Source organism: Colossoma macropomum, unplaced genomic scaffold (genome assembly GCF_904425465.1).
Source record: "Colossoma macropomum unplaced genomic scaffold, Colossoma_macropomum, whole genome shotgun sequence".
NCBI classification, from domain to species: domain Eukaryota; kingdom Metazoa; phylum Chordata; class Actinopteri; order Characiformes; family Serrasalmidae; genus Colossoma; species Colossoma macropomum.
The window spans coordinates 16,168,980-16,313,158 of NW_023494799.1; the positions used below are offsets into that span (position 1 = coordinate 16,168,980).

Here is a 144,179-nt window from a genome sequence, read left to right on the forward strand (position 1 = left end):
TGGCTAAGCTGTATCCAGGCAGTTAGACAATGCGGGTGCATCACCAGCGCCGTTCTCCACAGATTCACTGCCAAAAAAGAATAAATGGAGCGAGAGAGAGAGAGAGAGAGAGAGAGAGAGAGAGACCTGAGTGTCCTCTTTAAACTTGAACCTTTACACATCTTTCCTTAAGCAGTCATGAGGAAAGGCCATATTTGTGCTTCATGCACCTTTATTTCAGCTGTTCAAATGGCGTCTTATGGTACTGGCCAATATCTTTAAATGTGTATATGTGTAAATACACTTACCAGTTACCAGTTTAATAGCTTCACCCACCTGGTACAATCCAGAGGTGAACCCTTAGGGCCTTCCAGACCTTCAGAGAAGGTCTAATGATTTCTGCGAAATATAAAATATTCATTTCTTTATTATTATCATGTTTTTCTAATTTAATGTAATCGTTTTATTTAACATATGGTAGCACTGTAGTACTGTGGTACTACAGTGTTGTACTACAGTACAACACTGTAGTACTTCTCTTTTTTCTATGTTAAGCTTTGGTTGGAGACAAAAGGGTGAAATTCTTGAAACACCCAATGGAAAATTGTCCAGTCAGCTTTTTTCCCTGTGGTATCTACATACTTACAGCCAACCTAGGTCTCCCATTAGTTAGGCCTTCAGGAGCTCAACGGAAAACCTAGTGTCAGATTAATTAACTAAGAAGTGATAGACAATCAATCAATCATGTTTTGATTAACAATGGGTAACTCTAGGCCTTCTGGAAGTCCTAAATACTTCACTGGCTGTAATAACAGGTAGTGGCCTGAACAATGCATTTCATGTAGTTGTTAGAAAATCGACACCAGCTCAGATTCGGGCCTTTTTACTGAAGGCATCACTGTGAAGCTGCTACAAGGTAAAATATATATTAATATGTCTGTTTCAAGCTTCAAATAAAACACAGAATGTATTTTACAAGCCTCAAATATCTGTCTTTTATCTAGAACCGCTAAAAATGTTCATGTGAATCACTCTTGGGTTAGCACTATAGCACTAATAACAAACAACAAGCAAAAGAAGGACATTAGCAGAAGCTAGCCTTATCGTAGAGGTGTTTTTTTTTTTTTACATTCATGACTTGAACTGTTTGCCACAGGTACAATCCCAGCAATGTTGTTGTGCCTGATACTTGCACTAACATAACATAACATGCCACTGTCACTCACCAGGTTTCCATCCAGCTGTTGAATTTAATTCAAGTGAATAAATGAAATGACACTTGTGAATTTGGCTGGTTTTCCATCAGCGGATAAAACACTCTACGCCACATCCATAAAGCCTTCTATTCACTGCGTCTATATTGTAAGAACACGTCAGGTAGTTTGCATTGTTTTCCATGTAGTTACAGAATGTACTTTCTTTCCTGTACTCCACTTTTAGAGTTACTGACTTGGGACATATTAAGCCTGGGAATAAAGTTAGAGATCCAGGGCTTAACAGCTCTAGTACTTGTCATTCTTCATTGGAAATCATATGAAGTTCAAGATTAGTCTGCCATCAGAGCAATGCTGCTTTATATTTCATAGTACAGTTTGAATTTCACTATAACACACACAAACTCTAACCATATCCAGATTTATGCCTGAGGATCTTGAAACAAGCTGAGGAAACTGAAAGCTGATCCTGCTAGTGCCATTCGAATGCAAGCTCCATTATGTCCCTGCCCTTCCCCCACAACTGTATAAACCCCAGCCTGTGGGAACCCTGATCCCGGATCAGTCCCATTGCCATTTTCACTGATCTCAGTCACTAAGGACGGAAAACCAAAGCTGATCAAGAAATGACGCAAAGTATTACTGCATATGGCTCCAGGTCTCGCCTCAGACACAGTCTCACTGTTCTTAAAGGGACACTAGAATGCCTTCGCAAATTTGATTCAGCCATTGACAGTCCGCCCGCGCTTTCCGTAGGCTGACCATGTGCATATTTATGTTCCATTAATTCATGAGAACCAAAGTGAGTCAGAGGGAAGAGCGAGGGCTGGCGATGAAGCACACATGAGCAATCCTCTTAAAGTGCAGAGGCAGCCTGCTGTACTTAATTACCCACAAGTTTCAACATTATCTGATAGACCTGCATACTGCTGATTATATTCATACCCTATCATGCTTTAATCTCAATATCAATGCCAGTTTAGGGCAGATAGTGGAAATAGAGGAATTAAAAGAGTCATTTATAAGCCCATGCACACCTGTTCTGACACCGCACACAACACGAACCATTATATTCATACAATATGATTGTTTTAATCTCAGTATCAACTTTAGTTTGATGTATCTATTTCACAGTCTGTAATATAGGCATTAAAATGCAGTTAAGCCCATGCTAAACCTTTTCTGACATTGCACATGACATGAATCAGGATTATATTCACAGCATCATGCTTTAATCTCAATATCGAAGCATCAGAGCATTAGAGACACTAAACACATTTTTGCTGCGTTTACATTATGACAATAGATGGTCAAAAGCAAACACTGTTTTCTGCCTTAGACAACGCTAAAGCTCTCCTTTGATAATCCATTTTCACCAGTAACGCTGTCACCATGGCAATGTTTCCATAGTTGCATGACACCCTTGGTTGTGTACTGCCACACGGAACAACATTTTTCCAATGTAAACACAGTGTTACTTATAAGCACATCCACACCTTTTCTGACACTGTACAAAACATCTGTAATTACACTGACTGGCCACTTCATTAAGTACACCTCCATGTTTCTACACTCTTTGTCTATTTATCAGCCCCTCTCACCATATAGATGCACACTGTAGTTCTACAATTACACATTGTAGTCCATCTGTTTCTCTGCCGTCATCCTCTTAGTCATCCTTCATCAGTGATCACAGGACGCTGTTGGCTGGATATTTTCGGTTGGTGGACTATTCTCAGTCCAGCAGGGACAATAAGGTGTTTAAAAACTCCAGTAGCACTATGTCTGATCCACTTGTACCAGCACAACACACACCAACACATCACCATGTTAGTGTGAGAATGATCCACCACCCAAAGTATACCTGCTCCCTGGGGGTCCTGACCATTGAATAACAAGGTAAAAGGGGGCTAACAAAGTCTGAAGAAAACAGTAATTGTAGAATTGTAGAAAAGTGCACCTATGTGGTAGGTGGCACTGTTACAATGGACAATAAGTGTAAATGCAAGGATCTTAATGAAATGGCCGCTCAGTGTCAGCATCATGCTTTAATCTCAATATAAACTAAGGTCACCGCACACTGGAATTCTAAGCCATTGTTATGAATAAAGGTTCGCACACCAGGGTCGTCATTCTGCATCAATGCGCATCAATGCCCAGCAGTGTTCGGCAACTCTGAGCACTGTTCAACTTCTCAGCATGTCAGCGTACGCCACTCAACATTCTGCCATTACTACATTAAAATAAAGCCATATCGAGACCACAGAAAGCAACAGTAGATCACATTTACACAGAGAAAGGCAATCAGTCTTTTAGATATACAGACAAAAGCTAATTGTCTGTTACTGACCTAGTCTTTTTTTCACCTTGTATCTTTTAGCTCAAAAACAGCATGGAATATATTTAAAAGGTTTATTTCATTAAATTGATATGAGTAGAGTGTAACAATGAACTTTATTGCATTCTATGTAGTATGGTGCTTTGTACTGTATGCGCTACGTGGTGCTACGTGATGTTTGCATGATGCAGGAGTCCATTGTGCGGTGGCCTTAATATATCTGCTTCATAGTGAGTGTAGATAGGGTTAACCAACAGATTGGGCCTCTTTCACTAGCTGTTCTTAAGAAGAATTTTTTTTCTTAAAACACACTTACGCAGTTTTCATGAAGATTCTGATAGTCGGCAATGTTTTCTTATTTGGAATTTGTTCTTAGGTAAGAACAGAATCTACACACTCAAGAACACAAAGGTGCGAACAATTCTGCTGTTTAAGAAGATAAATCTGACGTAGACTTTTTCTTAGGATCTTTCTCAAGAACAAATTTCAGAAGCATAAACATAAGAAGATTTGGTAAATGAGGCCCATTATTTGTTAGGCATTGCTGTAGTTTTGGGCTTTTATATATTGATATTGCAGGAGGCTGCAATATGCTTATATATATAACCAGTCACAAAATATGTTTGTGTGCGCTGTAGGCATCTTATAAAGTACACAGATCATGCAAATCATGTACTTCAGACAAAGTAAAGTTACACTTGGTAAAATATTACTTATGTAAAAGTAGATGTCCTCTCTATATATTTTTGCTTGGGTTAAAGTACAGAAGCATTTGCTTTTAAATGTGCCTCAATATCAAATGTAAAAGTACTATGAAACATTCTAACAATTGTCTTTGGTTACTACAGCTGACAAGCTTTCGAGCCCGACACGTCAACTATGGAGTTTTTAACAACAAAGCTAAACAATTTAGTCTGTTGAATTCTAAATAATCTTTGGACCAATACATCAAAAATTTCAGAAAAGAGTACCAAGCCTTTATTGCCAGGGTCAGTGTTTTGTAAGAAACTCTCACATGAGCCCAAAATCATGTGCTTGATTGTAAAATGCAAAATGTTCAGGTGGGTAGAAATATTACATGTAAGGCTGATGACACTTGATTTACGAAAGTTTGAGAAGCTCACGCTAGTCAGTTTTGCATCGATTTCCCCCTCCTTTCAAAACCAGTCGTAAATTTTGTTATGGTCTCAAAAGATGTGTTGTTGACAGAGACACAAGCCTTTGAGCACGTGCTGAAAGAATGTTCACCATCAGAATAACACTCTTTAAATTCTCGGGACCAGATGTACATATTTGAGAAGACGTGGCACAAAATATGCCGTGATGTGGCCCCAATATGTTATCATTACACAAACTCTATTTTCTTATCCAGAGTTAATAAACACGTCTCTAACTGCTTTAGTAGGAAACACTTCATTTATTAACACCACTATCTCTTCATCATTAAACTTTCACTTTCTCTTTGTCTCAAGCTTTTTGGCAGCTCCAGAATTTGCGTGATAAGCTGCTTAGTAAGTTAAACATTAAATTCAGGCACATAGTGGTTGCATATTGCAATTGCAATAAGGTACATTTTGTGCTGCCCCTACAAACTTATGTACATTTTTAATATATTGCACAGGTTGGGCAATGTGACAATATTTATCGTTATTGTGATACATTAGGCCACAATACAACATAATGTGCTTTTCTAAGCATATCGATGAGATTGTAAGTACTTAAAGAACACTGACCAACTTAATATTTCATTACAAAGAGAGCAAAATTACTGAGCATATTTGTTACATACATAAATTGTTGCGCTTAGCGACTGGCTAATTTCGGAATCTAATGGCAGAGGACTGATAAGGAGTGCTCATCACTAATCGATTCTCCAGCAGCTCTTTTAGATGGAGTCTGTCAGCATGCTGCCTGGCAACCATCAGCAGGAAGTGAAGGGAGGTGACGTCCCTGAGGAGGCCTGATGTCCACTAGTGTGTATTTGTGTGGCTTGGCCTTGTGCGAGCACGTCCAAGGTCAGAGATAAGTGTGTGTGTGCGCGTCTGTGTGTGTGTGTATGATGAGTCACCCATACACACTCTCTGTCTCTCTCTCTCTCTCTCTCTTTCTTTCACACATACATACACACACACTTATCCTTGACCTTGAATTTGCTCGCACAACACCAAGATTTCCAGCTGGGTGACAACACTATGTACCACCCAGCCAAAGCACTCAGTGTAATGAGTTCTGCTGTTTTGCTGAGGCAGAGTGTAACAAGAAACCCCAAACAGCACTGCAAGCTCTGCAGAAACACACACACACACACACACACACACACAGATGAACTATATTGTCTAAAGCTTGTATCTCTCAATACATCATCTGGGATCATCTCTGATAAAATCTATCTATCATTGCTGTCGGAACAAAACCTCAGGAGAAAGAAGACAATCTTGTTCAATTTCAATGTAAGTTAATGGAATGAGATTTTATTCCAAATCATTTCTGACCATTTCTATTTGTCCGTTCATTCTGAAATTTTGACATAGTGTATATAAATACATATGTGGATCTTTATACCGAATGGGTTCGAAGTCAGAGCTAAAACATATTTGGACTTTTAACTGACTTGGACTTCAGATTAATATAATTTTACTTTGAGTGACCCTATACCTTAATTACATTTATTTTAATAAAATAAGAGATTGAACTTTCCATTTTGTCACTACCAATCATAACACCACCAAACTTCGACAAATGTTTTAGTAGTGAGAATTTTTGCTAATTTTGAGCAGAACTCAAACATGCTAGCCAGTATGTGACTAGCAAACACAGCTCTGAACAGTTATTAGCAAATTCTGCTATTTTCCATTAAAACACAAAAAAATTGAGTCAATTGCAAAAAATGTTAATGTTACACACTGATTTTCAGATTTTGGGACACATTTACTTCAAAACAATGAGATCTAACTGCTCACCATGTGGTCATGAGGGTCAGGGATGCAGTTTCACTTCCTGCTCTAAATGCAGGGGTGTGGCTAAAATAAGGCTCCACCTATGGACTAAAACTCTTAGGTACATTCCAATCGCTTCCTGCAAAGTGGACTGCACAGGGTATTCAGATATTTTAAGGGGCATTCTAAACCAGGGAGTGGAAATGTTTCAATGGAAGAGAACTCCAAACTATACAGGAAGTAGTGAACAACAGTGTACCACTTCACAGGAAGCTGCAGCAAAGTTTTCCCTGTGTGTCACTGTGTGTCTCTTAAAGATGTGCGTTGCTTCATGTTTAATTATGATGCTGCAGTACATTCAGAATGAGGGTATTTATCAACTGCAGTTGACAACGGTGCACTCTTTCAATGTCCAACCAACAACAAACCTCTCATTAGCCCATGGATTTAATGTAAGTTATCATGACGTGTGCGTAGGCATAGCGTTTCGCAAGCTATCTTCTTTTACTTGTGTTGATTGTCCTCCATACATTAAGAGCACAGACCAGAGGAATTTGGGGAGGGGGCATACCCTTAAGTGGTGATTCACTGCAATCCAGCCACAAGTTGTTTGCAAGTTCATAATGTGATCAACTAACCAAGATATGTTTGGTGTCTGAAGTTTACTTCTTTATATTTGCACTGGAGCTATGAGGCTAATGTAGCTAACACTAGTTGCTATAACATAGTGGTAATACTGCTGCCCTCCATGTGGCAAGCTAGGGTTTGGCTCACTGCCTGTGCTGGTTGTGATCAAAATATTAATCACCTTAAGGAATTTTTAGATAAAGTATTAAATTACTGATTAAAAATAAGTGATTAAAAATTACATCGTGCATCAGGCACCAAGGCTGGTAAACTGTCACACATGCACAGAAATGCACAGGTATGCAAAATGCATACCAAAATCATCACACACTTGCCTCCAACAATGTTGAGTTGTTAAGTATTCTCAAACAGACTTATGCAATGCTGCATATGATTATCTATAACTAATGCATATTATTATCTATAAAAATGGACAAAAGGACGTTGCATAGCCAAAAACAATAAGCCATATTTAAGCCTGATTTTTGTGTGAATATATTTATAATTCACACAAATTAATTATAATATAATATATATTTTTTTATCTATAACAGTATGTCATACAGTGTCAAAAAACACATAAACAAGTCCATTTGAGATTACACAACAGTTCATCATGATCTGAGGCGTGTGTAAGGATTTCAGCAAGCAGTTTGCACAATGCTAAGAGTGTGCCTTCAGCTTCTACTAGTTAGCTACACTGTTTCAAAGCAATGGTTCAGCCATAATACTACTTTACACAGTTTGTTTTCTTACTCATAATGTAGTTGAACAGCCAAGGTGTTTACTTCATGCACTGGAACTGTGGGGCTAATGTAGCTAACAAGTAATGGAATCTAACTGCATGATTAATTATCACAAACTTGCCTCAAAGCCAATTTCAAGCTACAACTGAGTTACTGAGTGATCTCAAATAAACTCAAATAAATTTACTTGCCTGATTTCTAACACCGTATGACATGTCTGTTGTCAACAAATGGGTGAAAGGACATCACATAACTAAAAAAAATAGAAGCAGCCATCTTGAAGCTTGAATTTTTTGTGAATGTTTGTCCAGATAACAGTGTGTCACACAGTGTCAGAAACCACAAAAGAATCGTGATTACTTAAAGCTGCGCTATATACATTTTTTTTAATTGTACGTTTGGCTATGCGCGTCTCCCTGTAGAGCCAGATATAGTAATTTAAAAGTCAAACCAATTTCAAGGGAGTTTTTTAGACCATGTCATACGTAGTGACATCACATGCACAGGCCCAAAAACAGAGACCAGCTCAATGTTTAGGTCTTCAATGCAAGATCATACTTATGCAACATTATTCTAATGCATGAAGGTATGATGCCAATAGAAGCTAATTCACTTACATCCTTGGCAGACATATTGTTCACCAAGTTTTGACTGAGTTCTCTTTGAATACTCTTTCAATGTGCAATGCAATTATCAGATTCATCCACTCAGGGAGAGTCCAAAGCACAAACAACATAACAAAATGTATTTCAACACCTTGCATGTAATTACACATTTCCACCAGAGAGGTCTCCAAATCCCCAAATCCCCAAATCTTACAAAAGTGCAGCTTTATTAGCTCAACATGGTTTGAGGAGTGGGTGATAATTTAAGGCTGTTACACACCAAACATGATGCAAATAAACAACATGAAAAGTTAGACAACACTTCTCCTTACAAAATGGGTAAACGGTTATGTTAGGCAGGCTATTTTTCATTTTGGAAAAACGGAAGTAGTGAGGGGAGTTTCATTACCTCATTCAGGAGCTGAAGCATTATGAGTGCTTTCACATATAGCTCATATGTCTGTGACCTACTGTGATCTGCTTTCAGAGATGCTAGCACCACATGTAATAAAGCAGAAGAGAAACTAATCCTTTTAGTGTTTGTCAAAAGTGCTAGCTGCTGGGAGACAAAATTAGCTGCAAGCTTCCTTTACTTGTTATCCACATTAGCCTAGTAGCTGTAGTGCAAAACTAAAGAAGCAAACCTCAGACACCAAACATGTCTTGGCCCACTGACCACATTTGAAACCAAGACAAAATTATGTAAATTCAATTTTTAGCCGCTTTAAGATTTTTGCCTGCATGTGAAGACATCTGTGTGCTCTGTTCCACAATGAAACGAAATATGAAGCTCACACACCCTCATTTGATTTGATTCCAGAATGTCTTTATTTACTCTGCCAGCCCTTCTCTCTGATTAACCGGTGCTCGTATGTTCTCTTTTACCCACCCGTCTGGGCAGATATTACTGTTTTTCCATTCGATTCACTGGCTGCTGTGGGCTGCTCTTAGTGTTTGGCTCCCTGATGGTCTTTTGTACTCTCTGCGCGCGAACAGACACAGAAATATGCTGATAAGTCTCTTTTTTATATCAAGACAATACTCCCGTTCAAGAGTGCCAAAGAAGACTCATATCGTCCATAGCAAGACTGAAAACAGGGTGTAATATTGCCAAAAGGAAATGACTAGGGAGGAGGCACAAAATGGTGGCCAGTGCAGGGGATTATTTTAGATATGGATGTAAAAACACAAGGCGTGACTTAAGAAAGCAGATTTAGTGTACAGTGAAAGACGGAAGGGCTGTTATCTTCTGGGTTATCGTGGTGTTATCTTACTCAGAGGGTATGTGTATCTTCCCTCTGCTGTAAGACGGTGCAGCCACAGTTGTCGCTCATTTTTCAGGCGTGGAGAAACCAGACTGTTCTGAGAGTAAGGGAGGAAAAAAAAAACTCAAAGCGTATTTCCGTTCTCTCTCTGTCTCTCCGCACACACATTTTTGCCAGAGCACACGCATGAGCACACGGCCGCCCATCCCCCACCACGCACAGGCAGCCTGCCCAGTTCTTCTATTTCAATCAGTGCTTTTATGGAGCGCATGAGATGCTTTCTGGCCACCTGCCATCATCTGCACTAAGGTCACCCCAGCCTGTCTCTACTTTACTGCCAGCGAGAGAAGAGAGAAGTCATATAACACTGAGAAATGAAGCAAAACGCTAACATTTATCTCTAGAAACCGCATTCTGACAAATTGAATGCGGGTAGGTTTATGTAATCAAATCTATTATATAACTAGGAATGGTTCTAATACAGGGGTGCGAAAGCGAAGCATGTGTAAAGAAGCTGGATGCTCGGCGTAAACTCGCTTTAGCGTGCCAGTCGGGCGGAATGTGTCGTGCTCAGCGGTTTGGAGGGTGTCAGAAGGATATCATCGACCACACACCCATCTTGTTCACACAAGCATGGCACAAGTGGCAGGAAATGTATGTGCAGAATGCAAGCATGTGCTTGGCTGCCCTCAGTGCTCTTTCACTTTCTTGGAGAGCAAATGTTTTCACAAGTGTTATCTTCCACTTATCAACTCACTGTTTAAAAAAAAATAGATCATGTACACAGTTCTTGTATCATTTCTAGCACTTCGGTAATGATGCATGTACAGACAGGCATTAGCATTTAAACAAGCATGAGCAGTGTTTCCACTATCATATCCTTGATTTGTCTGGAATAATAACTAAACTGTTTTTCTCTTAGGAAAAATTAATAATGTATTTGACATTTAGTCCATCACACCCTGTGGTTAACAAAAAGGGTCCAAAGCCATTTTGTCTAGGAGTGTAAGAATTCACAAAAATCAGAGTTTGTTCTAATTCTACTCAATGTAATACAAAGTTGTCTCGATACAATGTTTTCTAATACCGTAAAAATAAAGATTGGCTGAAGATATGTGTGAAGCGAATATGTAAATAATCCCATTTTCAGTTTGTAAAAACATTCAACATAATAAAAGACCAGTATTTGAAAGCTGTGCTTTATAGTGTCTCAATCTAAAACTTTAGCAACAAGGTAGTAAGTTAGCTCCAAGCTAACACTTTAACCACAAGCTAACATGCTAGTTTTGATACATAAAACAATGCAGTATGCTGCAACACAACTCAGTACGATACGTTATGTTTTTACACCCTTAATTATGTTCAGCATACAGATCACTGGAGCTACTGAGTTATTAAGTCATCAAGTCGTCAAAATAGCAATATTGCTCCATTCATTATACAAGCAAACTTAGGTTGGCTTTCACATAGTGAAACATTGAGGCAACTAGCATGTTGCCTGTGACATAATCTATCTATCTATCTATCTATCTATCTATCTATCTATCCATCCATCCATCCATCCATCCATCCAGGGTTCTTTACAACATATTTGTGTTTTTATCTGTTGTTTGTGTGTCAAGCCTTTAAAATCAGCCTATGTCTGTCTTCCCTTCTGTAATAAGCCCTTCGATGGACTGGCGACCTGTCCAGGGTATTTCCTGCCTTTCGCCCAATAAATGCTGAGACAGGCTCGAGAACCCTCTGTGACCCAGAAGGATAAGTGGCTTAGAAGATGAATGAAAGGATGAATGGATCCCAAATGAATCCGAGCTCTGCTTGGGGGCATTAAGAGAAGAAAAAATGAATCTAGCTAAGTAAATCATGGTAACAGCAAACTAACAAAGAAGAACACACGCTGGCAGAAGCAGCCTTTTAAACAGCTGTTAGCATTGGCTGGCTAGTTAAAGCAGCTGGTTACAGAAAAGTTAGCGTCCAAAATCACGTTTATTATCATGTAACTGACATGATCATGTGACGTGTTATTGGCATTTTGATCAGCTGTTTTACGAAACTTGTGTTCTACAGTGCCAACATGCCTAAAATAGGCTAGAGTAATCAATGTATGTCTCAAGGTTAATGCAGCGCAAGATCAAAGTTCAAGAAATTTGAACTTTTGCCACTGCATGCTGCAAAATAAACATCCCAGATGCACACAAATCCTTTTTTCCACGTTAATGTGAACACTGCTTAAGGCTACTGCTATAACTATACACTACTTCAACATTATTATATAACAACACTAGGAACTCAAATCTTAGCCTACTACCACCAAAGCCAATTAATTACCACATTTGACAAAGCATGCTGGTTTGCGCAGAGTATTTTGATATATGATGTCAGTTACATGTGCAGGAGTGTTAGCCTATATGAAGCAATATTCCTTTTTGGTCATTACTTAATGGCCTCGTAATTTAAACGACAGTGAGATTTGGGGCAATAATGTACATAGGACAAAACACATTGAAACTCATGAGTCAACACCCAGAGTGTAATACTGGCATACTGAAATATAACAACACATCCTCAGAAGCTTATGCTTTCTCCTTTCAGCATCATAATGCATAAACAGTGTAGTGCAAATGGGTAATGTAAACTGCAATGCTGATGTTTTGAAGACTGGATAAATAGTAACACATCTAGAAAATACCAGATAAATCTCAAAACTGCTTGCAATTTTGTGTGTGTATGTGTGTATGTGTACCTGTACAGTATTAGTGTGCATGTACACTGTACACAATATCATGTACTGTGTAAATTCTAAAAGCTGCTTAGTCCAGTGTAAACAGTACAGCTATTAGCGTGGAATTTGAATGAATTTATGCATTCTTAAGATTAATTCTTAAAACTTTAATAAGAAGTCATTTAGACCTTTTGTATTGCTTCATTCATCTTGAAATGGGCAGCTGGCGTCATCAAATGGTACAAAAAATATGAGGTTTTGATATGACAGTGACAACATGCGTATACATAGGTAAAAGTGAAACAGGCAAAGGAAGATACCACCGTGTCAGTCTTCAGATGATCTATGTTTCTGCCAGTGTGGTTTCTCTTGACACTTTAATGCTACATTTCTTCACTCGCCTCTTCTCGTAACTATGAGAGGAATTTGGGTCAGCGAGCAGGCTGTGTCTTTAAGATAGAGATTCCCCCGCCTCCTCTCCACCCGCAGTTTTAAAATATAGATGATGTATTACCGCTGTGAGCTCCCTGAGGCTGCCAAGACTTCTGTTTGGTGTGGGGGAGGGGAAGAGGCTCTGAGGACACGGGCCATTCTCTTTCTACACTTTATTCGAAGTGTGCACTATCCACCAACTGGATAGCGACAGCAGCAAAAACAGACATAAAGTCAGAATGCTGTCACTGCAGTGTAACATGGAGGCAGTGTGCAGTGGAGATTTCTTAGTCTCAGTTCAGTTTGCTTTCTTTGGCTTAAGCCAGACATTTTTAAAGCTTCATTTAGTTGTTGCAAACAAAATTTCATGATCGGCTGAATTGTGAAAACAAGCTCTGATTGAGGAGTCTGAGGATCAGGCTGATTTCTGACATTTTGTTACGCTGAACAAGCACAGAAAGATGCTCGCGGATCTTAAAAACAAAAGTTGGTTTAATGAGAGAACATTTGGGAGAAAGGACAGAGTCAGGGCAAATCCAAAATCAGAATCCATAGACAGGCAAAAAGCAAAAAAAAACAGAAAATACAAAAACACAAGCAACCAGAGCAAAAGGGCAAACCCAAAAGAGTGACAGTTGAAAAACAGGCAATAGGTTCAGAACACTAGTCATGAAATCAGAAGAGAAACGCTCAGTAAACCAGTATAGTGGCAATATCTCGCAATGAGGAGACCAAACCAGGATCCTTTTAAAGTCTAAAGCAAACGAACACAGGTGTGTTGCATTAGTAATTGGGTGACTGTGAACAGGGCAGAGGCCTGTGATTGGCGGAAGTGGTGACATCATGATGATAGGAATTCTGAGAAATGGAGTCCTGGAGCATGTTAGGCAAGGGAGGAGAACCCGGAAGCATGACACATTTTAGAATTTTTGGTTGCTTGTCTTGCAGTTTGAGCAGATCTCAAGAACTAATTTCCCAAAGTCGCATGCAAACCACACACATATATAATCACAACCACGGCCTCTACACAGGTGAACACATAGGCTGACAAAACAAGCAAAAAAATTGACATTTGCAGTGCCAAAGTCCATATATGCCAACTTCGGCCTTTTTGACTGAATGGAATTGCAGGTATAGATGTTAATATAGGCTATTTTTAAATTCTCTGAAGGCCAAGCTAACTACATAACTAATTTATCTGCTATCTAGTACATCTATTTATGTGTACATTTGAAATCATGATTTCCCCAAAAGAGTGATCTAGAATACAAATCTCTTTGATTGCTTTGATTCTGACCTTTTGAGCCTACGTTCAGACCAAAATCTCTTACTAGCTAAATTAACCAAATTGATATGCTGGTTGTAAGAGATTGCAAACCTTTGGTTCAATGACATATTGGTTTACAAATCATGTCAACTTTGTTTTCATTCATCCATGTGCAATGAGATTCCTCTGATGTGAAGTGAGTCTGATGTCCTCTACCTCTACTCACTGATGGTGTGAGATTCAGAATGCACAAACAGGACAGAAAGAGGAAGCCAGCCTTTTTCAGAGGAGTTAATGAACATGAAGAGGTTGCTTTTAATATGTAACATTCTAATATCTTTGGTGATGATTTTGACATCACATTATTTTATAATTGTCAAAGATTGTTCTTTTCAAATTATATTACGAGCCTTCAAGCTAATATAAACTTCAGTACAATACTGCCTAAATTCACTGAGGTGCTCCAGGACCCCTAAAACTGTAATGCTTGCATGCCTGATTTTCAAGCATTTGCCTATTTATACTTTCAACTTCTAATTTTCAACTGAACAGCTAACAAAGACCAAGACCTGCAATTTTCAATATACATTAATAAACTACATGTTAATGTAATTTGCATACTGTTGTATTATGAGGATTCCTATGTGTGTAAATATTACTATCAGTAATATTCTCTACTTTTTTGATGTCTTCTGTGGTGATACTGATTTGATAATTTTTCAGTTAAAATATTACACTCAAATTTACACACCCCACTACAAGTTTCATGGTACAGATATGTCATACGTGAAATAAATGAATAGCACAGCTTGCACATGTTCATTTTACGGTCAGCTTTTGACCATGTGCAGCGTTGATGAATGTCGCAAAGCCCCTTAACAGAAATCCAGTCTAGACCCAACATGGACCTGTGAGGAAACAGCTACTTGACAGCAAGAGGAGCCAAGACTCAAAAGAGGAACCTATCCTCCACGGGCAGACAGATTATGATATAGTACAACAGGATGTGGCAGAAGTCCAACTTTGGGAATGGGTGATGGCTAGAAGGTGGCAAATGATTGTGTTTGCTTGGGCTGTTGGACTTGTTTCCTGTAATTACATCAGCAGTTAATGAATGATTACAGGATGCTATTAATTAAGACCATGTTTAGACATTATGAGACTCATATTGCAAACTGCTGTTAATGATGCATCAATCAGGACAGAGTTGGTCTAGGAAAAAAGAGAAATTCAGAAGGTGTTGAAAGTTGTGGGCAGGCAGCAGTATTGTCGTAGTTGCCTACTATGCTCATTCTGGGAGCAGTACAGCGCTGCCTGGGGCAGTGCTGGATTAAGTATCCAGCCCGTTTGGCACAACCAGGGATGCCCAGTCAGTCCTGGGATTTGAATTCAGAACCTTCCGCTTGCTGGCTCATATCGTTATGTTCCCACCCACCTCCTGTACGCTTATGAGGTGGTTAAATACTGTAGACTTCTTGTTGACATTCACTACAATTGCTCACTCTCATAACTTTAATGCTTACATTTGATTTGTAAAAAGTGTTCTACATAGTACTTATAAAGGGTTCTTTGGCCCATAACAATAGTGAAACCCTTTTCAGTGCTATATAGAACCGATTTCAAAGAGTTCTTTAAAGAACCATAAATATATGGTTCTCAATTCTAGAGAAGTTTAACTATGCAAAAAACCATTGATGCATTCAGATGGTTCTTTGAGTGTTCATAGTTCAATATAGAATCACTGTCTACTAAAGAACCTGTAAGAACCATATTTTTCAGAGTGCAGTTCCTGTAGCCCTAAGATTAAAAGTTTTCCCCTTTTGCCATGACTTTCTCCGAAGGGTGCATGTAGAAAAACATATGTTTTTTGAATCAAAACTCCACTCTGACCCTGATAATACACATGCTCAATGTATTATCATGAAATCTTTCAAAAGAACACAGTGACATCTGTATCAGGTTTGGATATGCGCAGTTGAAGGGTGGCAAATGACCGTGTTAGCTTGGCCTATTAGACTCATTTCTTGTAAAGAACGGAGCCTGATTCTGTGTTTTGAGCTTCGAGCTAAGCCAAGAAGGTCATTCCCGGAACTGAGCCAGGTTATGACTGCAGAGTTTCCATTGCGAGTGGAAGAATAATCCAAATATAACTATTTGGATTCTTCCATTGCGCGCAACAGGTAGAGAGAGATATAAATTTCGTTAAGGCATTGTTCTGTATTCCCCAGCTGAGAACAGGTTACTGCCAAAAATAAAACTGAAGCTTCTCCATTAAAAAGCAGAATGAACACTACTTCTCATCGTGCTTGTGTAAGGCAATTACATTTATCAGAAATACAGCAGAGGATGTTCTTTTCCACAGCATAAAAGACATCCACAGAGAAACTCCACAACCAAGTCACTAACAGGAGGATGCTATCCTAGGATGTACCCATGTTGTCTTCTTTGTTTCTTAACCAGGGCTCCGAAGAACAAAAACCAAAACCAAAATGAATGGAATTATGCTAGGAACAAAAGCGCAAATGAAAATGTAATCATTCTTAAGTGTCCCTGAAAAGGAATGTTAATTTGAAACCTCTCTTACCAGTTAATAATGTTATTGTTTCACTCTGTGTAGACAAATTCTCAAAAGTTTTTGAATCACATCTCATGTGATTGAATAGATATTTGGTGACCGCCATCTTTGTAGTCTTAAGTGCATGTACCTTCTGTAACATGATGTTAAAGGTCTCACGCTGTGGTGTGGTCGTGACAGAGTGTCTGAACATTTAAGCATTTGCTACCAGAAGCTAATCAAACAGACTTCATCATATTTGCCTATATCTCTTGAAATGTTGTACAATATAATGTAGCCAGTGTAGTCTCAGGGTTCTCAGGCAGATGTCGGTGCACATTAGAAGAGGATTTCTCAACCCGTAGACTGCAGAACACAGCTGGGCCCCCTTGATAGTCCTCGGGTCGGTACTAAGAGGGAAAAAAATGGTTCGTAGTGGGCTCACTTAAGAATGAAATATGACATATTTTCAAACAATAAATAATATTAATACAAGCTCTGCAACAACAGGGCTCCTTGCCTTTAGAAACAAAATACTGTCCAGTTTAAATCATCTACTTGAATTGCCATTTACTTGCGAGCCTAACAAGTAAAAAAAATATATATTGCAGTAATATTCTTGCTTAATTTGCTCCACTTGATGTCTGATACTAAAAAACTTACGTTAGCATAATCTTTTGATGTTCAGTGGCACACTTTGCATATTACAGGGGTACACACATGTTGAAAATTGCCAAAAAAAAAAAAACATTTTTAAGCAAAAAGTCCTTTCCTGTGGACCCTCATACTTTCTAGTGATAAACAGGTGGGCCTTAAGGTGGCAAAGGGTGAAAACCCCCACATTAGATCACAAACGAGCTGTACATAAAAACACATTAGTGCAGGAAAAAACTTGCTTCCCAGGCACAAGCGTGGACAGCTCCAGGAGAAACCAAAAAGATTTAGTTTCTTCATCCAGGCTTGTTCTGCTTTCTCTCCCTCTTTCCTCAGGGCTCTCTCACACGAGAGTGCTGTTAAATTTGGGTGACATTTTCTCCCCCTGCGAGGTTTAAAAATACATGAGTCATAGTGTAAAAGGAAGCTGACAGGAGATTGGAAGGGAAAAAATATTCTGTGATCTTAGACAAGTGTCCATCTATCATGGAGAAGCGTCATTAATGTTAATTTGTTATCGACGTGCTGGTCTCCAGTGGTGTGCATACGCTGGGAGACCCTTTAGAAGCTAGGGTTTGTGTGTGTGTGTGTGTGTATGTGTGTGTGTGTGTGTGTGTGTGTGTGTGTGTGTTCATCACTAGCTGTTGGATGCCAGGCAGCCGTGGGGAGATGTGTGAGAACACAGTCAGAGAACAGGCTGGCCTGTGTCTCCATACACATTCTGAGAGGTTTGGCTCTGACAGGCCAAGATCATAATTTACACACAGTGTATTCCACTGATACACACACAGCTTTGTTTTAATACAATGCCAGCAGTATAGCATATTTTTTACACATCAGTGTTGTCGTGACAACACATCATATCTCCAAAACAGGAACTTTATAGAAGAAAGTGACAATATTCTTAACTATATAAAGATGGTGTGATACCACTTCTTTTGTCTTCTTTTGTATTTGCAGAAGGCAGAAAACATGCCTATGTAACATTGCACAGAAGCCTCAGCAACTAAATATAATATCATTAAAATTTTTCTGTGTGTTTGGCCACTTTTTATCTTATTACAGCTTCTGAGACCTGCTTTCAGCTTTTCAAAGAAATCTGCAGGGATGTTCAGTCTTAGAAGTTGGGTGCATTTTCTGCTTCTTATGATCCGAGTAATAAACTTATTCAGTCATGTTAAGGTCTGAACTCTAGGGGGGTCAGTCCATTGTTCTGAGAACACCAACAGCATCTTTGTTTGATTTTCAAATTTTCTTCGATTGTATCTGTTTCCTTTTCTCAGTAATGGCTTCTTAACAGCTACACATCCTTACAGACCCATAGGACTGAGCTGTCTTACTGCTCATAGTGGAGGGATGCACAGAAACCCCTGTGGAGTTTTTCAGATCTGAAGCAAGAGTGGAGCTTGATTTTCTCCAATAGTTGTTTGGAGTCCCATTTTCTCAACCCCTTTTGAACTCCGGTTTCGGAAACTCTTTCACAGATTTTCCTTGGACTTCACCCTTCCTCATGCAAGTGGATCTTACATCTAATCTCCTCAGAAATTTCTCCTGAAAAATGAATAACATGCACTGAAAGACTGTTTTGACTGGGGCAAGGGAGGGGAGGTGGTGAGTCACAGTACTGTATAAGTAATTAAACCTAACCCTAACCTCAGTAGCCAAAATGAAAACGTTCCTCTTGGTGTAAAAAAAGGCACATGTGGCTTTTGTAAAAAAGTGCTTAACAAAATGTAGATAACCTCCGTTTTTTCTTGAATGTTACTTCAAAGTCAGGACATTTTTGTCCTGAAAGCATACAAATACAAACACACAGACACACACTCTAAGCTGTGCTTATGTTCGCCTCTCCTCTCCCCCTCTCTGAGCCTATAAAATACTGTATTTACCTCAACATTCCAGTCATTGCACTTAAAACCTCGGGGAGCTCAGGCTTGTCGAGGCAAGGCTCAGATCATAGCGAGATTGCCTTTGATGATTCAGAAGTGGCGGGGGCTGCATTCAAATCAGGCTGCCCGATGGGGAGAGGAGAACAGAAGGAACGGTTTGATATGAATACATATAGACCCTGCCGCCAGCATCAAGGAAACCTAAAGCTAGTATGAAATGCGAGGGTTCTCCAAGCATGTGTTCGAGGCAGAACACTGTACAGTAACTCATCTAATGGTTTTGGTTTATTTTTGAAAGCCACAGCTATCTCATTGCATGATAAAAGCTCACAACTACACGGCCTCGTTCTCATGAAACAAGAGTCTTTTGGCATGCACGGCTGAACTTCCCTCAACCTTCTCAGTGTTCTCATCCTTCTTCACCCTCTTCTGCTCACCAGAGACCATACAGCACGGAGCCTTCACATTCAAAAAGAATAGCGGCGCCTTTGATGAATTAGCGCGCTTCATCAGTGGAATCCAGCTTCTCCTAAACCTGAGCCTCCGAATAGCTCCGGATTTAAATTTGGGTGAGAGGGACCACCACTTCACTGCGAACTGAATGGCGAGTCAAATGGATTTGTTGATTAGGTGTTTGAATGTGGCCCAGATGAAGGCAGAGATAATTACAAGGGAAGATCAAAGGGAACGTGGCAGCCGGAGAGATTCGGAACCTCTCCGCATATCTTAGAGATGCCGGAGCTAAACTCCCCTCTGAAGCCCATGCATATTTATAGTAATAAAGAAGCTCCTCAGAAATAAACACTAAGACTGCGTGCCCTATTCAGTGCCTTTGGATTTACTGATACCGCCTTTATATTGATGAATACAGGAAGGTAAATGGATGGCAACAAATCCAACATCCTGAATATTTCCAACAAGAAAAGCAGTTTTCTGATGACTTTTAACATCGGTCCTTCTTGTCGATCTGAGTTAATCTCATTGTTAATCTCACATGTAAACTTGTTCTACTTGTATCCTGGTTCCATTGTCTAGTGGAGGGGTCAGCAACAGGATTTTTTATGAGGCTGACGTCAGCTTCTCATTCGCCAGCTTCTCATTCGCCAGCTTCTTGTTCAAAGTTATCCTTTCCACCTGAAATGATGCCTGAGGCACCAGAATGTAACTGCTGCACTATTAAGGTGGAGCGGGACAATTTGAACAAGAAGCTGGAGAACGAGAAACTGACTTCAGCTTCACGACTTTTTAGTGTTGGACAGTTTCACGTTGCAGATTAAACGTATCAGGAAACCAGCTGGAGTGATTATAAATGGAAATAAGTCTATTTGTCTCCAAATTATTGATGTTTATCTTAAATCTTTATCTTTGCCATTTCGTGAGCGATGAGCTAGGCGAGGTCCATCTGCATTTAAGGTGGAACGGGCCAATTCGAACAAGAAGCTGGTGAATGAGAATCTGACTTCAACCTCATAAAAAGTTGAATGTTGAGAGACATTTTACAAGAAAGTCTACTTTTGCAGAAAAGTTTCCTGACTGAGGTGTAAGAAAAGCAGCTATAGCTGAGCTAAAGCTTAAAGCAGAGCAAAGTAAGTCTGTGTTTTTGTTTATATTTTTAGCCTGTGCTAGGACATTAGCACAAACTGAGACACATTTACAGCCAAAATGGTAAAACGAACATAAGATGTTGTGGCTTCCAAGGTGGTTTCATTTTTGTTGAAAGGACAAAATGACTCTTCTTAACATTTCGGTTGCGACCCCTGAGCTAAGCCTACTAGTAAGGGGTGATCAGCGTGTGGGGCCAGTGCATGACCGTTTGCTCGAACTGTCCTCAGCTCAGTCAGGATTGCACAGTTGCCACCTGCCCAGTTAACGACCGCGTTCTGTGGTTCAGATTTTGCGCGGATTGCCTGAAGCCTGTAGTGAAATTGTAATGAACATTATCGCTATAGCTACACAAAAAAATTGTAGGCGCTACAGCTATTAGCTACAAAATTTGTTGTTAGCTACAAATATAGCACGCTACTTAGCTACTCACGCATTCCTGGTCTAAACTGACAGTTGGCCCGAAACTGTCACTTACAAAAGCTGTACATTAAACTGTTGCACAGAAATTAAAAAATCAACAGACAATGGTTGAAGTGTTTTATTTAGTTCAACAAAGAAGTACACATAATTCTCTTCTACACTGGATATTTATTCCTAGACATGGAAAAAGTCAATACAAGCTGGCATGGTGTTTCTAAGGCAACTGTTTCTATGGTAATAGTTATTCTATACCAATAGTTTTGAAAATTTTGATGTTACAAATTTTCCTCCTACCTTACTGTACTATGTACCCTTCATTCATATGATTGCATTTATATAATTTCAAAACAGCCACAAGTTACTCATTTTTCATCAGCATGTTATCGTCATGTTAAAGCAGCAGAGGTGTAGATAGTTGTTACTAAACTGTAAAAAAAATAGTAAATAGTAAAAAAGTCTGGCACCAGACAAAATCTGCCAATGGTTTTCTCAATGATGGTAAAAATCTGTAAAATTACAGTGATTTCATTTCTCAGAAATACTGCTGTTTACTGTAATTCAACCATTTCATTAGTTCAACTAGTTATTCTGACATACAGTATTTTACCATCATAACAATAATACCAGTAAAATAAATGCAAATGTCTGTGAAATCAAGGTGATGCTTTGTTTTTTTGTGAATTTCTGTAAGTTAACAGCAACAGTCTTAAAACAAAGTATGTGTATGATTTATTTACATTCAGTTAATCATTTATTTTCTCTTTTCACAAAATGGATATTGACCATTAAATTTTACAGTACTTTGACATTTTTTTAACAGTGTAGCTAAGACATGACTTAAAAATTGGGATTTACATGTTTTTCAACCATCAGAGACACGTGTGTTTAACTACTGTGGAAATGAGCTCTACAGGAATGCAGACATTTCTCTAAACAGCAAACTGACCCACAAAGAAAAACCTCAAAAAGTTCCTCCACCTCCCACCTCAATGTTCACAGCTGCTACACAGTCATCGGTGTGACTTCAAAACAAGAACTGCAGGAGTTAGTTCAACATTGGTGATTTCGCTATGTATAGCTAACAGCTTTGGCTGAAATCACACTCTGAACACAAGTAACGCAGACACACACTCTTTTGAAAGCTGGCTGACGGGTTGTATAAACACCGGGCACGGCCAGCGATGAGAACGGGCTCTAACACAAGAGCAAGCGCTCTGGAGTGTGAACTGGAAATTCTGATGTTTTGAGTCAGTCCTGCTTCACTGAGCCTGTTCTTGTGGCTGTGTGCTTTTTTTCCATGCCTGTGCCCTACATTTGATTTTTTTGGCAATGGACGCACAGGGTAACACTCAAAAACCAAAGCCCATGGCGCACAAAAGCAGAAGCTGATGCATCTTTTTGGCACCTGTATCAGGCATATTAGATCTGCCATTTCAGAGCGGAGAGCAGTTAGATATTTTAAAGGGGGCCATCGCCTTTTTCCATAGAGGCCATTAAGACTTCCATTAGGCAGGGCAGAAATCATGCAGCAGAAGCTGAAAGCTGGCAAGCGCATTTGCTGAATACATCCACAGATGTCTGGGGCGAGGAAAAATAGCTCCGCTAAATCTGATATTGGCCTGCCGCTACAAAAGCAATTTAATCCGTATTGCATCATTTAACATTTATTTCCTCATTATTGTAGGCCAGAAAGGAGCCTCTTTCATATATATAAAATCCATGATATATGTGTGACCACTTGACAGCCAGATCTCTTTATCGTGGTCAGCATTTTACAGTCCTTCATTTGCAATGCTTTAATGCGCAATCTACATGTTCTAAGGCAACTTGTTCTTTGCCCCAGAGAAGCCTTATCACGTTGATGTCATGTGGGACTTTTCTCTGACTAATCGCTCCAATTTAGAACAGGCTGTGCGAGACTGTAAAAGTGGCAGACACATTCGACGTCGTAGCCCTTCGAGCCTGCCAGTTCCGCAGCTCTCCTAGTTGCCGCAGCAGTTTGGGATTGTCAAATGTGTCAGAATGGATTAGGAGGGAAAATGGCAGTAGAAATTAGAAGAGTCCTTGGCCCTGCCGCAGAAGCAACGGAGGCTCATCATGGGCCCCTAATGAGCTCATGTCTTCCTGGAAGTGGGGCGCTATCTGGAAAAGCACACTCTCACGCCGCTCACCAGAATTCGCATAATTCCGCCTTTCATAAACAAAGGCGCACGTGCTGCAGGGTGAGGATGACAACCCTCGAGTCAGCCCAGGAGGACCTGGGCCAATTAAATGCAAACGACTGGTGCAAAAAGTCACAGCAGCACGTTTAAGCCCTTTTAGTTCGCTAGCTCGCTAAAAGCTCCGTATGAATTTGTATGCTAACCTTGGGTGCTCGGCACCGGGGGGAGGTCAGCGAACATGGGAGCAGAGTAAACAGGTATGAGTCACACCCACGGCCGGCTGTCCAGCTCGGATAAGGCGTTATTGTGTGGCCTTGCCTGTGGCCAGAATTAGAGCACTGGTCACTGAATCAGCGCCTTGTGGAAGGCAGAAGGACCCGTAAAGCGTGACAGTGATGGAACAGGGCCGAATTGCGGGTGTTTGAGGTAAAGCAGCAGACTAAACATGACCCAGAGGAACACTTATGAAACATCTCTCAGTGTTTTGTTTCTGTTCTTTCTGAGGAGTTGAGTCTCATGAGTTATTACGTCGTGACACAACTATCTTCACAAATAGCAGCTTTTAAAGCAATAGTTGTCCAAAAATTAGTTTCACAGATTTTCCTCATCCAAAAAATGATTAAAAGATACAGCTGTGCAAGACCTGGTAGACCAGCAGAACTGTCTCCATCAGATAAACAGTGCTTAAAGCTTTCATGTTTGAAAGAGAGGAGAAAATCAAGCTACACTTCTGCTTCAGATCTGAAAACATCCACGTGTTTCTGTCCATCCTTCCACTGTGTGAAGACAACTCAATGCTATGAGTCTGAAAGGACGTGTAACTGTCAAGAAACCTTTACTGACAAAAGGAAATAGACAAAAAAGAAGAACATTTGCATTTCACTGTCAATTATTGCCAGGATTTAATAAAATTTAACGCTAATTTTTCACAGTAAAATACTGTATTCATTGTATTGTGAAATCAACTCATAGGAGTTTGTCATTGAGTAAACTGAGCAAGTTTGTGCTGCACAGCTTTATGGGAAATGACAGCAACTGGGAGTTAAAAGGCATAAAAATTTCAATAAATAACATTTTAGGTGTTCTTAATCAGACATTTCAGGTGTTTTCAAGTTTTTTGGGACTGTTTAAATGCTGGAACACTGAGGAGTTGACAAAAAATGTTTTGCCACTTTGTCACTGAAAAAAAAACTGATTTTGATTTTATATTTATTTGTTCTTCCATGTAATTTTCTGTTAAATATATGTTTATATAATGCTTTTTTCCCTGAGATTTTTTTAAATAATTTGTGCTTAACGGTCATTTTGACTGGAAATGAAATAAATAAAGGGTGGTTTTCTTTCTTTTTTTCATTCTTTCCCCCATTTTGCACTAGAGCTATGAGGCTAATGTAGCTAATAAGTAGTGGAAGCTTTTAGATTCCAGTTGGCATTGTGCAAACTGTATGCACACATCATGACATACTTGCCTCAGTCCACACTGAGTTGTTCAGTAATCTCACATAGACACACAGTCACACAGTGTCAGAAACCACATAAGAAATAAGAGATTCCTTCATGACCCAATGTGGTTTGAGGCAAGTGTATAATGATGTAGAGATGCAGTTTGCACAGTGCTAATGAGTGGATATTAACTTAGATTACTTGTTAGCTACATTAGCCTCAAAGCTCCAGCGTGAAACTAAAGAATCAACTCTTCGGACACCTGATCGTCTTCATTTGCATGAAGGGGAAAATTGTGTAAATTGCGTTTTTCCACCAAACTGCGGCTTTGACGGTCATGATGAACTGAGTCAGAGGACTGATATGGAATCTGCATTCCTTGGAGGATGAATAGATGAGCAAGAATGTGGGACAATTATTATTGTTGTTGTTGTTGATGTGGTTGTTTTGTTATTGTTGCTCCTTTTCTTCTGGAACTTTTTCTTTCACATAAAAACCACCATATTAAGCCTGGATGACATTCCAAACAGCTAAGGAGGAGCAGCTGTCTCATGCTTGGCCCCTCCCTTCACTTCACTCTCTGTAATGCAATAATTGAAGCCAGGGCTGTTACCCAGTTGTGCAGTTCTTGAACAGCTGCTCTTTGTGTGTGTGTGTGTGTGTGTGTGTTGTTCACTATTGTATTTCTGGGAAATGTCAGGAACTCAGTGACTGGAAAGTCCACATCAGACGTGCTTTCAAAACCCCTCAAAGAGCAAAGTCCCTCTCCTCTTCTCTCAGCATAACAGTCCAGAGTGTTCTCCTTCACATAATGAAAAATTGACCTGCCTACAGCTTCTAACCACAACAAGCTCCCCGGAGGTCTTTCTCCTACAGCCTATAAATATGAATCTTGTGACAGAAATAGCAGACCAATATAGTGTTTCTAAAGGCAGTAATGAGGAGTCATTACACGCAAGTGGGGAAGTGTCCAGTCTTTCCCCTGAGGGCTGACAATGGAATGAAGAGTAATTTCACATTAAGGCATTGCAGCACTCATATCTTCTTGATTGAGTTTATAATGTTACAGTGCATGTGGTTCTCCTCCAAACACTCGTAAACACGTACTACAGCACACTGGACGTAAAATATAACTGGGGCTGTGACTGAAATGGACCCTTATATTATGTTTGGGCACATTGACCATTTTTCTCTTGAATAAAATGAAATTCCAGAGTGATTCTGAGGGCACTACAATCTCCCATCAGGGATGGATCATGGTCTTACAAGGCCCCTGAGCACAAGAGTCGAAAGCTTATGTTTAAAAAGTAAATAAATAAAATACAACAATGAAATCAAACAGAATTTCATGTTTATGTTCACTGGAAATTTGTGTACTTTTTGTTTTGTCGTTTTGTTTAGTTTTTACTAATGTGCTGTTGTGTAGACTGTATATACATTGTGTAAGATTTGAGGAATTTTTGTGATTTGAAATATTTTTGTATAAGATGTGAATCTCTTCTCTTTCAGCCTCAACTATTGTGGATGAGTAAATGTTAACATATCATGGATAAATGCTATGAATGCTGTGACATACTGTCCAAAGCTTTCCATTCCAATGGCATCAACAACACCCATGTGTCGATAATGTACATAATTATCTCAAATATATATTATTATATAAAAGATAATGTATTTGAGGGGCCTGAGAACAGACAACAGTTCTACAGTTAATAATAATTTTTTATCTCAAAGTGCTTTACAGACAGGTGATAAAGCTTAACAGTAATAGAAGAAACAATGAGAATTAATTTAAAATCCGAAGACAATGACACAGATAAAATTAAAAAGATAAATGCCAAAGATACGTAGAATTTTAATTGAAGTTAAAGAGATATGTTTTCAAATGTTTCTTAAAAGTGAGCACTGAGCTTGACTGTCTAATAAAAGTTAGAATTGAGTTCCACAGTTTGGAAGGATAATAACTGGAAGAGGCCTCTACATGTATTCTGTATTTTATGGAAGGTATCTGCAGATCTAAGATCACATGTTGGAACATAAACAGACAGATGTTCTGTGATTTAAGTGATTGCTGGGTCATTTAGAGCCTTAAAAACTAGTAGCAGAACTTTAAAATATATCCTGAAAGCTGTGCAGTTATTTCAAAACAGGAGTGATATGAGCGCTCTTTTTTGTTTTTGTTAGGATCTATGCTGCTGCATTCTGTGCAAGTCATAGAGGATGTGTTGTTTTTTTCAGAAGCCTGATAAAGAAATCATTACAGTAATCAAATCTGCTTGTAACAAATGCATGGACACATTTCTCTGCATCGCTCTTAGATAGAAAAGACTGAGCTTTAGCAATATTTCTCAAATGATGAAAAGCTACTTTCATGTCTGTGTTTACATGCAGAATAAAACAGAGCTCAGAGTCTAAGATCAAGCCCAAGTTTTGTACTTCAGGTTTGGTATACAAAGCTAAATAGCTGAGAAGCATTTTTCTCTAAGTTTTAGTACCAACAATCAGTATTTCATTTTTTTTTTGTCACTTAGTTGTAGAAAATGGCTTGTCTACAAAGTCCTCATTGTCATCAGGAATGAAAATGTATAACGGCGTGTCATCAGCATAGCTATGAAAATTGTTATGTTCCCTAATGGCACTCAAATGCAACATGTACAGAGAGAAAAGCATAGGCCCTAAAACTTAACCTTGTGGGACTCCACAAGAAATGTTAGATTTTTTTGATGACTGATTTCCCAGGGGAATAAAAAACTGTCTATTCATTAAATATGATGTTTTTAGATGATAAATCACCATGAGACACACTAGCAGAAAAGTTAGGGTCAGTTAGTCAGCCTGTGATGGAAAAAGGACTTTGGTAGTATCTGTGTTTATTAATTACAAAAGAAAGGTATGACTGTGGATATTTTCATAGTATTTTATTGTAGGTGGAGATTTGCTCTTGAGAATATCAGTTATGTAATTTATTTATAGTCATTTGTGCATATTCAAGAACTAATAGCCTCTTTAATGTTTATGTCTACAGTAGATTGTCCAGTATTTGAGCTACCTCAGGCCTCTGGGCACTGGACCCAATAGCTCAGTCAGTAAGCTATTTCTGTCTCCCACAATGTGCTAATGATTTCTAGTGAACACTGTAGATCATTATATCAGTTGAATGTATACCAAAGTGTGAGCCTCTGGTTACTAAGCAACAGATAGAGAAATGTTAATGTCAGTAGCTGTTGTGCTGCTGGAAGCAACACTTCGCAGACTTAGCAACACAAAGGCAGTTCATTTGTTGTTCAGTTCTCTAATGCAAAATCAACATTACACTGATGAACATATGATGACAATAATTCACAATAATTCACTCACATCATCATCTTTAGCCAATTTCTGAGTTTGAATACTCTTTCAATGCTCCCACAATTGTCAGATTCATCCACTCGGGGAAGGGGTCTGAAGCTCATCCGACGTTAAGCTGTTAAATAGTGTCAATTACTTCAATAGTCAATTACTTGTGGATCACTGATATGGAGCACTAGGTATACAAATGCTAATATTCTCACATTAAAATTAAAGATATGGACAGAGGTGGACAGAGAGGCCTAAACTCATTTTCAAGTAAATGTTACTTCATTGAAACAATGACTCAAGTACAAGTGAAAGTAACTTGGTTAGAAGTTCAAAAACATCAGGTCAAAAACTGCCTAAGTACTAGCAGAACTTCTTATATCCAGGATCTATCAGCATAGGAACTGACCGCTGTTCTTCTCTGTTCTCTTTTTATGCACTTGTGGTCTAAAACAAATTGATCAACCTCAGAAATCAGACGTGTGACCAATCACAGAGCAGTAAAGATGCTGCCACTGACATAACAGAATGAAATTGAACACTATAATGGACCTATAGTACCTATAGTAAAGTACCATCTGATAATGACTAAAATATAACTCACTAAATGAACACTCCATTTCTCACAAATATACCTGAGAATAATTAAATGTGATATTGCTTGAAATGGCTCAAATCCATTACGCTGATGGTCAAAAAGAATTGCTAACATGCATGTATGTCATACACAGGTCATGTTTATGATGTGTTTACCTTGTCTGTTCACTTAAAGTAGGGGTGCTCAATCCTAGTGCTGGAGACCTACCACCCTGGAGAGTTCAAATCCAACACACCTGGCTCTAATCTTCAGATGCTCCTGAAGGCCTTCATGTACTGGATCAGGTGTGTAAGATCAGGGGTGGAACTACACTTTGCAGGGTGGTAGATCTCCAGGACCAGGACTGGGTATCCCTGACTTAAAGGATGAAAACCACAACCAATGATGGACAGTCCAACAAGAAAATGCAACATGACACACAGTTCATTCAGTGAAATTCAAGCACAATTTAAAACCCACTGAGATCTTGTGGGGCTACGTTGGGAAATGTGTAGAGAAGAAAAATCCAGGTACTATGAATGGTCTGAGGAGAGTAGTGAAAATGTGTGGGAAGCAGTTACTTTAAATCATTTTTAAAAATTTAAAAATAGGTCAGCATAACAAAGCAATGTGAGGTTGTGTTCAAGACTAGAGGAGCTACAAAACACAAGAACAAGTTATCGATTTTTGGGAGATACTTCTGAGGAGTTTAGAAATACGATAAGCCAGTTGTATAAGGAAGAGTAAAATCAAAGAAAGTAGGAGTTTCCAACACTAAAGTTCAAAATATGATTAAAAGATATAGTGAATATGGGACTCTTAACTACCATGCAAGACCTGGTAGCAAGGCAAGAGATAGGGGGAGTTCTGGGACCCCCTTAACTAACCCTTTAGACCCACTGAAAGTCACAAAATTATGTTTTTGTGGGATCCTTAGAGCTGAAAAAATCCACAGGTATTTCTGTGCATCCTTTCACTGTGAGAAGACAGAGTCTGAAAGGATGTGTAGCTGTCAAGACGCCCTTACTGAGAAAATGAAACAGACAAAAAAAGAAGATATAAAAAGACGAAGAATATTTTAAAAGACTAAAAATAAGAAAATTTGAAGCTGCTGGTGCTCTCAGAACATTGAATTGACCACCCAGACCTCATTGAATGTTTGCAATGCAGCTGTGCCTGATACCAGCACATCATTATCTGCTCAGTGGTTGTCCTGTGGTGGTCCCTTTCCATTGAAGGGTGGAGTAGAGTGGGGCTGAGCAACTGTGCAGTAAAGAAGGGCCATAGTCAGTATTTTAAACTTGTGCACATATAGGGTAGATGTGTCTAATCAACTGGCCAGTCAGTGTAGCGACAAGGTAGGTGTTTCTAATAAACTGGCAAATACACAGTGTATATTACATGAGAATATAATATTTCAGGTGATGATTAATATTACACTGGAGAATATTTACCACAATCATAATTCAAAAGCACAGCAAAAACACATTGTATTCCCCAGTGGACGAAGTTGTAATAGATCCAGCCCTTCTATTCAGGGCCAAAAATAAATGTCTTTGAAGTTCAGTGTTTTCTGACTCGCCATGAATGTGCAGTTTGTTTTTCTTTCTGTGGAATTTGTTGCAGCCAAGTACAGTGAGGAGGTATCTTTGCCGTGCATGTTCGTCATTAGAAGGAGGATTTAGAATTCACCACAGCTTTACACCATATCTCTCCCATTAGTCCAGTTCAGTCCAGTTCAAACCTTTATTTAAGCTCAGAACACAATGAGAGAGAGAAGTAATTCACAATGTGGCCAAGGAAATAAGATTTAATGAAACAAAGGGATGAAATAAGAAGAATAAGAGGACTAAAAGTAATGAAGTGCTAACAACGATGGCAAAACAATAAGTGAATAAAACAAACAGCAAGACTATGAAATAAAACAAATAGAAAATCAAACTGACCAAGAAACAAATCCGATTGAAGAAATGTGATTGGAAATGACTTGGGATTAAACCTTTACTTCCTTTATTAACTGCAAGCTTACTATTCAGTTATTAATCTTAAGACCTGTATTATTATAAAACTAATATGTAAGTTGTGTATTGATGATAAACAGCATTGTAGTTTTATATACAGGTCCTGTATAGGTCCTGTTTATATACACTGTACAGTCTTATACAGAATTTACTTTTTTTTTCTAGATGAAATTAAGTACATATTCTCTACAGAAAACATATTTCTGCACATTTTACTGCACAGTTAATATTTATTTGCTGAATTTAACAAAACAAAGTGAAAGTATATAATGTGGCCTGTGCAAAAATGATAGCACATTTTATATTTACGTTTTATTTTTTCCCAAAAATGTTATAGCAAATAATAGAAGAAAGAAATAGAAGTTGTGCACTAAAATTGGCAGAAAACAAGGGTTTTTTTCCTGTAAACAATGTTTTATTTTCCCTTGGAAAATCAACAAAGCATGCAACTTGGCTGGGGGTGTCCAAACGTTTGGAGACACCTGCTTATCCAATGTTTCTTCTGAAATCAAGTGTGTTAACAGGAGTTTTGCTGCTGTAACAGCCTCTATTCTTTGGAACAGTCTCTATTCTTTAGAACACTGCGTTTGAGGATTTGATTACTGGTCTGAAAAACTCCCACCAGTCCGACCCAACGGCTCTGAGTTTTGAGCTACAGGGAAACTCACAACAGCACAAGAACATCATAGCAGATAAGCAGATTTGTTTTTCTCTTGACTCAGCAATGCGTATTTTTTTTTTTAATTTTAACAGACAAATCTTACATAGTGCAGCTTTGATGTAAAGAGGTTAGATTCCAAGCAATACAGGAGCATTTCTATTCGTCCATTCATCATAAAATTTACAAACAAGGTAAAGGACAGCTGCCATCTTTAAATGATGTAGAGCACATATTTTTTTAGGCAGTGACGATTTACTTTATTTCGCTTACTTTTAGAGCTCTCTCAGCAGCCTTTGCAAAGAGCTAATTCTGTAGCTACAGTGAACTCCTAATAGCACCATGCTGCACAAGTAGCCTAATTATGTTGGCCGTCATCACCGAAAAAAATAACTGCAGTCCATTAGTCCACTACACCACCTCCGAATCTGCGCATCCCCCTCTACAGCGCTCCATCTCTGCCAGCGTGCATTTACACTCAGCTTCTATTTTGGTTGGGCAGAATTGCTGCAGCTCAGGGCAAGGAGATGCTCGGGAATAACACTGGATTTCATAAAACGGCTTTAATCACCATCAGAGACAACTGTGCCCAGTGGCTCTGAGGCAAACCAGAGAGAAATATTTTTTCTGCACCATGTGAAGCCCCAAAAAATACAAAAAAACAGGGTAGCATTCACAGCTCTAAGCACAGTATCAACAACTACATTCGTTATTATTATTTCATGACCATTTATCATTCCTCCACAAATCTGGGTATATTGGCACAGCACCCTGTTTTCCATATACTGCATACTGAAAAAGCAGAATCAGACAGTTTTTCCACTGATAATCTGCCCACAGGCCACAAATCCTGCTGTGAGTGCTACAGAATTCGGTCTATGGATCATTTTTTAAAACTCCAGTGGCTCTGCATACGTACCACAAAGTCTCAAAAAAAGCTACTAAACTGTCACTGGGGGGGTGCTCTTAAAAGGTACATTTGCATTGATTGTACCTCGAAAAATGAAAGCTGTACCTGTACAGTACCTTTTCTTCAGATAGTGTCTGTAGGTACAATTTTAATAACATTTTATTGCTGTTCCAATGAAACTTGATATCTAAGGGTGATTGTATAGAGAGGAGAGAACAGCAAAAAACATTTGCAAGTGTAATGTATGCTGTAAAAAAAACTCTGTAAAGTTAAAGTAAATTACTGCTGCATTACTTTTACTGTAAGATACAGTACCATACTAACAGTAAATAGCAGTAAAATAGTAGCTGTATAATGTGACTATACAATCACCTGGACCACAAGATTACTGTGATGTAGCTGTAATTAAAATACAATAATTTCCTGTATTTTTACCTAACCAGTGTAAAAGTAATGCAAGTATGTAGCCAATACTTTACTGTAAATTTGCATATGAAAAAAAATACTTATTTTTTACATATTGAATGTCATTTGTAAATAGAGTAAAAGATTAATTAAATCAAAACAACATCAGTAAACATACTTATTTACCATATAGTTTTTATAGACATTTTAACTTTGATTATAATGTGCACAAACATGACCAAAAACGTACATCTGGCAATATCAACCAGATGCACAACCCCCTGGATACCATAGTAACAGCCTAATAACACCTTAGCAACCACCTGGAACACCATAAACTTTCCCCTTCTAGTTTAATTTATAGTTTACCGTTCATTAGAAAACTTATTTTTAGAGCTCTTTCAAAGCTTTGCAAACACCAGTATCAGAAAACATGTATAAGTACGTGAAAGTATTGAGCTGAACAGCTGTTTCCACATTGCCTTCATTTCTGATGCTCTCCTAATTAAAGTACACTGTATTTACCCTCATTTCATGTCCAAAAAACATCAGACAAAGTTCTTCTCTTCACACAATCTAATCTTGCATTCCCTCTACGAGGCAAAAAAAGCAGTCTGCCTCCTTTAATCTTGCATCAGGCCCCAGGAAATTTGGCACATCTTACTTCGTTCCACCCATTCCTTTTGTCAGTCAGGAATGTCCAGAAACTTTTTCGAAACACAACAAAAGTCTTTGCATTTTGGATAGAAGGAAATCTCAAACTCAGCTCAGCCATTAGTATACATGGAAGTGATTGGCCTTCTGCGAATGTTCAGATAGTGGATTCACACCGTGTTTTACCATTTCTAGCAAACTAGTCATAAATAATCAGAGAGTAAAATCAACGTCTAGAATTTCTTTCAGCTCAAATAAACATGTTTGAAAGGGTCCAATCCTATATTTTCTTTTATTATCATTTTTTTTCCCAGAGGTCTGCTTATAACGTTTGTGTGGTTTTATGTACCAAAACAGCCATAAATCTTTTTTAACATGACCATCTTTCAAGCTCTCTTTATCCTTTGGAATTAAGCAGGTTGTTTTCATTCCTCCACCTTTACAACTGATATATCGTTACTGTTGGAAGAAAAACTCCAACCTCCTATAAATCTGCAAAGTGGCAAGTTTACAGGAGAAGAAAGAAACATTCTTCATGTTTATTGGAAGTTAATGTTACAAGTTTTTATTATCAAGTTTTTATTAAGTAGTTTTGGACCATTTCTATATTGGTCCATTCACTATGGCAGTTCATGGTGACTTTTTCAAATAATGTTAAACAAATAATGAACATACATGGTTACATACATGATACATGGTTTTATCCCAACTATGATAATATGTAAATTACATCTGTTCTGGTTGGCTGCATTGTATTGTGTCTCATTCAAAATTCAGTTTAAGAGAAACACTCCTAATATGTGAGTTATAATAACTTCTGTGTGAATGGGCGGGGCTAAACTGCTGTAGGATGAATAGGCATATGCTGAATGTGTAAATGTGTTGGTTTTTGTGACATAATAAAAACAATAGACTCAAAACAGGCCATTATATGGAGATTATGTTTACCGTGTAAAAAAATGGATGCCTATATTAAATACTCTGGAAAATGCTTAATTCACTCTAATTATTGCTTAATAAACTGGTAATGAGCAGCAAGTAAATCATCAACAACTGGTGTGATGAGGCTTAATAAAAGCATTGTAATGTCCCCCTGTGCCTTTTCAGCCTACAGTAGTTTAGCCCCTCCCATTGCATAAAAACTTATTATAACTAATAAATTATGCATTATAAGGAGTGTTTTTTAAATGAGGCACAATGCAGGGCAGCCAATCATTTAATTAACTTATTTACATATTACCTCCTGTACTGAAGTGTTACTGAAGTTGGTAACCTGGCTGCCTTGAAATTGAGTTATTTAAACTTGTAACAATACATTAATATTCTGTTAAAGCTTCTCTATGTAAGTTTTGGGGATTTGGAGACCTCTCTGTTGGAAATGTGTAATTGCACACAATATGCAGAAGGACATTTGGTTGTTCTTTGGACCCCTTCCCCAAGGGGATGAATCTGACAATTGTGAGCTTGTTGAAAGAGTATTCAAAGAGAACTCTAAACTAAATTTGAGACCTAAACATCAAGCTGGACCTTCTTCTGTACATGTGACATTAATACATAAAGATGTATGATGTGGTCTGAAAAACTCCCAACCCAGCACTGACTCTGGCTTTAATATTATAGTAGTGCTGCTTTAACGTATGAGTACAGTGGACTGCAGCAGGCCGATTGTTTACAGTATAAAAATGCAGAATTTTGGCTCCATACTCATATAGTCTGTATTTAACCTAAACTGTAAAGTAAACAAAAACTTCACTGTATCTTTTCTTCGTCCATCCATTCCATCAACCAAGAGACAAGAGACAAAAATACCCTTGTGTGGACAGCGTAAGAACGTGTGGATGGCTTCATGCTGCACTGGAGTGTAATTAGGTGGAAAAGCAGTGACCTCAGGGCGGAAATGGAAGGCTACAACCATCGCAGACCCAATTTTCCTTCTCCCCAGGCTTCTGCTCCCTCTCCACTCAGCGGGAAGACATCTCGCCTGCCTAATCTCTCTCTGCCCCAGAGTGCACTCAACATGTCTGCCAGTGTTTCCCGCCCTGCCTCTGATTCCCTCTCCGCAGTGCTCTGCTTGACTGAGCTGCATATGATTGGTGTAGTCTAGTCTATAGAGGCCTAACAGAGCATTTTGTTACACAGGGCAGACAGACTTTTCATAACATGGTCATTTCTCCCCAAAAGCAATTTAAATATAAAATGCTTTCATATAAGACTGAAAGTTGACAGTTTGGAATTGATTTGATAAACTGTATATTTATAAACTTTAAATAGATTCCTTTTTAATTACGTTAAAGACTGTTCCGGGATGCATTTTGCTTTGGCTTGTCCTGCCAAAAAAGTCACCCTGAAGAAAGCAGCAACTTCTGCCACAGTTCCTCATAAATATGGATTAGCAGTGGCAAGTGGAACGAAAACAGAAAAGCAATACTTTTCAAAGCATGACTGAAAAGTTCAACCCTTTAAAAATGTTATGAACTGGTTATAGAATGGTTGTACAACAGTGAAATACTTTACAGACTGGCGGGAGCAAAACAGCATTCAGGTTAATCTGGCAAATATTGAAAGCTGAGCTCAACCTGATATTGACTCAATTTTATGGGTGTAACTTTAGACAGAAGAAATTCTGACATAATATTTGGGGCTTCTTTGCATTACTATTTTCTTTATTTTGCAGAACTGTTGTATAAAAGCAAAGAACTTGTGAGTTAATAGCATTATTATTTTGTCCCTGTTCATTTTGATTGAATTTTATTGAATCAACTAATTAACCAACTTTAAATAAAGTTTTCACCCTGGAAGTTAAAAGCGATTTTGTTTCAGTGGAAAATTTAAGGTTTCAGTTTTGTTTAAATGTGACTAATCCCTGCTTATAAATCTACTAGTATGGTTCTCCTGAAATGTCCAAAAACTGGCAGACATCCTGCTACTGTGGCCTAATCCTTGCCTTGTACACAAGCCTTGCCAAAGGCCCTCAATATGATACAGTGGGCATAAGCGAGCAGCTCCGTTGTCATTTTTCAGCTTTTTTAGAATATACACTGCCTACAAACTAAAAGTAGATTCACTTCAGTGTTGTTTGAAAAGGGTTGAATTGCATAAGAGCACATAAAGCTAAAGTCAGCAGAGAAATCATAATCCATTCTGTCAGACTTAATGGAAGAAGATACGCTTTCATTTCTCTCTCTTTTTCGCTTCACTGGAATAAATCCATGGCGACCCTTAGATCTTGGCATCAGAGTTTTCTACCTTTTTCCCCAAGAGAACAAATTATAGGGTTACGTTCTTACCTTGGGCAGCAATAATAAAGAGACATCACTGCGAGATCTCAAAAATATGGCTTTAATTATTTTCCATTAACCCTGCCTTATTTCCCAGCTAATTGAATGCAGACTCCAAAATAGAACATGCTGTGGGCTAAGCTAGACCCCCTCTCCATCCCTACTACACAAAGAATCACACGTGTCTCCCTCTAATGTGTTCCCAGCATTTATAGCATGCCGTGCACGTTGGGGTAGTAACAGGCAATAACAGAAACACTCACAGACTTTTTCAACACACACGCAAAAAAATAAATCACTGTATGAACGTCATTCGATTATGCCGCACGTTTCCATTCAAACAGAGCAGATTCAGTATTTAGATACTTTGTTACCTCAATATAAATTCCAATTGTTGATGGAACAGAATTAAAACATTTCAGTGCAATTGATTTGAGTTTTATTGGGGTGCAATTGTCTTTGGATCAAAATAAACAGTTTTAATTTATTGAAATGTTCTTTCTTTATTTTTTGTCCATTTTATATGAACAATTTACATAAAGACAACACAGTTCATTTACTTAACATCAACATATTTTCGGTTTGTAAGATCAACAACCCTGCTAATTATTATTTTTTTAATGCAGGTTTGTTCTCAGTGCCAACACCCACCCACTATCTAAGTATCCTCCAAACACTATCCTACCAGTAGGGCTATTTGTTCTAGAAACTTTGGACTCAACTCTGATTCTTATTTAACAGTGATCACAGTCTTTAAAAAAATTGTGGCATCCCAAACTTCTATCTCACGTCCGAATGGAAAAATAAACACATTCCACCCATATTTTTGAGGCACTCACTAATTGGTGGTGAGGGAGCTTGCTGATAGATGGCACTAATAGAAAAAGGGGGAAATCAGAGCCAGGAAAAAGCTCAGATAAAGCTCAGCAACAGCTCAGAGCTACACTCACCACGAAACAGGTTTGCTTTCGGCTTGTACTTCAACACCAGGCAGTCGACCTTGTTGCGTTCTCAGATATCATCTAAATGACTGTCATTTTAGCTTCAGTTAATGGAAATAAAGCCTGTGATGAGGTGTGTGACACATTTGGCCTGCTAACCAAGCTATCATTAGCTTAGCCAAAGCACTACAGTCCCAAACACCACTGAACTGGTTCACTTTCGGCTTTCGCTTCAATAGCAGTCAGTTGACTTTGTTGCACTCTCAGATATCCTCTAAATGACTGTCATTTTTGCTTCAGTTAGATGAAATCAAGCCTGTGCTGTTGTGTGAGGCCTGCTAACTAAGGTAACATTACCGTAAGCAAAACACTACAGTCCCAAACATCACAGAACAGGTTAGATTTTGGCTGTACTTTTAAAATAGGCTATATAATAGGCAGAGACTTTGCTGTGTCAGAGGACTTTCTGTATCTGTCCGCTGAGTGCCGGACTTCACCTGGAGCAGCTTATTCTCTTATGGCATGGCGTCTCTTAGCAGCTCATCAGCTTTATGAGAGTGTTGAGCCACTGCCTCGGAGTAGGCACTTAACTATACAAGTGAGACAGCTGTAAGAAATCTACCACAGCGTCAGTAGCAACGTTTTCAACAAAATCATTTTTATATTAGGCCTTGTCATTTAATATTTAATTGTTTATAATATTTGTTTTTTATTTTTGAAAATAAAAAGGCTATGTGCATTAAAATTGTTTGAGGAGATTAAAACAAGTTGGACCTTGGATACAGGACATTAGTCTGGGTGATCCAATAGTGGACCATTCAGTGAGCGGATTGATGTGTGCTGTCTGGGACTAAACTTTTCTGATTTATTTTTGATGTTGAAATAACGCAGGATGAGATGGCACAAACATAAATGCTTTTATGTCACTTACCCACCTTGGCCTTCCCCTGTGGTAATATTTGGAGGTTTGGAGATATGAAACAAGTGGATGCCAACCACCCCTCACGTTGGGTTTTTTACCCTGGGCTTTTTTGTTCACAGCGATCAGTTACGCGCCTCTAGAATCACACACCTCCATGCATGTTAAAACCCTGTGGAGTCTGTCATGCCAAATGGAGGTGCTGGCTTGCTAGCACATACCTTCCCTTTTGTTTATGCCTGTATGACACACGAAACCAGGGGTGTATTTTTATCCTGTTGTGTATCCTACCTTGCAAAGCGGGCTGGTAGTCTCTGCCATCTATTATTCATGCGATGGCAGCAGATGGAACAAAAGACACGTTGCTTTTGAGGTCACGTTGTGTTGCTCTGCGAGCAATGGCACGGGAAGAGATATCAAGCACATTGACAGTATGTGGCAGGCAGTTGGCTGTCTGATTTGGCTTCAGTCAATCAAGGAGATACTCTCTCCAGCTATCTTCACTCTCTTTTTCTTTTTTTTTCATCTGGCCTTTCATGCTTGACTAATTTGCTTTTGTCTATAGCTTTCGCCGCTGCTTGCCGCTGATAATCCTTGAGAGAAGCCACCGATATGTGAAAGACTGTCAGTACATATTGGATGTCCTCACGTTACGGCCAGGCAAGGAAAAGAGCCTCTCTTCGGTTCTCCGCGTGCACTTACATGCTCAGAAGGGACGATGTAAATCAAAAGGAGCGATGCACTCTGGGAGTTTGCCATGGCAGACTCTCTGCTTTAGATCAACGCTAGTGTAGACAGGTTGGGGGAACGATGATGACATGCCTACTATATTTTATGTTTATCTCTTCTGAGCAGTGCCGGTGACCAATGTTGGACATGGTGAAATAGGAAAGAGGAGGAAGCAGGAATGAGCGAGCATGTGACGTTTAATATTTCTAGTGGTTGGCCCCAAAGAGAATGAGTCATTTTTAGCTCTGGCCCTCATTGTTGATTCTGGACCGAAGTTGTTTTTCCAATACAGTTGGGGGGGCAAGCAGAACCGATTTATCATGTTCTAATATTTCTTACTTTCTTGTATCTACAAGGCTTGTACAATTGTACGACTCAAGGAATTGCAGATTGCTTGTAATAAGCAATCGTAACACGTTGGGCCCTCGTAGACTGTTTTCTATTTGTCCAGAAGACAGAAATGTAATAAACCAAAATGTCAGATGGTACATATTTCACTACCGTGTTTGTTTATTCATTTTACATTCCGGAATTGCTGCACGTACGATCTACACTGACACAATACATGTGTTCTTTCATTACTTCGGTATGGCATTGTCATGTAACATTGATTACAAAACAGTCCTGCTCCTGCTTCCACCTCCCTCTTTCCAGCACCTGTCTTTTCATTCACAGGCAGACAGAAATCCTTGCTTTGAAATAAAAGCAAAGAATCACGATTTTTTTTTTTAAACTGAGAGCCACATAGGAGCTTACGCGCTCTCAGCTCAAGCTAAACTAGGTCAATGCAGAAGTGCCATCTGCAGAGACTTTAGTTCGCAGATACATTGAGCTGCAGCTTATCGGTCTGCTCTCAGGAAGCGAAGGGCCGAGTGGATCTTTGCGTGGTCTAAGAACTGTTATGCCATCATTACTGATGATTCACTGCACTGCTTCTGCTATTTCTATTTTTACTGCATTTGCATGTTTGATGTTTCTGGCATGTCTCAAGCCTTATCCACTCTTCAAAAAAGGTGCCTCAAAGGATTCTGTGAGGGGTGTCGTAGAAGAACCACATTTGGTGTCCTTAAGAACCATGTTTGTAAAAGAGATTCATGAGTGTGAAGACAAAAATTGTCCATGCATCAAAAGGCTTTTTAACCACTTATAATCCCAGGCTTATTACATACTAAGGCTTATTATTCAGTAACTGCAGGGACCTCAATGCAAACTGACTGAGCTATTCTCAGGCCCTGGCCATTTAATGGGTTAAGGAACAAAAACTGGTTGTTCTACACTGTAAAGCATTAAATGTCAGGTCACTTTAAAATTTTAAGTCAACCTTCTGCATAGTTTTAAAAATCTTCTCAGCTTAGTTCAGTCAAAAGTTCCCCCAACTTACATTTTTTGGTATTGCATCAAAGTTAGGCGTGAAAAGTATATATATGTATACATATTTTTACCTAATTTAGTCACTACTAATTCCACCCGCTAGTTTGATCTCCCCCTATTACACAATCCTGCCAAGCTAGCATGTGCTTCCTCCAAGACATGGAAAAAACCACTGCATCATTTCAAACTGCCACTAATGCAACAGCACTGGACAGCTCAACACGCTTGGAGGAGAACGCTAATTGCTAATTCTGTTATGTCAGCCAGCAGACATCCACGTAGGCTAGCATCACACTGAGTGATGGGAGAAGAAGAAAAGCCATCCTGCCCACCCAGAGAGAGAGCGAGGCCAGTTACGCTCTTTTGGCTGGGGGGCATTGTGTAATGGTGGGAGTCATAGCCTGTGGGTTGGAACCTGCAGTGACTAAATTGGGGAGAAGAACAGCAAAAATGTGAGCTTATAAGGAGATTGACATGGCCAGGGCCCACAGGCAGGCTCAAAGTTTTATTACACACTTCTATAACCTAAGAATAGCTCAACCAGTTTGCATTGTCCCTGTTGTTACTGAAAACAGAGACTTACTTCATAATAAGTCTGGGATTTTGAGGGGTTGAAATGTTTTGTTGACCTAACTGAGCTGCAGTACTTTAATTGTGAGCATTTTTTAAATTAAAACGTTTAGCTAAACTAAATTGAGAAAATTCTATAGTTTATAAAAGTTATGCAGAAGATTGACTTTAAATTTTGAGTTGAGCTGACTTTTCATTTTTTTGAATTCCATGGCATCAAACCAAGAAACCTCTCTGCCACCTTTCTTTTTAAGAGTGTTTACAGCCAGAAAAAGAATATTCAAATTAATTACAAACTCAAAAAGGCACAGTTCATCAGAGGTTATTTTTCTAGCTTTAATATACAAACAGCGCATAATTTAGATCATCCAGCCATGAAATTAATTAAACCCCCATCCCCCATCCTATCTTGCTCAGCACAATCACGTGCGAATGTTGTAATGTGTGTAATTTTAACCCCTTTGGCCTGCGGTGAGTGTTGCAACAGATATTGCGTGTGCTGCTGGCTGTTCTTGCTTAATGCATGGTAAGAAAAGTTCAGATAGAATTAACACATATGAAAATTGAAAAGAAGACTTTTAGGAGTCCTTTGTAGTCGATGACTGCCTGAAGTCCACCACCTCAAGACATCACTAGAGGCTGAACATTTTCTCTGATGGTGCTCTGTCAGGCATGTAAATGTAGCTATTTTCAGTTCCTGCTTTTATCTTCAGTCTTGTCTCTACTAGTGAGTGAAATGGATGCTCAGTAGGTTCAGGCTGGGTAATTGACTGGGCCAGTCAAGAACCTTACACTTTTTGGCCCTGAGAAACTTTATAGTTGCATTAACAGTGTGTTTGGGGTTGTGATCTTGCTGCAAGGTGAAGCACTTCCACATTCAGATGATATTGACTAGTTAACCATTATGTTCTTCCCTCTCGACCAAAATGTTACCAAACGGTTTACAGTTGTATGAAAAAGTCTGGGCATCCATGGGCAAATGACATACTTTGTTGTTTCTGAATTGGAAAGAAGTAAACAAAACCTCTGCAGCTATTTTAAAAATTATATTTTTCTCCAAATGGCAATGCACAATTACTTGCTATCTGACAAATTAAAAAAGAATTGAAATAGTATTTATGTATGTATGAAAGATTCACCAGAAGGAAACCAAAAACGTAACTCTTTGGCCATGACAACCAAAGAAATGAAGGAGCAGCATTTGAGGAAAAGAACATCGTGCTAACTGTTAGCATGGGGATGGATCTACTATGCTGAGGGGTTGTGTCGCAGCCACTGGCCCAGGAAAGACTGCATGAGTAGATGGAAGAATGGATTCCAATATCAGCAAATGTAATGCAGTCAGTGAAGAAAGTGAAGCTGAAAAGAGGATGGCTTCTACAACAGGACAGTGATCCACAACTGTAAGTAGATCTTAAAACGTGCTGTGCAAATGACCTTTAAAATGGGGTGACTATGTATAATAAAATCTATGATTCCTATTTACTTCACTGTAATATAGAAGTAAATGCCCACAAATTAAAACAGACTGTCTGCATTGTCATAGCCTTTGTTTCATTTCAATTCCATGTGCATGGCCAAACGAAAAAAAAATGCCCAATTAATTACAGCTCGCACTGTCTGCATTGTTCAACTAGCATAATTAAAGTTGAATAACTGTACTGTGTAAAATGTTAAAGTCCAGCCTGAAATGGTTTGAACTAGACAGTGATCATATGCTTGTGAGCATGCCCTGTATCTCTCTCTCTTTCTCTCTCTCTCTCCAGAAGAAGTCTTACCTCATTACTGGTCTGCTTTGGCAGTCTGCCAGCAGTGCACTCCCTTTCAATCTTCCTCCTCCATCTCCATCCTGATGGGCAGGGATGGAGACTGACCCGCTGCCCTGCTCTGGGCTGATGGGATCAGGGAAAATAAGAGGTGCCCACCCCCCCATACTCTCATTCATACACCGACTATCTCAGCAGCACTGCTACTTTCAAACCTCACTCTTCTATATCCAGTTAATGCAGTTTCATAAGCAGAATCCTTTGTTCGCAGAGAGAGGATTTATGTATGTCGAGGCAGATGTTGACATTTAGTTATATGTTGTCACATAAGAACTCTTTGGGGTTTCATTTTTTCACAGTCCCCTCTCTGAGTCACTTCCTTCAGTGTGTGGTGCACTGCTTTCCCTTTGCTGTCAGCACTGCAAAAAATACACCAAATGTCAAAAAAGTTGTGTAATGAGTCAGGTTCCTCTGGGTGCACTGCAGCTCTGCAGCAGCATTTTATCTATCTTATCTATCTTTGCAGTGGTGTAGTCTAGTATGAAATAAAATGTATACTGTCACTAAGTGTTAGCAAGACTAGCCTAACTACTACAAAGCAACATTACTAAAACACCTAGCTAGCTAGATAAATACTGTGTATTTACAGTGTGTATTCTGTGTACTACTTTTCAGTATACCAGTATCCATAATACAACATTTTCTGGTTTTGTTGATGACCAGCTGTGATGATCTATGCTGGGTTCTGCTAGAACTCCTATAAGAATTCTAGTACTATGTTAGCACTAACAGTGCTAACAGTGGTGCACATAAACTATTTTTGCCATTCTAGATTAAACACAGACATTTGAAGCGTGTAAAACACATTTTATTTGTTTGTAACATACATTAACATCTATTCTACCTTGTACACTGCTACATTACAGTGACTCTTTCAATAAAGAACCCTGACGAACAGCTGACAGCAATCTAATGGTTATACAGCTTATAGTCACAGTCAGTGATGTATCTGGGATTTCTAGGAAGCCTAAAGTAATGTTTTTCTCACTAAATTGGTCCCACCCATTGAAAATCAAAACAAAATCGCTTTGTTACTTCCTTGTTATATTGGTGGTTAATTGGACATTTAAGGTAGAGGTCTGCACGCGACTGTTTTTTCAGTATCACTCCCACCCGCTCTTGCAAGATTTCATCCCAGTTCTGCCCTCTCCTGCAGAAAATTTGAATCATCCAAAATTTGATATAGTCTATTCACAAATACATTATTCTTTGCTGAAATAACATGATAGTCATGGTCATTAAGCTTATTATGGAGCAACTTCCCCATATGCCATTTATTTCCAGTATACACAAAGCAAGGATTAAACCACAGAACAGTTATTTTTGGTATTTTCCTGGGCTTGGCAGCTGTGGCCATCGGAATGAAGACTCCGCCATCTTTCCGTCATCTCAAGCTACTAGAATTTGTGTGTTGTTCACGTGATCAGTTGTTTCGCAACTGTTTAGAATGACTTTATTAATTTGAATTGTTTACTGTTAGCATTTTATATTGTGTGTATATATATATATATATATATATATATATATATATATACCGCCAGTAGGCGCTGCAAGATTTTGTGGTGGGTCCTGTGGGTCCAGGGGAAATCCTATGGGAGTGCAGACCTCTGATTTAAGGGCTTTGGTCCAGTTCCTGAAGGACTAACCAATAGGAGGGCTTATTTGACTGTATCTACCCAGATTCCATGGTAAAAAAAATCCTAACTGGACTATTTTCTGTTAGGCATTTCAAGCTTTTAACGAAGAGCTAAGAGTATTGCAACAATAAACGTATTGTTTAAATATAACAAGCATGATGATACTGTTACATCAAAATGAGCAAAAAGTTATAGACATTTGTCAGGTACTGGAAATTATTAGGCCCAGGGAGTTCCACTCTGAACAGCACCATTATTAACCTCTCATTTAGCACCATTATTTGTTTTTCTAGGTATTCTCTCAAACTAGCAGACAAAAATTCCCAACTCAGAGTTGGCTTTAGTTTTGAACACTGGAACATGAAAAAAAGATATTTATTCATTCTTGAGGTATTGCACTTGAGTGCCTAGCAACAGTAGTTCTTCTTGAGATTGCCCACTTGAAAAGACAACATCCTTGAATCTAGGTAATACTATCACCTGGAAAATCAAGGCTAGAGCTTTGCTGATCAACGGTATTTAGTGATGAGTTAGAAAAATACAGCCTCATTATTTCTTTAAGGTCAAAAAGTGTAAATGCATAAATTTACCTCCTTTCCCTTCATGCATTTTTCATGATCCTTTTACGGTCAGCTTGACACTAATCTGTTTTTTTCTCCTTCTATAACCCAACACTATTCTTTAGCATGACACCTCCATCTCGCACACCTCTTTTCTGTGGGCTTTGAAGGCCGATTAGCAATTAGATCAAAGAGGTGGGAAAAGGCTGCAACATTGCAGCAATTCAGGCCTCGTGGAAAAGAGGGGGGGAACCCCTTTTGCTTTTCCCCTGCCAGCAAAGGAGCAAAGGATTAAATATACCCCTAAACAGGTGTTCCAGAGAGTCTGCTCTGGGGCCTCCTGATATATTAGTCTCTCCAGCTAAGGCAGACCTAAAAGGATAAGATTCCTTTGCCTGCTGCTGTACTAAGAAAACAATCCTGAAGACTGGAATGTAGAGCCCCGCTGTGGCTAATTGATTGGAATTCTGTTGACCATGTGTGTCTACCTTGGGCTGAGAGAAATAAGCCATGTTAAATCACATTCATGTGCAGTGGCGGCTCTCGGCTTTGTAGTGAGCACAACACAAAGCACTGTATGTTGGCAGCGGAGTGGATGAGGGTCTTTCATGCCAGTGGGATTTTTTAAACAGTGTGGATGGTGTTTCTTTTTCCTAAAATATGGAATTAACCAAGGATGGAAGTCAAAGCAAAGAACTGCTTTGCATAAAGGAAAGAATATGACACCTCTGTAGGGTTATCTGATAGACGCTTAACAATAACGATTTGATAATGTTTCGATTCACTTAGCGTTTCAATTTTAATGTCATGATTTGGTTTGAATTTGGATTTTCTAGAAGAACTGTCATAGTCCTTTCATTCAGGACCTTGAATCCAGTTTCCGGCTCTGAATTTTTTGTCATTACAGGTAGTTAACCAAACTATTGATGTAAACTGTCAAATGTAGGACTGTACATCTTAAAAGTTGACACTGAAAAAAGATAGCATCGTACAAAAGTTTATCATTTTATAGTTCTGCAACCTACTGAGTATTTTGGTCTGTAATTAGTAAGTATACCAGATAAAATATCCAACAAGTGTAGGTATAAGACCAGACCTGATCTTGTCAGATGTTGGATTTTTCAGGCTAGTCTTGTTAACAGATCTCAGTATATGACTATGGATGTGACGCATGCCGTTTACCCTGTCACATATCAACAACCTGGGCCACATTACAGCATGTAAAGACTTTCTGTTTCACGTAAATTACTTAAAAAACTTCCGTGATGTCACCATTGACGTCATGTATATGCCACTTAAAATTTTAAAGCTTCCTGCAGCCTTGACAACTTGTTACACTTTTGGTGTTGTATTGCAGAAAAATCCACCACTAAAAACAGTGTCCTCTCTACAACCCTCCCCAAATTCCTCTAGTTTTGAAAATTTGGAACACAGCAAAAACACAAGCAAAGCAAGCGAGCTAGCAAGTCGCTATTGTTAGCTAATGGAACTGTTTTTTCATCTTATGAGTTAATGTTCATTTTTACTCCGTTTAATGTGTTCTTAGCATACATGACACACTTCTACATGCTTAACTGAAGTTTTTTGGAGGGACTTTTCAGCCATGCTAACTTATGTTACTTCAAAGGGCTAACAACAGGCTTGTTGTTCACTCACTTACTTTGAGCTCCACCTACATGATTGTTGGATTTGTTTAAAAATTTCCCACTCAGTTTGTTCCTACCCTAATACATCTACATTCCCATGCACATTTAGCTCAAATCTTTTTATAGTTGTCCAAAGACTCATGTGTGGCCCCACGAAACTACAGGTTACCTAAAAAACTGGTAATTCAGTGTGACAATGAGGTCTGTCTTCTCACTCAGTGTAGTGTCTTCCTATTGTATATTATTACACTTTGCTACTACAAAACATGAGCACAAAAACACGGCCATGAATCAGAAGTCTGAAGTAATGTGTCTAGACTATGATAGCAGATATTCTTCTGATCTCAGTGTTACCTTGATAAGCCAACATGTTTCCACATTATCTACTGAGCAGAAAATAGTGCACTCTCTAGGTATATTTTTGTTTATCAAGGTACAAACAGAGGTACAACAATGGCACCGAGGTACAACTGGGTACCTTAAATAGGTTTTTCCCAGTGAAAAGTTCCTTATTTGTAGCTTTTAACATAATGTTTTAAAATAGAGAAATAAAATAAAAAGTCCAAAGACAAGACTGCCGTGTAGAGTTAATAAAACATAAAAAATATAATTGCATATTAATTCAATTGTGTTCCCTATCTAAAACTAAAGATGAACACCTGAGGGTTTCTAAGTGTGTAGAAGACAACTGGCCCTCATCTAAAGTTAAACTGTTAGCTCATTTACTGATTTAACCCACCTTCACTTCTGAATGACAGAGGCAGTTTATTTTTTAATTTTTTAATTTTAAAAAAATTAAGTTTGTAATAGACTTCTGCCTGCTACATAAAAAATCTTTGTGCTATTGAATTTGTGTAGTAGCAAGAAGTGCATTACTGTTACAGCAATTCTCAAACTGAAAAATCCTTTTAAACAGAAATAAATCAAGTATTGTTTTCTTTGGTTCTATGTCAGTAAGTCAAATTCTTTCCACAGGGTGATGTCTTCCTCTTCAGCTGAACTAAACAATGTTTGGCTGCACTGCTACACAGGTGAGCGTTGACTTTTTATGCAAGACTAATCATATGCACATACTGTACATATGACTAATGTTGCATAAAAGGTCAACACTTTCAGCAAGTTTAAGCTTAATGTTTTTTTTAACAGTGTTAACTGTTTCAAATACACTGGACTGTAAGTTTCTTTCAGTGATGTAGAATTGGAATTGGAAATTCATAATTTTTTTAGAAAAAAAAAACATGAAGACAGAACACTTTTTAGTTTCATTCTAATGTTGACATCTCAAACAATTTACAGTCAAACAATTTTAATTTCCAATGTAGAAATAAATCAATGTGCATCGCAGTACATGGCTGTTTGTTTAATTATGTTGGCTTGACAATGAACTTATTATTAACTTCTTATTAATCTTCTTATTATGATTATTTTAAAAATTGTAATGTCATTTCTCTCACAGTTTTAGCTAGAACCACAAAACTTTGTACATTCAAAGAAGTAATACACAAGAAGTGTGTTTGTGCTTTTCTCCCTTAAACGAATGGTCTAATGCTCACTCATGACACTTATGCACAGTACATATAGACTTAAACACATACAGACTAATTCAACATAATTAACCAGTTATTACACATAAATACACACACACACACACACACACACACACACACACACACACACACACGCACACACTAAAACCCAATTATTACACACTTGTACACTAATTCAAAGTAAATACTGAGTGGTTACACAGTTATTACACAGTAATTACACTAAATGCACGCTACAAATGCTCATTCACTATACAAACATAACCTTTCAGACACACACTAATTGAAACACCTTACCAGCCACCAGAGATAGCATAGCAACCAACTAATAATACCTTTGCAATTACCTCGAACACCAACCTACAATGGACAACTTACCAACCATAAGAGGTACCATAGGAACCACCTATCAACACCCTAGCAATCACCTAGAATACCATAGTAACCAAAAACCCTAGCAACCACATAAGATACTTTAGTAACTACTTTACAACACCCTTGAAAGCCAACATACCAAATACCCATCAATAACATAGCAATGACCTAGTCACCGCCTAAAAATGGCAATGACTTAGAAAGACAGCTAGAATATCATAGCAACCACATAGCAACACACCAGCAACCACCTGCAAAACCTTAGTAACCTCCCAAGCAACACCCAGCAGCTATCTAAAATAACATAGCAACAGCCTAGCAACACCTTAGCAACCACTTGAAACATTACAACAATAACCTAGTAATAACCACCATGGATACCCTAGCAACTGCTTAGCAACATCCTAGCAATAACCTAAAATACCATAGCAACCCCAAAACAATATCCTAGCAACCATCTGGAACACCACAAGGAAACCACATAGCAATTGCCTGAGGTACCATAGCAACCACCTACCAACAGCGAAAAACTATTTACAATATCACAGCAACCAGTGAGCAACAACCTAACACCACCCAGAATACCACAGAAACTAACAAGCAACACACTTGCAACGGCCTGGAATACCACAGCAACTGCTGTTCAAACAACCAAACAACAAATAACCCCTTTAATTTAAAACAACCCAAAACAACCACATAAACACATCATAAACAACCCACTACTTTCAATCATGCACTAAACCCTGCTAACTGCTTTCAACATTATTAGCAGGCATTGTCAAGTCAACATACAATTCGTTCACAACTTCCTTCTACTTCTTTCTGTTTCTATTCTGCTCTGTTCTATTCTTCTACTCTGCTTTGTAATTGTCTTAAGAATTGATCTGTACATCCATAAAGTACCACTGGTTGAGGACTATCTGATTTCCTTCAAAGGCTGTTGCTGTTAGCAGCATCTGTAGGAGGGAGACAAATTAATGGAAAAAACACATGAAAAAAGCAGTTGTATTTTGATACGACTACGCTTCTGTTAGAAAGCACTATGCACATGTGTTTCTTATCATTTTTTATAATCCCAATATGTTTTTGCTGTAAAAAAACACATTTTCAAAGCAAAAGTTCATGTCTGCAGTTTTTTAAGCTACATGAAACTTCTTATAAATTGTGAAAGAGGTCAATTTGTTGGGACTGAGGAACTGCGTGAAAAAAGAGGAACCATGGGGCAAAGAACTTGTTGACTGACACTCACTGACAGGGATAAGTGATTACATAGAACAGGATTTTTCAAAACATCTTCCTTACCCTCTCTACACACCTTATTTCAAATTTACTTGCAATCAAAACCAGTGTTAATAAAAGGGTTGCTTCAACAAAAAATGAAATTTGCACTCCTTACCCCAAAGGAGGCCAATCAGCCAAGACACTTTGGTGTCCAAAGTTTGTTTCTTTTTTGCACCGGAGCTCCAAGGCTAATGTAGCTAACAAGTAATGGAAACCTCTAGGCACCAGTTTAACATTGTGTTAAAATTAATTTACCACACAGTAGCCTCCAACCACATTCAGATGTTGAGTAACTCAAATAGACTAGCTTAGCAAGTGGTTTTTGAAACTTGCCCAATCTCAATCTCTGGCCTTCCCCAAACTTGCAGACTCACTGACTTAACGTGCATGTTACCAGGCCAGTCACAGGGCTTCAGGGTTGTTTAATTCTGCCCTTCATCTAGTCCATAAGGGGGATCAAGTGAGCTTCCAGGGTGACTTCCATTTGGGAGTCTGACTTCAAAATGTTGGCCAAATGCTAACACTCTCAATGCAACATTGAAGCCCCATCGGCTTTCCCTGCTGGTCTTGAGGTGGGTTTGCTTGCTTCATTTGCCAACTCAATAAAGTTCATAGAAGTACATAGATATTGTGGTTAAACAGTGCTAATGCTAGTCTCAGATGAACAGTCCACACAACAAAGACCGTGAAAGAGTCATTCCCACCTTAACAGACTGTAATATTTAGAGCTCTGGACAAAATGGATCAATGTTGGCTAATAAGGCAGTTATTTTTGTTAGTTTTTATGAGAATTTCCCCTATTCTGAAACCCCTGTGATAACAAACGCAGCTCTCTCTTATTATTCAGTCAAACTAGTTTATATTGCCAATTATTGTTAAACAGGAAATGAAATGACTCAATTTAGCAAACATAGAGAAATATAAGTGTAACGCAGACAAATAGGGTAGAAAACTTTCTTTCAAAGGTCATTTAGGCACATGTTTTGACTATATCTTGTATCAGGTACAGTATGCAGTTCACAGTACATACTGGTGCAGTATACATTATACAGTACATAATAGTATAGTAGATAGTATAGAGTATATACTAGTGCAATACACAGTATTCATAGAAGTGCAGTACACAGTATACAGTACATATTACTGCAGTACGCAGTATACAGTTCATACTAGTGCAGTAGGCAGTATACAGTATATACTAGTGCGGTGTGCAGTATATGGTATATACTGATGCAATATGCAATATACAGTACATAGTAGTGAAGTATACAGTATATAGAATATACTAGTGCAGTGACAAAATGCAGTTTACTGTATTTACTGGTGCAGTATGCAGTATACAGTATATACTAGTGCAGTATGCAGTATACAGTATTTACTGGTGCACTAGGCATTATACAGTATCTGTTGGTGCAGTATACAGTATACAGTATGTACTGGTGCATTATGCAGAACAAGACATGTTTTGTCACAAATATTTCTGTTCTTTTTGAGCCAGAACACACTGAGAAGCACTGGAGCATTGACAAATCAATTGAACTTGGATCGGTATGAATATTAATTGTTGTCCAATTAGAGCTTTTGGGTTGAGTATATGTAATTTTGTCCCTTTTGTCCCAAAACATGGTTGCCAGGATCTGCTGAACTTTGACCTAACAATGCAATTGCACTTCCTTATCCTAGGCCTGTTATTGCATGTACTCATACATCCATCAAGTTTCACTGTATGTACTAGTGCAGTATGCAGTACATGGTACGCACTGGTGCAGTATACATTATACAGTACATAATAGTATTGTAGGTAGTATACAGCATATACTAGTGCAGTATACAGTATACATAGAAGTGCAGTACACAGTATACAGTGTATACTAATGCAGTGTGCATTATACAGTATATATTACTGCAGTACACAGTATACAGTACATACTAGTTCAGTAAGCACTATACAGTATATACTGGTACAGTATGCAGTATACAGTATGTACTGCTGCAGTATACAATATAAACTGGTGCAGTAAGCAGTATACAGTATATGCTAGTCCAGTATGCAGTATACAGGATATACTGGTGCAGTAGGCAGTATACAATATTCACTGGTGCAGTAGGCAGTATAAAATATATACTGGTGCAGTAAGCAGTATATAGTATATACTGGTGCAATATCCAGTATATCTTATTTACTGGTGCAGTATGCAGTATACAGTATATACTGGTGCAGTGGGCAGTATAAAGTATATGCTGGTGTGGTATGCAGTATACAGTGTATTACTGGTGCAGTATGCAGTATACAGTATATACTGGTGCAGTAGGCAGTATACAATATATACTAGTGCAGTAGGCAGTATAGAATATATACAGGTGCAGTATGCAGTATACAGTATATACTGGTGCAGTATGCAGTATATTACAGTATATACAGGTGCAGTATGTAGTATACAGTATATACTGGTGCAGTATGCAGTATATTACAGTATATACTGGTACAGTAGGCAGTATACAGTATATACTGGTGCAGTAGGCAGTATACAATATATACTAGTGCAGTAGGCAGTATAGAATATATACAGGTGCAGTATGCAGTATACAGTATATACTGGTGCAGTATGCAGTATATTACAGTATATACAGGTGCAGTATGCAGTATACAGTATATACTGGTGCAGTATGCAGTATATTACAGTATATACTGGTACAGTAGGCAGTATACAGTATATACTGGTGCAGTGGGTATACAGTATGCCGCTACGCTTTTTCAGGCACAGCATTTGACTTTGAGAAACAAGACGTGTTTTGTCACAAATATCTCTGTTCTTTTTGAGCCAGAACACACTGAAAAGCACTGAAGCATTAATAGATCAATTGAACTTGGATCGGAATGAAAATGAATTGTTATCCAGTTAGACCTTTTGGATTGAGTATCTCTAATTTTGTTCCCTTTGCAAACATGGTTGCCAGGATCTGTTGAACTTTGACCTAACAATTCAATTGCACTTCCTTATCCTAGACCTGCTATTGCATGTACTCATACATCCACTATGTTTCAAGGATCTGCTTCCACTGGCAATCAGCCTAGTTTCTACCTTAACAATATACAATACATGATGCATTGATGCATTGGAAACATCTGAACAACTAATTAGTAACCATTTATCACTCAATTCACAACTCAATTCATGCAGTAATATAGTAAAATAATTCATGAAGCCTTCAGTGTAAGAAACTATAAGTAGAATCTTTTTTTCTGATTGTATGCAATAGTGCATGACAAATAGTGTTCTATTAATACAAAATTGATTTGTCTCTGTTAGGAACCGATAAGTCGATTGTCTGGAACATGACACAACAGGGGGACAAGTAATGATTTAACCTAGCTATGATGCCTCATTGGCTGACGGAAGTGGTTTACATGATGTAGATTGTGGACAAATGTTCCTAATTGACCAATCCGTGCCCTGCCCACAAATCCGTTCTTTTGTAGAAAAAAAAAGTAAGAAAAAGTACACGTGTGTCATATATGTGTATATATATATATACTGCATTTTAGAGCAGGAAGTGAGACTGCATCCCTTTCCCTCATGGCCACATGGTGAGCAGTTATATCCCATTGTTTTGAAGTAAATGTGTCCCTAAGTCTGAAAATCAGTAACAGTAAGAATTGTCACTATGGAAACACACATTTTCCTCAACTGAGTAATCATTTTTTTAAATTAATGAGTTTATGTGTGTACAATTGTTCAAAGCTGCGTTTGCTACTCATGTACTGGCTAGTGTTTTTGAGTGATGCTCAAAATGAGCTAAAATTGTCAGTACCAAAACATTTGGTAATGTTTCAGTAGTGTTATGATTGTATTGGTAATGACAAAATAGAATGTTCAATCACGTATTTTAATAAAATAAACATAATTAAGGTATAAGGTCACTCATCCTGTGCAACTGATCGTATTGTGCTATAGGTCTTGAAACTTGCAGGTGATATTTTTTTTTCTCCCTGATATGTAAAGCGACTTGGAACACGGACTTGAAATAAAAAAAAATCTATACATACATATAGTAAGGGTACTACGTATAAATTACGTAAAATGCATGGATGTCCAACTATACCACTGCACACAGTGTTTCTCAAGGCATATGACGTGGAAAAATCTTACATAGTGCAGCTTTAATAGTTTAATAAATGCTAAGGCAAAGGCTAAATGCTAAAGGCAATAAAACAATAAACAACTACATACAATAGAATCATAGTGTACAAGTTTGTATATGGAAATAAAATTGTAAATCATAAATAAAATAAAATTACATGCTCGCAGGGCCCCCTGGTGGCTCGGGGCTCTAGGTGACTGGCGTATATGGTTTTATAGCAAGAAAGTGGCAAAGACTGGCAAATTTATTGCCAACATGCATAGTTGCGATTAGTTACTACATCACAGTCAGGCTTGATAGCATAGTATCTCCAACATAAATTCATTAGGTTGAATGAGATTTTTGCCACATTCTGTAAAGCTTGTGTCTATTGCTATGAAAGACTGCCTTTGTGGGTGGAGTATGGATAGATCAACTGTATTATTAATTTCATTATACTATCTCTGACAAGATCAAAAACAAGTTGTAGCATATCAGATTTCAAAGTTCATATTTCCTACTACCTAACTAGTCACACAACTATTGCATACAGTATTGAAAGGAAAATATGCTTGTACATACTGTATTCTATCTGCAGCTTACAGTTTCTTTACAACTGACTGATCTAACACCCAGAGGCACTAGGCCTGCCATGGGATTATGAGACCTGTCAAACTGATACCACATGTGACCATGTGAAGGTCAGGAACCAGGGGAGTCACACCAAATAATGCCCCACACACCGCTGCCACACACACATACACACACTGCTGAACAACAGCCTTTAATTGTTACTGTTTTAACTTCATTTTCTAATGATATTTGTACTTTAAACTATGGAGCTTCATTTTATTAGGAGATAGTGGCTATGAAAGCAGCAGTGTAATATACAAACCAATGATGATGTCAGCTTGTTATTGACTTTCCAAGTCTGAATGACTGAGCAAAGGATAGGGGGTGGGGTGGAATCTATCTATTGCAGGGAGTGACCAGCCAGGCGAAAATGAGTTTACAAGCCAGCGTGGGGGAGGGGTGGGATCCTGCAGTGTCTCATAGCTCCAGACATAAGCTTTAGCTGCAGCTCTTTCTCTCCTTTTCTCAGCGAAAGCACAGTTTGAATGGCCAGAAGTGGCACTAGAGTCAGAAATGTGGCTTCAGAATGATGTGTTTCAGCCTGACTGGGGAAGTATTTCGCTGCACGCAATTAAAGTATGAAACCAGGAAGATAATATGCATAGTTTTAAGGGGTGTGGTGGCTTGGAGGAAAATGAGGGGGGAAATGGAGTTTGAAAAATCGTGAATTACGTAAATTCTCTCAACAGGAAATGCCTCTCCGTGTCTGCCAAAACCACATGGGCCCTGAGTCAGACGGTGGAAAAAACAGCAGCGGCTGGAGAGGATTTTCTACTTCTGCCCTTCCCCCACCACACATGGCCTGACTGATAGTGCTCAGTGAAAATCTGCAAAACATTACACCTCACCGACTTTTCTCAGGAAGTTACAAGCGGCATGGGTGCAGTTATTACCACCACGCTATCTAAAAATGGAGACAGGATTTCAGAATGCTATTTTTTACATTCAGGAATTAAAGTGTCGAGCATTCTGAAGGACATAATTAGTGTCATTATCGAGAGCGTTACTGGGACTTGTACCAGCATTCCAGCAGACGGGTTATGCATCTAAACATTCAAACAAAATGACAGATAAAAACCATCAACCATGTTCATTTAATGATTGTGGTTAATGCTTTGTTAGTGTATTTAATGTACTACATTTAATATTATAATACTTCCTCAGCTTGTTAATTTTTTGCCCAGTATCACATGCTGGTACTAGAAAGTATGTGTCACATTCAAAACAGAATAATAATGAGGATCACAGGTTCAAGAGCAGCTCTGTATGCTGCTAATAACACCTGTGCTTTCGTAGCTTACAGCCTGTTAGTTATTTCTTTGCCAACAAAGAATGATGTCATGTTGACGTAGGTTTATCATTTCTTGTAATGCAGTGGAATGAAGGCGGGATGTGTTACTTCCTCTCAGATGCACAGACACAGATATGGAGATAAGCAGTGTTTATTTATGTAAATGTGCAGACTGTTGCTGTACAGAAAAAGTCCAAATTTACACGAAGTAAAATTTCATTATGTTAACTTACATCAAATTTGTTTTTTCCCTTTCCTGTTTGTTCCAACAGTGACAATGTACACATGTTATTTGATCTCTGACTGAGAAACAGACCAAAACAGTGCATACAATAAAATAGAAGACACATGAAGCATAACAGCAACTAGCAGTAATCATGGGTTGGTTTTGTTCAATACATACATACATTTATACATATTTTTAGATGTGAAGCACCTCATAGACCCTGTCTTATAACTCACTCACACTCACTCACTCACGTTTAGCAGGATGAAGGTTCTATAAGCATAGCACAACAGTAGCTCTTGGTTTTTATAACAGAGGGGCTTCGTGGGTATATATTGAATATATATTGAATATATATATATATATATACATATATATATATATATATAGTATATTCAAATCAAAAATGTGTATTTTCTTTTCATATATGTCACTGTTGTCAGAAAAAAACCTCCTATCTCCATTTTTGACGTTTTTCAGTTTTTGACATAATTTGAAAATACCTGTTGTCCTTTACATTGTATGTCAATTTCATGATGAATGAACTAAAAGAAATGACCGAAAATGACTCCATTGACTTACATTAAAGGTAAAGTAGGTTTTTTCCTTCTCCTGTAAAGTTATCATTTTGGAGATATGAGGTTTCCTTCTGACAACAGATATACACACACACACACAACCCCAATTCCCAAAAGGTTGGGACACAATAGAACATAGAACACATATTAGATGTTGAAAGTGACACACATATATATATATATATATATATATATATATAATATATATATATATATATATATTATTTAAGTTATCAATTTTTGTCTACTTTAACCCTCCAGCCATCATTACTTAACATTATATCTGTCCATGTGGCTGTCCATAAAATGTATAAAATGGTAAGTTTACAGGAGAAGCTAAAAACCTTTTTAATTTTCAATAAAAATTAATGTAAATACATTTTACTCCAAATTATTTTGGAGCATTTCCAAATCCAAAAATGTTAACTGGTGAAGGAAAACACATTCTTTATTTTTAATGCAAGTGAATGTAATGTGACCTTTTTCACCTTCGCATTTTTGAATCAAGAAACAAAAAGGAAAATGATAAAAAATGGAGACGAGGTTCTGAAAGCGACGCTACATATATATATATATAGTGTGTGTGTGTGTGTGTGTGTGTGTGTGTGTGTGTGTGTGTATGCTGCAATACTGTGCTTAGAAACACAGGTGTGTGCACAAACACAGGCAGGGTAGTTCAAGATACAGAAGTTTTGGGAAATCTTATTCGCACTGCAGTGCTCTAACCACCGTGTTGTGTACTGATTCCTCCTCTGCTGCTAATTCCCTAATTCCCTGCTGCTTCTTCAGACTAAAGCTCATACTCTGACCTGCCACCCATCATTCACAGGCTTTGTTTTCAAAACCTCGCAGAGGAGTGTCTTTTGTGCCAAGCTCCAAACAATTGAGCTCCTCATCCTGCCTGCCTCCCTTTCTCCTCTTTTGAATGTGGTATCTATCTGTGTCCCTGGTGTGAAATGCCAGATGGCTGCCTCGGCCTGAGTGTGTCAGGATTTCAGATGCAGCTTTTTGTCATTTCAATCACTCACTTCTTAGTCATAGGAGAACCCGATCTGCATCTTGGTCTAACACTCTTCCGGGATGTTACATGAATGACTACATTCGCGAAGTGATTCATTTACTTTTGCATATAATAATAATCAGAGACAACAAATATCTTTGTCTGCATTAGACCTTATTAAAGTTTATTTATGCACTGATGTGTTGTGAGCTTTTGTGGTCTGAGAGATATGCTTATGAGGGAAATTGTCTTTTTAAGCCTGAAAAATAAAATGAGCTTTGTGCATGATGAAATAAATGGAAATGTATTAAACAGATTTTGAAAAAAAAAATCCTTATAAAGACATTGCATAGTCATTGGTGTTTGTTCATAATTGCTAAATTATGACATCATGTAATCTCTTCTACTTCTTTTTCAATATCATAGAAGTGTCTATAGAAAGCTCTGTGCGCAAGCTAGTCACACTAATCCTCTGTGCTTGTGCAACGATCAGTTGTGGAATTTACAGATTACATTACTGGCTCAAACTTCTAGATACAAATTACTTGCCTTAAAAATGCCTTTTGATAACAAAGTTTCAGTCTCCTTATGAGGATTTAGATGTCTTTGTAGACTGAAAAGGAGCCAATGTTAGAAGTAATGTACGCTAATCAGTCGCTAACATCTCACAAACAGCCAACATTTCTTTTAAAAACTGAAGACGATCCCATGTTTCCTATAGGATCTCCAGACCTGTTGGGAATGTTGTCTGTGGCTAATTTATCAGCTTGGTTGCAATTTATCAGCTACATAATGCACTTATTTGAACAAATACTGTCAGTGTGTTGCTGAATGTTTTGGCTGCCATGCTAGCAGCTCTCGGTTGTGTGAATTTGGCAATCAAGTGAATGTGAAAAATGTAAACACCTCCATTCACAGTACACATAAAGCTGTCTGTGAATCTGTACTCTTAGCCTGGCTAATTAGCCTTTAAGGCTAACCTTAGAACATAAAAGTTGTCCATGTAATCAAGTAATATGAAGATAACTACACAATCCGTTGCCATATTTGTATACTACTGTATTTACTTACAGATATTGAGATGTTTTAACAACTATAATAGAAAATTACAGTGATAATATTGGATAACATTACAACAACAAAAAACAAGCATAGACCAGCATGGCTGGTCACCACCAAAACCAGCATATGTTGTATTTTGGATGCTGGTATGCTGGTCAGCAGCAATGGAAGCTGATATGATCTCCCTGTGGAAAACTGTTCCAGAGCTAATGTGTTTTTGTCCTACTTTCTCCTCGAGTGTTACTGGATTCTCTGAATTACAAGGTTGTTTAGGAGTCAATACGAATATTACTACATACATGCTACAAGCAAGCTAACACTCCTGCGCACTGAAATGACACACATTAATGTAAGTTTGCTGTTAAACTTCATCACAATACCCAATAGCTGCGTGGGGTATCTTGGTGAGGCAGCCATCTTGTGATGTCAGTTCAGTGTGCAGCAGTGGTAGCTCACATGTAGCAATATTCATGTTTCGACTCATAAGACCTCATAATTCAGAGGATCCAGTTAAATTCAGAAGAGAAATGTATGTACGGTACAATGTATCTGCTTTGGAACATTTCCATTTACTACAAGTTGTCATAGCAATTTCTCATAGAGAAATTTCCTTAGACTTGGTGTAACAATATAGGTTGACGCTGTCAAAAGTTGGTGCTTTCAGCTTAAACATAACAACGTACATATGACTAAACTCGCATAAAAACTGGACTGCAGTGCGGCTAAACATGCTTTGTTTAACATCCTTTTGGTTCCATGTCAGCTAGTTAAACACAGAGACGTAACTATAAGGTCCTAACCTTTTTCTCACGTCAACTTTTGACAGCATCGATCTAACCTTATGACTTTTCACACACAAAATATATTTTGGAGTTAATAACATACCCTAAATTCATATTTGGCCAAAACCTTGCACAGAAATTTCTCATTAGGTTGAATGTGATTTAACCAAAGTTCGGAGTGACCTAGCAACAGTTGCCACAAATGAAGGCATTTATGGTTGGAACAAGGAGACATTAATTAGCAAAGATCTATAATCTTATATACTCTAGAAAATATACTGATCCCTGTACCATTAATGTTAATGTAGAGTATTAGCTTTTATTAAAATTAGCTAGATCAAAAGACTGAAGCTGAAAAATGTAACAGGAAACCACTTGTGACATTCAAACACCTTAGCTAAAATAAGCTAAAGGAGAGTTAGCAAAATGATGCTTTTACTAAATTATTCCTCAGCCTCATCACCTTCCTCCAAATTATATACATTAACCTTCAACCAGTACAAATTCTTCTGTTTTTGTATGTGGCGTGTATTACATGTTGGATTTAATGTAGCAACTGTACCAAAAAAATGTGTATTTCGTCGTGTAAAATAAACGAGTGCTTTCTATTTTTATATCTGCGTTACTGCTTCGGTTTTCAACAAAGCTGCAGAGCACAACCGCCCAGGCCTCCCCCCATTTTCGCCTGGAAAGTCACCTCTCCAGTGTTTGAGTGTCTGAAGCCGTTGGCTGGTCCTGAACCGTTTGGCTTTCTCCACTAGCAAACAGCCCCACAATGTACCTCATTCGCTCTTAAATATATTTTTAAAAGGTTTTTAGCCCTATCTACGCCGATGTAAACCGAACCGGACGTTCGTTTGGGAATTTAACTCGCTCTTCGACGTTTCAAAGCAGGCTTATAACGCTTTGTTGCGGCTCTGTTTTAAAAAATAGTCGAGGAGGAGGAAATTCCACACAGGCAGCACAGCACAGAAGGCACCCCTTGTGTTGATCCGGATATTTAAAGTAAGTGTATTTTTTGTCTTTTATTCATTATAATAGTCACAGAACGTCTCTAGTGTGCGTAAAAATGAGTCGATGGTATTTATAACGATATACGGCCATTTATTGTTTGATAAGGAGATTTCTTAGCTAGCTGATAGGACCGAGTGGGGGATGGGCACAGAGTGTGAATGTGTGTGTGTGTGTGTGTGTGTGTACACATTGTGCGTGTTTGTGAATGTGTGCGTGTATGTAAATGCAGTACTATCTTGCTTCCTCTAACTTGATATTAGTGGTTGGTGTGTGTAAATACGTGTGTTTGTTTTGTGTGTGTGTGTGTGTGTGTGTGTGTGTGTATGTGTGTGTGTGTGTGTGTATACATACACACATATATACATACATATTCATATGTGTGTGTGTGTGTGTGTGTGTGTATGTATGTATATGTGTATGTATATATATATATATATATATATATATATATATATATATATATATGTATATTGTTTGTATGTATGTATATATTTATATATGTGACATACATCTGTGTGTATATATATATATATATATATATATATATATATATATATATATATACACACACACACGTACATATATAATGCATATGTTTCTTAATGTACATGAGGCATATTTAATGCCATCAGTTTGTTTACATTTTTAATTTCAACTTATATAACATAAGGAAAAATATAGTGAAGGTATTTATTTCTTTAATTATTTATTTGTTTATTTGTTTGTTTGTTTATTGCATCCATACTGTTCCACATTTCACCTAGTACCAATCAATTTCAGAACCAGCAGCATGTTAGCAGTTAATACCATAGCTAGCTAGATTGTTTGGTCATGGGACATTTTCGTATCGCCTGGAGAGGTAATTCTGAAGAGTGAGCGCAACTGTTTCCATGTTTATACTGATGTTGCAGATTATTTGTATTTATTATTTAGTGACACATCTTTAGGAAGGTTCAATTGAAGTAATGTTAAACTAATGGAAAAATAATGGCGTATCCACATGACAGCAGTGTGGATGTGAACTTACTTCCAGCGTCTATGGGGGAGGGGAGTCCAGCTCCTAGTCAAAGCTATTCTCACCAGATTGGCAGTCGTACAGTGTAGCAGGTTTCAAACAAACCCGACCACGTTTCTCAGTCTTTTCCTCTTGTATATTTCTGACCCCATTTCTGCATTTGGTTACTACTTTGGGCATAAAGAGCTAGGCTGTAGCTTTTGCCTCCGTGTGGGGGAGGGGAATTATGTATGTTATGTCAGTGGCCTAGATCTGTTCTGTTAAGAAACCTTCAGTGCTTTTTTTTTTTCTTCTCCCCTCAAAGCTGTTTCAGAACACAATTCTCACTGAATATAGACCTACTCTTGCATTCATATCCTCCTTTTATAACACATTCATTTATTCTCATGAATAACCCACAATGCAGACAAAAAATACCCTGATGTGAGAAACATAATTCTAATCACAGTTTGTGAATCATTAATGTGCTGTTTCATTATTTTCAGTAGCTAATGCTTTGTCTTAAGTCTCTGCCTTTCTCTGTTCTCTGGTGGAGTGGCACAGTTATGTAACTGGTGCTTGACGGTGGATTGATGCAAGATGTGGGGGATGGTACGGATGAAATCTAGAGCCAGGCTGTTTTTTTTCGCCCCTCTCTACCTCATGCAGCAGACAGACAATACTCTAGCGGACTGGAATTTTTGTTTTCCAAGTACAGTTTAGGCTGTATGAGCTTGTTTGCTGAATTTCCAGTGCTGTGCTGCAGAGTTGACCCTGTTTCTCTAAGGCCTCAAGGTTGCAAGCCAGAGATAAGATGGCCAGATGGTTGCTCACTGTTTTAGACTGTGTGCAGGAGTGTTTTTCTGAACTAGACCTAGGCTTTTTTTTCTGCACAGGTCATCAGGTAAAGTAGTTTAAGCTGACTGGCTGTATCTGTTATGTTGTGCAGTGTTAAGCCATTCTCTTTAAGTTAGTTCAGTTAAATTTGGTTTGGAAAAACATAATCTGAGAATGACACCAAGTGTTATTGGTATGATACTTTGGCTGTTGTATGATGTAAGATCTGTTTTATTTTAATGTTGTGGGTCATTTCGAATATTCTCAGATGTAATTCTTTGACTTTTGTCTGGAATTCAGATTAATAGGCTCAAACATCTTGCACTTTCCCTGAGATATATACGTCCAACATTTGTGTGGTTTTATGCACCAAAAACAGTCCTAATTCATTTTTACATGACCATTTTCCAACCTTTCTTTATCCCCTAGAATTATACAGGCTGTGCCTCTAAGTCTTATATATGTAAACGGCTTCTCTTCTGATTGGCTGCCCTGTAATGTGCGAAAAGCAGTCCAGGCTGCTGAAGCACTCCTTACAAATTCAGCGTGAATGAACAGAGCTAAACTGCTGTTGGTTGAATAGACAGATATATGAAAATGTCTCTTTTTGTGATATCAGTATTCAAAATGGGCTGTTTTTGCAGATTAGTTTCCATATATGGATTGTATGGATTGGAGAGGGCATAGTACATTTTGACACTTTTCCGCTCTACCACTGTATGTTACAGTATGTTGTATGTTACGTCAAACTCTTATTTCAAAAAAGTGAGGAAAACGTTAGTGTTTTTCTGGTACAATATTACCTACAGCTGTTTTCAGCGTTTTGAAAAGTGCCATCCTTTAAAAGGTAGAATAACTAATAGTTGAAAACTTACAGCCATACTTACAGCAGATAAAACACTCAGTTTCAGCCAGCACTCCTCACCTTGACTGCTTTAACGTGAACTGACAAAGTTTTTCCACTTAGCCCACTGGAAGGCCTGCATTTGCTCAAGGCAACCAAATCAGAATGTGTCTGAGGCTTTTTTTAACAGTATACTTGATTAGTGCTTTCCTTGTTACCACTGTTTCTGAGGTGGATGAGAGCTGTTAAAAGGTCTTTCCTTGTCATGGATTACCAGTGAATATTATCAGAATTGTAGTGTGATTCATGTAAACAATAAACAATTTAATGTTGTTTTTTCATTATGCACTGTAGATTAATTTACCACCTTGACCAAACACAGTGGACACTTACAGCTGTTGAAAATGTTACGTCGGAATAATTTAAATTTAGTTTATTTGATGCTCTAAGAGTTGAACTATTAATGTGAAGTGGATTTTTTATGAATGTATCTTTCTTGTTCAGTTCTGATATTTTGTGAATGTTTTACATTGAGGACAGTACTGTCCCTTTTCTGTTTTTTCATAGGGTATGAGTCATGCCTAACTGTGACCACTGTGTTGACTGTGTTTCAGACAGAATTTTGTACCGGTAGGTTCAGATAGATGTTTGAACGGTTATATGAACAAACAACTTAAATTACTCTCTACAAAAGTTGCTGATTGTCTTGTCTTAGTCCAAATATGGCTAAAGGTGTAGTCTGAGCAGTGTTGTTCTTCATAAAATGTTTCCCTAGATGAGCACAGACTTCAGAATTAAAAAAAAGAAACCCTACAATATTTTATGTTCTTCTTAAACTGAAAGTTTTGTCTCGAACTAGACATTTATGTCTCGAATGTTATGGATACTACAAGCTTCTGTTTCCTCCCTTCTTGGCTGGAATTTAATTTGGATCAGGGTTTTATAAAATGCATGTTAAATTTTTAAAGAGGGATGGATCAGTATGAAAATTTGTGGCTGTTGTTATTAACTTCCGTGTGTAGCTTGTATTAGCCGGTAGCAATATTTGTGGTGCTGTTTTTCATGTATCGGATCTAAGCATAAATACTGGGGGTAATGACACATTTGATTTGATTCACAATACTGGCTTCATGATGTTTTGAACAGAATTCAAATAAAGAAAAATGATGACTATAGTCACGTTGTTGCACAGCTTACTATTAACTTTGGGAGGGAGGAGGACTGCTGGGGTGGGTTGTTGATTAGTGCTGATCGTTTGCAAGCTTCAATAATCAAACAGTCCATTAGATGGCATAAATAAAAGAATGTATAGTTACAGCTTTCATAATGAACAGTGTTGGCTGAAGTTTTAAGAGGGGAAGTTTAGTCCAAGAAGAACAAGCCGGTGTAGGTGAGTTCAACCTGTAGATGAGTTTGATCTCTCAGACGTAACTAAACACCCACATGCTTTGCAAGTGACAACACAACCACAACTACTAACTATCTTGGACATTCAGCATTCGTGCTCAAGCTAGAAAACTGGTGTGTACTGGTCTACTTTGCAAAAAAGACTTAAACTTGTATAGCTTGTACTACTGTCCAGCACTTTGCGCAACCAATGCAGAAATCTAACATATTTTTGAAATGTGGATGGAAATGGAGTGTGCTAGCATATATGCCAAGCAGTGATAGCGTTGACTGCTGCTGCCATAATGCTAATTTCCGCTAGCACGCTCAGTGAGATTTGAATCTTCCAGAAAAGATGTGATTTTAAATTGTTTTTGAATATTATTGTTAAAATGCCACAGTATCCACTTCTGTAGTCTGTGATTATTCACCTGGTTGATTTTGTAGCCATAGGTTTTGGCAAAGTCATTACAAGAAAGTGTTCACTCGGTGGCCATCTTTGCAACACCACCGGGCAATTATTTCCAGCCATACCAGGCTCGTATCTCTTATACTCAAAACTGAAGGTCAGATTACCGTTTAAAAAAATTTGGAAATTGCTGATAAAATCTGACCAAAACCTCATAAATAATTTGTAGAGTTTGGCTTAGTAACTGCTGCACTTTACAGCGAGGGGGTGGGAGGCCCACTGATTTGTTTTTTCTTTGCAAACTGACGCCATGTTATGTGTTACACGCTTTCCTGTTCGTATTTCTGTCCAGTGACCGGCCTCTTCTATGATTTGGGTATCCTAGTGAACAGTAAGCGGTAGATCTATCACTCCAAGGACACAAGTCTTTGAGAATGAAGACCGAAAGTAGTCAGGAAGTAGTAGCAGTAGCTTGAACCGAACTGGTCTTCACACCACAACTCCACTCTACTGTTTACTGTTTGGCAGTTGTTATTGTTAGTTACTAGTGGTTTAGATGGTTTAGCATTTACTAAGTAATGAACTGACAATTTAACTTGTTTTTTGTAGGTGATGTCATAGTGGCAGCTAATGTTTTAGTTTTTGTTGTGCTACATTTCATGTATAGAAAGCCACTTTTCATTTTAGCGTGCTATGAACCACCGTGACGGGCTGAGTGGCTGTGAAACTGAAAGTGCAATCATCTTGAAAAATGGGAAATGGACTTTTTGTAGTCACCGTTTCTGTAAGCAGTGTTATGTATTTTATCCTTTTGCTGTCAAGATAGCTTAAGCAAATTGACCATGTGATCCATAATAGTTGTTGGGATACTACTCAGTCCTAAACTTGGCTGTTAGCTGTTGATGGCAGTTCATTTTTCAACATCTGTGATGGTTTTGATATTTGAGTTGGCCGTCACATCTAGATGTCCTTTGATTACATAGCATAGGGGAACTTAAACAAGCAGTAAAGTGATTTGCATTGCTTAGCTGACCTGTGTAGCTCGATCAGCCTCTCAGTAACTTAACTGCGTACAACAGATACGTTTATTCTAGATTATGTCAGTTATGGAAGGCAGTTACATGTGGTGCTATGTTTATATGGAAAGCATTCCTGTGTGTGAATTCTGTAAAATCATCTATGATTCTGTGAGAAGGCCCTGTGCTTGCAGATAGTTTTATTTATTTATTTATTTATTTTTTTGTGTGGCATTAGATTATGACAAATAACAAACTATTGATACTGCTACTGTAGTTTACTACTTAGAAAGTAGAAATAAAGTGGTATTAATTTCTACCTGTGTTAGAACTCTAATCTGACGTGATATTAGTCTTAATACCAGGTGCCTCCGTACTTGAGTCCTAGCTAGCTGTCATGCTGTCAGTTCTGTTTCCAAGAATAAATAAGAGTGTGCTAGTTAGGTAGCTGTTAGGAGCAAAATTAACCTATTCACACCTGCTGTTAACATCCAGCTTGAGTGACATTTCCATGTATCTCAAATGTGTCTCCAGTAACCACTTAATAACATCAGTCATTGTTTTCACTAGATTTTTTTTTTCAGGCCAGGTGGTAGACCCTTTATAGCCATCAGTGCTACGCGCGTGGGCCGGTGAAGTATCATCACACAGAATTATTTTTAAAACACACCATATGTGTGAATACACTGTTATACATTCTTGTCACCTTTTTTTTTCCAACAAGTGTAGTTTTGATGGATTGGAGAAGTTCATCTAAAGTGATTCATTTATATACGAAGAGTTTATGTGACAGTGCTTTAAAGTTCATAATGGATCAAACAATAATTAGCATATATTTCTGTAAAGTGTGAGAGTAGTGTTAATAGTAAACAGTAGCAACACTACCAACTAAACAGTGTCAACACTAAATACTATTTGGACTGTGTTTATTTTGGGAAAATATTGCTGTTTTTCTGACCAGTATTGTGACAGTGATTCCTTTCTACATAATAAGGTTCAGACTTGTTATTTTGGCCAAGAGAACCAGACTATCTGCTTTTTTTTTTCCTGGCGTGAGGCTTGAATGCTGCCAGTTACTGATAGATAGTTGTAGTTGTGTAGTCAGGTGTTTGATTGCTTTTGACTGGTCTAACTCATCTATAATCGATTCACAACTTCATGTTATGTTAAATTGCGATTTCAATAAAAGAACGATTAATCTTTCGGCCCTATTGAGACACTACACTTTAGTTTCACTTCTTTAATAAATTATCTTTTCAGGAGTAACAGATTTCAGTAAAACTAAAACAAAGCAGAAAAAAAAGTTTTTAAGGAAGTGTCATTTAAGGCCCATTGTGATTAGATACTAGAAGACTCCGCTGCACCTTCAGCACAAACCAGCTCTGCTCTGCCACACACTGTTGGTGTCTGTGCTGTACGTGGGATCTGAACGTGGTGCATTTAGTGCTATATTAGTGCAGGAGATATGCTGTCAGTCTGAAGTGTTGTAACAAGAACGCCCTGCGAGTTCTTGTTCATGTACATGTATGAGCTATTGAAAACAATTATAAACAAACGAGAGAACAGGAAGACAGAAGCTACATGCCTGCTGTGGTGTGTAGTTGATCAGGCGGTCCATCTTTGTTGCCGAGGATGCATTGGCTTGACACCTACAAATGTTAAGTGGTCATACTGTGTCCCTGACCACCTCTGAAGATGATTTGAGTGATCCTTCTGTACTTACTGCTGTTCTTTTGAGCAGATAACCCATGAACTATGTTAATACCAGGTGTGAATGAGGCCTAAGGGACATATTTAGACTGGCAACAAGATCGACGTAAATTTCTGCACCAGTGCCCCTGAGGTTAGCATGTTCTCTGAGTACAAACCAGTATTTGATCAGCGCAAAAACTTTGGTTGCATAGAATTCAAAGTATGATAAGTCCTGCATCCTATATATTCAAACGTTCAGTATAATATTCTATAGAATATTCAAAAATGAAAATATCTGATAGTTGCAGTTGCAGATATCTGCATAATCAAATGAGTGCCCTGTCCATAATTACTGTTGAACTACTACGCCTGCTCAGGCAGAATTGTTAGCAACAAATTATTGAACAGTGGTTAACCATTAACATGCAAAGTCTGTGAGCTTCTTAATCATGTTTTTCATCTGAGCCTGTCAGTGAGAGAGGCTTAATAGCATGTTCAGAGATAATAGTAAAGAAACAGTGGTTTTATAACCGGTTTCATATTCAAGGGAACAGTTTATTGCCTGTGTGGCTGTGACAACCTGGAAAAAAAAATGTGATTATGCAAGTACAATGGGAATTGCAGACCATGCAGACAAATCTATGCTGTCTAGACCCAGTTTACTGTGGTAGATAATGTACTTGTTAGGGGACATTAATGAATATCACATTAGGCATTAAATCACACAGTTCCTTAATAAGTCAGTATTATTTTCTTTCCACTTCGGAAGCAAAAAGATAATTTGGCTGTGAGGTAATACATTATGTGGTCCTGTGGTTTTTGTTTAGGTCACCTTATTCTCACTAAAGTACATCATGACACTTAACTAAATAGTGAAGTCCTAAACACTGATCCGATCTTTGTTAACACAGCCACATAATTTTAGTTGTAATATTGCAGTAAAATTGCGTTTATTTTGTGTGTAATGTGCCGTTCTGGGCTGATACATTTTGTTTTTTGGCCTAGCTTTGAATGACAGTTTTGTAGTGTAAACACTCAAATAGAATCGAATTTGATTGACTTAAGGCGGGGAGTGATTTCACATTGTGCATTATTTGTGAACCAGTGCTTATTTCCATTTTAAAAACGCAAAGTTTTTAGCACGTTTTTTAACTATGCTGACCAATCAGATCAAACGTGGTCTTTCAGAGGCAGTTGTAATGGAGGGGGGGCGGTAAGTGGTGGAGCCTTGACTGATCAAAATAATGACAAAAACAGAAACAGAACTTTTTCTAGTTCAGCTTTAGTTTAGCTGTTTTTCCTAGCAGCACCATGTTTGCTGGTAGTTAAACTGTCTGCCTGTAAATATCTAAACGACAGCTTCCTAGGACAGTTGACTGACCCCAACGCTGTTGTTGCTTAACAACAGGGAGAGGCCTAGCCTGAAGCAACGTTCAAAAAAAAAAGGACAATGAACCCTCCCTCCAGTGAACCCTAGCACTGTAGTACATCCCTACTTATTGCCTTTTATTGTTGTATTGCAACTAGCATGTTAGCTTGTGGCTAGCTTGGGATCAGCATGTTAGCTTGTGGCTAGAAGATTAGATTCGGACACTATAAAGCATGATGAATGATGAATGCTTTAATAAACTGTATGTTAATTAATGTAAGGCACATTGTCAGATTGGCCGGTTGTTACGTCATATGCTGGACCACACATGCTAGTTAGCGTTAAGCCTTGACTGATAAGTAGGTAAAAGGTAGTTTGGCTTCCGGTTCTCATAAGTTCTTCAATAACCTCTTGATCTGATTCGGTTCCACTGTGGATTAGAATCTGAACTGCAGAGGAGGAGGAAGACTGATTCTATGGTGGCTATGCAGCTTTGTGTGTGAGTAATATCAAGAAGTGACTCTTTGTTGCTGTTGACGGTTACTGTAAAAAGTAGTATTCTGAAATGAAACCGGGGTATAAAAAATGTGCGTTACAGCTCTAGATATGTGTTTGGGTACTCAAGTATTCAAAAACTGAAGACACTATTTTGGTGTATTTGTTATGTTTCATCATTGGATGACAGTTATTGTTTTTTCCTTCCCTGTGGTTAATCAGATATCCGCTAATGTACTCAGATACTTGAATACTAAAGTTAGTCAGAATGTGCAAACCTACACAACACATTACACTACTCGTATTTCCTCTTATATTACTGTTTGGAGAAATGTACTGCTGATCATAGCAGCCGTCTCGCCCTGAATGCTTACAGAATGTTCATTTCTCTGTCCCATTCCTTCACAGGCAAACAAAAGCCCAGCAGTTCCCTTCCCCCACGGCAGTAACCACATTTATTGTTGTTGTGTGTAACCTAGAGTTCAAGTTCAGCAAGGAGGATTGCTGTAGTGTTGAGTGCACTTCCATTAATAAAAGGCCACCATTATTTCCCCAAATTCAGTGGATCAGCAAAGGCAGTTATTTGGAGTAGAACTCGAGTGTTTCATTAAGAAACATTTAAAAGTGAGTAAGATATGTAATTTATTTGGGATGCCGTTTAATCGTACGGCCTTGGCATAACACATTGTTATTACCGGCACAACATCCATCAACACCGAATGGGCTCTTTGTGAGAATACAGTTTTCTGCAATTTCCTGCAGAGTGAAAGGTGCAAATTTCCTCAGCCAAAAAAGTACAGAATAAAAGGACGGTAACTAAACCTTGGCTAATGAAGGACACAACATTCACAAATTCTTCTTATTTATATAAGCTGTAGTCTTGCTAGAAGTGAAAGAGAAGCAGCAGTGATAGAGAATCAGCCTAGCTTCTCCGAAATACTGGAGCTAGGTGTTTATTTGTGATGTTATCTGAATTTCTAAGCCACATGGTCCTGGCAGTGAATGAGAATTGTAATGGTAGCTTTTCCCCAAAACATCAACTGTGCACTGATGACAGCTGGTGTTGGGGCCACTTATTGATTTGGCGCCATGAAATCGATAAGTAGTGTGAACTGTTTTTTCTTTCCTTTTTATATGCATGTGTGTTCTGCGTGAAACTGCAGTCTTGGTTTTACCTCATTTACACGCAGCAGTGAGTGGCCTTTTGAGTCATAGCACAATGCATGTTGTGTATGACGTGTTATGCATGTGGTGTTGCCGTACAGGGAAAGCGCCATCAGAAACAGTATTTTCCATTCTTAATTGTAGCTTATTGTTTTGTCATTATGAGGTCTTTTTATACTGAGTTGAATATTATTGATGGAAAAAGCATATCGATATCGTCGGAAGAAAACAAAAATCTCCAAAATGGTAACTTTACAGGAGAGGAAAAAACCTACTTTACTTTTAATGTAAGTCAGTGGAACCAGACTTTTTTTCGAGTCATTTTGCGCGGTGTCTTTTGGTCCATTCCTCATGGAGTTTACACACGATGTAAAGGACAACAGGTATTTTCAAATTATGTCAAAAACTGAAAAACGACAAAAATGGAGGTAGGAGGTTTTCTTCCGACAGCAGCGATATGTGATATTTAATGCACTGAAACCTTCACCTAAAGTCTGATCAGTGAATCAAGATAGCTTCTCTGAAGTACTACAAGTTTTATATAGTACTCGACAACAAAGTTTTTTTTGTGAAACAAATTCCCTGATCAGGAATAGGTTTACAGAGTAGCAACAGCAACAGAGTTATCATTTCTCTTTTAGCCAGTGCAAAGACACTGCAAGGATACTGGGTAACAGCCCATTCTGCTAAAAATTGTAGCAGCACAGGGAGCGCTACTGACTCACACAAGAGCTTGAAGCTCTAAAGTAGGCTGTGAGTGTGTTTGTATTTGTAAATATGTGTGGAGTTTGAGGCTCTGCTTCACTGCTTCAGCTTAAAGCTCTGAGCCATAAAGGAAGCAAATAAACATGTGCTCTTGTGTGAAAGCTTTCTTTATTGTGGATCGTTTGTGTCTGTAAAACTTTGACCCTCATTTGAGGGGTTTGTCGCCCCCTCTGGTCCAAATAGAAACTGTCTAGCTGTTGTTTTGGTGATAATTTTGTCCTGAGTTATTGCTTTTTCAAAATTGCTAATGTTATTAAGCAGTTTCAAATTATAATAATGAATCATTAAATGATATAAACCAGACATTAAAATATAAAAGAAAAACTAATGCATCAGTAAAAAGATAGGAGGTCTTTTATGTTCATAGCCTGCAGTCTGACTAAAGACAATCCCCAATTGCACTGGCAGTGAGTGACAGAAGCTTCGCAGTTTACTTCTGACTGCCAGTGGCTTGTTATCACATTTGTTTGCTGCAATAGGAGACAAGTAAAGAGGTGAGGTTGGGGGTGTGAAGAATTCGCTGCTTGTCAAGTGATGACAAGATTTTCTAATGTTGGTAAAAGTGAGACAAACTTAAGTCACAAACTGCCAAGTTATTTTTGGTAAATCACAAATGGAGAGCTGTCCTAATCATTGCTTAGTGGTTTTCTAACTATTCCTTGAATTCTAATAACAGGCTATTAGGCCTTGTTTGGTTAACTGCTTAAATGTTGAATACTCTTATGCCTAGTCTCTGTTCTCTTTTATGCTCTTAGAGGAACTAATTATAGATGTAACAAACTAAAAACCTAGACTCAGATCACTGCAAACAGAAATGGTGGCTGTGTTCTGTCTCGCTTTGCCAGACACTGTACTCCTCCTTCAGAGCTTTCCAGCATTTGTTGCTTATACTACAGCATAACCGTATGTCTGAATTATATCTCCTTCATGTGCAAGTTTATGCTATAAGTATGTATGAGTGAGAGTTTTGCAATTTTCAAGAAGGAAATGAAGGTCTAAAAGAATCAAATAGTGAATGTTTTTTTTTGATAAGCAAATTAGCTACTCTCTACTGTCATATGTTTGCATATTCAAGAGCCATTAGCTGTCTGAACTCCATACTTGAGGGCAGTGAAAAGTCTGCATTTTAGTCAGAGGTTCTAATTTGTTTAATCCACTAAAGGAAACACAGAAAGGCTACTGCAGCTGTCTAAAGGCTATCGCACATGGGCTGATATGGTAAGCACCATCCCGCACAGTAGGCAGTACAGAGCACAGTTATCCCAAATGGGAAGTGTCACAAAAAAGCAATGGTAAACATCAAGCTCAAGCTCCTTTTGGATATGTTTAATAGACTAAAACTTTCAACAGGTCGTTTAGTGACTTTATCGAGTTGATGTCAGCTAACTAACTCTTCACAAACTCGCTGTTGTCAAACTAAAAGGTACGAGGTGAAAAAAGTTACGATGTGACTATACTAGTAACTTTAGCTGGAGTAAGAGATAGTTAGCATTCATCTGTTTATCTAAAAGTTAGATAGCCATTAGATTGTCATTAGATTGACTGCCTTACTTTTTGTAAATTTCAAGCCACAAGTCATCTACTAAGGTGTTTTGTTGTCTCTTTCTGTTTGCAATTTAGTGCAGTATTATGCAGTCAGAGACCGTTGAGCAAAGCTGGAAGCCATAAACTGGCAGCACCTATGGATACCAAATGTTGGTGGTGATGTGTGCATCTTCATTTTTGGATACTTTGTGTCACCCCTGATGCATCCGGTGTGCCATAGCCTTATGAAATGAAAATGATGTCCATTGCAAATGAAATGCCCAGTGCCCAGGCTTTTTTTTTTAAATTTAGGTTTATTTTTCAGATGTCTTTCAGATGTCTTTCAAATTTTAATATCAAATACAGCCATCAAATTTCAGTTAGCTTTCATGTTGGCGTTAGGGATGGGCATTTCAGATTTGATATTCAGATTTGAAATGCCCATCTCTGCTAACATGATAGCTAGCTGAAATTTGATGGCTGTATTTGCGACTAGAGATGATACATGGTCTCTGTATCAGGCTGATATCAGCAGAAAATACTGGTTTGGAAATCAGAGGGGAAAAAAAAATTAAGCCCATCCAGCCTGAATCAGAGTTGCTCGTAATGTAAAGTGAAGGAAAGTAAGTAACCACATGGTTACAGTAAGGGTAGGATAATACTGTGTTTAGTTTGAGCCTGATAGAAATGTTGTACAAAAGAATTCATTTTATAGTTCAGTAGTAGTATCTGCCAATAATCAAGGTCTCAATATCGGTAGAATAAAAGCAAAAGTTGCATTGTGCTGTCTCTCATTCAAATCAAACCAGGAGACCGATATTTGTACTTGCCTAATGGAGAATTTGCTTCTCTGCATTTGTGAACCTTAATCTCTGGAGCTTCCACTGGGTCCTGCTTGGCCCTGACTGAGAGTACCATGCTTCTAAAGCAGTAGCATCAGGGCCTGTGATCTCCTTTGGCTTTTTGTCACTTTTTGGCAACGTGGCGTTTCTGGACTGTGGGCATGGTAGTGGATCAACAGCCAGCCTAATCTTCTTATTTCTGAATGCTCACTCCTCATAGGAAATAGAGCTGGACTTTGGATGCAAGGTGTATTATAAACTAATTTTGTCAACGAAGAATTTAACCAAGCCGATTAATTAACCTCCTCACTGATTTAGTATTTGCATTAGCCTGTTTCGACAGCTGTCAATTCAAGAAGCCCGGTAGAGGGTACGGTCCTCATGTAATGTCTAACTGAGAAGTGACCGAATGTTAATGTCCACCAAAACGTCCACTAAATATCTCTTAATGTCGGGTAGCCTAGCTTGTGCAGCGGATGCCACGTCATCAGGCGAACATGCTCAGGGAAAATGAGGAATTAATTTGTGATGAGAATTGGAGATTTCAGCTGTAGGCCTCCAGCCACCTGATCCGGCCCTGGTGATGAGCTCAGACGACACTTGCATCAGTAATTTGTTGACATCCTGTGGTGCAGATGCTTTTCCATTTGAGAGTTTCCCTGGAACGTTATTCAGTGAGATAATCATTTATACTTTGATACCCTGGTCTGTATACCTAAATCATTTTCAAAATGGGACTTGCTCTGATACATCTGTGCATAAATAAACTAAATAATCACTACTTTTCCTGTGAACGTTTTAGTCTGTTAACATCAGAAGGTAAAGATATAAAGAGCCCTTAATGAACAGCTCAAACATACAGTCTGAAGTAAGACTTAAGCAAAGCTCTAAGTTTGTTTAGGATTTTCCTTGTAGGCAAAATGTGTAAATGCAGAGAGCAAAATGTTCTTATCTGTTTTTTAAATATGGAGAGTAGAGCTGGGCAATACGACAGCATTTATCATTACTGTAATAAATTATATCACAATTTTTCTGAGTCAGTACTTAAAGAACACTGACCACATGCTTCATTACAGAGCATAATTAATCGTATTTCATTGGATTTAGTGCAGCACATAATGCAAAACCTTATTTAGAAAAGTCATTTGTACACAAAGTTTTTGATAGCATTGTTTAAAATGTGGCACAGCTGGCTGAATTTTTTATTTATTTTTTTCTTTCTTCCAACATACTAGATGCCAGAAAAAATAAATATTGTGACACATTGTGTATTGTCATCTTACATTTTTCAACATGTTCTATGTTGTGTTCAGATTCACCTAGTTTGAAAGCCTCTTTTGTGTTTATACATCTTTCAAGATGTATTAAATAATTTTACATCCTCGTTATGTTGTATAAAGCAACTGTGCTTCTCATTAAGTTTCTGAATTTTAGGTGCTCATAGGAAATGGATTGGTGAGAGGGTTTTCATTTTACTTTATTTGCGTGTTACACTGAAGTAGCGGGCAGTATTGCGATAATTTGTTATTGTGATCAATTTTGGCATTAGGATCAACAACGCACTTTTCTGAGCATTCTGTGGATACCATATTTACTTAAAGAGCACTGACCAGCAGCTCGTTTTATTACATAGGGATCATAATTAGCCATGTTTAATGGATTTTGTGCAGTTACAGTGTATAAAACACAAAAAACAAATCAGTGTATTGATAGTTGGTGGTGATAACATTTAAATGTAGCATTACATGTGCATTTTGTCTGTTTGTCAAAATATCGTGATCTGTTTCGTGTTTCATGTAAATGTCCTAAGTATTGTGATGCCCACTCATACATTCAAGTGATCAAAAAGAATTGGTCACAAACTATCTACCCCACTTTATTCTCTGTTCGATTTGTTGTAAATATATCAATTTGCTAGGCTTGTGTCTGGTGATAGTTAACAGAGTTACCATGGTAACAGCCGATGATCATAAAAACCTATTCATTTTATTATTTCATGCAACCCATAGCAAGACACTAATATATCTACATATTAACATAACTGGATTTTTTAACATCTTGGCTCATGAGATCCTACATTAATGCCACTTTTATTGTACCTAACAGATAAGATTGCTTTAGAGATGCTGCTTTTGAGCTGCACTGGTTGAACATGCAGGTAGGGATATTGTAAAGTTATCCGATATATATATCGGATATTGTGCTCGGTACGGAAGGCAGATATCAAGCCACCTATATGATACGATGCTTATTTTGGGACATCCACAAAACCACAGCATCTGGTTTCAAACATAAGACAAAATTGCTTCAGGTCTTGAAAAACGGAACGGGCTGTTGCAAACACCCATTGTGTCTGCTTCAGTGCCAGAGACCATCTCTTTATTTATTTATTTATTTATTTATTTAAAAATAGTTATAGCACTAGTAGTGCCTCTGTGTCTACATCTGCTAATGCTTCTGGACACATCATCAGTAATGTTCCTGGAAGCATCAGCAGATGTACTTACAGGGATATCAAGAATAGCAACACTTTTTCTTCTGTTAGTTTTTAAATGGCAAATGGGTGCGCTAAGACAGTAAAAGCATGTGAGTTGCTTCAGAGTTGTTAAATAAAAGGTAACGCAAAGGGGAAAAAATGCACGACCAGACTGGTTTAACTGTTTACTGGAAAAGGCCTGCAATATGTCATTGCTGTAAAAAACAAAAAAACTAAAAGGAAAACCTGAAAATTCTTAATTTACCATCACCGAGTATTGAAATGGGAATATCTGAGAGTGAACAGTACATCTAGATGTCACAATTCGTTTACTTCAATACCACAAAGCATTAAAAAATTGTCACTTCAGTTGTCATTTCTGTACCTCAGGAGTCAGTCTTAGTGTCCGCAAGATAATTAACGTGCTCCGAAATCTGGACTACTTGACTTCTTGATTAGTTTGCTGTCTGTTGTGGTCAGTAAATCTACCCACTTCCAGCTCTTCACACTCACTTCTGGTTTAAGCCACACCCACTTTTGCTTTATAATTTAAAAGAATGTATTTGACCAAAGCATCAGGGCTGTGTAATGTGACAATATTGTCGCATGTGCTAGAAGAAATGAATCCTATGCAAATACAGAAAAGGTCACAGCAGCACATGTGCGTGTGTAGTGTACATACCTCCATTCACATATTTTACCAGGTCATGGTGCTCACGGTTATTGTAGTCACTTTCACTGCCTGGTGTGTACAAAATCAAATTTCCTTATTCTTGTGAACTGCAATGGAGGTGAAGTCCTAGTGTTTATGGTAGTTGTAGTCCATCAGGTAGTTCGAATACTAACCGACAAATCCGTTTGTCTGCAAAGAAAAGGTCCTACAACATACAAATTCTGAGTTCTTCAGTTTGGGGGTGCAGTGTTATTTGTAAAGCCAGATTTGAGATTTAATTGTTTTCATGTTGAAAAAGAGTCGGACCAGAAACATCTATGGATTCAGATGGTGAGGCGCCCCCTGCAGTCTTCAGCTTGTATTCGTTTTTTACAATTAACCGATTAAGTTAAAACTCACAATATTACTGAGCCCTACCTTCAGATAATAGACTATTTTGCTTCGTTTTGAAATCTATGACAATAACCATACGCAAATCATGTTGATTTTTGTCCCTTTTAATGACATGCAGAAACGCTACTTGCTAATAGTGGTCCTTTGTGTGAAATCTGTATTATTCTGGAGAAAAGGTATTCTATATATTTCACAAGTGAACGTTTAAAACTTTTTTTAATTTGTTGCTTTTATTTCTTTAAAATTAAAGTGAGAGTTGTTGCATTCATTGGGAGTAATAGTTTTTATAATTATGCAGCACTACCTGCTCAAAAAAGGAATCAAGGTCATGGTATTTGTATCGGTTTAAAAAAGATGTAACAGGTCCCAGTCCAAGTGAAGAGAGTAATCTCTTTTTTGACTTTAGGCCTAGGGACATGTCCGTGCAGTTTTCATTAGAGAATATGATCTTTGATTATTTGCAACAGAAGAACCATCCATGTAAACATTAATATTTTTAACCAACCAACCTAAAAAAATCGGTGCTTAAAGATTACCAGTGACATACTGGTGGTTTGTGCTCAGAGGTCAGGAACATAACAGGAAGGAAGCAGTAAAACTAAAACCAGAAATTTCCCACCTGTTGTATTAAGGACATTTCTGAATCTTCAACAATGGACGACTGCCATCATGGAAAAAAGCTTCCTCTGGAACGAAAAACAGCAAAGGTGGTTCACCATTGACTGATGTTACCAGTGATTAATTGTGCCTCTATTTGACAGTGAATGTTTATCTGTAGGAATGCACAATTTTCACGTTCTCTGAAGGAGATAAAGTAGTAGAAGTAGAATCTTCTTTAGTTCTTTTTTGATTTCTTAGCTATGTGTGGATTCAGTAGCCACCTTGAAAACATATCTTGTCTGTTCAAGATGTTCTTTTCAAATTTAGTCTGACTGAATAAAACATGCATGTGCCGTATGCCAGTTGCTGTTTGTCATCTGGGCTCCGCTGTTTCAAGGTGAAATGTTAGTTTGGGTAGAGAAAGATGTAACCATGTTGTGAAGAACATTCTGTGACTAGACTAGTAAATGAATGGGAAGTGCAGGCAGTGTCTCTGTGAGGGCATGAGGGCATGATGAGAATCGCTGCCTCAGCAAGGTGTCTGTATTGAACAGGAGGCTGGAGCTTTAAGGTATGGAGCTCCTTGCAGCCTGGCTTATTTTTAGCCAGGGCTGGGGGCGACTGAGCTTTTCACAGTTTCAGCATGTTTTTGTAGCTTTTTTTGAGGTGTTTTGGTGTCATGTAGTTGTATCATCAAGCTGTGGCATTGTGCACAGCTCAGTCTTTAAAGACAGAAAGATTGATCCAAAGTAAGTCAACGTTTGACTGTTTTCGGTGAGGCCTGAACCGTACATCATGTTATTGGTATTGTGTTATTGGCCTTGGCAATACTGATATTGTTGAAGGAATGTGAAGGGATTTTTTGCTTTGTGCTGTGAGAAATTTTTTCTTTGGGTGGTTTGATGAATCAAAGAATTCATGTAATCTGTCAAATGTAAATTATGCATCACAGAAATGCAAATTAATGCAGACCAGTATTTAATCATGCAAGTTAATTGATTCATTAGTGTATTTTAAATATATTGCAAGGCAATCAAGGTGGCCGTTTTTCACAAAAAAGTTGCATAAATAAGAGCAAAGAATAAAATGTTTAATAAACAAAGTCTTTTATTTTTCATAAGACTGTAGAATGATGTGTTCGTATAGTGTGATTATTTTCCTAAATGTTTAAGCTCTATTTTACGGCAGTGAAAGATACTGCTGCACCAGCCGTGTTTTGAATTTTTGTATTTTTTTGGGTGATTGGGTAATTCAAAACAAAAGCGCAGTACAGTATGTCTTTAAATGGAACATGGAATAGAATTTATTTATAACTGCGCATGAAAAATAAGTAGGCTACCTCTACTCTTGTACTGGATTGCTATGTACACAAATTTTTATTTTCTATTTTTATTCTTATTATTTGTATAATGCATTATATTATAAGTAGTTTTGGTAGGTTTGCCACAAATCTTGCATCTTTTTGTCCAGGTAGTTATGGCTATATTTTAAGTAGGACTTCAGTAGTCAAGTTGCTGGGCATTGCTGTACATGTTTCCTGTAAATGCTCCAGATTGGAGGCGATGTACTGTGTACCTGGGTGTTTAGGCTAGTTGCTTGTTGAGTTCAAAAAAGCTCAACTATAAGAGGTAACAGTCCTGATAACAGGAACCACAATCATTTGCTCTTGATGGACAGATATAATCTAAACGCACCAATCTTGAGTACACTGCTGCCCCTTTGGGATCAGACAGCATATTGTCTGTGACACAGACACAGACACACCTTGTTGTGAGAGAAAAGATACACTGACATTGGAAAATCACAAGTAGTTTTACTGAGCATTATTTTTTTTCTTTACATTTGCATGCTATCATGTCCTGGAATTTTATGTAGGCCAGCCATATTTCCCATTTTTCCCTCATGCTTGTCAGCATGGCTGCTCGCTCTGAAGCTAAAACAATGGGATTCTGTGAGCAGATTCTGTAAACATAAATCTATTTCTGTCTCATCTCTTTCCAACTGCCAGCAGCTACCCTGAGCTAATCCAAATGGCCCAGTTTCTCAGTAAACAAAGTATTAATTACTGTGATGTGTGATTCAGGTTGTCCTGTTGAGATCGACTTGAGCCTGAAATTTCCCCCTGCACGTAATAATCAGGGATTATGAGTGTCTGCTTATAGATGGCGTCTAAACATAGACTTTGCGATTAAGGATTGAATAGTTTTAGTAATGGAGACAAAAAATACTCTACTAGATTGTACATAGTTTGGTCGTGTGATGTTCCAAACCTGGTTTTCCAGTACTCTAAAATGCCTGACTCGAGTCACTGCAGCGCTTGATGAGTTGAGTGGGTTTTGTGAGCACAGAGAAAATACTGAAGAAGTACATTGGGTACCCCAGTAAGTTATTATGACACGTTTAGAGAAATGGATAAAACATAAGAGAATGGTGCAATTCCATCACTACTACTTTACTACTCTCACGAAAATAAGTATGGAACTCTCACTGGGGCAGTACCCCTCTTGTCACTGGGTTGGTACCTTCAAGGGTACATCTCAGTACCTTTAGTCAGGGAACATAATTGTACCATAATCCATTGAAATTAAAATCTCTAAACAGTATTGACTCCACAGACCCCGTCTCGTCTCCAGGCTTTTTATTTTATTGTTCTGTTTTAAAACATTCAGTTATGAAAAGGTACAAATACATACTTTTCCACTGGAAAAAACTTGATTAAGGTACACGATTGGATCTTAAAACCACTGTTGTGCCTTTTAAGGGTGCATTTACATTGTTTGTACCTTGATGAAGGAAAAATGTACCTGCACAGAACCTTTATTTCTAACAGTGTATTTTATGGACAGTAGTAGTTGGAGTGGGCAGTGTGGAAAAATATGCTATCATATTTCTTTCTTCTATTTTTGTATATTTGTCACATTTAAATGTTTCAGATCATCCAACAAATTTTTATGTAAGACAACACGAGTAAACACAAAATGCAGCTTTTAAATGGATATTCCATTTACTGAAGAGAAATATTTATTCAAAATCTATATCACCTATGTGAAAAAGTGCTGCCCCCCCCTAAACTTAACAACTTGTTGTGCCACCCTTGGCAGTAACAACTGCAATCAAACGTTTGTGATAACTTGCAATGAGTCTTCTACATCGTTGTGGAGGAATTTTGGCCCACTCGTCTTTGCAGAATTGTTTTAATTCGGCTATGTTGGAGGGTTTTCAAGCATGAACTGCCCTTTTAAGGTCTTGCCACAGCATCTCGATGGGTTTCGAGTCAGGACATTGACTCGGCCATGCCAAAACTTAATTTTGTTTCTTTTGAGCCATTCAGAGGTGGACTTGCTTGTGTGCTTCGGATCATTGTCCTGCTGCATATCCCAACTGCACTTGAGCTTCAGGTCACAAACTGATAGCCGAATATTCAGGATTTTGTGATAGAAAGCAGAATTTATGGTTCCTTCAATTATGACAAGTTGTCCAGGTCCTGCAGAAGCAATGCAGCCACAGACCATCTCACTACCACCACCATGTTTCACTGTTGGTATGATGTTCTTATGGTGGAATGTGTAACTCTCTCATGGATGCCATTTTTGCCCAGTGTCTTGCTTATTATGGAATCATGTACATTGACCTTAACTGAGGCAAGTGCTGCCTGCAGTTCTTTAGATGTTTGTCTGGGTTCTTTTGTGATCTCCTGGGTGAGTCGTCAATGCGCTTTTGGTGAAATTTTGGTAGGCCGGCCACTCCTGGGAAAGTTCACCACTGTTCCAAGTTTTTGTGGATAATGGCTCTCACTGTGGTCCCAGAGCCTGAGCAATGGCTTTGTAACCCTTTACAGGCTGATACTTTCTGATAGTCTGATACATTAACACAGATCTAAGACCTGGATATGGTTTGAGCGGATTGAGAGACGTTTTGACCATGTATTGACCAAAATGATTTTACATGACTATTAATTTTCATTCAATTAAAGAAGTAAAATTTGGATCTCTTGGTTGATCAATTGCATTTGGGGTAAGTGGAAAATCACATACATTTTATATTTTGCCAAACTATTCTTTTAATAAAATAAGGAGTGATTTCATGTCTCTGTGTTTGATGAACCATTTTCCCTGTCCTCACCTTGTGGAAGCCCAGTATTAGTTGTAGTTATCATCCAATACCTGGTTTGGCTAATTAGTTCCTTAAATTAAATTAGGTGTGCTGGTGATGAAATTTAATGAATACATCTGAAGGCTGGGGGGCTCAGGGGAGAGCCAAACTTTCTCCTAACCAGCTCACAAGGTGTCAGTGACTTTCAAAAACAAGAAATTCTTGTTCATTTTTTCAGTTCAGTTTGCTTATGTTTGCACACTACTGTATGTAACATGCTGTTAAAGGTTTAAAGTTAAATTATTAATTAATAAAATCAAATTGTGCCTTAGGCTCGTGCCTGAAGGTTGTGTGTACAGTTCAGAGAGAGAAAATAAGTTTATAATATGCACACTGCTTTAATTTTCACTCCACGTTTTATGCGTGACACTTTAGATGCATTGCATTACGAGCTTTAGCTTTATAAATATATTCATAAATGTCAGCATATATTTATAAATGCATTTATGCATGGAAAACTTATGGCTAACTTCTGCTCTGTGCTGAAGTTGACCATGAAAGAGACGAACATGGCCGTAACATTGTTCAATACAGCAACACTAACATCAGGTACACCGTTTCCAACAGTTTAACTCACTGTACTCACAGTGGAACTAATCTGAACCCTAATATTTTGTACAGTAGCGTTCTATAGATGATAATCTTCACATTTGACTTCTCATCTTTGTACCTTAATAGAAAATGTGAGTTTGGCTCCAGGCTGAGTTTCTCTAAAGCGGAGTGAATATAATTTGAACAAGAGTTTGAGAAATACTCACTTGTTAGTGATATTAATTTTTTAGTTTCTGGGTAGTGACTGCATATGAATCTCAGTTAAATGTATTGAGTGTAGTACAGGTGGTGTTTGTCTTGTTTGTCATAATCAATAACCGTGATTCTCTCTCAAAAGATTCTGAATCGATTCTCAAAACACCATAGTCAGATTTTTATATAGACTCTGCATTTCTCCTACAATAAACTCATGCTCACCCAGAGACATTGTAGAGACATTTGGCACATCCCGAGTTTGAGGAGGAAAAATCGCAGGATCTCACTAATGCGTGCCTATTTGCAATCACATTGGTCATAATTTTAAGTATATGAAATAAAAGGTCTGAAACCAAAGTAAACATGACCCTCTGTAAGAGCGCGGCTTTGTTTAACAAACACCTTTATGAATTACTAATACGGCAGCAGGCCAGTTCACTAAGATTCAGAGTTTGGCTGTAAGTTTAAACATTTACTGAAGGATTATCTGTAAAACTAAGAAAACATATGTGACCTAAAGATCTGTTGCAAGCTTCAGATGTTTGGATTTAGGCTAGAAATGCAATAATTATTATCACAATGGCTTTGGGTTAATGTACAGCAGTGTTACTTTGGTGGTGACATAACCTCACTGAAGTGCTAAAGAAAGTTAGCAGTAGTGCAGCAGTGTTGTTTGAATGGAAAAGGCTTATAATGTCAAAAGTTTCTATGTTAAACACTGCTGTATATGTGTATGAAAATGATAATAAATGACAAAAATATCCCATACTTTACTTAGTGCCTGTCTTTATAAAGGTAATTAAATATTTAATCAGTGCCCATGTTTTTTTTTTTTCTCCATTTTTTACATTTTAGTTTAAACCTATTACGTGGTAAAGCAGACTTAGCAAGTATGCAGAGTGTAAGCTACATTGAAATTCAGCTAGCTGACGCCACCTGTGAAATCAAAAATCAACATGGAGAATCGCATCTTGGCAGCCTGAATCAAAATCATTCAAATCAAGATTCTCACCCCTATTATCTGAATAGCTAGAGATCTAAATTATGTTGAATTTTTTTTTCCCAGCTATACTTGGAGTGAAGAGAAGGGTGTGTATTGTCATAAAGAAGTTATTGATTTTGTATATTTAAAATAAACGTGCTATGAAAATTAGTATCGATCAGGTTTCTGGTGTAAGCTCGATACTTGAGCTCATGAAAATGCCCGGATAATAACATCATATACCACCTGATGCCATGTGACGTAAGCCTAGTTTGTGTATGCTGCTGTGCTAATGAGCAAACAACTCTAGCTGCTAGTGAATGAGGGTCTGCTGTCACAGCGAAGTGTGCTGATGGCATGGAGGTTGGACACAAAGTCGCTGGTCACTCCGCCAGGAATACACTGTTCTTTTTTTAGCCCATTTTAAACACACTTAATCACAACTGGTACCCCAGTATGAGTGGGTACACTAAACAGAGACGGAGAGGTTTGCCCGCCAGTGTCCATATGTACTGACTTTACTCTGTTTGACTGAATTGAATTACGAGAATTATGAGGTTAATATATTGATAGGTTAATATGTCTGTAAAACACGCTGAGTAGAGGCCATATTGTCCTACCATGCATATTTCAGTGCACAGTGTGGTTAGTAAAGCTACTGTAGCACACTTTCTCAGCATGTTTGCCCAGTACTCTGTGTGTTTTGAATGAAACAGCTTTATTGATAATTGTTTATAGACAGAGCTGTCTGTAGAGGCTCTGTTTCAAGTAACATGTCAGACAGATCGTTTTCATAGAGAGTGAGCTTATAGATCGAAGGTTTTGTCTGTGTACGCGATGGTCTATTCAAACGTAAAGTGTGACTCACCAAAGAACAATAATGTCTGGTTTAAGAAGACGTTCAACTACAGCTCAACCAGCCAATCAGAGACCTTCATTAAGACATAAAAGTCTACAAATGAGCTCCTCGGATTAGCTTCGGATGTGATTTGTGCTGTCACTGCTACAGAGACGAGATTGATGAGGAGCTTGAGAGCAAAACTTCGAAATGTACTTTACTTACAGCTGTACAGAAGTGCATTTCTGATGTGGACCAAAAACTCACTCTTATCCACTGCAGCACTGCTCGATCCAAGGTAACTAATGTAACGTAGCGAGCTAATGCACGTCATTTAAAATCAGCCAGATTTGAATGATCTATTTGTTAAGATAAAGGTAAATTGCACCGTAGTTGTTATTTACACGAACAACTACTTAATTCTAAGTAGGTAATTCATTATGATATCACGCTTGGTATCAGCGAGTACTAAAATTATTTGCTTGTACTCAGTTTGAAAAAAATGGTATCTATGCATCCCATTTCATTGCTGTAGGTTTTGCATTATTGGAAGACACTAGCTATCTTTTACGTTGTGTAAAATTGTGTGTAATTACTATTGCTTATAGATAATTGACCTATACAAATTGTCCAAAATTACATAAATCATGTTGCATTAACTTACATTTAAAGGTAAGTTTTTCCTTCTCCTGAAGAGTCTGCTTTGATGAGAGTTTTTTGGACCACGAGCTGCAAAATCAACTTTATACTGATGAAGATTTGCTGATAATGGTAGATGATTTACTTACATGCTTGAAAGTTCTCTGTAAATACTTCTGGTTTATAAATATCTGTATAAATTATATTACACAATTTCAGACAGACAGACAGACAGACACTTTATTGATCCCGAAGGAAATTTAGCAGCCAGTAGCAGTCACACAACACAGGACAGTAATAGTAATGGGGGTAAACAATATAACAGGAAGAATATCTACAGGCATATATACAAATAGTAAAATCCGACAATCTGGAATAATATCTATAACGTTAGATGAAAGTGAAAGTGGCAGTGCAATGATGACTGTACCAGGAGGCACTGGTAGTGGCATATATATTGACAATACTGAACAAATATGTGCAGATGTGTACAGGTAATGGCATATAATGACAATACTGAATAAATATATGCAGATGTTGGTACCAAAACAAAGTATCAAGGTGTGGAGTGTCTAGATGTGCAAGATACGTGATAGGGCTACAGAAAGTGCAATATGTACAGTAAGGTGTTCATATGTGCAGATGGATAAAATGAAACCTGAAGATTTTAGCATGAGATAAAACCTATGATTTAACATGAGATTTAGATTCAGTCCTCATCTCCCCTCTTCCCTCTTCTCTTCTGGCCATCCTGGGAAAGAGTTGAAGATGAGGTGGTATGAGGTGTGGTAGAGTCTAACTCTGCGTGAGCGCTCCAAATCCATACACTATTCCTAAGATATGCTCTTGTCAGTGGAAATTATTTAAGGTCCATTTGATTAACATCATCACTCATCATGTACTGACGGGAGCCATAATTATGCTGTGTAGGACCCTACCCTGGTCTTGCCTGCCTACGCAAAATGACTTCAGGGCTGTTTTGCAATAAGTTTATTATTTATTTATTTATTTTATTTTACATTAATTGAAAGAATGCACAGAGTAGCATTCACCTTGTACTTCAAAGAATAATTCTGCATTTATTTAAACTTCCATGGCGTGCATTTATTTAACCTTCCATGCTCTCCTTACATCTGCTCAGTGTGGCACAAGTGTGATTTTAAGTGCTGCATTCAGAAGCTGCTCTGCACAGGATTGATTTACTATTATTACTCTTTTATTTCCATTTTTTTAAAGCAGCAGTCCAAGACCATAGTAGTTTATCATTAATGCCAAGTATATGTGCTCTTGGATTTTCATGTCTGAGCTTTGAATATCGAAGACCCAACACAAGTGGTAACATTTTTCTTTTGCAGTCCCCTCAGTTCAAGATATTAACCAGGTAAGTGTGAACTCCAAAGTACTAGATACTTACATGATCGTAAGTTCCGAGACTAAATTACTAAAAATGACACCGTGGTGACAAGCATGTTCTAGCTCTTAAGCTGATAAAGTACATTTAGTGTAGGTCCAACGGTTCACCTTTCACAGTTCAATTTTAATGCAAGATGTGAAAATACACACCAGAAGTCTTTTTTAAAAAAAGAGAATGAAATAAGTTCATTTTAATAGCAAGATTTAGTTTATTTTAGTTGCAAAGTTAATGTAATGTTTTGTTCTTGCTGATTACATCAACAAGAAAATAAATGCTCATGTCAAAAAAATGTAAACGGCTCACAAATTAAATGTAGATATCATGTGAAATAAATCTAACCATCACTCAGTTTTCCAGTTTTCCTTTTATCAAGAGAGTAGCTAGTAGAACAACTTCCTGTCCATTGTATTTACAGTGAATTGTGACTTTTCCAGCTCTTCACAGAGTTTCTACATTTGTTTCTTCGTCCATCTTTGGCAACAAGTTTACATGTGCTAAAATTCGGTGTGCCTGGAATTCCATTCCACAGCTCAAGCACATTAACCAGTGATAAGAATCACACGATTGTACAAAATGGATGCATATCTAATGCAGTGAATAGACATATTGCCTTTCTGATTGCTTGAGCACAGTCAGAGGTAGAGGGGACGGTTTGGCACCGAACATTGCTGGAGGCACTGGCTTTGCCGTCGGTAACTTGCACGCTCTGTGATTGTAGGCTAAAAGTGGCTTGTTTTTCAGGAATGTCTGTTCACTTTTTAGTAAGAACCATTTTTAATCACCAAAGTAAACCTGAAATATTTTCATTGTGCTGAACTGAACAATACGTAGATAACCCTATGTCTATAGTGCTTTTTTTTAAACACTAGCCCTACAGGCCCAGCAAAATGGTGCTACATGTTACACATCATAATTTCTACAAGGCTGAAGTTCTTATTCGCCAGCTTTTTTAAATGGACCAGCAATTGCACTCTGGATCTTGAATATAACTGATGCACCATTTAAAGTGGAATGGGAGATTGGAACGAGAAGGCAACTTCAGCTTCGTCAAACTTTTTCAGGTCATTTTTTTCATAAATGCATCTCATACTCGTACCTCCAACCCTCAACCTTATTTTTCTTTTGCACTGTTTGTCACATTGTGCTTATTTGTGGCATAATAGCATAACCATTATGACAAACTCGTACCTGAGAAATTATTTTGTCTGGTATATCATTCATGCAGTCAAAATTCTTTCTCAGGCAGTTTTCGCCATGAGTTTTGTCATTACCGTAACCGCCACTACGGTTACTACTTGTAGTGTTCCTTACTACTGATCAGTAAGCAATTTCACTATATCGATATCATGTTTTACCTTTCCTGACCTTCATCTTTCCCCTATGCTGGTCTCAGATGACCCAATTAAACTCCCTCTCTTATTCCATTCCGCCCCTCATCGAGCTCTCCACAGAGCTGCTAAAAGGGTGCGAGTCAAGGTCCTGCAAAGGGCAGCTGTGGTGAAAGTGTCGTGGGTGTGAAAAGAATATGCTGTAATCATAGGATAGCCTGAAACTAGAGACGGGTAGCCTAGCAGTTTGTCTAATAAGTCCTCTCTTTACTTCAGTGGCCAGGACTAAAGAGCAGTTGCTGTACTTTTGGTCAGTGCGGTTGAAATCTCAGAGGGTGAGAACCTTTTGTCGACGTATAGAGTGGAACTAGAAGGAAATGTTTTGGAAGTCTGTCCAATTTGACAACAGGAAATTATTCTTGCATGAATTTAATAGCGAATAGCTTCTCTGCACGACTGAAATTGTAACTCCAGACTAGTGGATATTGCACAATTTCAAATACAGCTGGGAAATAGTTCTTTTAAGTTGTGTCTGCTGGGTAATCCAGCAAGTTTACCTATGTGGCCATATATAACAGTGTATGTTCTCCATCTACAGTATTTGTTGTATATTAAAAAATAGATTAGGCCTAAGTCATCATATACTGTTCAGACTGGGAGGATGAAATATCCTGTCTGTCCTCTATAAATTGGGAGAGTCATCCTGTTTCATTGTATGTGCTGAGACCTCCAGCCATTTTGCAGCAGTAATGGTTTGATAAAGGTGATGGCTTGGGATCTGCATTTGGAAGTCATTTCTTCTATCCTGTGGCTTTTACTGGGAGAATATAGGTTAGAGCCCGACCCTTATGTCAGCTTACCGATATTATCAAACGCTGTTCGCCCTTGTTCTTTTGTATCAATGGTGAGGCTTGGGCTACTTCAGCAGGGCTAATTTGCATGGAATTTGCACTGTGAATCAGAGACACTGTGACTGAGAATATAAATGAATCTTTGGGTGCTGTTGCTGTAGAGATGGAAAACAGGATATTTTATTATTATGCTGAAAAATTTTCAGTATCGTGATGATGAGCATATTGTGTGTGTCTGTACAAAAGAACACTGAACAATTGGGGGGGCATAAAATGTGGCATATGCCCAGGCTTTTTCTTGTCACATTTCATGTTCTATTGTTTCCAAGGTGTTCAGTTCAACAAATAAGTAGTAACTGTTCAACAAAATGTACAAAAGTGTGCTCTCTATGGATGACATGTTAACTTTTCACTTAAAAGCATCCCAACATTTTTTTCCATTTTTTCAAGACTGAAATAAAAAAACAAAAAAAAGTGTTCCAAGTTTCAGCAAAATGACTAAATATCGGCAAATACATGAATAATTTGTCATTCTTCTAAAGTCTAACATTGTTTTTGGTATTGGTTCTAATTTAAAGCCCTGGTTTAAGTTGAATGCTGCTTATATCTGCAGTGTAAACAGCATCTGGGACTGTGCTATAACAGGATATGCTACATAATAAGAATCCTGATTTCATCATTGTAGTCCTGGCCTGTGCTTTTATAGATGGCTCTGTTTGATGGGGATTTTTGTATGCTCTATTATTTCCAGACTGAAGAGACTCCCCCCGGCGGTGTAAGGTTGAAGGCTGACATCCCAACAAGACCTGATCACATGGTAAGCTGAGATAAGCCCTTTAATCATCCTCAGACAACATGGGCGAGTATTTGTTTTGGTCAGCATCAAGCCTCCATCAGTCATGCATGGACCTGCAGGCCTGCAGTAATCCTTGAGGAGCAACAATAGCAATAGTCTTTCCATTGCTGGATTATACAATCTAAAAATGATTTACCATGTGTTTGAATACTGAAATGTTATTTCCTGCCTTGCTGTCAGTTCTTTCATCAGATATTGTTCCAAAGACTGTTGTCATAGTAACAGTGGGTGACGATGAGGATCACAGCCCATCTCGAGGCTAAGTGCTGTTTGAGCTACACTCTGCTACAGTACATGACGGGAAGCAGGCCTGGTGCTTCTCTGAAAGGCTGCAGTAGGCTATATCAAATGCCTTACAAGCATAAATAAGATAACTGACAGTTGCAAGCCAAGCTTTTGTGTTGTGTGTGTGTGTGTATATATATTGTCTTCTGAGTTTGCTTTGCTTTCTTGAATTGTTTACACTGAAACAGCATTATGATATGCTGGACTTAATTAGGCTGAAGCCTCATTAAAACCGAATTTTAACTTTGCACCGAGCACTTGGAGAGTGCTTGTTAGCAGCACCTCACTTTCAGCACTTTCCAAGATCACTCAAGATGATCTGACTCAAAAACTAGGCTGGCTGAAGTTCTCGAGACCAGAAATCATATTAAGATAGGTTTTGCTGGACAATTTTTTATGACAGCACAATATTATTTTACTAATATTTGATTCATACAGAACATGCATTTGCTGTTCTCTGCATCCTTCTTGTTTCTGTATATTATCTACAGTTACAGTGACTAGTTGACAAGATTGATTATGGAAGACTATGCTAATGACAACTACTCAACTAGTCGACTAGTAATAATTAAGTCATTTGATCCCTTATTTGAAATCTGTTTTTATGTCTCAGTTCTGTGATTCTGTCAGTGTTCTCTCTATGTTTGTTTTTTTTTCCCTCAATATGTTAAAAAAAGAAATGGTGTGCTAAAATTTGCAGAAAATTGCCATTAAGTTTATTCCCTGTAGAGGATGTGTTCATTTATTTTGCTTAGGAAATCAACAAAACATTTACATTAATGACACAAAACATGTCATTTGACTGGAGGTGTTTTGCATACAACTGTATGGGCATTCCAACAACTTGGAATACATTGGAGCCATGGTGCCCTGACCTTTTGTCTTGGCTGGGCCAAAATGTAGTATTTCTAGTGGGCTGAGGGCCAAAAAGACGGAGTAGCTAGCTAGCAACTTGTTGTTATCTTGGCGTTTTTGCGTGGTATTAGTATAAGTGAAGAAATTGTGTTCTTTGACTGTTCTAGTGGTTTCTTTCCATACAAGGTACACGACATCTCTGTACCACCACCTGCTATGCAATATTAGCTAGTAGCTGCTAGCTTCATTTGTGTTGGTACATTAGTGTTGCAGTCAGTGACAACTGTATGGTATTTTATAGCTTTACATGGTATGTTTAGTTACTAAAAGTGCTGTGGAATCTTTCACAGAAATATTAGAACCTAAAAAAATATGCCGTTGTATATTAATAATCAATGTACTCTCATTGGCTAAGTGAGTTAGGGGTAAGTCAACTTTCTGCCTTCGCACTTTGGGCAGCCAAGCACTAGCTTTGGGGCTGATATGGCTTTCGTTATTAGATCTTAAAAGAAGAAATCGCCTTGTGTAATGATGGTGGCAGCAGCAGGCTTAAGCAGAAAGCTTAATGAATTTGTTTGATTCACTGAATGAATCTCATGATTACCCAATTTTTGAACTAATTGTAAGGCCTGATATTATCTAGCAAGTAATGCAGTAATGCCCAAGCAAATCATAGTGGACCTGCCTTAATTTAAATGTTAAAGTGTCTTCTATTATTTAATTTTTTGAAAGAGCCAAGCTTATAATGGGCCACTGAAATGAATGATGTGAAGCCTTTTAAAACTCTTTTTCACATCATAAATCTTAATTCTAGATACTTCTGACAACCCGGATAATGTAGAATCACAGCTCAGACAGTTGTGATTTTATGATTAAGAAAACAAAAACAGTAACCTTCCTGCTTCTGTCGTATGCTTCTTCCCTGAAGCACTCACGATTAGGCCTTGTGGCTGTGTTGTACCTGATGCAGCCTCTCTGTGAACAATGGAGTGGCGTGTTTGATTCATCCAGAGGAAGTCTAGCTGTCTACAGCAGGTGCTCTGGCAGTTGTTAACGAACACCTCCTGTACCTTCATACTAGTGGGGGGAGGGGAACACTACACTAGGCTCTGTCTTCCTCCACGGTGTAGTGAGGGAAAGACTAGGCCTGCAAGAGCAAGCCTCTCACCTCAAACCCCCCTCCCCCCAAACTGAACTGCCGTTTTTGAGCTCACAGCAGTGTGTAGGTGGAATGACTAACGGCCCTCTGAAAAGAAACAGTGACATCTGCTTCCCTTTTTCTGGGTTTTGCTTTGAAGATTTGTAGTTCCAATTTCAGAGTTGGACTCTAAAAATTGGTGTTTTATTTTGGATTTCTCATTTCAGTGTCTTTGTAAAGCAAGTTGATTGTGCAACAAATGCTCCCATTTGCTTCTCTCCAGCACTAGTGTGTGGTAGGCTGTGCAGTAGGGCTGATCGATATTGGTCACATTGTGATATAAGTTTTTGCTAGGTATGCAGAAGGGCCAATGGTGATATTTGATTTTCAGTTGTCTCTCCACTGAAAACTATGGAACAGCTGGGTTGCTGTCGTCTGTCTACCTCAAACATGTAAACGCAGCATAAGGCTGATTCTTAGTTACACTGTAGAGAACATCTCAGTTTCTGCTGTTAAAATCCTTTTTAGTCTAAGACTACACTTAACCTAGGAGCTTTGGTTTATTTGTTAGCCCTGCTAAGATAATGCTAATTTTCACTGGTCTCGTAATAACAATTTGCCTGTCATATTAGCCTCGAGCTAGTGATAGTGTATACAATTTTTAGAAATTCTCTAAATACAGAAATAGGAAGCTTATAGTACATTTTTGTGTAACATCCTTCAATTAGATGTAATAGTTTAGATTTAATTGAAAGCCTGTCCTTGAATATTACTGAAGTCCATTAGCTTAGCTGAATGCTTGATTTACTCTAGTAAGGACAGAATAATGTACAGTTTGCCCACAGAAAGGCTGTTAACAGCAATAAAAAAAAACTGCTGAATCAGTCACTGACATGTTACATTACTGTTTACACTCTCCTTTACATTAGAGATTTGTGTACATGCAGCGGCTGAAATGACTGAAAGAATGAAGGCTTGCTGAGTGGGTGTGTTTGTGTGGGGCAGGACGTTTGCTCAGTATAATGCAGTATCAAGCAGCAAATCCTGACAACTTCTAGAATCACGTGCTTTCTGTAGAAGAGAAACTTTAAATTTTACTGTTTCTTGGGCGATAGATTTAGTGAGGAGTAATATAAATGTTAACTAGAAAGGAAAATGCGGTTTTGTTTAATAGGTGTAAAGTCTGTCAGAGTTTTCTAATAGCGTAGTGTATTGTAGTTGTTATTGTAAAATTTTTACTATTACAGTATCAAAAAGCAGGAAAGGATCTAAGTAGCACATAACAATTTTGAGGTTTGAGTGCACTAGCACTGAATGAATGCTTGTTTGATATTTAAGATTTAAGATTTTGACCAAATGATGCACTCTTAATGCAGGAGTCAAAAAAAGTGTGTGTATATACATACGGGTTACATGGACCTTCTTCAAGAGGAATTCTTCAGATTTCATAAAATTTCTGGGTAATTGTCATTAAGATGTAAACAGTCATTGAGAATGGTTTGACCTGAAATGATCCGTTTTAGAAGAACTTGTCTGAATGTTCACAGTGGTGGTGATAAGAACCATATATTCGAAGAGTTTAATGCCTCTACATCACAGACAGCTGTTACATAAAATGATCATAATGTGCTGCCTAATGGCTGAGACATTGTTTTGTGTAAGTTTTGGCCCGTTGCGTATTTTTTAAAAAGCAGTCATGACGGAGAGGTACATTCTGACATACATTGTAAGATAAAGTAGAAGAAAGAAAAGAAAACTTACTGTTTTGATTTACCACTGTTTAACCATGATCAGTATTATATATATATATATATATATAAGGGTTCAGAAAGTGTATAATAAATGCAGTGGCTGAATTGGTGTCATGGACATCCAGGTTCCAGATTTCTGTCACCACTATTACAGAGAAAATCTGTCACTTTCTCTTCAATGCACGTTTCACATTTAAGCACTCTGAATGACTTTGTTTACATCTGAATGATTGAAAAATCAGAGGAATGTTTTATTGCTCAACAAAGGTATATTGCAGTACTGCTGTTCGAATTGGATTGACATTCTTAATTGGCTTAATGCGGATGTTGAAATTCTAACAGATTTGTTGGAAGTATTACTTTATTCACCCATTATGTGAATTTGTCTGCATTGAAGGACTGAATGTGTTTTTGTGGACTGCCTTTCCTCTGCCTTGGTCTGAGAGGGCAGACCTATTTACAGTCCAGAGTACTCAGCAAAGGAGAGCTTTGAAGCTCATTTTGAATGAAGTCAATTCAGGTAGTTCAGGAGTCTGGCCCATGGCAATTCATGTTCGCTCACTGCATGCACAGGCAATGCTAAGATTTTATCAGGGAAATGGGGTGCATTTTTAGACACCTATGCCTTTTTGGAATCCATGGAGCGGTAAAAAAAAGTGCAGTTTTTTTTTCCTTTTTTAAATGGTGAAAATCTTTTTACTTTGGAAATCCTTTCCAGGAATCTCAGCTCCTCATTATAGACTGCTGTGGAAAAACAGGGAGGCAGTGACGTGTAGCCTACTTAGCAGGTGCAGCCTCACAAAGAGGCTTCAGAGACACAGGAGAGATAGTTTTGTGAGCTGCCCATATAAAGGAAGTGGCTTTTATCCCAGCATATCTCTCTTCGAGCTCCTCGTCTGTAGACAAGAGACTATTGATATTAGCCAAAATCTTCAGTCTCTCAGCCATTTCAGTTCAGGTATTTTTTTTGCTCTACTGAGCAAACCGGTTCATTTGTCTTTCAGTATGCTTTCAGAGGGAGCAGACTGTAGTTTATTTTGTGGTTTGGATAGTGAGTAAATTCAAGTATGTGTTAGTAATGAAATTTCTTTTAATATTTTGGTTTTCTATTAGCTTAAACTCGTCTAGTGCTGGCCAATATAAAGTCTTTAGTGGTATAAAGTGTAAACAAGTATTAGTGTCGCACACCAATATTCTTTTTTAATTTTAGCGATGCTGATAGATACCAAGCATTAGTGCTGGGAACAGTATCAGTAATTATTGATGACGGCCATGAAGTCGATAAATATATTTGTATCTTTTTCCCTCATTTTTAATACGTCTATTTTGTTTGCATTTTGTAAAGCTCATACTCTGGGTGAAAAGGCCTTATGGCTTCATCATCCCCCACCTTCCCCCTACCCCCTACTAATAGGGTGGAGTGATAGACATGGTCCAGAATGACTTAGAATAAAATCTTGTTTTATTAACTTCCATTAGAAGTTAATTAGGTTTATTCCTATTTAGAGAGATGTGGTTTTCGTTCTGACAGTAGTGATATCCATAATAGCGCTCTGTTTAATAAAATGGTGGCGTTACTGTTGTGAAGGGGGTTTAGTTTTTTAAATTCTACTTTGTGTATATATGGCATCCAAGACTTGAGATTAGATTTTAGATTAGATTAGATTAGATTCAACTTTGTCATTGTGCAGAGTACAGGTACAGAGCCAATGAAATACAGTTATTAAATACAGGGCACATTTTATCCATTTTTCTGTATTTGTAAACCATTTGTTACTACATTTCTCTACAATTCATTGTTTCTAAGGTGGATTTAGTCCCAATTTCTACATTTTATAAATGTTTAGATATTTGGTTATAGACAGGTATGTACATAAAAAATGTCTGGCATCAGACCAGAATTCCTGTGAAGATGGTCATTAAAATAAAGTTATAGAGTGCGACTGTCCTCACTTAAAGTTTTAGTGTCTTTACTTGTTTGATCAAACAACTATGTCCATGTCATTGTGTCGTTGTTCAGTTGTTTGTCAGACTGAAATAATGGCAGGAGCTATATTCAGCCTTCAGTCTGAACGCTGGCATTTCCAGAGTCACTTTTTTCCCTTTGTCATACAACTCAGACTGTGTAGTAAGAGACAATCAAGAGACAATCAAGAGACAATCAAGTCTGTTCAGTTTTATTTGTACAGTGTTCATAGCACCTGAAATACAGGTCCAGACAATGGCATGCAAATGGCATTTTCATAAACTTTGACAGTACAGAGCGATGACGCAGGTCACCCGTAACTGATTACAGCATAGGAGGTGGTGCATCAGATAATTCCCAAATTTATGTAAAACAAAAGGAAGCTGATCATTATGATGCCGTTACAGTGAGAGAGATCTGATCTTAATCCTAAGCTCGCCGTTATGTAGAACATGCGAAAGGATTGGCTGTACATTGTGCTGGCTGTCTTGAATGCTTTTTAGCCCAACAAAATAAACCAGCATGCACTTTTGCCTTGTGGAATTGCCTAGTAAAGGCCTTTTCCAATAAAATGAAACAAAAAAAGCTATACTGGCAAAAAACAATTTAATGGTCTAAGCATAGACATGCAATCTAAGCAGGACAACACATCTAGAAACTTTTACTGCATAGGTAAAAGTTCCTAGCTGTGCTGTCTCGCTTAGATTGTGTGATTAACTTAAATGAAGTATGTTATCTGGTTTTGGAATACCATGTCTTGTCTGCCCTTGTTTTTTTTTTCACTGACTATTCACTTTTTTGCTGGTGCATTTATTGTATGCAAGAAAATTGAAATATTTTTAGGGAATAGAGACGTCTGCGTTGCACAGATGTTCTGCTAATTTTGCTAAATTCAACTTTTTTTGTTATTGCAGGTGCTGAGACATTTGGACAGGTCCCTTATAAAACATTTGCATTGTGGAAAAAGGGTTGATACTGTGGTGGTAAGTAGAAATAAGTCTTGTGCTTGTTCTTGGAGGCCTTCTTTATTGATAATGGAACACATTGTCTTTGTGTTTCTGCTTTTTATTTTATTGCCACACCCAACATGGCCCAAAGTATGTGGACACCTGACCATTGCTCCTATATGAACTTATTATGAACATTCCAAAACCATAGGCATTATTATGGAATGCACCTCTCCTTTGCGGTTATAATAGCATCCACTCTTCTGGGAAGGCTTTCCACAAGATTTTGGAGAGTGTGTCCGAGGGAATTTGTGCCCATTCAGTCAAAAGAGCATTTCTCTAAAAGGTCTTTGTATGTTGTAACATTAACGTTACCCTTCCCTATAACTAAGGGGCCTAGCACAAACTCCAGACTATTACTCCTCCTCCACCAAACTTTACTGTTGGCACTGTGCATTCTGGTAGTGATGATATTTAATTGGTAGGTAGCATTCTCCTGCCATCTGGCAATCCAGATTCCTTAGACTGGCCGATAGTGAAGCGTGATTCACAACTTCAGAGCACATGTTTCAGCTACTCCAGAGTCTAGTGGAAGCTTGCTTTCCTCGACTCCAGACGATGCTTGGCGTTGCGCGTAGTGATCTTAGGCGTGTGTGCAGCTGCTTGGACATGGAAAACCATTCCATAAAGCTCCCATCGCACAGTTCTTATGCTGATATTTCTACAAAGGCTGTTTGGAAGTTGAGTTGAGTACGACTGTTGAAATGTTGGCAGACACTCATTTTGAAAAACAGATCAATACTTCTGTTAAAAATGTGTTTTGTGATGTTTATGCCCTCAACTGCAGCAGGATATATTTAATTGATCATTCTTCTGTGCCTCTGCGAGGGAGGAGGTTTATGTAAAGACGTATTTATAGGTTGTGTAAACAAAAAAGATTCTGTAGCATCCTGGTTTTAATTATACATTGAAGCCTTGAAACTAAACAGAACCTGATTTGGACTTACTTGATGTAACAACCTGCAGTGATTTACTCTGAAGCTGAGAATTAGAGTATTATGTTTACTTGAATACAGTAATAGCAAAAGCTTCATGGCACACTGTGGTGATTATGCAATTTAAAATGAGTTTTTTAGAGTTATGAACCCGTCTTAATCTTGCTGCATTTCTTGTAGTAGAATCTAGGGCTGCACGTTATGGACATATAATGCGAAGTTTAATAAAGCCGTTGGATATAACAATGCTCTGTTCCCTCCAATTTCATTATATCACTTTGGCGCTACATGGGAAAGGTGCTTAGATCTGCTTGGTCAGCGCAGCTTTTACGATGTGTCACAGAAACTCATATGGCAATAACGATAGAATTATCATATGTTGTGCAGAAACTTTAAAATGCAAGAAAGTGAAATTGTTAATATTAGTTTAGGCTGCTGCGATATCTGTATAAGCCTAGCATTAGCAGGTCTATGCAGGCTGCGCATTGTAGGCTAGGCACTTGTTTTACATTTAGTTGTGATTGTATGTTTGTTCACAGCGACTGGATAGAAAGTGTTAAACTGAGCTGCATAACCCTGCTAGGCCCACTAGCTGGGCAGCCAGGGAATAGATCCATGGTAACGGTGTTTGGCAGGCAGAAATATGAGGTCACCCTTGGATAACCTGTAACAAAGGCCTTTGGGCTGCACTTTGATTGTCTGTTACCTGACACATCACACAAGCTGAGTAACGGGCTGTATTGAACGCTAATGTACAGTGGTTCATTTAACGCTGATTTCTGACTAATCAAAGCTATTTATGAAATGACTCCATCTATCCTAACTTACTTCTTCACTTCCAATTTAGATAAGAACTTAACAGCCTTTATAAGCACAGACCCTGCAGAGCTGGCCTTGAATATGTTACTCATTAGTTGTATGTCTTATGTGTGGAGGGGAAGGAGGAATTCCTGGAATTGTTCTCAGCTTGTCTTCAGACGAGGAATGATAAGAGCTGACTGCTTAAGATTGAAAACTAATTTGTCATTGATTATTCCCTTGCTACAACAGTGAAGCAGTCGTCTTTATTTGCCTGTCAGGTCAGCAGTTTGGGGGAGGTGATTATGGAGATGTGGTCTCAGGGATGGCTTGATGGAACATGTAGTGTAAAAAGATCACAGCTTTGTCTATGAACATCTGAGCTATTTTAGATGGACTAAAGATCTGCAATAAAGAATCTCTTTTCCAAGAATGTAAAAAATCTACTCCTTTTTTGTGATGTAAAGAGTTTATTCTGCCTTACTTCTGCTCAGTACAGTGTATTTCTTACAAGACGCAGTGGTATAATTGAAGAGCCTTTTTGGCCGGTCCTTGACAGTAAATAGGATAATAAGTGAATCTGAAGGTGTGATTCAACTGCATAGAAGTTTTGTTAGCAATGATTGTAAGTGAGCATTTAGACTTTTGACCTAAATTGAATTTTTACATCTTTACAAGGGTCAATACCAGTTACTGAAGCCAGGGGTATACCTGGTATGTCTTGGTTAATTCATTTTTTAATAAGTCAAATTTCCTTTGTTCTTTTGTTGTATTACATAACATTTATCTATACATACTGTTTAGCTGATGATCGAATAATGATATACCTGCATATGTCAAAAAAAATTGAAACATTTCATGGGGTGTACTTACTTTTTCACATTACTTTATGTGCAAATGATCATTATTAGCAACCAGGACCAGCTACCATTCAGCTTGTCTTAAATTGATGTAAAATACGTATGTATTCTGTGGGCTGTCATAACCACTATGAGAGCTAAATGACTGTCTACAAATTACATTGCAAGTAGCAATCATCGGGGACCAAGCACCACATGCTTTTTGGAGCCTGGAGAACAAACTGTTCAGAATGACCTCGATTTAGAATAGATGTGGGGTCTCTAAAGATTTCTGCCAAATTTTGTATACCCCGTTTTTTTTGACAGTTCTTTTAACAAATACCTAGTCAAATTATCTGGAAATGACTTGTTTGCATAGTTGGTGAACTCAGTGAACCTAATAATTCCACAGCAGTTACTGCTGTGTTTTAGTCTCACAGTTCACTAGAATTTCATGTTAAAATCACTAGCATTTTGTCTTAGGAAGGATGTCGCTGGACCCCACTACAGGTGATTGGTCTCTGAACTTTACTGTGCTGATGAGTTTTCATGTCTAAAACAGGGGATAACCCAGTGGCACATTGTCTAAGGTTTTTATTCGGCTGGAGCAAAACCTTACACTATCATTGGGAGATTGCAGGTCTGAATCCAGGCAATGCCACAACCAACACAACCTAATAATTGCCGGTGCATTGTTGCCGATACCAATAAAAACGTGTTTTGTTGATATCAGCCTGTGTTATCGTCCCACCAGTATATCGCAGAGAGTCTTAACCTTTTTCAGAGTGCAACTTACTATTCAATATTTTGCTACCCCCTCTTCAACCCATGCTGGCCGTCCCACACACACACACACACACACACACACACACTAGCATACACATTACACAAAAAAATTACCGAAGATTACAAAAGAATAATCACATAGTAAGTCTAGTCAATCATTGGACCCGCAATCCACTAATTTTTAGCCTGGCACTGAAAAAGTGCCTCAAGTTTAGTGGGCTGTCCAGACCCTCCCTCAGTAACAAGCCCACTTAATAGAAATTTATAATCAACATTAACCTGTTTTCTGTGGCATGTAGGCGGAGCCATTCAGGAGCACTTGCACCTATGAAAATGATTGTCACCGTATTTGATAAGTTTTATGACTTGTATCACTGATATGTATCACTGCTCTTGCCACTTCCCCCAGGACCATGCCACAACCCCTAGGTTAGGAACCTCTGGGCTAAAGTATCCATGGCATTGCGATTGTGAATTTACCCTAAGCATTCACAAGCCAGATAAGCTGATTAGCGATGTGATACATCTGAGTAAATACTGCATTTTCTGTGAATGTTTTCTTTTCAACTTGAATGATTCACATATCTCTTCATGCATTGCTCAGAAGTTTACAGTTGATGTCTGGGCACATAATGGTGAATAGAGCAAGTCCAGTTTTTGTCCAACAGAGAGTTTTTGTTTGACAATAATAATTTGTTGCGACAGAGTTTCACACTATGAAGCATTTTTTCCTCCTAATCGTTTGTCGTTGGGCAGTCACTTTGTTCTTCTTTTGTTATTGGCTCCTTTGTTGAACGATACTGTATTCATATAAATTCCACTCCTATGGAACCCCTGGAGCTCTTCCATCCAAAAGAGAAGGCAGAAAATGTTGTTCATAGTTCCTTCAAGGATTTCAACCATGTCAAACCTCTACAGAAAAGCCTTTCCCCGAATAACCTCACATTCCTCTGGCCTCTTGAGTGCTGTAGAGTGGCGATGTGACTGCCTTTCTCTTGATCTGTCTTCCACCTAAAAAGAAAGAAAAATACTCCTGACAGAAAAAAGGGCTGCACTCAACCAGCCAGCCAGCCAAAATTTTCTTCTAAGTCTAACTTTTTTGGCCAAAGTTTTTTTTTATTATTTTTTTTTATTGTTATAATAATAATAATAATAATAATAATTGTTTTTGGTTTTTTTTTTGGTCTTTTAAAGGTCTCTCATTGTTGAGAAAAGGGAGTGTCCTTCCTTTGACTGTAAATCAGTTGGATTGCTTTGTAAACATTGAAAGTTCCAAAACCTTGCATCCCTGCAAACTAAGGGCATTTTCACACTAGAGACTCAAGACTCTTTGCCCTGAGAGTTCGGTACATTTTGGCCACGTATGAATGCTGTTTCTGAGCCTGGGAGCAGTCCATAGAACTGATCTCTGGTCATACTGAAAATGGTGGCTTTGCTTCATCTATGTGCTTCATGGTGGGGTCCACAGAGTGAATGCTGTCTGCTTCTGGCATTGTGTGTAGAGTAACGTGATTGGTTAATTTTGCCACATAACCAGCATAATACTTTACAATAGATGGTAAAGACCCATGTTCCCCAAGAAGAGAGAACCCAACTTGATTTTTGTTTCTTTATAGGTTTTAGAGAGTAACTTGGAAGTAACGTAATTCAGTTTTTTAGTTAACAAAATTGGTTTACTTAAGCATCTTAGGTGGTTGTATTTAAAAAAAAAAATATATATATTTATTAAATACCAAAAATAGTCAGAAATTTCAATTGTGCAGTGATATAAATTTCTAACTAGATTTAATTAAGCATCTGAAATGAATTTTTAAGTAACTACCCCAACGCTATACCTAACTCCATGTTTCAAGTTTTGTAATGGAAGGAAAATGAGTGCTTGCATTGAGAGCTTTGCCAGAAATATGTCCACCATGGTCAAAAATGTTATGTTCCTTTGGTAGCCTACCAAAGGAAACATAATATTATTCTGTTGTCAGTTGCCCTCCCTTTATTCTCAAAAACAATAAAGAAATTAACCTGCTGTCAACATTTTGGAAAAACAGGTGAAATATGCAAATCAGTTCACACTTCGAAATGCGAAAACAAACTTGCAGTAATGTGCCCCTCTCCCAAACAAGCCCAGAATCGATCCTGGCTGCGGACACAGGTATGGGGAGCAAGTGTGAAAACTTGTTTTAGTGAACCTTGTAGCAGTAAACCTATTTGCGAATAGGTTTCATTTTTCTGAAATTCCAGAGAATGTCTGTTCTTCTGCACATTTTGAGCTCTTTCCAGTAGTAAAGCACTGTGCTGAGATTTGTTACCTTCCTAGCTAGCAGATACATAGCGAGTGATCTGTTTACCAATGCGCTTAACAAGGACAGCACTATGTCGTGTCACACTCTGCTCTGATGATATTCATTATCATGCATATTTCAACAGCACAGCTGCAATCATTGTAGCCACTGTAGGCGTTGGAAACAGCTGAGCCATCATATCGACCTTCTCTATATGCTGGACTTTGAGTTTTCAATACCTTTAAACACATTCAGTAACACTGTCCTGGCTCTGGTAGCATTTATGTTAGCATATAGTCTTAATTTTAACAGCAGAAGTTCTTTGATCATGATGTCATTGTGTTGATTGCGATGTAGCAATTGTAACAAAGACAACAAAGAGTTGGACATAAAGTTTGTAGGTTTCCACTGCCACACATATTGAGAAAGATAATTCAGTCTCTGTTCTCCAAATCATCAGTTATACCCCCAACGTTGTCATAGTAGGGTAAATAGTAATGAGGTGATAAAGTAATAAGCTTTATTATGAAAGGCCCATTTTTAGAAAGCAGTTTCTAATGTTTTTAGTGTAGACAAGTGTTGATTTTTATTTGAGATGATTTTGCCCTTTTCTTTCGTAATAAATAAAAACTCATGTTAAGTAAAATATTTAACAGTCTGGAATGTCCTGCTGTGGTTTTGGTGTGGAGCCAGTTTGTTCTCTTCTGACTCTAGACTCAAACATGTTTGGATCACGTTACGTTGAGTGCTTGCCATTATTTAGTTAACCAGAGAGTTTTACATGTCACATTTCACATGCAAAACAGCTGACCAGTCAGAGCAGAGGTCATTAATATTAAGCTTCAGAGGCACAGTAACAGGCAACTTGTTAAATGCCTGTAAGTGAATGTTTTTTTTTTTTTATTATTATTATTTTTGCAACTGCGTTAAACTGAGCAAATAATAGGAATTGCACTGAAAGCAACATTCTGTATTTGTGTTTTGTCTGTTGAACATGTGTCTTACAGTTTACATAGTAAATCAACAAAAGCTGCAATTTGATGTGTTCACACTTTTTCATACAACTGTACATGCATAACTGACGCATACTTGTACATCAACTAATTGTGTACAACATTGTTTTTTAGGGTATGCCATGCGTCATATAAGTTTCATGCAAAAAATGTTCTGTTATTTGCGTAAAATCATGTTGCCAAAGTTTTGTTGGTTAGGAACAAGTACTGTAAATGTTCTAAAGACATTTTAATTGCAAAAGCATAGGTCAGTCCTAAAAAGGTTGGCCATTTCGGTTCATATTTTTTTTGTTTTTTAAACATCTAGTAAATTTGACATCGCGAGAGCATCAGTGGCAAACAGTAATACTGGACTGTTGTCTCTGTTTTAGTGAGAATTACATTTAAATAGTGCCCAAGAAAGTCGAATTTGAAAATTCACCAAATAGGAAATAATAGTACATTTCCTTTTACATTTATTTTTCAGTTGAAATTGTTGCTGAAGCAAAAGTATGACTGAATACAAGAAATTGAACTAAAAAAGAAAGCTATTTACTAAAGCCTCCAAACAGCTAATAAAAAAAGTCGTTTAGTGGCATTTTTTTTTCTTGCGTAACTTATCACACTTCTCATTTTCTTGATTCTAACAGTTTTTGTTAGTTCATCCCAGGGCAGACACACAGACATATACACATTCACACTTAGCATTAGCATTACCAGTTCACCTGGCTGCATGTCTTTGGACTGTGGGAGGAACCCGTAGCACCCGGGGGAACATGCAAACTCCACACAGAAAGGACCCTGGTCACCCGGCTGGGGAACTGAACCCAGGCCCTTCTTGCTGTGAGGCGACAGTGCCACCATGCCGTCTACGACGTTACATAGACTGGATTGATCTCCATTTGCACCACCATTGTTTGAAATTTTGTCTGTGCCACAAACAGTTTCTGCTTATGATGCGGTGAGATGACGGAGGCCATACTGACCCTGTGTGTAGGATATATTGAAATCTGTTGGAATGCTGCTTCTTTAAAGTGAATGACCAAAAAATCCACGTAGACAATTTTTATGATCAATGTATTCAACATGATAATAAGTTAACATGTCCTCTTCAGAGAACTGCACATTTTAATGCACATTTACTGTTTGTTTGCTAAATAAATAGAAATTGTGCCATAATATTTACAGAAAAATGCAGTGTTCAATTCGTTCCCTATTAGAAAATCAGCAAAACACATACTTTGACCAAACTTTTACATACGACTGTAATAAGCTGTGTACTGAGAGGGCTGTTTATGTACAGAAAGTGATGTAAACAGGGAGAGATCTTTGCAACATTGCCCTTTTTTTTTTTTCTTTTCCAGCAGTATAACTGCTGCCCTAGGTGAGCGGGGATTTATAGAGCAGTTACTGGGAGCAGAAGAGGATTTGTAGATTCATGATAAAAGATACCCAAGCTAATGACCTGACACACCTAGAATGTACTTTTAACAAGGCTTCCCCAAGGGGGACAGAGCTGCCTTCGTTTTGCCCGAGCCCGACGGAAAACGTTGACCTCCGCGAGGCCAGTAGGACACTTGAAGCATAACACAGGCAGAGGGAGAGAAATCCATTTATGCCTCTGCCGTGTAATATTCCCTCCATGGTCAAATTGGCACTGATAGATCCAAAGCCCAAAGTAGGTCAGGCGAGGTGACACATTAATCTCGGCGGCCCTGTCTTCCCCCTTCTTTCGTTCCTCCTTGGTGAGCGTGTTGCATCACAAGCACTTTACCGCCATATCCTCCTTAATCCATTGTGACAGTGTCTGCTAGCATGTGACATGTAATAAGCACTGCTCATTGTTCTTCTGCTGGATTGATCAGGCCGCCTTTCCTTTGAACTTGGCTTAATTGTCAGACGCCAGGGGGGGATGCGGGCCATATGCCCACGTTGCCGAAAGGGACTGCTGGAGATGGCATTTGACATAATCGTCTGTAAAAGAAATACATATACAGCTATTAGAATTTCAACTGTTATGTGGCCATTTTTTTGCTGCGTGCGCTGCTCGAGATGCTAGTGTTAAAAGCTCAGTAGGGTCATGAATGCGAGAAGCATCATGGATTGTCAATCTTTATTTATTTATAAAATTGCTGAAGTACGAGACGCTCTTACTGTACAGTTTGTATTTGAGACACTTGTATGGGCAAAGTTCATTGTTATCGAAGGAACTGTGTGAAAAAGCTATAAAGACTGAAGAAATCTCATATTTCACATGCAGGTGTGATCAGCCTTGTAATCTGGGCAAGGGTTAATCTGTGTTTTCCCTGTTTAGGTGTGTAAGTCTGTGTCTTTGTGTGGGTGTGTGATTTGCTTTTGTTAGATTTATTTATGGCTTTATTGTCTATACTCGTATTGGTATTGCAAAAGAATATTAATTGTTCGCATTTGTGATATGTGTAGGGATTATACATATATATTATTTTGTGTGCTATATGTCCCATCTGTTCTGTCTACTATTGTAGCTATCATTCTCATCATTATTTTCTTCCCAATTCCCCCTTTTTTTTCTTCTCTTCTTCTTTTCTTCACTTGGGTGGGTTGGATTTGGGATTTCAGTGGGTCAGATACACACCTTCAGCACTACCTGTGATGCATCATATTATATTTGCGTTACTATGAATTACTGTGACGTAAATAACGATAATAATAAAATAAAGGAACAACAGATGTTGGTGTAGGATTACAATAAAAACTTAATTTTCAGTTCTCTGTAATTGATTGTTACTTTCTTAACTCATTGAATGGGCAGTAACCACCAGTTGCAAGTTTGATTTTAGCCTAGATTGAACGTAAACATTCAGGCGAGCTACTTAAAATGACAAGATTTTGCTTTTTTTGCTGGTGTAAATTGTAAATTTTAAGGTATAACTTAAGGCTACGCTGAAACTGTTATATGGTGATAAAAAAAAAATTCAGATGGGGGTTCCATTTGTAAGGTGGGAAACTTAACACTGACAGCAAATTTGTCCAGCAAATGTGTGTTCAGCAAATTCAGTGCTGATTATTTAGCTTTCGTTGCTAATTTGTTGTCAAATTTATCACAAAGCTATTCCAGTTTGAACATCTCCAGACTGAGGACCGCAAGCAAGCCAGCTATTGTAATTATCCCTACTGAATCTGAAAATTGCGTCCTTTAATTTAGCCAACTTTTACAGGAAGAGGCCATTTAACTGACATGCAGAGTGACAACGACAGCTGATATTTTTTACGTTGCGCAGGAGCAGACGTGTCAAGACGGTGCTAGAGCAAAACCAATATGTCGAAAGCAGTGTATTACAATAACTTGGTTCTCAGTCTCCAGGCTGTATCTTCCATCAGAAGACTCACAGCTATGCAGTGTACAAAACTGCTTGCTGCTGGTGAGTTTCCACATTTAGGTTAAACGGTAGTTAAGATTATGTTTAATAGTGTAATAATGTGTAACTGTAAATAAATTTCACACACTTGTCAGACTTTTTTAAAATTTTGGATTAATCTTTTTTTTTTGTTTCTTGTCGAGTACTCCACCATACAATTACTCTAAACCATCAGTAGTTGAATTACGACTAATTGGACAGATATACTTTAACTGGACTGTGTTTAATACTAAAAAATGTTAGCTCCCTTACTCTGTTAATTTCGTGGCTGTAGTATCTTCTGCTTGTCATTAGCAGTGGTAAATGGCTGTAGACAGTCATTCTATGCAACCATTTTGATCTACGATCTGTGATAGATACAGTGCACCGTAAATGTTTGTGTTGCAATCGAAATTCTGTATGTTGCTCATTTTAAGCCAGCTTCTCTCAACATATGGTTAACATAGACTTTACCCCCTAATTTATGACTAAACTTACAGTCAGCTGACACAGCTGACTAAACTGGACATGGAAGTGACTTGTTACCTTTCCCTCACCTGATAGCAACCATGTCACAGCTCTACCTTTCATCAATATCATTCTCATAGTACCATTTTGTCAGACATCCCCTTCAGGCCGAAATAATACACAAACCCTGTGTGCTTGTGTTTCACCGTTATGCAACCTGGCCTGTCTGATTATACAATGAAGATTATCTTGCACACTCTGAGCACCAACAATGACTAGATGATGGCTGCTCTAAGGCACAGGATGCATCACAATATTTGCATTCCAAAGAACAATTTATGACCTATTTTATGAGCTCTTTGGACGTTTCCTTTTGCCACGCATTACTTGTTAAAACGTCTTTTTGTAGCTTGTTTTGTGCGTGACTAAGAGACGGGAATTTCCCCACCCATTATTTCTGTACTGAAGTCTCTCGGCTGCAAATGCCTGGATTTCCCTGTTCTACTTTAGAGGCTAGGTGGTCTTGCAGCACGTGGGTGATTTATTGAAAGGGAGCAGTCCTCTTTGGCCGTTGATCCAACAGCTCGATAATATAGATGAGCACTCTGCACTGTTGCAGAGATTTAATTTGGCTACGACATGAGATAAAACGCATTGATTTGAAGACGCCGTTCAGGTTCTCTTCCACTGCCTGATTGGCTGCCATAGTAGTGTTGTTATCTGATTGGCTAAACCTCTATGTTTTACTTTTGTGTATTAAATGTGTAAATAGGAATAGCAAAAGTTTTCAATAGAATTGATCAATTAAAGCTTTTTCCCTGTAAAGACACAAATCTACATCAACGTGTCAGTAGATTGTGCAATAAATGGCATGAATCTACTTAAATAATATTCCATAACACCAAGAATAGTTTCTAAATTTCTAAAAGAATGAATCCTTTTATAACTTAAACACTCACTTTCTCATTCACATTTAGCAGACTAAAGAATCTCCATAAGGAGGCTGTGTATAAGGTAATACTGTTATCACTAATTGCCATTGTGTTGATTATTGAAAGGGAAGAAACTGGCATGCACCCACATCAGCGGGAAGCAGAAGAGGTGTAGAAGTACACAAATGCAGAGTAAATTTAGAGCTGCTGCCATTGTAGTATGACAAATGTTTACTGATGTGAAAAAGGTCCTTTGATCAGAGTAATTATACTTCAGCTAGGATAAAGAAAGGCTATAAAGCACCAGTGGTGTTTTGCATCAGACAGTGCACTTTCTTGTTTTAGTATGACGGTGTAATTCTCACAGTCAGCTAACCCATGTGCCTTTACTGACCTGCAGGGCTGCGCATGCCATAAAGTACCCAGAAGTACAGCAGAATTTCTGTAAAGAGAAGTGTTCGCTAAAAGAATAAATGTGAACATGTCCGAATGGTATTACACAAAATATTTTGTACTTTTTTAACAAATTTTTTAGAACAATCTTCCCCTCATTTCCAAATGTCCATTTCCAACAGGGCTCCAGTCTTTTTCTTTAAGCTCTTTTTTTTTTGTAGCCGTTTCTCTATCTTTTTGACCCTTGTTTCATTTGATTCAGAATTTTACATGTTGATATTACTAATTGAGCTTACAGAGAAAGGTGTTTCTCACAACCACCATGAGTTGAGGTTTGAGTCGTCTGCTGCAGGGAAGGAAAGCGAGAGGAAAGAGAGAGGTGTTTCATCACCACAGCTGTTCTCTCCTGAAATAGAATAAAACGCCACCACCCGAAAACGCCCATGATGTATAAATGAACGCTTTTGTTCTTTGCTGGAATTCAAGAGAGAACAGGAGAAAATGGATTTGTTTGCAAACAAACCGCATCCTTCAGTGGCAAATCCTGAGCATGTTTTTCAGTGGTGTGTTGAGTTACTTTTTGAGCTACCTGGAGGTAGCAGTTTAGTCTTAAGATGAGATGAGTTTTACGGTGTCTGGATCATCACAGATTTCACTATGCAGTTGAGTAATATATATATTTGAAATCGTTTCTAGTTGGCATTGCTGGCTTTTCTGTACTTGGTTACCCTTTCAGCATGAGCACGTTCAGTGATGTGTTAGGGACGTGACTTTGAAGGCAGACTAGGCTGACTATGCTAGCTGATGTTAGCTATGTCCAGACACAGCGTTTTTTGTCTAACATGACACTGGTTAGCTTGAATACACAGCCTCCGTAACACATCCAGCTGTTTTTGAATAACACAGCATGTTCCTGTCTGTGCAGCTATATTGTTATGCAGCACCATTGCTGTTACTTTAAAGGCCTACATTATTATCTGCTGAAGTCAATCAGAGCAGATGCTGTGTGGTCTCAGGAACGTCAGTTTTGTTCAGTTCTATAAAGTGCCGCTGCTCGATCAACTATTTCATTGGTTAACCAATAATCCAAATTCTGAAATGGATCCTAGACAGTCAGATACCATCACAATTTCACCAAGCAAATACTGTGAAAATGATGCAATTGGAGATGCTGTACAGTACTGCACAAAATGATTATTTGATATTTGACATGCTTTAAATTCATTGAAATTTGTTGTAAAATATTCATTAACTTATGATTTATGATTGTAAGTTGCTTCTCTAGAAATGAAGCTCATAACCCTATGTAAACACAGGCTTCATTCAGTCAGGATTTGCATACGAGCATGTAATAAATCTAAACTACAGACATCAGTGTCCACCATTAACATTGGAAGTATAGCTTATCTGCGTTAGGCTCAAATGTTCCTATTGCTAGAAACATTTGGGCTGATCCCTGCAATGCTGTGATAGTAGACAGTATAGAGCTGTATCTGAGGAATTCTGTAGTTAATTTTAATTGACACACTGGCATGGACACCAGTGGTCTAAATGCGAGTGCTGAGTTCAGTAGAGCCAAACATTTTCAAGTAATCCAAGTACAATAATAGACCCCTCTTAGAGCTATAGACATGAGTTTACCTTCACTGGCGATTTTGATGCAACAGCACCACCAGTTTAGTATGGTGACTTGTGGAAGTGCAGCTTGTTATTGAGCTATGCAGGAGAGAAAGAAGTGCACTATCCACTTTTATACCCTGGCAGCAGTGTACATGCTCATGTCTCTCTTGGCAGGGAGAGCTGTTAACCCAGTTTAACAGCACGAAGGGCTTTTTATACACCCTGTGATTCTGCGAATCCCCTGAGCAGAAACCTCTCATCTGCATTCTTTTTTGCCCAATATCATTACTGTTATTGACTCTCATGCTAAGTGGGTGTCATGTGTCTCTCTTTTCTGCAGGCTTGTGTCCTGTGTGCTGACCTCATGGTGTAAGCAGGTGTAAAGATGAGCATAAGCAGTGATGAGGTCAACTTTCTGGTGTACAGATACCTACAGGAGTCAGGTATGTTTGCTTAATTTCCCAAAGACTTACAAGTGGCTCGTTTAAAGAAACCAAACTCTTCAAAGTTGCATAAGTTATTAATCTGGCCATTTCTTATTCTGGAGAAGTATGTTTTGGATTTGTAAATTTCAGATTCCGTTACTGGCCAGCATCTGTGTTTACCATTAAACAAAAACGCACAATCAGGACATTGTTGCGCTTGAGCACACGTTGTGCCTTCTCTGAGGCTCTGGCATGAGAGTAAGGCGGTCCCTGTGAGAGACGCACACTGATGTGTTTGTCGTTCCCCCACTGGCAGGGTTTTCCCATTCAGCCTTCACGTTTGGCATAGAGAGCCATATCAGCCAGTCCAACATCAACGGAGCCCTAGTGCCCCCTGCTGCCCTCATCTCCATCATCCAGAAGGGCCTGCAGTATGTGGAGGCAGAAGTTAGCATCAATGAGGTAAGATGGAGCTCAGTTTGTTTAATATAATTTAGCTTTATGATTACCAGTTATTACTTTTTTGTGGACACATTGGGCTTCATTCACCAACCGTTCTTTAGAAGAAATTTCTCCTTCTTAAAAACCTCTTACACAGTTTTCACGAAGATGCTGACATTCACCAGCGTTTTCTTATTTGGGATTTAAGAATAAGAATAGAATCTATTCACACTCAAGAGCACAAAGGTGCGAACAGTTTTGCACTTTAAGAACACGTCATGAATTTGACTTGAACTTTTTTTCGAACCTTTCTCAAGAACAAATTTAAGAAGAAACCTAGGAAGATATTGGTGAATGAGGCTCATTGTTTTTTTTTTTTTATTTTTTTTTGCGAATTTTAAAATGTTTACGTTTCTATGCATAGAAGGAGGAGCTTGTACACGCTTGTTCAGTGGAACATTCATAAAAAGGCCCCACAAGGCTTCACGATATGTTTGCTTAATTGCTATTGTATTTGGCTTTGCAATATTGAAATCACATGTTACAATATGCAAAGGAGCCCTCTAACAAATCACAGAATTTGTCAAGAATGGTCAAGCAAACACATTTTTGATCAAATAAATCAAGCCAGACGTTTATCTTGTCTCATCAGTGGTCTGTCTGTTTGATTTTTTTTGTGTTGCATATTGCAAGCATATTACAGTTGTAGTCTGCAGTGAAATTAATGCAATATTGTTCATAAGGCAATACTATAAACACTCCTTTTACAATCAGTGAAGCAGTACAAATTTTTGACAGACACCGTTTTTATGGTTTCTATTTTTGAGGTGTCGTCCTGATGTTCCACCTCAACAAAAATACTGCGGTTAAGCCATCTGCTTTTGGCCAAAACACAAAAATAGCCAAAAATGGATGCAGAGAAACTAATCCAAAGGGATTAGTTTTAAGAAGAAAAGTGCTGTAACACTTGTTTTCAGTTTTATAAGGACTTTAACCAGAGTGTAGTTCAGATCATTATACCAACATTATTTCCTTATCATATTTCTTATTTAAGCTCAGGTGTACATTGAGGAGAATCTTCATTTCTTTAATGCAGCCGAGCGTCAGCGGGAGTAAAAAACATTAAAATGAAAACAGATTAAGAACTTGTCTGACAGTAAAGTTTAGTGATGAACAGTAAAACACTAAGACAATAAGAGAATAAAATAGTAAAAAAGGATTTGAAATAAAATACAATAAGAAAGGTAACTAAAAACAGCTAAACAAAAGTCAAAGCAAGCAAACGAAAAAAAGCAAATCAAGAACAACAATGAGCTGAAAGTAATTTAACCTACTGTTGCACAAATGTGAAATGTGTAGCTAAAATATCCTAATCTTGAAAAATAGATGGCACTCATAGCTGAGGCTATTAGCTGATGGGTCTGTAGTTTGTTTATGTGAACTTAACACGCTTCCTTATTATTTCTAGTGTACACATCCTGAATGCTTTACGACGCAATATGACACTACGTTTGAGCACTCGCTTGCAGTTAGGATAAGGTGTCAGTCTCCTCAGTCAGTCTGAGTGCCTCTTGTCTAATGGCTACTGAAGCATAAGTGCTGAGTTTTTTTCCCGTCTGCAGGATGGCACGCTGTTTGACGGCCGGCCGATCGAGTCTCTGTCGCTGATTGATGCGGTAATGCCGGATGTGGTACAGACGCGACAACAGGCATACCGAGACAAATTGGCCCAGCAACAGGCCGCTGCAGCACCCCCTGCCACCAGCGCCAATATGCAGGGCAACGCCAAAAATGGAGAAAACACCGCCAACGGAGAGGAGAACGGTGCACATGCCTTACCCAGTGAGCTTAACTCTTCTTTCTTGTCAGTTACAACATTACATTTTTGACTTTTAAGTAAACCTTAAATTTGCTATGACATAAATACTGATTTAAATCTGTTAAATGTTTAATGTAATAATCCAGGCTTAAGACTAGATTATTACATCTTAAGACGTAATATTCACAAACTAGATTCGAAATCAACGCAAACTGTCTGAGATATTCTGAAGATATAGCGGTCAGAAATGGAGCCTGGGCCTGCCAGCGAGTCCTGGACATTTAAGGGTTTAAATGCATTCAAATGCTACCCAGTACTCGAATGAATATACATCAAAAGTAAACGATTTAATGGTCAGATCTTTTTCATAGAAGTGTTTGACCTCCTAGCTTAAACTATAGCATGATTGGGAGAGCATTTATCCTCTTGAGCTAATAGTGATGAATCTCTATTCGTGTATGTCTAATTCCCCCCGTCTGTGCTGTGCTCTGTGCAGATAACCATGCAGACATGATGGAGGTGGATGGGGATGTGGAGATCCCGCAGAATAAAGCCATGGTGCTGAGGGGCCATGAGTCTGAGGTGTTCATCTGCGCCTGGAACCCTGTCAGTGACCTGCTTGCTTCTGGGTCAGTCTCTCACCAACTGCTCCCCTCTCTCGCTCTTCATGTGCTGCTCTGCTGTTCCTGCCTAGCCTCCTGTCTTCCCTTCATCTGTATTACTGCTCAGATGCTTGGAACCATGTGTCCAAATAATCATTTGTTTTATATAAAATAATACTAAAGCTAGTCAGCGCAGACACGTTTAAACACTTTGAGCTGCAGATCAACAGTAAAATACTCACAGTCCACTGCAGCTGTGCTCAGTGCAGTCTTTAGCTGACTTGTTTTTTAGCATTAACTGATTTAATTAAATTCTTTAACTCAATATCTTTTGGCTTTTACTTCTTGTTTCGAAATAACACTTGAGTGACTAATGAGCTAATAGGGCCCCCTGCTGGAGAAACTTCAGACTGACAGGTGGAAGTTCCAAAGCCATGTCCAAATGCTTTACATATTAAAAAAACATTTCCACTGTTATAGCGGAGTCGCTTTGGAATTCAGCTTTGGGGAACCATGCAGTATTATACTTTCTAATTTTTCAAATTTTAATATTTATAAGCAAGATTAAACTAGTCCTCCAGTCCTCTTGTCTTTCCCAACATGGCGATTGTCATATTTGAAGCATCTTCAGCATTGTTACGGTCGTTCAAAAGCATAAATAAGATGGTAAATTATACCTTTTTTCTGGTTTTCTGTGTATCCTTAATTGCGGTTTCTGTCAGGAATTTTCATTTCTGTACGTTGCTTCCTTTGTCGATTGGCCATGTTGTAAACAGAGTGGCAGCACACAGCTACAGTCTTTCTGTTGTCTCTTGCTCATTTCCCCTCTCTCTTCACAGGTCTGGGGACTCCACTGCTCGTATATGGAACCTAAGTGAGAACAGTACCAGCAGCTCCACACAGCTAGTCCTCAGGCACTGTATACGAGAGGGCGGCCAGGATGTCCCCAGCAACAAAGACGTTACATCATTAGACTGGAATGTAAGTCCTGCTTATGCTGTGCGGTGCTTTTCTGCTTCTTCTCTTTTGCTGTTGGCAAGTTTGACATGTCTGTTGTTTTATTCACAGAGTGAGGGTACATTATTAGCCACAGGCTCTTATGATGGCTTTGCCAGAATATGGACTAAAGATGGTGAGTGCGTCTTCATTCTGCTTCAAACAAGATAACACTTTGTGCTGGTGTTATTTAATAATGAGATAATGTCTGTTACAGGGAATCTTGCCAGTACTCTGGGTCAACATAAAGGTCCTATATTTGCGTTGAAATGGAACAAAAAAGGAAATTTCATCCTTAGTGCTGGTGTAGATAAGGTAAGTACAGAGTCCTCTTTGGTGAGGCTGTTTGTCTTATTAGCTTTGTTAAATGTGCTGATTGGTGTGTTTGTTTGTTCCAGACAACAATTATTTGGGATGCTCATACAGGAGAGGCTAAGCAGCAGTTCCCCTTCCATTCAGGTACTTTTCTGTCTACATTATTACATTCAGATCAGACACGAGTGGTCAGTAGAGGAAATGAAAGACCATCCATCCCAAAATAAAAAAAGAAATGCAAAATTGAAAATGTCTTGTGAAACATCAAGTAAACGCAAAATCTCCATTTTACAAATGGAAAACATGGCAGTGTCTGAGCCGCTGGCACTGTGTATGGTTTAGTGTAGCAGTGGGGAAGCGAGTGCGTCCTTCTCTCAGCCCTGTTCAGTCTCTTTAATCCTTTATTTTTTCTGCCTGTTCTATTCTAAGATATGAAAAAAAATGAAAGCATACAAGGAAAAGCCTCCCCCCATGCAATCATCTCTCACTTACAGGACGACTGAAGGAAAAAAAAAGTGTAAATGAGGGCTGGAGCAATTATTTGACATTATCAATTATATCAAGCATAAAAAAAATGACAAATTTCTATTGATATATATATATTTTTTTTACATTTTCAAAGTGACATCTAAGCTAAATTGAGTTAACAAATTAACAGATAATCAAAGAAAAAGAACAATTATTGCTGAACATTAAAAATGATTTATAAACATAAATTTCAAGGGAAAAAAAATGCCATCAGCTCATTCTGGAAACCTACTGACATATAAAATGTTGTGGTCTGAAGAGCTATAATGTTAATCTACATATTTACTATTATTTATCTACGTGTTGTGGGTATGTTCAAACAAAGATTTACATTTTTTTCCTTGGTGGTAGTTGAGCTCTGTACCTCAGTTTGTCAACATTGCTAGACACTTTATTGTTGCTGTTCTTCATATTTTAGGCCACATTTAAGCTGATTAATCAATTATTAGTTGATTGATTCTCATGAATAATCAAAAATCAAGATTTGTTTTGCAGCCCTAGTAAAAATACCTTAAATACATTGAAAGGAATCACATCTATTCTCAGTCTGATATCTCTGCTGTTCCTGATCGCAGAGTTTGGTATTTTTATATTATATGTGTACATGATGGTATGTATGACTTTAAGGAACTACAGTGCTTAGGTGATGATGCCAGACATGGCATTTTTATCTGGAGGTGACACTGATATACCAGTTTTTCTGAAGGAGAGTTGTACTTGAGCTAAAGTAGCCTGGGGTGAATAAAGCCATGTGAAAAACAACAACTCACTCACTTGCTCTCTCTCTCTCTCAGCTCCTGCTCTGGATGTGGACTGGCAGAGCAACAACACCTTCGCCTCCTGCAGCACGGACATGTGCATTCATGTGTGCAAACTGGGCCAGGACCGACCCATCAAGACATTCCAAGGACACACAGTAAGCCCTGTCTGCCGGTTAGCCTCCATGCTGCTCCAGTTGGCAGTGTTTTGCCAAAAAAAGATGTGTTCTCAGACTTGTTCTCTTTCTCACTCCTCCAGAATGAAGTAAATGCAATCAAATGGGATCCGACTGGCAACCTGCTGGCATCCTGTTCTGATGACATGACGCTGAAGGTAGGCTCATAAGTGCCTAAAAAGTTTGCACTGATTTTGGCTTTTACCAGGTTCTTCACTTACTGGCCATTTTGTCAGAAGCACCTACCATATGGGTGTACTGTGTAGGTTTTCAGTTACTGACTGTAGCCCATCTGTTGCTGCACACTGTACCCTGTCCGTCAGTGGAAATAAACCCCCACAGGACCACTGCTGATGAGATTTTATTTGGGTGGTGAACCATTTTCAGCCCTAAAGCCATTATATGGCTTTGCTGTTAACGTTGGCCGATATTTAAACTTGTATTTATCAACTGATGTTTATCAGTTTTTGTTTGGTGCATGAGAATTCAAACTTGTAATATCTCAGTTATACAGCGAAATGTTACTACTTGGGAGCCCCTTTTTGACATCCATGATGGCAATATATGGTAAACTGGTAAACATAAAACAGTACCATGGTTAAAATAAGAAAAACATTGCAAATGTACCCAAACCAGCCTTTAGCACAGGATACAACACATATGGTTCTGAAGAAGAGAGATGAAAAATATTAGGAAATTAACTGAAACCAAAGCCAAATTCTGGGGAATGCTGTACTACAATAAAAATTCACCACTCAAAATCCTGTGTAGTTCAAGACTCCCCAAGAAACCAGCCCTCTGAGTTTCTGCTGTTTAATAAATGTGAAAATGGAGAACTGATAATTATATCTGTTAGTGAACCACGGTTTAATTAACACTGGAGTATAATATTAAATATAAATGTTCAAAATGTGTCATCAGATATCAGTTACCAGGATTTTTAGCCCCTTAAAATAGTTATGGATATTGGTTACACAATTTTCATGTGGAATGGCCAATGACTGTAAGAACAGTGAAGGTGTACCTAATAAATGTGCACACCGTATGAAATTCGTACTTTTCATCTATCTGAAGCTGTTTTTTTGTATGATTTCAGATCTGGAGTATGAAGCAGGACACATGCGTTCATGACTTACAAGCTCACAGCAAAGAAATATACACTATCAAATGGAGCCCAACCGGCCCTGGCACCAACAATCCTAATGCCAATCTTATGCTTGCCAGGTAGGCTCTACACTGCATCCCATTCATACTAATTACTTTACACTGAAGCTAACTCACTGTATAATGATGTGATCTATTATTATTTTTTTTTAAATTCAGTGCATCCTTTGACTCCACTGTTCGGCTATGGGATGTAGATAGAGGCATCTGCATTCACACGTTAACCAAACACCAGGAGCCAGTGTACAGTGTGGCCTTCAGTCCTGACGGCCGCCATCTGGCCAGCGGCTCCTTTGACAAGTGTGTACACATCTGGAACACACAGGTAAGACCTCCTGTCGCCAACCCTGCACAGCCAAAGCAAGACGAGATGCGGGGCCTAACTCGTTTAGTGGGTAGAATAAAAGGTGTAACATGACAAACATAAACTTATGAAGAAAAAATAATGATATGGCCTCATCTGAAAAATGCCAGTGTGAGGGTTCTGTACTGCAGGTTGTGAAACGTGATATTGAGGCTGCATGATCACAGCTGTAAAACACAGTATGGCAACATATTTTCACAATTGCCTGGCACAGACCAAATTTGGCATGAACCTTACTTGAAAAAGTTATGTGTGCTTTGAAATACACAGACAGACAGACGGATAGATAGATAGAAGGAAACATTATGTTGTAATTTTTTGAACAGGTTTTGGACAGAGTGTGCAGTAAAAGTGTAAAAGTATGTGCAGTGAAAGTAAAATGTCAAAGTATACTAGAAAAAATGTGCATTATTATAACAATAAACACTGAATAAAACAGACTTTTCAAAAGAAAAATGTATTTTATTACGAAAGATTAGATGTTGTGCCCTATAGAAAACAAAAAAGCGTTAGCCCTATAATCAGACGATGTCCAGTATTTTAAGTCACTCTGGATAAGAGCATCTGCTAAATGACTAAATGTAAAAGCAAATAAAATTTGACCAAAGATAAAATCCTGTGAAAAAATGTCATGGAAGTTAAAGTACCCAGTGCTTTGGATTTGGGATTTGGCACCAGATTTTACTAAATAAAACTGGCATCTGAAAGCTTTCCATTTTGTTTCCACAGACTGGTGCTTTAGTTCATAGCTACAGGGGAACAGGGGGCATTTTCGAAGTTTGCTGGAATGCAGCTGGTGACAAAGTGGGGGCAAGTGCATCGGATGGCTCTGTAAGTATTCACTTCTCCGTATTTCATTTTTCTGAGGGATCTCTGCCATAATATGGAAGTACATTAAATGTTCTGGATTACATGAATAAATACTTTTTTTTTCTTTTTTTTTAGGTTTGTGTATTAGATCTGAGGAAATAACGCTGCTTGTTGGAAGCCATGGACCGACTATGAATGTGTACATAGCCAAAATGACTGTCCCTGCCCCATGTACTGCTACAATCCCTATTGTACCATGGCCAGCCACTACAGACAGGAAAACAAGCACCCTGACACAGACCAAGCAGAGTGGACGTGATTCCAACCAGAGACATAAAAGGGACTTTTGTAAGTAACATCGGTGGGGGAAAAAATACAAAAGAAGACGAAGAAAAAAGGACTGGTATATTTACCAAATTTGGAAGATATTTTACTATTTGTTCTTCAAACCAATCTCATCGAAATAAACGAGCGAAAAGATTTTAATCTTTGTTGTTAGTTCCATTTCAGTGTGCACACATATCTGCTTTTTTCTATTTTCTTTTTCTCAACTTTTGTGTTTTCTCTTTCTTGCTCTATCAACACTTGCGTTTTTTAAGGTCACAGCTGCATGGAATAAGGACTCATTTTTCTCTCTTTTTTACACAGAATACAGTTATTTAAAGTCTTTTGGTACTTTACATTTTGTGGTTCAAAAAAGACAAAAAAAAAAACGTGGGGACTTGAAACCGTTTAACTTTTCTTTATTCTTCAGTTGTAGTTGCTTTGGTTAAACTGTTCAAGTCCGAATGCAGTCGTTTAAGGTTTGGTTGTTGTTTTGTTTTTTGTTTTTTGTTTTTTTTTCTGAAGGAGGCATAAATTCTGCTGAACTAAAATAGATACTTAAATAATAGGGGCGCACATTTTAAAGGGATGCATAGTGCATTATGTTATGTTTGGTTTGTGCAGTATTGTTGGAGCAACAAGATGTTAACTGTAGGCCGAGTTAACTGCTGTAGCTACTCCTTAGATGTTTCCTGTATAGCATTTAAGAGCAGGCTTACCTTTCCAAAATGTACTTCTCATGGGAAACAAAGGAAAGATCATCTGGATGGAACAATTGAAGACTAAAACTGGGCAACTTGTAGGACTGTTCTTGAGTATTGAGATGAAAAGGGAAGACTTGCTTTAAGTTTCACAATTTTTCTGTTCACTGGCATTTTCAATGATGGCATCTTCATATTCGTTAGGCAAATTGCCTGGGTTTCTGTTGGCAACATATTAGTGAAAATTCATGCGAATCATAATAAGGCTTGCATATTGACTTAAAGCAGTCCTGTAGCAAAGATCTTTGGCAGATGCCTACTCTGTAGTGTTAACCACATCTGTTCATTTGTCAAAAGTTTGCTTGCTAATCAAGCAAAGCAGCCCTTCATTGTCCATACTGAACATATTTACTTCACTCACAATGATCTGTTTCGTAATTCAGGAATTGTAGCACTTCACCATAAACAAATCAATAGTAATCTCCTGTTGCGCCTTCCTGTCTGTTACACTCTGAAATATGTAATATTTGGAGGTTTCTCAGTGATACATCAGTCATTTATTTTATTCAATACTGAATTTGTACTAGTGCTGACTATTAGCTTACTCCATCCAGCAGTATGTAAGCATAGCAAAATATTGGATATGGTGCAGGTCAGTGATGGAAGTCAGGGAGGGATTAGTAGAGCATATTGTTTCACAAAAACATGAAAGAGCAGTACGCACATATACAAACTTACACAAACTAGTGAAAAAAGTAGCAAATATCAGTGACTGAAAGCAATGTCAAGTTTAAAAGGAAAACCTGAAGCTTAAGGCAAGTCTTAAGTACTTGGTTGGAAATTAAAATGAGTGAAAAATGTCAAATTCTGTCTTAAAATTCTTAATTTAATTGCCCCTCATTTATTATGCAACAAAAACACGTTTTGTGGCACAAACAAAACTCCAATCCTGGTAAATCATCCATGTTCAACTCTGCTTCTGTTGCAAATCCTGAAAGTAAAAAAAAATACTTTTTTACCTCACTTTAATTCTTTATCAGTGTTAGGGAGTCAATAAAAATATACTTTATGCTGACAGAGCAGAATTGGCTATCAAGCTCCAAGGCATTTATAACAGAGCCTGCATCATCGTTTTATGGCCCCAATGATAAACTGTCTCCATTTTTAAAGCCTTATATGTTGACGGTTTAATTTTAGGGTATTGCTTGATATATGAACTTACGTTTTATACAGAGCGTAGTACTTAGAGACCTGTATAAAATCGTCTACTTTAAGTAGACTCTACCATCTGAACACTATTTATTACACAGTCATTGGCCGTGGAAAGGTATTTTAGTTTTCTCTTCCTCCATAATCTGCTCTCCCAGTGTCTGCTTGCCCACCTCTTTTCATTTTTGTCACTATCGAAATTCTCATCATAATATGGTGTCCCCACCCCCCCTGAACTTTTTGTACTCTTTTAGTACTTTTGTAATTCATATTTCTTTGTAGCTATATTAAAAAAAAAGTATGACTTGGAAAACTTGGACACTTGGACCGTGTACAGTACTGAACCCAGTTTGAGCATTCTGGGTTGGAAATGTTATCAGCAGTGCCCACCCTCCACCTTCTGTTTTCCCAGTCAAACGGTTCTTTTGGTTGCTGATCCCCCCCGCTCCCCCCCCCTTGCACCTTGCATTGCATTGATTTGTTGTCATTTAAATCAGATCAAAGTCCAAAATAAAACTATATTTTGATATTACCACAAGTGTTATTCTCTTTTCCTTTGTGATGCTGAAAAAAAATATTGCATTTATTTTGGGAGTAGGCAGATGGTTTCTTAAAACATGAGTTTAATAAATGTTCAAAATATGCCATAAATATGTATACAGCAGAAAATGGACTGCAGCCGGGAGTGGATACATCATGCGCAATATTCTGCTTATGAGGTGGGTGACTGCCAAACAATTAGCATAATTATTTATGAGTTCAGTTATGATACAATACAAATCATACCTTAAAAAGACACTACATATGGGCGTAGTTATGATGAGCTGAAACAACTCGCCAAGAACCAACAAAGCTGCCTGATGAAGTGAATGAAATCCAAATGCCAACAACATTATTTGGGTTGTGTCCCTTTTTGTGGTGCTCAGATTTACTGGCACCATAAATTTCATTAATCAATAAATAAATCACTCCGCATAGCTTCTGCCAATATTGACGATGCTGTTTCAACAGTTACACATTTATAATTGAAGCCAATATAAATATGCTGCACAATTATGTTTACTTGCAATCAATTATGAGTGGTGTTGCTTGTTCCTATTTTTGACAATTACATAATTCTAAACATGCTATTGTATTTGACAGCAAAGAAAAAACATGCAATTTTAATTTGCAAGATTGTGTGTAATGTCTTAAAGTAAGCATACATGAGCACTGCAATTACTACTCTCACTTAAGAAATCAAGTGAGGTTAGTAATCCCTGTACATTGGTAATAGGGGTGTAAATCTCAGATGACCTAAAAGATTCGTGACAGATATTTAGGGAAAAAATGCATTGAATACACAAATGTGGAGGAATTATTTACACAGCAGTGTAATACAAAAGTCTGTGCAAAAGTCAGAGACCACCCTTCATTTATTTGATTTCTAGCTAAAATAGCTATTAAGTACATGTTATTCATTTTTCAGCTTGAGGAAAAAAGTAAAACTTCTATACTTTGAGAAACTACCTTTCAGGTCTGAGCTCTGGGGTGGTCAGTTCATTGCTCTGAGAAAACCAGCAGCTTCTTTGTTTGATTTCCAACTTTTAGCTTATTCCCTTTTCTCAGTAACAGCTTCCTGACAGCTACACATCCTTTCAGACCCATAAGCGTTGAGTTGCCTTCTCACAGTGGAAGGACAGACAGAAACATCTGGATTTTTTTTTCAGATCTGAAGCTTGATTTTCTCCTCTCTGTCAAAGATGAAATCTTTAAAAACTGTTTATATGAGAGAGACTGTTTGGGTAGTCTACCAGCTTATGCACGGTTATTATTCCCTACATCTTTTAATAAATAACTCTGATTTTTCACTTATTTTCCTTGACCTCCCCCTTCCTTTTACAAGTGGATTGTCTGTTTTTCCAAGGACATTAGATGTATCTTCTGGAAAATTAATAATAAATGGTGTTCTCTGACTTCGCACAGCACTGTAGAAAATAAAAACATATACCAAGCTTTTCTTCGAACCAAACATTTCAAAATGAATGCATTTTTACTCCTATAATGTATATTCCGTATCACATACAGTTGTTCAGCTCGTTTGGCACATGACTCTGGCTCAGCATGTATGGAAGAAACTGTTCATCCCTGAGGACTCAGCAGCAGAGGCTGTAGAACATCTCGCTCTACTTGACATGCAGTGTGCAGGGGTCTCTTTGGACTAAACTTGACCGTTATCCTCAGTCCACCCCCCAGCTCTCACAGCAGAGACGTGTTGGTGTGCAGGGAACGGGACAGGGTCTTCGATACGTCCAGCAGGCTCTGGGAAACGTCGTAAGCCACGGCAAAGAGGAAGTAGACTGGCAGGAGCCAGTGGAGCCTGAAGAGCTTCTCTCCTGCTGGCAGAGGCACTGTCAGATGTCTGTAAGCAGAACAGAGCTCTGATGAGGCCGTCGTGGAAAGAATTAGCATGCGTAGAAAGCTATGGAAGTGATACCATGATATGTTATCAATCATAATAAATCAATCATAATAAATCACATCAGTAATTCCAGAACATTGTTGAATACATGCTTCATAAAATCATAAAACAATGGGCCAACAAATTATGTCACACAGATTAAGACAAATACCGTATTTTTACAAATAAACAACTGCATAGTAACAGGAAACTGCTTAAATAGTGGCCAATTACACCACTAGCTTTTTGTTTGATTTATTTATTTATACATTTATTTCTAAGGCTGCAAGATTGAAATGGTAGATTTTTGCTTTAAAGACACAATCAGCAATTTAATAATTTAATTTTAGTCAGTTGCAATTTAATGGTGTAAATTAAGGCCCTTATTTATTACAATTTGTGTGATTTTAATGACTTACAAAACTGCATCTGATTCATGAAACATTTGTATGACCTGCAAATGAAACTATTTTTATTCATTTTTTGGCAGTGCTGTTTTGCTGGGGCACTGTGTCCATTTCAACTTATTAGCAAACCTCAGATAAACTAAACATCATTATTTAACTGCATCATGAAGTAATACTGTATTATGTCTTCAAGTATCACAAAATGACAGCAAAAATTTGGCCTGATCACAAGTGCCCTTGAGCTCAAGAAAGGTGCAAATAAAGTATTATTAATATTATTATTATACATTTTTGCCAGTTTGTCCACCCCTTAAGAAAAGGCAAAGGAAAGTTACTCACTTAAGTCGCTCTGATCTGGAGGCTCTCAGCATCAGAAAAATGAAAAAGCCCACTTCGGTGTTTAAGGAGAAGGAAACGACCTTGTCAAGCATTATGACAAATCCCTAGGGAAAAAAAAAACACACACAAGATTACATATAATGAACCATATTCTTCCAGACCTATTGCACCACACGACCGTGGAAATCCCCTGGAGCAGCCATATGTGGGTAAATATATTCTAGTGGTAGTTCCAGCACTTGATATGGCACCTTCCTTGTTTTCTGAGTCAAATCAAAGCTTGGCTGTTCTTTGTATACCATGAAGAAGTGCCAGCTCAATTTGAAACATGCAGCAAAAGAGACAAAGGGAGGAAAAAGAGACATTGCACCAATTTCCTTAAGTCTTTATGTATGTAACATCTAAGCAGCTGCCATGATTAAATGTCCAACTGTATCAGCCTCAAGTAAGCACCAACCTTTGGATCACACGCAGACACGACGAAAATGATCCCAAACGCCAGGAAGGACATGAAGCCACTAGTGGCACTGATGAGGAGGAAAAACAGACAAATTATAGGATTACAGAAACAGTTTTACTGCTATTTATCAAAAGCGTTGTTTTAGTGCACTAAAAACCTTCGGCGGCATAAAAGGTGAGCCATGAACTGAGTGTGTGAGCAGTAATGATCAGAAAGGCTGGAACAAATGGTCCGTGAAATGATCTCCTGCTGATTTGAATTCAGATTGCTGGGGAGAATTTACCTTCTTGCAGTGCAGCTCTGGAAGCTTTGGGGTAATATCCTTGCTTGGATTCTCACCAGCCACCCTGCATTGGCCTTCCAGTGCGCGTTCATAAGGCCATCGACTGAAAGCACACAATTCAATTATAACTGTAATTGAAGAAATTTTGGTTTCGGCCACGGAGGATGACGCAATGATTGGAAACGGTTTGGCAGTTTAAGTTTTGAAGGGTTCATTACTGAAGCTGCAGGACATTTTAATCTGGAGATGACATTCATACCATCTCCTATAAAAGAGAGATTAAATTAGTTAAGGTAGCCTGGGGAAAATACATCCAACTTCGTGAAAAAAACGTCTTTTTCTTTCAATCTCTGACTCTCCAACCTTCATTTTCTTTTAAAAATGAGCTCAGCCATTTTTACTTATCCTTTTGACACACTGCCATTGCTAATTCAGTCAAACCAAACCTATTCCCACTGCCAAATACTCCGCTACCCCACTAATAGTTAACAAGATATGGGACTGCGCTCACTCAGATGTTGATTAATTGATTAACACTGCCATATGCTATTCATTGTAATGTGTTACAAAGGCCATTCCAATCCATATCCTGGTGAGCCGTGCACTGTACATAATTCATGATGACATTCTCCAGCGAGAGCTCTGTTGGACTGGGCCCAGAAACAGACTGCAGCTTCTTTGACAAATGCAGCAAGCAGTCAGAGCGCCAAAGGCGGTTTGAGTCAGCAGTGGACCAAGGTGAACCCTGAATGTGAATCGCATGGAGCCTGACAGGGGTACACGGAAGGGGAATGGGCATGATGCTACTGCCTGATAGGGGGCTCAGGGTAAAACTGGGCTAACAGAAGGCCATCTCTTGTTTACTCACGGATTTGATGGAAAGTGAGGGCTGTTTCCCTCTGGAAACTTCATCACAGGTGGAAGCTTATTTGATTATATGATTAAAACGCAACACCTAATTGTGTAATAATCTCATGAAGCTTGACACACGTTTAGAATAAAAAGATATGTTATATATAGTACTGTGCAAAAAAGATCACCCTTTATTTAACTTCCAGTCAAAACAGCCACAAGTTACTCAGTTTTTAGTGCCAGAACAAATAGCAGGACACGTATATATTTAACAAAAAATTACACAAAACCTCCAACACTAAGTATAATAATAACAACAGTGTCCATTCACTTTTTGTGCACACTACTACCACTTTGGATAGATGTTAAAGATCCGTCCAATCTTAAAACCAACAAGTTACAGCTCTGTCCCCAAGTGTTCCCAAAGGCATCTTTGGCAACAACAGAAGGAGATATGTATGTGGGCGAATCAATAAAGGACTCTGTGAATTATGTCTACAGCCATCAGTCAAGCATGGTGGAGGATCAGTACACATTTGAGGATGTAGAACAACATCTGGAGTTGTGTTTTTTTTCTAGTGTTTTTGATTGAAGGCTGCATCAATGCTGATAAGTACAAACAAATTGTAATCCATCATGCAATACCAACAGGAAAACTAGGAAGAAATTAACTCCACAGCAAGATAATGACCCCAAGCACACTGCTGAGATCAAGCACTTACTTATCAAACAAAGACGCTGCTGGGCTACTGCTAACAGAGCCCACACCTCAGCATGTGTTTGGGATTACTTGGATCTTAAGAAGCAGAAGATGCAACCAACTGCTAAGACTGAACTTTGGAAAAAATATACCTGCAGATTTCTTTGAACAAGTGAAAGCAAGTCTGCTGATAAGAATGGAGGCTGTAATAATGGCAAAGGGTGGACATGCTAAATACTGAAAAATGTTATGTTATGATTAGTTGTGAAGGCTTCTGTAATATTTTCTGTTAAATATCACTAACACTGAAAAATGAATGGCTGTTTTGACAGGAAATTCAATGAATGAAAGGGACGCTCTCTATATAGTACACATATATAATATACACACACATTCATATATAATATTTATAAATATACTTTTACTTAAAATTTATACTCAAAATGTAAAATATATAAAAATTGCAAAAAATAAAATTGCAGAACGTACTTGTATGCTTCATTGCAGAGCCCATAACAAGGAAGGACACGGTTATACTGATGGTGATGAAAATCTGGATCAACTCCGCCACCCAGGAGAAGCGCCTGTATCTTTGAGTTATAATCTGTGGAAACAGAACTGTCAGTGTATTTATTCACAGCATTTAAATCCCCAGAAAATCAATAACTTACAGAACTGGGCCACAGTGCGTAGATCTCTAGTACTCTACAAACAGTTCATAAAAACAGCCTGCTTCACTGCACTCATGTGAGTAGTTTCTTTTTCCTGGAGGGTGTTGTTTTGTTTTGTTTTGTTTTTAACCACATAAATAAATACACCTCTGTATTTCCAGTAATTGATTTCAAAACACAACTACGGTGCTGCTGCATTTTCTGTTTGATTATATTCAAAATACCAAATAAACATATATTACTAAATAACCACATTATGGTTTTGTTATGGGGCTACACCTCCCCAGTGATCTGAAAGAGCTGTTTTAATGCTGGTTCCCAGACAGCAATAGAGTTTCTGTGCACCTCAGGAGGAGAGCTGTAATACCCAGCAGGTGCCACCAGAGGACACTCAGTGCCTTCTTGAAGAAGGCTGGAATTGAATCGTACTCTATAGTGAAGAAAACACACAAATGTTTGCCTGTGCACTTTGCCATTTGCTCATAATGATCTGTTTACATGAATGTGTACCTGAGTGAAAACAAAAGGAGATCAGGGAAGGATCATCATAAACACAACCTCTGTGTACACTTCACCTGTAAATATTGATTTCTGACTTAGTAATGTAAATGTGAGATACCAGTAACTAGGAGCAACCTAGCCTGGCAGAGTTTCTTACAAAGGCAGAAAGCCTGAAACAGTGCGCGTTCGTTTTCTGGCTGAGCCGCCCACAATGCAGGAAGGAAGTGAATTCCTGAAGAACAAACTGCTTGTGTGTCATTCAGACCTGCGGTTTATTATTCTGGATTGACAGACACCAACATGCCTGTTGCCAGGCGATATATCGTCTATGCCAGTAAACCAGTACTGGTGTCGCACAACAATACTGATTTTTAGTAGTAGCTGTACTGATAACAGAAATTAAAGGCCCCAATCTGACATTTTCTTGTATTTTTTCTCTGAGGTCCGCTTCTAACATTTGTGTGGTTTTACATCACAAAAACAGTTGTGATGACTGTTTTCATCTCTCATTATTCTTTAGAATTAAACAAGAATTAAAGGCTGTTTTTGTTACTCTGCTTTGAAGATGGGTATATGTAAATGAGGTACATTCTGATTGGCTGCCCTGTATTGTGCCTCATTCAAAAAGCAGTCTGCGCTGTAACACTTCTTATCACAATGTGAATGGGTGGAGCTACTCTGCTATAGGCATGATATGGGCCGCTAATGCCACTGCCATACTGCGAAGGCACTTCAGCTTATCATAAAAGAACACTGCCAATGTAAGTTTCCTTTTTTGGAAATGTGGTTTCTGGCTGGTTAACGTTTACAGCACTGTTTTAAGTTCCCTTTGGTGTAAAATATAAGAGTTAAATTGGAACAAAACAAAATGTGTCAGGTTTGTAAGACACTCTTTTAGCAAAGAGCAGCAGCACTCAGCAGAATGGAATGAACTGTATTAATGTAAACTGAAATATCATCTGATAGTAGTATAATATTTTTGTAAAATATTGGGTTATTGAATATTCTGCCTCTATTCAGCCCTGTAACAACCCCTCTTACAATTTAGGGCATCAGTTTTCTTGTAATATTATATTGTTCTACCTTTTGTGTCAATCACAGCCATGTTGGAGGGATTAGTTCTAGGAGATGAGGTAATGTAATCTGTGCGTGATTTGATTGGCCGATACATATGGTATAGGGGATCTTTCCAAATCACCCAGGTTGAAACAACATTGTGCTAATGTTCTGTCAGTGTTCTGTGACAGACATCACGCTTTCGGACAACACCACCGCCCAACAAGCAGGAAACTGCATTGCCTTTGCGAACTTTCATTGTCCTTCTGAGGCCTGTCAGGAATTTTAGGATTAGGTCAAATCAAGCTCCATTTGAGCAGTGAGCTTTGTCGTCAGGCACTTTTTTCTTACTTGTGTTTTTTATTTTATTGTGATATCAGTTTGAACATGATATTATTGTACTATTACAGTACTGTTATTGTGCTATTACTGTACTATTACTGTATTACTGAGTTGGGCAAATTACAGAAGCTAATTCACTCCACAATTATTACTCAGCAGAACTACGAACTCGTACTGTATTAAATGGATCTCATTAGTAACAGATCTCATTACTGATGAGATCAAATCCTAGATCTCTCAAATTACAGATCTCTTTAATCACTCAATTACAGTACCCACCAGAAAAAACTAATCCAGTTCAAACAGGGCTTAAGTTTTCTTTAGGTCTGCAACAATTATTACATAATTACATGCTTGCAATTACTTTAAGCTGCACAGTTTTATTTTTTTTTTGAGAAAACTTAAAGAAGTGGCATTACCAAGTGCTAACATGCTAAAATATGGTGTGTGTGCACTATCGTAGTTGCCCTGTAAAGCCTCACATAGCAATTTCACCGGAGTGTTTCAGACCATGTCATACATCAAACTCACAGGCTCAAAAAAGGTCCAGCTCAAAATGTAGGTCTCAAATGCAAAATCAACTTTATACTGATGAAGACATGAGGACAACAGAAGATAATTCACATCCTCAGAAGACGTCCTTCACCACGTTTGAGTTCTCTTTGAATACTATTTCAGCGCACACACAATCATCAGATTCATCAGATCTGCACAGGGGTCCAAAACACAGCTGGCGTTACAAGTTCTTCTGCATGTTGTGTGCGATTACACATTATCACCAGAAAGGTCTCCAAATCCACATATCTTATGTAGTGTACCTTTAAGATGATGATGTGATTATTTAAGCTGATCACAATTATTTTCTGCAGTCGTCAGCTTTCACAATCACAATGTTTATGCCACAACAAAGAGAATGTGAATTAAGTGTGTTTTTATCTACTGGTTTAAAGCAAAAACATATCAGAAAAAGAAAGTAGAAAATACAATCATTGAGACGCATCATGGGTCAATTCTGACTGGTGATATAACACCATTAGACAGCAGTGGTGAGTAATGTTTGTTTATCTGAGCCGAAATTGTGGATTGATTTTATTTGGGAGCTACTGAGTATCGACAGCAAGGAGGAATGGTGAGCCAGTCAGCCAGTTTGGGCCCTAGGTTTGTACTTTAACAGCTGCATACAATGAACACACACACACACACACACACACACACACACAAAAACTGCAACTATTTCTATGATATTAATCTTCATCATACATTCCTTTCTGCTTTCTGTTTGGTTAATGTTTATGTTACTGTTCAGGCTCCGTTTGGTGTACTGTTAAGGTTCCCTTCAGTCATGAAACATTCTAGTTAAAATAAGTTATATTAAGACACTCTTTTACTATATAGTGGCAATACTTAGGAAAAACAGAATGAACTTTATTAATGCTAACTGAAATATCATCTGCATGATGTTTTTTCCGAAAATGTTGCGATAATGAATTTTATCAATACTGTCCAGCATTAAACGTGTTCATGGATTTTTACAGTTGTGTGCAAAAGTGAACATAAGTTAACTTAAATAATCGCTGCTGTCGGAAGAAAACCTTGTTTCTCCATTTTTGTTGTTTTTCAGTTTCTGACAATTTAGAAATGCCTGTAGTTCTTTACATTGTGTGTAAATTTCATGAAGAATGGACCAAATGAAACAGCCCAAAATGACTTGGAAAAAAAGTCTGGTTCCATTGACTTACATTAAAAGTAAAGTACGTTTTTTCCATTTTGGAAATACAAGGTTTTCTTCTGACAACAGCAATATGGTATTTTTCTGAAATATTAAGAGGATGTGCACTTTTTTCGCCTAGACAATCAACAAAATATATTATTTAAGAAAGGGTGCCCAAACATTCCAATGTGTTTATGTATATGCATGTAAGTAAGACTTCATATAAAGACAGAAAAACCATGAAGTCCATTGGCTATTGGCCTGGAAGCCTCAGCACTAGAAGGTGTCTAAATGCTCTCTTTCCTGCCTATGCTGCCCAAGATACCTCTAACAATGGAAGATACAAAGCAAAAGAAAAAAAGTACCTGAAGCCACAGCCAGTCTATCTGATGTGGAGAATCAGATTAATATTAAAGGAGCCCCTGCTCTTTCTTCACCTTGCCCTGGGTTGGAGTGAGACAGAGAGAGACAGAGGGAGAAAGAGAGGGAGACTCTCCTTGGGGTTACATGCACTGGAAAGGTGAAGTCTTAAAGGCCACTGCTTACTCCGGGGACAGATCGTTATGGCATTTTGGGCTAAAACAAAAATTGTGCTGCGACGATGGAGGAGCAGCGCTGATCTTTAAAAAGCGCTCCAGGCTCTGGGCACAAGGAGTTCAACCACATACCCCAGCACCAAATGAGGGTAAAGAGAACCAACAGTACTCATGAAAAACATCCTGAACTGAAGGGGTCTCATGAAAGCCTGCTGAACACAATACGGCGCGTGTGATACGTGGTGTTAAAAGCAGGTTTTTCGCATTGCGTTTGTCGCATTTCTGCCTGCGTGTGCAGCGCCTGTGATCTCCACAGGCCTGACAGTTCTGAGTCATATCTGACATTTCAATCTTTCATGGCTGTCTCAACCTGGCAAATCAACCCTTGGCTCTTTTCATATGTTTTTTTTCCCCCTCTATCTCTCTCACCATCTCTCCATCTCTCTCCATGTGAGTTCAGATTAGATTTCTGGTGTAGGAGCTGAAGTTACTGTGATTCAGGTTGTCCATGTCCATCATTGCTTTATGCTTTGCAATTACCGTGTAGAGGTGAACTGTAAAAAGATCCGTAGGCAGCGACTATTCAAACAACGCCGCACAGGAGAATCTTTTCAGCAGAAATGTTCCAGTCGTATAAAGACCCTTTTTACACACTGCTGCTGAAAATCACTGAGAATCACTTATCATAGCATAAAGTTTTGTTCATTTCTAGAATAGTAAATAACAACCAGGGGTCGTATTACATCTTGACTCCAAAATCTTTTCTTATCTGTTTAGCCACTGTGACAACTTCAGTTAGGATTAAATTCAGGGCAATAGGCATCACAAAATAAAAGTTCAGAAATTCAAAATCATATCATAACTCCAGGTAGGAAAACACAGAAGCATCCTAACTTAACAAAATTTTATAAATATTGTCTTAACTTTAGGACAACCTCAGCGGCGTCCTAGCTTGTGTTTTAACCATCAGTTTCTATTGTTAGCCATTCTGTTCAAAGGAGAATGTGATCAATTTTAGGACACTGTGACAGGCAGCATAAGAAGTTAATTATAACTACTACAGGGTGATTCACTCGAAAGAGGCCCTGAATATTCTGTTGTAACTCCCATTAGGACGAAGCAATCTGAACCAAAAAAATATGCTACATACCTTGACGTATGTGTAATCGATTGTATTTTCTGCCAGACACATGAAGGGGCACGGGGGTATGCACTTGGAAGTTGCAAACGGAGGTTAACCGTTGCAATGGCTGTCCGGTGCCTACCTAATCGCTCCGATGCAGGGGCATCCCAGCTTGTTCGAAGCTCCATATACTGAGGAGCACATTGCACGTTGTTTTGTTCAGATTGCTTCGTCCTGGCGAGAGTTATTACAGAATATTTGGGGCCTCTTTCGAGTGAATCTCCCTGTATAATGCCATTTTATTTGTTTACATTGCAAAACTCTGTGGTCTAAAACATCCTGGAGGCTCTCCCATTCCCTCTTATTACCTGTATGTGCTAAAATGGATAAAAAGTCTTTGTAAACAGAAACTGAAACAGAATCCACAGAATTCTACATCCATTCCAGGCCAAAACTATGTGGTAGCTGATTGTCTTGGTTGTAAACAATGATAATCTACACATATTAATCCCTTTTGCACCTCCATTCAAAAACTATTGAAGAAAGAAATCTGAATATGTGAAAATGAAAGCAACTTGACCACTCATGTCAACTTCTTTTCACGTTTTGGTATCTTTTCGTTCCACAAAGGTTCCATTTATCAGAACCAACAAGGCACTGAATTCCAATGTTAGCTAAGTAAAATGACGTTAATGTTAACCAACCCTTGCAGCAGTCTTGACACCTGAAACTGAACGCTAATGTTCACTCACTTCACTGTTAAGTTGATTTGGCATGTTAACATCAACAAAATTTAGACTGCTAGATAGTTATACTGTAAAATTTCATGTAGCAACAAACAAAAAGGGAAAAAGTTTACTTCCAAATCCATTTGCTGCTGCAACATCTGGAGATACGGAAAACAAAGGCAAATGAGTGCTTACTTCAAATATATTTGCAAAAGCTGCAGACCCGAAAGTTGAACATTTTAATTAATCAAATCTTCACAATTCACGTAAACGACATATTCATCATTCAAAACATCTTCTTTTTCCATGTGTGAATAACATAAATACAAGAGATTTAAATATAAACTACATGAAATAGGTGTAAACAACAATGTTGTTCTTATTCTTGCATTCTAATTCTATTCTAATTTCATTCTTGATGTTATACAGCATACTTAGTATTTGTAGTCATTTCAGAATCATCTAAAATAAGTTCAGTTCATTATTTAGGACACACCTAAAATAAAGTTTATTTATTCATTTATTACAATTTCTTAGCTTTCTACTAAGTATTTTAAAACCTGTGAAGCTGCATAAGTCTAGAAAGCAATAACACGAGAGGCCGTGTGTTACTGTAATTTTATCACAAGTAAGGGGAAGTGGAGTGCCTAAAATCTCCTTACTTGCATTAAAATCACTGTAACTTAGCTTCTTTTGACAAGATCACACATATGAATAACTTAAATCTAAGAGATTTAAATATAAACTATGTAAAATAGCTATAAGCAACAATGTTTATTCTTGCATTCTAATTTTAGTGGCTTATTGCTTTCATAAAATGGTAACAACATAAAATCATACAAACTTTATTTAATATTATTATACAAATGTATTATTAATAAAAATAATTGCAATGGAAAATTATTCTGCCAAGTAAAGCAGTTCATTCAGAGTATGCTATTGACGGTAAGCAACTATTGACCATCACTGCATAATGCAGTCGATTTGTTGACTTTTGCATTATGATATATTGCAATAGATATATAGTGTGAGAAAATCATAATATAGCCATGTTTAATGCAGAAACCTTCACTGTGCACTATCACTTGGCTAATTATTGCAAAGATAATGCCAATGACTAGTGCTCCTATTCATAGTATTTGATTACATCATTAAGAACACCCCATCGCCATTTTGGTAGCTGCTCTGACAGCTCAGTTCTGATCGATCAGGATGACCACGAAAAACATGAAAAGATATGTAGATACTTTAGATGCAGTCCCCAGAAAATACTATGAGGAGAAGATTAGCTGGTTTGATAGACTGGAACCACATAGCCCGCATATCACCAGAGTTCAGAAAATTCCAATGTGTGACATTTTACCGATAAAAATGGTGACCCAAAGTGCAAATGCCCTTAAATAATAAACATACATACATACACAGTTGAAGTTAGCCTCTTATTCGCCAGCTTATTATATGAATCTTCCATTCCACCTTAAATGGTGCTACATTTACATTGAGGTGCTTCAAATATAGACTGAATTTCCAACAAGAAGCTGGTGAATACGAAGCTTACATGAGCTTATGTTTGTTTAACGATCAGTTAATGAGCGGCACACTAAGGCTATAATCAGCCACTGGAGCTGCTGGACTAAACGTGTCTCACTGGCTGATCTAATGCTGTGTCCTGAACCACACACTTCACCTACTGCACTAAAGAATGCACTTACAATGGTATCAAAAACACTACATCACAAATATAAAAACACTGAAACGTATAAATTAATACGGTTTAAAAAGTGATGGTGCAGTGATGAAAAAGTGATTATGCAGTGATGGTCAATAGTTGCTTACCGTCAATAGCATACTCTGAATGAACTGCTTTACTTGGCAGAATAATTTTCCATTGCAATTATTTTTATTAATAATACATTTGTATAATAATATTAAATAAAGTTTGTATGATTTTATGTTGTTACCATTTTTTTTTTTTAAACTGATTGTTCCGAAAAAGAAAAAGAAACTGCCTTTGTTGGATTAGTTCTGGATCGGTTTGTTATCTCACCAATACAATACACCACTGCACTCAAAAGGGAACTTGAAGTTGCCTACCAAAATGGTGGCAGAATGATTGCGTGACATCAACAGAATACTAAGAATTTCATGTTTTATGTTAGCCCCAAGCTCACAATTGCCTACTGTACTATTTGGGTGAAGAAGTCAAGATTTCATAAGTTAACATAGTGCACTATATACAGAATAGGGAGCCACTTGCTACGTAGCCTTGGTTTAATACTACTTAGGGCAGAAGGACAATTCAAGCTTGTCAGACATTGAAGTATTCTTTATTTGTTATATTGCAGTTTTACAGTCAATCATTCAATCAATACGCATTTTAAGCCTGTTGGATGTCTTTTGTCTATGTGCTGAGTTGATCAGCATGGTTTCAGTTGTTAAGAAAATAAGCCTTCAGGCCTTTAGTTTTAACAAAACCAGGTTCTTACTATTAATACACCTGCTGATATATTCAAGTACATATAGTAGTACACTAATAGCACAATGGTTTTAAGTGACTTAGTGCATAAACACTAATATTCAATTGCTGTGAGGTGTGTATTTTGAGTATTTTTTTTGAGTAAAATGGATAGCCCCGGTCATAAAATCTGTTTGGCTGAGCTGCTTCATACTCCATAACCGAACACCCAAGACAACACCAATAGCTTGATAACATAACACTGGAAATTTACAGATGAGCTTATGAAAATCAGTATTACCATTAAGGTGGTAATTTGGTGAGCAAAGACTACTAAGGCTAATGTTGCAGCATTAAACACCTATGGTATTTATATTATTATATGACAAAAAATGTAAACATGCATGTTCTCTTTCAGTGGTCCATGCTGCTTGGCATCATTAGCATACTCTAAATGAGGGGTGTCCAATCTTATCTGCAAAAGGCAGGTGAGGCTGCAGGCTTTCATTCCAAACGAGCAGGAGCACACTTAATTTCATTTGTTTAATCAGTTGGTCTCAGTCTTCAAACAACTGATCATGAATGCTCCTGCTTTGCTGGAATGAAAACCTGCAGCCACACTGGCCCTCTAGACTGAACATCTCTGCTCTAACTGAACTATATGTCTTTGTGGAAGAATAGTTTATTGCAGTTATTATTAATTATGACAAATTATTGATTAAAAATGTGTACATTTTATGTTGCAAATTTTATAAAAACAATAAGCCACCTGAGGCTGTGCATTACAGTGATTTTACCACAGGTAAGGGTGTTCTTTGTGGTGCACTGCTTTATTTAATATTCAAATGCAACTTGGCCAATCAGATTTCAAAAACAGACATATGCTTTTTATGGAAATCATTGGTATATTTTTTTTCAAGGTATCCCAAATGTTTTAATGCACTTGTTTTAATGAATTTCATATTCTAATGTAGTTTTCAGGAACGTACATAAGCATGCACTTGAATAGGGCTACACATTCATAGTTTTCTATGTCGTATGACATAAACCACCTCAGGACTAGGGCATAGCCCACACCACAAACCACTGCTTCTACAACACAGCAGCCAGCGTGTGCACATCCCATTCCACTGGCATAGGACAGCTGCACTAGACGGATTTCAAGGGGCAGCATGTCGGTCCAAAACAAAGAGGAATGGAATGGATCGCAGTGCCAAAAGTCCTCTGAGAGAAGACTGAACGGCTGACTGCCCCTAAATTAGATCACAAATTCTCTCGCTCACGGCACTGTCTCACTGCTGGCCCCCGAGGCAAAGGACTGTGCAGATTATTGTTTAATATCCTGCTTCTATTCAGCCTCGCACCAAACCCTCTTACACCCAGGAATTCAAGTCCATTTACAGCAGAATAAAAAGAGCTGTGGGTGAATCAAAACTTGAGATATCAAAACAACAGACAGGAGAAAAAGAGCTGTAAAGCTGCTATTACACCAATGTATTTCGAGGGCTAATCCCTATACGCTTACATACTCTTTAGGCATGAGTAGGTAAAACAATTTAGGGCACCAGTTGGAAAGGTTTCTTGTAATATCACATTGTTACACCTTTTATATTATTATAGCTTGGCTTGTCAGCCATGTTGGAGGGATTGTGGCCATATATTTTGTGAGTGCTCCAGAATTAAATATCATTGAGATGATGGATGGCCTCTGCTTAGAGATTTAAAGTGTTTTCAGTCCTATGTTAAAAATAATTCAGTGAGCAAGAAAGCTATAACATGTAACTGGATCCAAAGATACTCCAAACACTCCTACCAAAGAAAACACTGTCTCAGAGGTTTATGAAATGTGCTTAAAAGGGGTGTAAAAGAGAAGATATTTAAAGATAGATTCTGTTGATCAGCTAGGAGTGATCTATCTGCCTCTCTCAGTCTGGTGCCCATTAACCAAACTCATCTACAAACAATATCGGCAAGTCTTTTCAGTCGGTAGCCATCTTGACATTTATTTCCAGTCATACAAGACCAGGGCCTGGTTGCATCAGCTGCACGTTCATATGGAGGCTAGTTGTAAAGTAAGCGTTTAGTGAGTTCAGGTTTACACATTACTGAATGAAAAACAGGTTGCAGCACACAAACTAGTTTTTACGTTGAGTCTAGTAGCTACTTAATATCTCTTATATCAGTGTAAACCACAAAAAAAAACCACAACCCAAAATGAAGACCTGACTTTTTTGGGTAAAAGATAATCAAGTTAAAACACTAAATGCTGCATGCTGTGATTTTGCAGCTCTAAACATCACCTTGGTTTTAACTCCAAGCATGTGTTTAGATGTCCACAGCTCCAGTGTCAGCATCTGCAGTCTTACTGAATTCAGAAGTTTCATCATCTGCAACTTAGGAGGTTTTGGTTGTATTGTTGTATTGGCTACGATGCAGGGTGGAAACAGTGCTATGAATTACTATGTAAGTATGGGTACTGTTGCTGTGGTGATAATTTGATGGAATGGAAATAATCCATACGCAATAAAACTACAACAAAACATGATATTACATGAAAAAATGACAAAGTTTCGAGTCCTGAGACTGATGATCTGCTATATCTGCACATATTTCTATGTACTGTGTAAGACACAAGGTTCGCATTGAACTGTATGCATTTCATGATTAAATGATTCAATTACAAGGCTTCCTAGTCTGTTTTCATCAAAGGAGTCTGAAATCCCTGAAAGGCTGTGCACTGTTTGTTACTGTTTAATTAAGTCTGTTTTTTAGTTTGGCCTGTAAAATAATCAGATGACAAGATACTGTGTAGATAATAATATTGGGCCTCATTCACCAACCTACCTTACGAAGAAATTTCTTCTTAAAATCCACTTTTGCCATTTTCAGTATAGGAAGATATTGGAGAATGAGGCCCATTGTTTTTTGTGACAGCCTTACAGCCCATTGGTTCACCTCAAACATCAGCTTACATTACCTAAATTATTTTGAATATACTATCATACCTGTTATTCTAAAACAAGAATTCTAAAAAGAAAATAGCAAAACAGCCCAGTACAGAGGAAATTTAACTAATGCAACAGCCATGTTGAGCCCATCCCATTCAATCCCCATCTATCCCATTCTTATTTCAATCAGTGAACTGTCTTCTCCTCCAGTATAGCCTCTGACTACATTCACAGTCATACTGAATGTCCTCATTTGAAAGGTTGACCCTAACTGTTCTGTCACTTAAGGCTTCAATATCTTGGTGACTGCTGTGTTTGAGTGTCATTTCTAACAAAAAATACATACATATAAGTGACAAGATTGAACAAAAACCATTAGTTGTAAGATTGTATGAATGTGGAGACACTGCTAGAATAAAAAGCGCCAGCATTAGGCATGCCTCCATGGTTTTTGGAGTAGTGCTAAAATCCATATTCTAATGAGCCAAATGTGGGGGAAAGTGCTGAAACTTATGTAAATCAGACATGATCCACACTGTAACAGAATTAAGTTACAGGCAATTTATGCCTTTATCTAAAGCAGGCAAACTTCTGAACCTCACAGAATGCATGTAACATCGCTCAATCACACATCTGGGAAGTTTCCAAACGAATTAGCATTCCGAAGCCTCTCATCTTTGCCGGCTCTAGAGAGAACTGGTATTTATAACCACGGTGCGGCATATTTTGCAAATGTCAGTTTGACGTACATTGTCTCAGACAAGCAATGTAAAATAGTGGGCAACGTATAAATAGAAATACAAGCGCTAAGTACATTTCACAAGCGCTAAGAGATTGGAGGCAGGGAGCTTGTTCAGGAACGCTCATGACTTTTCATGCATTCTGCTGAAGTTCTTCTGACTCAAACTTTTGGCCAAGAAACTTTGAGAGGAAGAGATATGGCTCCCCAAATACAACAAATGGGCTTTTCTATCTCTACGACTGAAATTGAGGGGTTCCTGGAGGCACAGCTTAAGCCAATATCTTTTTTTCATTTGCCTCTCCTTTTCATTTTTTATCCTCTTCTGATGAAAGACTGCTAGGTCTTCTTTGACTGAAACCTCCTATTTGCTCAAAAGCGCTACATCAGACCCACTCCTTAAGTCTTCCTATCTCACTTTTGTCACTTTTGACACCAGTCAAACTGATGGCGAGCAACTTCGGCTGCCCTCGACACACTGTGAGCCGGCTGAGGAATAATAAGAACGGAGAGCAGAAAAATGGAGGATTTAGGTAAAAAGCTCCCCTACTGAAGTTCCTCTGCCATTCGTGCTTTTTTCAGGCCATCAGCGGGAGAAGTTTCCGTTTTAGCTCTGTGATGTTCCAGCAGAGCAAAGCTCAGGAGGGTTAAGGTACAACATGTCAGTAGCTTTGTGACAAATGGCAATATAGGTGAAATTAAGATGTTACAACTCTTCCTATCACATAGCCCTTTTCTGCCGTGCAGCACGGGTCTCAGGGCTAAGATAGGATTCCAGTGCCTCTCAAAGCAAATGCCAACCATTTGGCTTGAAGTGACAAAAAGACTCTCCCTAGCAAGGAGAGAAACCCCACAGGGTGCGCTGAACAAGATTCTTTTCTCAAACCTGCACTAGATGTCCTGTTGATTAAGAAAATATGGTTGCTGGTTGCTGGGGTAACCAAAATTGCCTCTCCAAAATGGAAACCTTATTAAAAATGTTTTTAACTGTAATGTGTGTTAATTAATGAGACTTTATTTGGATAGTAATTTGGAATTATTTCTATTGGTCCATTTGTCATGAAATGTGCAAACAATGTAGCAGCTGGCGTTTTCAAAGTTTTGATATGACAGAAAACGATATGGTAGGGGTGAAAAATCACAATTTTAGGTCTGGGCGATATATAAAAGTAATTAACATGATATTTCCTAATTTAAAAAATCATAATTATCAATTATATTGCCCCCCCCTTGTTCTAATGAAAAAGTATTTAATAAAAAGTACACATTAAATAATATAATATAGAGTAACCCAACATCTTTTCAAAACTACTTTACTACCTGTCGTTTTGATAGATGTTACTGCAAACGTGCATTCATGAGCTCCTTCTGGTGTTGGTTCATACCAACTTGTGTGCTAATAGCACCCCTATTGTTCTCTCTTGTAAGCAGAAACAAAAAACTGCCTGTTGGAGTGCGCACCTACATTATATAACATATCACATTACATCATAACATACTTATCTGAGCATATAAATATCAACAGTAGTTAACGGGCCCATTTCATGGAACTGACTTCTCCTTGCTTTTTTAATATTAAAGATGCAGTATGTAAACACTGTCAGTTTCAAAACATACCATTCACTCTCCAGCCCACACAGTCCATTTATGGAACCTAAGCTGCAAAAACTGTTTTTCTGAATTCATTGTTTTTGTGATGTCATGAAAACCAACACATTTTACATAAATCTGCCTATTCAGCCCAGCCCTGCCTATTATTCATGCTGAAGCTATAAAGAGTGTTTCAGCCCAGGCTGCTTTTTTCAATGAGGCCCAATGCAGGGCAGCCAATCAGAACAGAGCTCATTTACATACGTCAGTCAGTAACAATAACTGTTTAAAGGATAAAGAGAGGTTGGAAAATGGCAATGTTTTGGTTTAAAAACCACACCAACACCACAAGTGGACTTCAGGGGAAAATATAAAAGCAAAAAAATGTAAGATATTTAATTGGATTCAGTGCAATGCAGTATGTAAAACAGAAAAACTACACATTGGATTGTTGGATTGGATTGGATGTTACATTTTGGCTACACTGCCCACCCCTCCAGTACGGCGAGGACTCGCACTTTTGTTCAGCAAGTTCTAATTACATCCGATTTTAAACTAATTTAAAATGATAATAATTCTTTGATGCCAAATAAAGACAATCCGCAGGCCATGACTAGAGAGGGGGTGTCTCACCAACATGACCTTGAGGTCAAAGCAAAATCATTATGTAAAACAAGCAAAGAGGCACAAAGGCAATCTCCTCTGCATTGATCTAACGATTCACACAGGAGGGAAGTCTGATAGAACAAAGGCAAACTTCAGAAGGGTTAAGAGGTCATAACCTCTACAACAATGGTTTGCGTAATATTTTTACTGAAGGCTTCAACCTTGTTCTTGTTGGGTGGGCAAAGGGCTTTTTGACCTGATCAGTGAAATTTCCTTATGAAATTTCTTTTAATAAGGTATAATTTATAATTTATAATTATAATCTTTCATTTCATTCTGAATGTTTGTAGCGTCTGTCAAGCCTTTACAGATCATTTTTTATGAACTTGCATTGCTAATGTTAGCACAGTCACTTTCCAGTGTTGCTGGGCTAATTTTAGCTTTGGGTTCTATAATTTCATTTTATTTACAATATCAGTGTAACGTTTTTAATGCACAAAGATGTGATTTAATACTAAGCAATGAATTTGAGTTTTGTTCAGATTTCACAAGGATTGCCAAGCTCATAATTTAAACGCTCAGAACAGCCAGTGCCAGGGGCTCCCAATGATCTGATATTAGCCCCAAATATTTTTTGCAATTCGTTTTTTCTCTGGAACGGCCTGAGGGTTGAGCGGAATGTTAGTTGGGGATTCAATTTCTATCAGTGGTAATTAAGCGGAAGACTTTAAATAAGAGATTGGAATGCAGAGAGCAGTAAAATGGCTGGCCCCTGCCGACAAACAAACCTGCTTAATTTCATTCAAAAGCTCAGAAGAGGTGAGTTGGCCATTTTCTGAAAGTACACCTGAAATCTGACTACACAGAGGCAGGATTATGTTTTTCTTCAAGCCACAAATAAACCTACTACAACTAGACAGTAAGATATAGGGTAGCTAAGATACACATGTGAGTGTGTGTTAGAAAAAAAGTAGCTAGTTAAGCTATTTTGATGAGATTCATATTTACATGACCTTATAATTAACATTTTAAAAACATGTATAAGTATTCCAAAAAACACAGTGGGTCATCCTATATGGATGAGAAAGATAATAATCAATCAATAAATTCTTCCAGTTTAAAGAATCTGCTAGGTTCATGTACTTGGTAGACAAATGCTCTGATAATACTGATATGCAATGTAGCCTATAGAGCGTAGAGCGTGAGAACACAGTTATACCTCAGCTGTCCACGTTACTAGGTTATACAATTTCTTAATAAACAACACTTAGTCTAGGTTGATAAGGATCCTAAATAGTGATTTTGAAAATGGCGTGAAAATATTCCTTGTAAATTTTAAAATATACAAAAGAACACTTTTTCCTTACTAGCCTCATTAGTACATTAATATGAACACAATCTAGTCATCTTAACAGACCAAAGACAGAATGAACTGTCATCTCCTCTTTGCAGAACTTCTTTGCTACGTGGAAGAGATGAGTTTCTAATGCTGTTTTGACACATGCATGTGTTTTATCGTAAGCTCTGAATTGGTAATTACAGAACGGATAGACTCAGTTTTGAAACGAGGCTGTGGCACCTTTGAAGTCATTCTAACATACTCGAAATACACATCTGACTGCATACATAAATTATATTTTGCACTAATGTGTTAAAGTTTCTCTGTTTTGTAAAGGCAGTGAGCCACTCGAGGCTATTACAGGGATTTCGCCCTGCTTTGCGTCATGCAAAACCATGGCAACGCAGGGAGTCTCGTGTCTTACTGCTAAAATATCACGAGACAGATAAAACAGGGCTTAAATAAAACCAATGAGCCCAGACAGTACAGAGAACATATTCAGTGAATACTATCACTTATTGTACGTCACAAGATCTGCCCAATCAGTTGTGACCTTTTACTCATCTGACTAGAACTAAAAGGCAACACTGTATCATTTTCTGCTTCCCTTGGAACCAAACTACAAGTACAAATGACCCTAAGAGGCACTACTGGAGATCATTTAAGCCATCAGTCGAAGCCTCGGCCTGACATGCTACGTTAATCTCAGCTTCTCAGAACAAAGAGTAGCACAGGAATTTCCTCTCTGGAATGATCAAATGGTTAATTCGTTTAGTTCATGCAGAACATAAATACTGCATAAATTATAATTATGTCACACACTATTTTTATACTCAAATGCTATAATGAACGTGATAAAAAAATAACCATATGAAGCAGCCTACATATGCTAAACATCTTTATTCCATGATATCACAGACTACCCTTAAATGAAAACACATGCAATTAACTTTCAATTGGGTTTTAGGTGTTAGGGGTTTTCATGATGCACCCAGCAGATGATGCCACTGGGCGATGACTCATGAGTTTTGGAATAGTGTAACATTTTCCAATTGGTTCAGTCAGTTTAAAGCTTCAGAAAGTCTTATTTCTCTCATCACTACCACAAACACCACCAAATGCCAAATGTTCGAATGTTGATTTTATCTTCTACGCATTTCAATAGACAATTACTTTAACAAACTCTCAAGAAATCAGGAAATCA

General features: G+C 38.1%; 1 protein-coding gene across 2 annotated transcripts; it reads left to right on the forward strand.

Moving 5' to 3' along the window:
• Positions 1–60,519: 60,519 nt before the first annotated feature.
• tbl1xr1a (tbl1x receptor 1a) lies at positions 60,520–119,401 on the forward strand. Of its 2 annotated transcripts, none has more exons than XM_036585845.1 (17): positions 60,520–60,801; positions 89,992–90,057; positions 97,006–97,074; positions 110,858–110,960; positions 111,259–111,404; positions 113,006–113,225; positions 113,699–113,831; positions 114,644–114,785; positions 114,873–114,936; positions 115,018–115,115; positions 115,199–115,259; positions 116,438–116,559; positions 116,661–116,735; positions 117,674–117,801; positions 117,901–118,066; positions 118,835–118,936; positions 119,051–119,401. In XM_036585845.1, exons 4-17 carry the CDS (start codon positions 110,903–110,905, stop codon positions 119,075–119,077), a joined length of 1,542 nt encoding a protein of 513 aa, XP_036441738.1. In that variant the 5' UTR covers positions 60,520–60,801; positions 89,992–90,057; positions 97,006–97,074; positions 110,858–110,902; the 3' UTR covers positions 119,078–119,401. The 2 variants fall into 2 exon arrangements, with proteins under 2 accessions (XP_036441738.1, XP_036441739.1); XM_036585846.1 differs by lacking the exon at positions 60,520–60,801 and adding an exon at positions 69,735–69,856 and having other exon boundaries at positions 119,051–119,077.
• The last annotated feature ends 24,778 nt before the right edge of the window (positions 119,402–144,179 follow it).

Bases quoted from the DNA above. Each gene is read 5' to 3' on its own strand.
- tbl1xr1a (XM_036585845.1), top strand. From the start codon at position 110,903: ATGAGCATAAGCAGTGATGAGGTCAACTTTCTGGTGTACAGATACCTA. The intron at 114,786-114,872 runs GTAAGTCCTGCT...TTTTATTCACAG, and splicing joins TTACATCATTAGACTGGAAT to AGTGAGGGTACATTATTAGC. The intron at 116,560-116,660 runs GTAAGCCCTGTC...TCACTCCTCCAG, and splicing joins AGACATTCCAAGGACACACA to AATGAAGTAAATGCAATCAA.